At 40.3% G+C, this 144,179-nt stretch overlaps 7 protein-coding genes, 1 long non-coding RNA gene and 2 pseudogenes across 13 annotated transcripts in view; 5 read left to right on the plus strand and 5 right to left on the minus strand.

Moving 5' to 3' along the window:
- Positions 1 to 533, minus strand: part of LOC131362454 (sodium channel protein type 4 subunit alpha B-like) — a 758-nt pseudogene extending 225 nt beyond the window's left edge.
- A 2,387-nt stretch (positions 534 to 2,920) lies between these two features.
- Positions 2,921 to 4,560, plus strand: LOC131362455 (C-type lectin domain family 4 member E-like). The gene is made up of 4 exons (XM_058404460.1): positions 2,921 to 2,999; positions 3,520 to 3,641; positions 3,724 to 3,827; positions 3,912 to 4,560. Exons 1-4 carry the CDS (start codon positions 2,921 to 2,923, stop codon positions 4,063 to 4,065), a joined length of 459 nt encoding a protein of 152 aa, XP_058260443.1. The 3' UTR covers positions 4,066 to 4,560.
- Positions 4,561 to 8,202: 3,642 nt separating this feature from the next.
- On the plus strand, positions 8,203 to 14,569 carry LOC131362827 (CD209 antigen-like protein C). Its single transcript, XM_058405120.1, has 5 exons — positions 8,203 to 8,512; positions 12,248 to 12,457; positions 13,263 to 13,384; positions 13,778 to 13,881; positions 13,984 to 14,569. The coding sequence occupies exons 1-5, from the start codon at positions 8,404 to 8,406 to the stop codon at positions 14,135 to 14,137; spliced, it is 699 nt and encodes a 232-aa protein (XP_058261103.1). The 5' UTR covers positions 8,203 to 8,403; the 3' UTR covers positions 14,138 to 14,569.
- Positions 14,570 to 18,915: 4,346 nt separating this feature from the next.
- Positions 18,916 to 25,419, minus strand: LOC131362456 (sodium channel protein type 4 subunit alpha B-like; annotated as a pseudogene).
- A 7,649-nt stretch (positions 25,420 to 33,068) lies between these two features.
- On the plus strand, positions 33,069 to 34,211 carry LOC131362458 (C-type lectin domain family 4 member E-like). Its single transcript, XM_058404461.1, has 4 exons — positions 33,069 to 33,105; positions 33,649 to 33,770; positions 33,852 to 33,955; positions 34,040 to 34,211. The coding sequence occupies exons 1-4, from the start codon at positions 33,069 to 33,071 to the stop codon at positions 34,209 to 34,211; spliced, it is 435 nt and encodes a 144-aa protein (XP_058260444.1).
- Positions 34,212 to 39,473: 5,262 nt separating this feature from the next.
- scn4ab (sodium channel, voltage-gated, type IV, alpha, b) lies at positions 39,474 to 65,206 on the minus strand. 2 transcript variants are annotated; one of them, XM_058404620.1, is made up of 26 exons: positions 65,034 to 65,206; positions 63,588 to 63,912; positions 62,182 to 62,302; positions 61,910 to 61,997; positions 61,649 to 61,777; positions 60,890 to 60,981; positions 59,977 to 60,195; positions 59,725 to 59,788; positions 57,691 to 57,832; positions 56,976 to 57,173; positions 56,676 to 56,741; positions 56,207 to 56,321; positions 55,787 to 56,025; positions 55,512 to 55,685; positions 53,176 to 53,532; positions 51,746 to 52,141; positions 49,699 to 49,816; positions 48,781 to 48,935; positions 48,518 to 48,691; positions 47,425 to 47,547; positions 46,929 to 47,210; positions 46,681 to 46,734; positions 44,344 to 44,485; positions 43,785 to 43,885; positions 43,177 to 43,447; positions 39,474 to 42,893 (listed from the first exon to the last, which is right to left on the minus strand). In XM_058404620.1, the coding sequence occupies exons 1-26, from the start codon at positions 65,132 to 65,134 to the stop codon at positions 41,800 to 41,802; spliced, it is 5,340 nt and encodes a 1,779-aa protein (XP_058260603.1). In that variant the 5' UTR covers positions 65,135 to 65,206; the 3' UTR covers positions 39,474 to 41,799. The 2 variants fall into 2 exon arrangements, with proteins under 2 accessions (XP_058260603.1, XP_058260602.1); XM_058404619.1 differs by having other exon boundaries at positions 43,785 to 43,889; positions 44,348 to 44,485; positions 65,034 to 65,205.
- A 23,865-nt stretch (positions 65,207 to 89,071) lies between these two features.
- Positions 89,072 to 92,629, plus strand: myl4 (myosin, light chain 4, alkali; atrial, embryonic). The gene is made up of 7 exons (XM_058404483.1): positions 89,072 to 89,229; positions 91,011 to 91,038; positions 91,265 to 91,414; positions 91,513 to 91,686; positions 92,028 to 92,105; positions 92,330 to 92,392; positions 92,486 to 92,629. The coding sequence occupies exons 1-6, from the start codon at positions 89,128 to 89,130 to the stop codon at positions 92,356 to 92,358; spliced, it is 561 nt and encodes a 186-aa protein (XP_058260466.1). The 5' UTR covers positions 89,072 to 89,127; the 3' UTR covers positions 92,359 to 92,392; positions 92,486 to 92,629.
- Positions 92,630 to 94,513: 1,884 nt separating this feature from the next.
- On the plus strand, positions 94,514 to 124,480 carry maptb (microtubule-associated protein tau b). The gene is made up of 13 exons (XM_058404894.1): positions 94,514 to 94,675; positions 107,736 to 107,906; positions 109,512 to 109,628; positions 112,253 to 112,276; positions 113,602 to 114,903; positions 116,013 to 116,044; positions 117,662 to 117,853; positions 118,117 to 118,171; positions 118,729 to 118,982; positions 119,235 to 119,327; positions 120,449 to 120,530; positions 121,437 to 121,543; positions 124,143 to 124,480. Exons 2-13 carry the CDS (start codon positions 107,753 to 107,755, stop codon positions 124,356 to 124,358), a joined length of 2,628 nt encoding a protein of 875 aa, XP_058260877.1. The 5' UTR covers positions 94,514 to 94,675; positions 107,736 to 107,752; the 3' UTR covers positions 124,359 to 124,480.
- LOC131362697 (uncharacterized) lies at positions 122,220 to 124,228 on the minus strand. The gene is made up of 3 exons (XR_009206230.1): positions 124,099 to 124,228; positions 123,173 to 123,297; positions 122,220 to 122,692 (listed from the first exon to the last, which is right to left on the minus strand). It is a non-coding gene; the product is annotated as an uncharacterized LOC131362697 (long non-coding RNA).
- Positions 124,481 to 129,609: 5,129 nt separating the features above from the next.
- Positions 129,610 to 144,179, minus strand: part of kansl1b (KAT8 regulatory NSL complex subunit 1b) — a 66,542-nt gene continuing 51,972 nt past the window's right edge. For all 5 annotated transcript variants that reach the window (XM_058404999.1, XM_058404996.1, XM_058404997.1 and 2 more), the window contains exons 7-15: positions 141,317 to 141,476; positions 136,411 to 136,614; positions 134,823 to 134,957; positions 134,530 to 134,648; positions 133,916 to 134,040; positions 133,757 to 133,814; positions 133,487 to 133,599; positions 132,309 to 132,579; positions 129,610 to 132,209 (exon numbers count right to left, since the gene is read on the minus strand). In XM_058404999.1, the coding sequence (XP_058260982.1) occupies positions 131,985 to 132,209; positions 132,309 to 132,579; positions 133,487 to 133,599; positions 133,757 to 133,814; positions 133,916 to 134,040; positions 134,530 to 134,648; positions 134,823 to 134,957; positions 136,411 to 136,614; positions 141,317 to 141,476 (1,410 nt within the window). In that variant the 3' untranslated portion in view covers positions 129,610 to 131,984. The remainder of the gene's footprint in view (positions 132,210 to 132,308; positions 132,580 to 133,486; positions 133,600 to 133,756; positions 133,815 to 133,915; positions 134,041 to 134,529; positions 134,649 to 134,822; positions 134,958 to 136,410; positions 136,615 to 141,316; positions 141,477 to 144,179) is intronic.

The raw sequence follows: 144,179 nt of genomic DNA on the forward strand, positions 1-144,179 counted from the left end.
CCATACTCGACTTGAGCACAGACTCAACCCATCACCTCAGTCATGAGAGCCAGCAGGATGTCCAGACAGTGGATCCTTTCCCCAGGGACCATCAGCAGGTCCATGGCGATCAGCTTGACTGTGTTGGGCTTATAGGGATCTTCAGCAGATCTTTCAGTTTGTCATAGAAATTGGACAGCATGCTGTATTCGATGAATAATGAAGCGTCCGGATCGAACTTCTCCCAGGTCTTGTACAACACCTTGAACTCTTCCTTGCATGAAGACTTGCTGCTCTCCTCTGTTCCCACAGTGAAGTTCTCCAGAATGATGGTGATGTAGATGTTCACCACCACCAGGAATGACATCACAATTTAGCTGCAAAAGAAGACCATTCCCACAGTGTCCCCTCATACCCATGCTGCTATTTTTCAACATCCGGGTCACAGTCAGTTTGCTGTCGAGGTTTGGGGACAGAGGCCCATCACATCCGGCATATATCATGATCATAAACAGACATATGATACTATTCCCAAAGATCTTGAAATTAAACATGATGTCGATGCCTGCTTTTTTATTCACATAGCCAAGGTTGGACATGCCAAAGATGGAGAAGATGAACAGATTTGATTAAAACAGGAAAAGCAGGGAGTGACATTATCAGGGCAAACAGCAGCGTTCAGATGCCTTTAGCACCTCAGCTCAGACGCAGAACACAGCCAAATAGTGTTATATATTTAAATGCAAAAAATATTCATGATCCTGATTTAATGATGGCTTGAATGTGTAAACATTGGTGAGGGAAAATATGAGCACATCACACATATATCACACACATTACAAATACATCACACACATCCAACAAACGTTTGCCAAAGTTGGAAGAGATTGTGAACGGGAAATCTGTGTGCATTTACAAAGAAATGCCAATCCTCAAAAAAAAGTTTAGTAAGTAAATTTTAGGGACATCATGCAGTCTGCACATTCATAAACTCATTAATGACACTTGTGCAGCCAGCAGAGACAACACAACACACACCACAGTGTTAGACTAGTGTGATATCTATACCTAGTGTGATATCTATACCCAAGTTGCACTTCCTCCATCAGCTGTTTAAATGTCACACACACACTCATGCCATCTATAACATGACAACTGGATAATGTAGTGTAGACTTTAAGACCGCTGTAATTTCAAATTCTACCAGTTCTTTAGGAGAATACTTCACACACACTCGAGTGTAACACAGGATTACCTCCGGGATCAGAAGAGACAGGAGTTTAGATATGTGTGACAGTTCCAGAGATGATGTTTCACCGGAATGCGAATACGCAAATTGGGAGAAACCCCGAAATTCCAGGAGCATAAACAGGCAGAAACCTCAACGCTCAGGTGCAGTATACATACTTAAACACACACATACACACACATGACATGGCTGTGCTTATGAGTGCCGTGATACAAGGATAACTTTTTACATATAAGAACTTGGAAGATTCTATCACAGTGCCTTGAATTCTCTATCCTGATTGGACAGAAGGTGTGAATTTGTCCTCTATAGAACTTAATTCTTTATTCTATAAAAGTTAATTATCATTAGTACGATGAAGTTGTTTGTAAGGAGATTGTTTAACATTTATAGAAGAAGTCTCAAGTTAAAGTGCTTCGGAACAATCAAAACTTCAGATCAGTTTGTAAATTTTTTTTTTTTCTGAGAAGCCCATATGTGCAGGTGACTGTAGTACTCCTCAATGCCATTTTTCACATCTTTATGATGGAAGATGATATGAAATATAATTTGATATGAAATATCAATTGAAACCCTTTTTTGGGTTTCAAGTGAGTTTTCAAAGAGAGAGAGAGAGAGAGAGAGAGATGCAACAAACAGGAAACCAAAGTGTTATTCTTTAATTATGCTTCACCTTCACCTCCATATAAGGAAGAAACCTTGAGAAGAAACAGACTCGAAAGATCTCAGCCTATTTTTGATGACCCCAGACAGTGTGGTTCTAAACCATTTCCTTTTCTTTTCCTTTGTATCAAAAAGCCACCCTTGTGCTTTCTAGAATTTACCATAATCTTAATCTACATAATCTACAATTTACCATAATCTTCTTTAATCTCTTTACACTGTTCATGTGAGGCCATCTTTAGCAGAATAGCTGTGGAATAGGGTGATGGGGTGACAGGGCTGAGTCTGACAGAGGTTCCAGAGTGGTGAATTGTATGTACACACAGTGAATATGTAGTTTATGTGATAAAATTATATAATAATTCATTATTATATGACAAAATTCTTCACCTTAAGACTGAAAGCTAGACTTGTAGTTTTAAACATGCTTTTGTGATATGGGCAAAAAAAATTGCTCTGGTCGTCTGGGTGACCCCAAAGTCTGTCTCATCCTTCTTCTTCACATTATCATTGTATAATCACACTGTCACCCAGATGAGGTTGGGCTCCCTTTGGGGTCTGGTTCTTCTCAAGGTTCTTCCTCATATCATCACCAGTATCACTCGTAGAGATAAACTATAAAAAGAAAAATTGTAAAGGTTGTTTTATTTTTATTATGAATTTTTATCTTTCTGTAAACATGAAATGAAACTGAATTGAATTAAAATCCAGTTAAGAACTTACACTTAAAGAGAGAGGTTGAACTTGTTAGGAATTTTATTCTCATCTCACCCTGGACATATTAAATCTGCTCACGTATCTAAAAGTGTCGTGTCTGTGTCAGACCCCGCTGTAGGAGGTGATACAGCATGGAGCAGATGTTCCAGGTTGACTGCAGTGTGTGCAGCGCTGCTGTGTGTTCTCCTGCTGAGCGTCGCTATACTGCAATCAGTGAAACTCAACAATATGACCGGAGAAAGAGACCAGTTGCAGATCAGGTATGACAACATGACCGAAGAAAGAGACCGGTTACAGAGCAGATATGACGGCATGACCAAAGAAAGAGACCGGTTACAGAGCAGGTATGGCAGCTTGAGTGCTGAGAGAGATAAACTGCAGAAGATGTTGAGTAAGTAGTCACATGTCCACCCAAGTCCACACCCTGGTCATGTCTTTGGTTTGTTTTCCTGATCTGTTCCTTGTTTTCTCTTGATTACTTTGTGCTTTTGTTGCCCTTTGTGTTGTCTTTTTGTCCATGTGTTTTATCCAGTCTTTGCTATCATTTGTTTGTACATTTTTCTGGTGCATTTCCTGATTTAGATTCTTACCCAGGAAGCAAATTTGTGTTTATGTTGGAACTCTGGATACAAGGTTGATTAAATTTGTTATTGGCTCGTTAGGCTCTGCCCAGAAAACAAATTCAGTATCTATTTTGGGTGCCACTTTGAGGACATTTTGAGGTAAATGGAGTCAAATTGAGTCAGATGGAAATAGGTGGAGTCAGATGGAGTTTTCACATTCCAGTCCAGGGATTTTCCATCTTCAGACACATGTACATGTAGCGTTAATTACTTTATGTAGCATGAGAAGATCACAGATAAAAAACTGCCATGATTCTTGATGAGTTAAACAAATATTCCCCTCTGCAGATTACGGCTTCCAGCAGTGTCTGAGATATTTCGTCAGAAACAGCATGAGCTGGAATAAGGCTAGACAGGAATGCAGATCGAAAGGAGCCGACCTTGTGATCATCAACAGCCGAGAAGAACAGGTCATCATTCTCATCTCTTAGCGATATACCAACTTTTCCACAACAGTTTTATTCTTTACATATTGCACTGTTGCTGTTACAGGAGTACCTCAGTCAGATGGTTACCGGTGAGGCTTGGATTGGTCTGAGTGACAGCGCTGAAGAAGGGAAGTGGATGTGGGTGGACAATACAAACATGACCACAGGGTAAATGCTCACCATGCAGATCTTATTCTCAGCTTTACTGTACATTTGAAGTAAACATGATTTTCTGACTCTGCATGTTTCCAGGTTCTGGTGGCAAGGAGAACCTAATGACTACGAGCAAAAGGAGGACTGCGCTTTAATCGGCAGCAAATTTGCCAAAGATAAAATTACAACATGGGCCGATTATCCCTGTGAAATGGAATTGCGTGCTATTTGTGAAATGAAGGCAAATGATTAGAGCAGAAATTTCCTCTAACTCAAACAATATCTGTATTTTGTTCATCTGTTTGTTATCCAGGGTCAAAGCCATGGTTTTAAGATAAATTCAGCTAGTTTTGTAAACATGTTGCAGGGCAGTGATGATTTATTTAAAGGAAATAATCTAAAATCAATAAAATTAAATTCTGCAAACCTAATGAAAGGAAAGAAGAAGAAAAGGGGGATAATGGCCATAACATGAAATGATAAAATGGTGAACTGATAAAGCCAGTCTCCCTTTTCACATGTTAGGCTCGCTTCAGGCCTTTTTGTACAAGACCTATGTAAATATACCAGATGTAGTTGAGATGGACAATTCTCTAAGACCTGGCAACCAAGCAGAAATTTCCTTTAACACAAGAATATCTGTATTTTGTTCATCTGTTTCTTTTCCAGGGTCAAATCCATGAGTTTAAGCTAAATTCAGCTAGTGTTGTAAAAATGTTGCAGGGCAGAGATGATATAATTATATTCTGCAAACCTCATGAAAAAAAAGGAGAAGGAAAAGGGGATAATGGCTATTCTGAACAATTAGATTTCCTGTGTCATCATCATGTATTACATTTAATTTCTGTGCTTTTGTAATTTCTACTTTTGGTGGCACTTCTGGTAGATGCTAAAAGACATTTGTTGCTATACACCTGTACTTTGCAATGACAATAAAGGTGTATTTTTGCTTGGTTTTCTCACTAGATTATGAATTGACATTACTGAGTTACGACGTTGGCTCAAACTGGATCATCGGCTTTTAAACTCTTTTTCCCAGAAGCGAAAAATTGAGTTTTTGATGTGTCCATGTTCAACACTGTATGTCTTCGTCATGTCCCCCTTCACAGTGGAGGTTAATATGAAGCTCATATGAAAGTAGACAGTTCAGCACTTGAAAATTTGTAGTGTTTCATACGTATTTCTGTTTTCCATAACCTACTAGGGGCAATGCAGTATATTTATAGAAAATTAGAACAAAAACAGTTACTTGGGAAAGGGGGGTTAATTAAAATGTTGTATTGACTACAAGTTTAGTTGAATTCCCTAAAACAAGTTTTTCAGTTTAGTTTTTAGTTTTCAAAAATAAATAAATAAACAAACAAATAAATAAATGAATACATATATATATATATATATATATATATATATATATATATATATATATATATATATATATATATATATATACATATATATATATACACAAGCAATCTGTCAAGCAGTTTAGCTCAAAAGTCTTAAAGTGAGAAAACATGAAAACTCTCGTGTGTGTGTGTGTGTGTGTGTGTGAATATTTTAGTACTTTTATAGAAGTTATCAAGCTAATGTTTTGGTTAAATCTGTGCCAAATGATTTAGATCTGGAAAACAGGACGTCTTTGTTTAACTAAATACAAACTCACTCATTAACACAGATCATTGTTAGCATTGTATTTGCTGCTCAAAGTTTATATTTTCTGTCACAAAGGATAGCTGTGTTGATTGTAACTATTCCCACTAGAGGGCACTCATGTATATAAGCACTCGCTCATTTTGCTAACTTTTGCTAACTTTTGATTAGTTTAATTTGTATGATTTTATATTCTGATGATTTTTATAATGCTTATTGTGACTTCTACACTCAACTGTTGTTTATTTGAGAAGATTGATTCTTCCTAAAGAGTTTTGTTTGTTTTATTTCATTTCCTCCTTGTTATGTATGTCACTTCCTGTTTGCCATCAACATGCAAAGGATGCGATGGTGTTATCACAGGGATTAAGTTGGGTTTCTTTATGTATCTAAGCCATCCAAGAAAGGAACTTTAAGACATAAACCCCCCTCTTAGTTCACAAGCAGGCAAAAGTGGTATTTAAATGTGTTTTTGTTCATGCACGAGTTTAAGGTCGTTTTTGTGTTATATGTAACTCAGTGTATGATTCATGTTTGTTATTTGTTCTGTTTGTTTAGGGGCGGGGGGGAGGAAATGAATGGAGGGAAGGAAGGAAGGAAAGAAAAGTGACTTTAATCTACTTTTATGTTTGTATTGGTTTTAAATCTGTTTAATCCAATTTATGAATCTGTAAATATTCACACCCCAGTTCAGTAAGTCCAGCTCAGTAAAGCGTGTACACTTTTCCCTGGACATCTCCTAAAAGTGTCCTCAAATGGCCCCATTCCAAAATAACCTTACAGGAGCCAATCAAACAAGAGAAAATCTTGCAATAATATAAAGCAGCACCTTCACTTACAGAAATAAACACAAACCCCAAACCATAGCAGCACACAGCATTTAAAGAAAGATTTTCTACTTTATTTGTTTTTATTTTATCAAAAACATATTTTTTTATTATTGCCTCTATTTCTCTCACAAAGAAAGTTTTACTCCTCCACACTAAAAACATACCGAATGGTAAAATAAGAGAGGAATCAAGTCATTTGGATTATTTTCAGTCAAGTGGCTGCAACATTTCAGTAGACTGGACTTATCTGATATCAGAAGATTTGGGTTATCAGTGACAGAGAAATCAATCCAGCATGTTTTCTTTGTTTCATATCAAATTTTCACAGTCAAGAAAACCTCCATCTCCTTCTGCACCATGTTAGCTAACAATTTATTCAGTCTTGTATCAAAAGAAGCAACTGGCTTCTTCAACAATTTTAATTCTTAAATTCTTTATAGTAAGCTATGAAATGTGTCACGCTCACATGCCCTTTGTATCCGGGACATGATAACTTGGAAGAAGTGAGCAAGCAGTGGAAGTGAAAACAGTGTCACTCTGATGAACATGTAACCAGAAAAACTGGCAAGTTCTCGCTAGACAATGGACTCCTTCAAGTACCGTTGGCAGTTCCAGCTTGACCATGTTTGGCTTGGAGATCTTCAGTGGATCTTTCAGTGTGTCTGAAGAATCGGACAGCATGAACTGCAAAGCCCCTGGATCCAACTTCTCCCAGGTCTTATAGAACATCTCAAAGTCTTTCTCTCATAAAACCTCGCTGCTCTCCTCCGTTGCCACGTTCTTTTTTCACGTAGGCGAAGTCGGACATGTCGAAGATGGAGAAGAGAAACATGATTAAAAAGAGGAGGAGGCCGATGTTGAAGAGGGCAGGGAGTGACATCATCAGGGGAAACAGCAGCATTCAGATAGTTTTAGATGATATCTGCCAGGACTAAACCTGTACACAAGTTGTTAAGAACAGATCAGTGGCTGAGAAGTGATTGTGTATGTGCATTTTCTTAATAGTGTTATATATTTAAATGCAAACAATATTAATGAACCTGATTTAATGAAAGATTTAATGTGTAAAAATCGCTGGGGGAAAACATGAAACTCTCTCTTCTGTTAAAGGAAGTATGTGGGTTGGGGCGTTTCTATCTAAAAGTGCAAAATAAACGTACACAGTGACATATATGTGCAAAACCAAACAACAGAAGGGCAGGTGTTAAATTTGTGTTTGTTTGTTTTGCAATTAACAATTTCAAAAATGATGTCATTTATGTAAATAAATAATTTTTATTTGGTCAGTGATTTAGCATCTCAGCTAATCAGAACGCAAATCAGGGAAAAGTGTTCAGCATGAGAAAATGATACGATTAAGGGCTTTTCACACTAGAAATAGTTCCCATGGGTCCTAGTAAACATTGGGTAAAGGGACTCCTGGGTTGTGTAGTTTGAGGTTTCACACCACTCGTACTTTACCAGCCAATTAATTGTGGCTGGAACAGGAAGCTGGTACAAGGTAGCGATGGAACTGAACAGGAAATGTGTTGAGCACGTGACACATACATCACACACGTGACACATACATCACACACATTACAAATACATCACACACATGCAACAAAAGTTCGCCAAAGCTGGAAGAGAGCATTTACAAAGAAATGCTAATCCTCTAGAGGAAGTTTAGTAAATCAAGCTGCATTTTGCTCAAAAGAAAGTGTTAATTTCCTCTATGTCTGCAGACATCCTGCAGTCTGTACACTAATAACCTCACTGATGATACCTGTGCAGCCAGCAGAGACAACATGACACACACCACAGTGTTAGATTAGTGTGATATCTACACCCAAGTTGCACTTCCTCCATCCGCTTAAATATATCACTGACGTACACACACACACACACACACACTCACACACACACACACACACACACACGCACACACACACACACACACACACACACACACACTCATGCTATCTACATGATAGTTGTATAATGTAGTGTAGACTTCAAGACCGCTGTAATTTTAAATTCTACCAGGTCTATAGGAGAATATTTATATATAGGAGAACACACACTTGTAACCCAGGATTACCTCAGAGATCAGAACAGACAGGAGTTTAGATATGCGTAATATGCGTTCAAGAGATGATGGTTCAACAGAATGCGAATACGCAAATTGGGAGAAACCCCGGAATACCAGGAACGTAGACAAGCAGGATCCTCAATGCTCAGGTGCAGTATACACACACACACATATATGACACGGCTGTGCTTATGAATGTCATGAAATGATGATAGGTTTTATTACATATACAGCACGGCACTGTTGAATTCTCCATCCTGATTGGTCAGAAGATGTGGATTTGTATTATATAGAAAAACCTAATCATCATAATAGTTAACATTTATTGAACATTTATTGAATTCCTGTTTAAAATAAACATGAAAAAACAGACAACTTCAACACAAACAAATAGAATTGATGTCTACTTTATTTCATACAGAAAGAAAAGAAACATTTATTGAAGGAGTGTCAGGTTAAAGACCTCAACACAAAACTTCAGTTTTAGTGTTTTCCAGGTTTTGGAGTTTAGAAAAGAAATTTCATAATCATCATGTGCAGGTGACTTGATCACTCCTCAATGCCATTTTTCATAGTGTTATGATGAAAGACGATATGAAACATGATTGTTCACAGTAAAAATGCATGATTTTATTACAAAGTCTCAAAAGCTCCTTTTTTGGTTTTATTTGCTTCAATTGAGATCTTAAAGAAAAGAGAGAGAGATGCTATAACAGGAAAACAAAGTGTTTTTTTTTATTATGCTTAACCTTCACCTTCATATAAGGAAGAAAATCAGCTTCAGCCTCATCTGCATGACAGATACTGTGGTTCTAAACCATTTCCCTTCTTTGTACCATTCATGTGGTCATCTTTTTTTGGCACAGGATGGCCAACACACTGCTACCACTCTCCTCAAGTTTTTTTGCTTGTAGTTATGAAGATAGACTGAAAATAAAACAAAAAGGCAGACCAAAACCTAACACATTAATTCTGAACTCAGACACCCATAAAGGGAGAGTAGTCTTCGATTACATGGAGCATCTGCAATTCGATTATTTGGAGCATCTGCAATACAATTTGTAACGTGTTCCACATCAGTCACAACAAACCAAAAAGAGAAAGTCGTTTCTTCTGTAGTTTTAATCTGGAATTAATCGGTCAAATCCGCTGTGGTATACCACCTCAGTGTGGATCAGTTTCCTGTAACAGCATGCCCCAAAATTCACTCTCAATTCATATGAGAAGTTTGGGTCTACGTCAGGTCCAAGGGCAGTTAAAGGCTGTTTAACACTGGACAGTAAAGGCAGCATGGATTTTAACACACTGAATTAAAGTGTCAGTGTGTGCTTCCTGTTTAAAATAAACATGAAAAAACAGACAACTTCAACACAAACAAATAGAATTGATGTCTACTTTATTTCATACAGAAAGAAAAGAAACAGCCTTCAGTTGTCACATATACATTACTGCACAGTGAAATTCTTTCTTCACATATCCCATCCTTGGAGGTTGGAGTCAGAACACAGGGTTAGCCATGAAACAGCACCCCTGGAGCAGAGAGGGTTAATGGCCTTGCTCAAGGGCCCAACCATGGCAACTTGGTGATACTGGGGCTTGAACCTCCAATCCTCTGGTAAATGACCCAGAGCCTTAACCACTTGAGCCACCATAGTGGAAAATACAAAATAAATACATAAATATAATAGAATAAATAAAATGAATTAAAAAATAACATACTATTGCCAGCAGTTATTAAATGTTTAAAACTACAAGTATAGTTTAAGTTGAAGATTAATGCTGTCATATAATGTTAAATTATTATATACTTTTATCTTTAACAGAGTGCATATGTGTGGGAGGTAAAATGTGGGTGACGGTGATGGGTGACGAGGTGATGGGTGACGGGGTGATGGGTGACGGGGTGATGGGTGACGGGGTGATGGGTGACGGGGTGATGGGTGACGGGGTGATGGGTGACGAGGTGATGGGTGACGGGGTGATGGGTGACGAGGTGATGGGTGACGGGGTGATGGGTGACGAGGGGATGATGGGTGACGGGGTGATGGGTGACGGGGTGATGGGTGACGAGGTGATGGGTGACGGGGTGATGGGTGACGGGGTGATGGGTGACGAGGTGATGGGTGACGGGGTGATGGGTGACGGGGTGATGGGTGACGAGGTGATGGGTGACGGGGTGATGGGTGACGAGGTGATGGGTGACGGGGTGATGGGTGACGAGGTGATGGGTGACGAGGTGACAGGGTGACGAGGTGATGGGTGACGGGGTGATGGGTGACGAGGTGATGGGTGACGAGGTGATGGGTGACGGGGTGATGGGTGACGGGGTGATGGGTGACGGGGTGATGGGTGACGAGGTGATGGGTGACGAGGTGATGGGTGACGGGGTGATGGGTGACGGGGTGATGGGTGACGGGGTGATGGGTGACGAGGTGATGGGTGACGGGGTGATGGGTGACAAGGTGATGGGTGATGGGTGACAGGGTGATGGGTGACGAGGTGATGGGTGACGGGGTGATGGGTGACGAGGTGATGTGTGACGGGGTGATGGGTGACGAGGGGATGATTGGTGACGGGGTGATGGGTGACAGGGTGATGGGTGACAGGGTGATGGGTGACGAGGTGATGGGTGATGGGTGACCAGGTGATGGGTGATGAGGTGATGGGTGACAGGGTGATGGGTGACGGGGTGATGGGTGACGAGGTGATGTGTGACGGGGTGATGGGTGACGAGGGGATGATTGGTGACGGGGTGATGGGTGACAGGGTGACGGGGTGATGGGTGACGGGGTGATGGGTGACGGGGTGATGGGTGACGAGGTGATGGGTGACGGGGTGATGGGTGACAAGGTGATGGGTGATGGGTGACAGGGTGATGGGTGACGAGGTGATGGGTGACGGGGTGATGGGTGACGAGGTGATGGGTGACGGGGTGATGGGTGATGGGTGACGGTGTGATGGGTGACGGGGTGATGGGTGACGGGGTGATGGGTGACAGGGTGATGGGTGACGGGGTGATGGGTGATGAGGTGATGGGTGACGGGGTGATGGGTGACGGGGTGATGGGTGACGGGGTGATGGGTGACGGGGTGATGGGTGACGGGGTGATGGGTGACGAGGTGATGGGTGATGGGTGACGAGGTGATGGGTGACGGGGTGATGGGTGACGGGGTGATGGGTGACGGGGTGATGGGTGACGAGGTGATGGGTGACGGGGTGATGGGTGACGGGGTGATGGGTGACGGGGTGATGGGTGATGAGGTGCTGGGTGATGGGTGATGGGTGACGAGGTGATGGGTGACGGGGTGATGGGTGACGAGGTGATGGGTGAGGGGGTGATGGGTGACGGGGTGATGGGTGAAGGGGTGGTTGTGAGACAGGGCTGACAGAGGTGTTCGAGGGTGGTGAGCCGTCTTTTGTGGTTTGAGCACAAAAACTGCTCTGGTCATCTGAGTGACACCAAAGTCTGCGACTCGTCCTTCATCTTCTTCTTATCATTGTAGAATCAGTGTCACCCAGATGAGGTTGGGTTCCTTTTTGGGTCTGGTTCTTCTGAAGTTTTTTCCTCATATCATCTCAGGGAGTTTTTCCTTCACCACCATCATTAATTAGGGATAAATTTAAAAATAAAAATAAACTTTTAAAAAGTTTTATTCTGAATTTTAATATTTCTGTAAAGCTGCTTTGTGACATCCATTGTTAAAAGCTCTATAGAAATAAAATTGTTACACTTAAAGAGAGATGTTGAGGAAATATAAAAGCTTGTACAGGGTCTCATTAGTGATTTAATTCTCATCTCACCCGGGACCTCCTGTCTTCTCTGGGACATTTTATATGTGCTCACGTGTCTAAAAGTGCTGTTTCTGTGTCAAATCCTACTGTAGGAGGCGATACAGCATGGAGCAGATGTTCCAGGTTGATGGCAGTGTGTGCAGCGCTGCTGTGTGTTCTCCTGCTGAGCATCGCTATACTGCAATCAATAAAACTCAACAACATGACCGAGGAAAGAGACCGGTTGCAGTTCAGTTATGACAGCATGACCTCAAGGAGAGACCAGCTTCATGCTGAGAGAGATAAACTGCAGAAGATGTTGAGTAAGTAGTCACATGTTCACCCAAGTCTACACCCTGGTCATGTCTTTGGTTTGTTTTCCTGATCTGTTCCTTGTTTTCTCTTGATTACTGTGTGATTTTTACTCTTTTTGTTCAGGAGTTTTACCCAGTCTTGCCTCCCATTTGTTTGTACATTTTTTGATGCATTTCCTGATTTAGCCAGGAAGCAGATTTTTCTGTATCTGTGTTGGAACTCTGGATACAAAGTTGATCTTTTCGTCCTAACCTTGCAAATGTTGACCAAACAGCAGCCAAAGGAACATTTTTCGTAACGTTTCATAATGTTTTAAATTAGTTTATTGTTGGCTCGTTAGGCTCTGTCCAGAAAACAAATTCAGTATCTATTTTGAGTGACACATTGAGCTTTACAGAGACTGATGACAAAATGGATCACTGTGAGTGGACTTCAATCTAAACAGCATGTGAAGCACCAAAATAGACCAGGAAATCTAGCTGAATTCATTCCGTTCAGTCGATGACTGGGCTAGCATTAATCATCTATCATTGCCACGGCACACTGGCTGATGGATGATGGAGGATCACTATGAGCAGAACTCTGACCAATGAGAGGCCAGTTTACTGACCTGTGACTTGAGTGAAAATAACGCATTTAACTGCTCATTTAATGTGAACTGAGCCAAGAAAAAAATGCAATGTTGTAACAATTAAGTTCCCCTTTTTAAAACAAATGACAGATGCAAAGCTCTCTAAAAACACCCCTAGACAACAGGGAAAATGAAAAAATGAGCCTTGTTTCTGTCTATAATTGTACTATTGCCCTCTGCAGATGATATCATCCAGCAGCGTCTGAGATACTTCACCACAAAGCGCATGGGCTGGAACGAGGCAAGACGGGAATGCAGATCAAGAGGAGCCGACCTTGTGATCATCAACAACCAAAAAGAACAGGTCATTATTCTTGTCTTTTAGTGATATTCCAACTTTTTGTCATTAGTTTAATTCCTTATGTACCATCCAGTCAAAAAGCTTTTATTGTCATTTCAACCACATATATCTGACACAGTACATAGTTAAATGAAACAACATTTCTCCAGGACCCTGGTGCTACATAGACTACATGCAACATATAATTACAAAACAGAAACAACGCAGAGCTAAGGACAGAAGTTTGTCCAAGCTACATAAAGTGCAACTAAGTGCAAACAGTGCAAAGACATGACAGTGCAGAAACAGAAAGTACAAAAAACACAAGACAGGACACATAGAGCCAAAAAAACATGTGCAACCAAACAAAATGGAATGTGCAAACAAGAAAAGATTTTCGTACTGTTGCTGTTACAGGAGTACCTCAGTCAGATGTGTATTGGTGAGGCTTGGATTGGTCTCAGTGACAGTGCTGAAGAGGGGAAGTGGACGTGGGTGGATGGTACAAAAATAACCACGGGGTAAATGCTCACCATCTTATTTTATTCTTCATCAGATCTTATTTTTAGCTTTACTGTATGTTTAAAGTAAACATGATGTTCTGATGTTCTGCATGTTTCCAGGTTCTGGTGGCAAGGAGAACCTAATAACTATGATGGGATTGAGGACTGTGCTGCAACTGGCAGCAAATTTGCTAAAGCTGAAGTTATGACATGGGCTGATTATCCCTGTGAAACTGAATTAAATGCAATTTGTGAAAAGAAGGCAAATGATTAGAGCAGAAATCTCTTTTAACTAAAAAATATCATATGTATTTTGTTAATCTTATCCAGGGTCAAGGCCATGGTTTTAAACCAAAATCAGCTAGTTTTGTAAAAATGTTGCAAAGCAGTGATGTTTTTTTAAGGAAATAATCTGAAATTGAAAAAGTCAGTCTCTCTTTTTACGTATTAGGCTAGCTTCAGGCCTTTTTGTGCACAAGACCTACAGTATGTAATTGTGCCAGTTGTAGTTGCGATGGACATTTTCTGAGATCTGGCAACCATGTTCTTCAAACACACTGCAAATCCAAGTACAATTTTTAATTTTAAATTTCAGTGCTTTTTCAGTTTCAATTATTTGCACTTGTTGCTATGTATTATGCAGTGACAAGTCATATCTATCTATCTATCTATCTATCTATCTATCTATCTATCTATCTATCTATCTATCTATCTATCTAATTTTGCTTGGTTTTCTCAATAAATGATGAATTGATATTACTGAGTTACGACATTGGCTCTAACTAGATCATTTGCTTTTAAACTCTTTTTCTCGAGGCCAGAGTTATTGTTCTCAGAGTTATTGTTACGTGTTCAGCATTGTATGTCTTTGTCATGTCCCACTCCACAGTGGTAGTTAATATGAAGCTCATATGAAAGTAGACACTCAGCCAGTGGCGGACTGGGACAATAATTCAGGCCGGGAATTTGACTCCACCTTTGCTGCTGCCGTCACTGCCACCCTATTCATGTAATCCACCAGACTGCTAATCTTGTAGGCTAACCCTATTAGCTGAAACAGGTAGACTACCAGACCAATTATAAATAGGCCTAAATGAACCCTCAGAAACTCACTAGAAATACACCATCTATACTACTACACCACAGAGAAATATAAAATTGACTTATAGTTTTACACAGATACACATTCTTACACAAACTTAACAAAAGCTATGACAGTGTAAATAACGGATAACAATGTTCACTCAATGGCATATGTACAGACCAGTAAGAGTAAATAGTAAGAAAAGATGCTGTAAAATGCTCTTTTAAAACTTCCATCGTTATATATTTTTTAAAAATATATTTTGTGATCATCATTAGCTTGCAGTAGATGATCACAAATCTATGATTTCTTATTACATAAAAATCTTGATCCACTAACACTAGCACTTTCTATTCTGTCTACTTATTATTCTTTTTATTTAAAGAATAACATGCTACATGCACTGCTACAGAACTATTACCTACCTCTGGAAATAGCCAATTAGGCAGTGCGTCGCTGACGTTGGGTCATGTGGCGATGTCATTTTCACTCAGCGATTTCTTGATTTGTAGATTAAGCGGCCCATAGACTCATTCCTAGCGGCAGCAGGCCAGAACAACCATCAGGCCACCAGGAAATGTCCTGGTGCTCCCGATGCCCAGTCCACCCCTGCACTCAGCACTTTTGTAGCGTTTTATAAATATTTCTGTTTTTCCATAGCCTACTGTGGCGTTAGTCGCTTGGATTAATAACACAAATCGCTAGGCATCTCGCTAAACAATGCACAACACTTTATTAAAGAAAACGTGCAGGGCTACAAACCGGAAGAATGGTTCTGTTGTTCACATTGTACATGCGCAGTAGCCAATTAAGTTAGCTTAAACAATTCCACTACACATGACACCTACTAGGGGCAATATATTCATAGAAATATAGAACAAAAATAGTTTGTTTTTTCATGTGAATGTTTCTATTATCAAAACAGATCAAACCCATTTCTGGACACCCCAAGTGTTTGTTATTAAGCAGCTAAAATTTTAAGCCATTATCTTCAAACACTAAAATTCTGTGTAAGGTTACCCAACAGAGGGAAAAACACATGTCTCACACTGCAAGCCAACAGAGTCCTGATTCATTTTATATAAGTCCATTTTCATTCCACCGACAGACTGGGACACCAGTGTACTGGGGAACGGAGTTAATTTAGACGTTGTATTGACCTAGAATTCCCTAAAGCAAGTACTAGTTTTCTGAAATAAATGAATAAAGAAAGAAAGAAAGAAAGAAAGAAAGAAAGAAAGAAAGAAAGAAAGAAAGAAAGAAAGAAAGAAAGAAAGAAAGAAACTCAAAAGCCTGAAGGTGAGAAAACATGAAATATCTCGTGTTTAAATCTTCAGTAAAATCGTCATTGATAAAATGTAGTTAATTTACTAGAAATTTCAATCTACCAAGTAAGCCAAGTTATTCTTGAGCTTCTTTTGATTACTTTAATTAAAGTAAATTGATCCAAAGCTAGAAAACATGTGCACCTAATGTGTTTTTGAGAGTGGAAAGTTCAGGAGCAAATAATGGAAAAGGAAAAAAACCTTTACGATAAAGTATTTAAATAGATCTGCATTGATCAACTTTTAAAAATTCTTAACAATATTTCTAATAAACTTTTTAAAGTTCCTGACTCAGTCAGCTTCATGAGATGAGACACTTAACCTCCAGGAGGCTTTTTAACATTCTCAAACAAGAAACAATTAAATTAAGTTAAATTCAACTAAATGAAAGCTACATTCGTCCACATCCATGTCTGGTGTCGCAAATCCGCATGTTTGGGAAGGCAGGAGGAAACCGAAGAACCCAGAGGGATCCCACAAAGGGAGAACCTGCACAGAAACACCACACAGATTGAAGCAGGGTGTCTGAAGCTGTCAGGCAGTAATGCTACATTATAACTTTGCTATCAATTAGTCCAGGTCCAGGTTATAAAACCGGATATGGATGTGCGGAGAGAACCAACCCACTGAAGCACAAATACCCTGGAGGAGAAAAACCCCAAGCCAGAGTGCTAGGCAAGGTGATACAGTATGCTTGAGTAAGCCTTAATCCTTAGAGGCAAAGCCACACATTGTGCCTTGTAGAAGATTACCAGCACAAGGTGCTGCTTGGAGACCGGGTTGCATTTGTTGTGACTGCCAAAGCAGATGAAAAGGGAAGAGGTCTTACACCATGTGCTCTAGCAATGGGCATAAGTACACTGATGCTGAACTGGGCACAGCAGGTGCAGTCTCTCCTGCTCACTCACTTTTCTGACTCATAGGGCAAAGGGCAGAAGACCTGCAGAAAGGACGGTTTACCAGCCATAATGGGTCTTTTCAGGAACATATCCCACCCTGAGATGCAGGCCAGCCTTGACCATGCCAGAAGCAGACTCTAGGCTCACCATCTTTCCTAATCTTTTATATATATCTTGTTTTTGCCTAGTCTAGGAAGAAGGAACAAACAATCAACACAAACATAGACAGAGCACTTCTTGTAGACGCAGAAGCTGGAATGACGTATATGCCCTTTTATGGTCTTGCTGGCATGCTCCACTTCGTCACATGATGTACCAGAGCAAACAAATTGGTGTGATTTAACACAGACTTTCAGAAACAACTTCTGCAGTGAAGCCTTCCTCGAAAGGGAACTACTCTGACCATGTTTCTTCACTGATCTTAATTATAGAGGAACTTCAAACTCCTCTTTGGACCTCGACCTCAAGGGCTGCTCTACATGGCCCGTAAAGCATGGAAGGAACAGCCCTCACTATACCATTCCCTGGTGGGCTACATCCAAGAAATGCAGGAGCGGATTGACAAAGTCACCCACCTTGTTTGGGCGGACATGAAGGCAGCTCAACGGGACCAACAACAGACGTATAATCTGCCGAATTCGCAGACATCTTTTCCTCAACTCCTGGCCTTGCCCACTCCGTCCACCATGAGATCAAGCCACCTGAGGGAGGTCCTGGGAGCCTCAACTGCACCCGTGTGCTGCAGAACCCTCTCTTGGCATGGTCCTTACCCAATCCTTTGTAGGGGAGGAGTACCCAGCCCTCTACCTGAGTCAGAAGCTGAGCCCTGGCGAGAGGTACTACGCCACAGTGGGGTTCTTCCTTTCAATGGATGTCCAAAGCTAAGGATATTAATGACTCTGTGATTTTTGATGCTGCAGGATTTCTTGTTTCAGCTCCCACTGCTCTTCACTGAGCTGGGGCCCATCATGGGAAACCTGATGTAGTTTCCTGACATCACGCATTGTGGGCCCTACATCCAGCAGTAGTAGGCTTGGAGCACAGGCTCCGCACACTACTATGTTTTGGACAGCCAAGGAGCACATGTTTAAGACCAGAGTGTAAGACCACCTTGTTCTGCAGAAGTACACTTGTCGGATGTTTATCTAAAACTGTGTTGAACAGTATAGTTAAGATGTGAGCTCCAACACACACACAACGTTATGGTACCATAGACAGAAAAAATCCCGGGTATTATTGTTTTGTTTTTTTTGTGTGTGTGTGTGTGTGTGTGAATATGGTTGGCTTGTTTCAAAACCCTAAGGGAGGCTCTAAGTTCTTAGAATATTGTTTAATAATAAATGTTCTGATGTTTTACTCCATGTACAGGTTATGTCTCTGTGCAATATTATACCACGAACAACCTAGTTATTGTCATAACATAATGCTCAGTAATTTGTGTTCACATTAGCAGCCTAGCTACATCTATAACATGTGAACCAGGCCTCTCGGCTCCAAGCCATAGACAAACTAGTTAATTATAGTGTTCTTTCAAATACGTCTTTAAGTTATAGTACACAACAATTCATTTTTCATGCACTGTGTGTCTTCTAAATATTGATGATATAGAGGGTATTACACTTGAGACAAAGGTGATTGAGTGGGTGGGCTACATGAATGTCTTATTATAAATATGTGTTGTGTGGCTGCTGTATGTATGAGTACTGCTGTCTACATAAAGAATTGCCTTTAAGGTACAATAAAGTTAAGTAAGTAAGTGAGTTTGTATTTGTGGTAGGCTCTCTGTATGACCCAGCACCTCAGTCATGAGAGCCAGCAGGATGTCCAGGCAGTGGATCCTTTCCCCAGGGACCATCAGCAGGTCCATGGCGATCAGCTTGACTGTGTTGGGCTTATAGGGATCTTCAGCAGATCTTTCAGTTTGTCATAGAAATTGGACAGCATGCTGTATTCGATGAAGCGTCCGGATTGAACTTCTCCCAGGTCTTGTACAACACCTCGAACTCTCCATGCATGAAGACTTGCTGCTCTCCTCAGTGTTCCCACAGTGAAGTTCTCCAGAATGATGGTGATGTAGATGTTCACCACCACCAGGAATGACATCACAATTTAGCTGCAAAAGAAGACCATTCCCACAGTGTCCCCTCATACCCATGCTGCTATTTTTCAACATCCGGGTCACAGTCAGTTTGCTGTCGAGGTTTGGGGACAGACGCCCATCACATCCGGCATATATCATGATCATAAACAGACATATGATACTATTCCCAAAGATCTTGAAATTAAACATGATGTCGATGCCTGTTTTTTATTCACATAGCCAAGGTTGGACATGCCAAAGATGGAGAACATGATTAAAACAAAAAAGAAAAGCAGGGAGTGACATTATCAGGGCAAACAGCAGCGTTCAGATGCCTTTAGCACCTCAGCTCAGACGCAGAACACGGCCGAATAGTGTTATATATTTAAATGCAAAAAATATTCATGATCCTGATTTAATGATGGCTTGAATGTGTAAACATTGGTGAGGGAAAATATGAGCACATCACACATATATCACACACATTACAAATACATCACACACATCCAACAAACGTTTGCCAAAGTTGGAAGAGATTGTGAACGGGAAATCTGTGTGCATTTACAAAGAAATGCCAATCCTCAAAAAAAAGTTTAGTAAGTAAATTTTAGGGACATCATGCAGTCTGCACATTCATAAACTCATTAATGACACTTGTGCAGCCGGCAGAGACAACACAACACACACCACAGTGTTAGACTAGTGTGATATCTATACCTAGTGTGATATCTATACCCAAGTTGCACTTCCTCCATCAGCTGTTTAAATGTCACACACACACTCATGCCATCTATAACATGACAACTGGATAATGTAGTGTAGACTTTAAGACCGCTGTAATTTCAAATTCTACCAGTTCTTTAGGAGAATACTTCACACACACTCGAGTGTAACACAGGATTACCTCAGAGATAAGGATCAAGGATAACTTTTTACATACAAGAACTTGGAAGATTCTATCACAGTTCCTTGAATTCTCTATCCTGATTGGACAGAATGTGTGTACTGTATTTGTCCTCTATAGAACTTAATTCAATATTCTATAAAAATTACTTATCATTAGTATAATGAAGTTGTTTGTAAAGAGATGTTTGTTTAACATTTATAGAAGAAGTCTCAAATTAAAGTGCTTTGGAACAATCAAAACTTCAGATGTGTTTGGAAAAACTCCTCAATGCCATTTTCACATCTTTATGATGGAAGATGATATGAAATATGATCGTTCACATTAAAAATGTATGATTTGATTACAAAGTGTAAAAAGCTCCTATTTTTTTTTCAATTGAGATTTTAAAAGAGAGAGAGAGAGAGAGAGAGAGAGAGAGAGATGCAACAAACAGGAAACCAAAGTGTTATTCTTTAATTATGCTTCACCTTCACCTCCATATAAGGAAGAAACCTTGAGAAGACACAGACCCAAAAGATCTCAGCCTCATCTGGATGACCCCAGACAATAAATACATTGATATAATACAAAATAAATACATAAATCAATAAAAATTAAATAACAAAAACATACTACTGCCACCAGATTTTAAATGATTAAAACTACAAGTCTAGCTTAAGTTGAAGATTAATTTTGTCATATAACAATTAATTATTATATAATTTTATCATATAAGCACACAGTGTGCATATGCGTGGGAGGTGCAACACAATCAACCCTAACACACCACAAACATACAATAAAATCATGTGATAAGGTAACAAAGGGTGATGGGGGTAACAGAGATGATGGGATGACGGGGTGACGGGGGTGAGTTGTATGTACACACAGTGAATATGTAGTTTATGTGATCAAATTATATAATAATTCATTATTATATTACAAAATTAATCTTCACCTTAAGACTGAAAGCTAGACTTGTAGTTTTAAACATGCTTTTGTGATATGGGCAAAAAAAATTGCTCTGCTCGTCTGGGTGACCCCAAAGTCTGTCTCATCCTTCTTCTTCACATTATCATTGTATAATCACACTGTCACCCAGATGAGGTTGGGTTCCCGTTGGGGTCTGGTTCTTCTCAAGGTTCTACCTCATATCATCTCAGGGAGTTTTTCCTTCGTCACTATCACTCATTAGGGATAAAATGTAAAAAGAAAAAAAAATGTTTAATAAATTTTTTAAATAAAGGAAGGAAGGAAATGAAAGCAAGGAAGGAAAGAAGGAAATGAAAGGAAGAAAGGAAAGAAAAGTGATTTTTATGTTTGTATTGATTTTAAATCTGTTTAATCCAATTTATGAATCTGTAAATATTCACACCCCAGTTCAGTAAGTCCAGCTCAGTAAAGCGTGTACACTTTTCCCTGGACATCTCCTAAAAGTGTCCTCAAATGGCCCCATTCCAAAATAACCTTACAGGAGCCAATCAAACAAGAGAAAGTCTAGCAATAATATAAAGCATATTTATTTGAATAAACTTTTTTTGTTCATAATAAATAAGCTCAATTAATTAAATTTATCGAAAATTAAAGATATTACATGTTTGTTATATATTTTTAAGTATTCAATGCTTACAGTTTTTAATTCCCTAAAAATAAAATTTTCATTAATTAAAAGTAAAAAAAACTTAAGAAATATTACCTCAAAATTTACATTCAATAACAAAATCTCATTCTTAAACATTAGAAATGAAGAGACTTTTCAACTCCATATGCAGAAGCAAATGTTTTACTTTGCAATAGGAATTCAATATTTCAATCAAAAGGAGCATTCAATCTTCACATCTTGTCATTAGCTTTTGAAAAAAATAAAAAATAAATAAAGTGACACAATATGTAGAAATTCTGGAAATATACAACAGAATAGTTTTCTGCCCTTAAACAAAAATAAATACACATGAACACAAAAAAATCGGTTTTCTGAAAACTTTGAAAACCTGAGCTCAGTTACAATATACCGTGACTGTATTAGTCAAAACAAGTGAAATAATAATCGATGAGTAAAAATCTCTTACTCAGTTTTTTTTTCCTGTGTCATGGAATACTTCAAAACTTCTATATTTCAAATCTTCAAATATTTAAACAGAACATTGCCATATTAGTCACAACTGGAAAAAAGAAAAAGAAAGAAAGAAAATGAAGTGTACAGGGATCGTACATTCACATCTCTTACTCCTTTATCAGTAGATCATTTTTAAGGCTTAGCAATCGGGGTGTTAGTGGCTTTGCGTCGTCTAAGCCCAGTAACACTTTCTGAATGAAGTTGAAGGTGTGAGTCAGCTCTTTTGGATAATCCAGATGTAATGCATATAGCATACCAAATATCAAAAGAAAAGCATCAGACATCCTGGAAATGTCCCTCAGAATAATGTCACCTTCCAGCACAATAGCCATCCCAGCAGGGTCAAACTGAACAGTGGACCTTGAGTCTCCATTCACCATGCTTAGAAGAGCTACAGCTGAATCTGCAATGTCTGGCTCTTCCATCTCCTCAGTCTAAAAAAACATGAGGGAACTTCATGAACATAAGCAGATAAATAATTTTATAAGTCATATGAGATATATAAAACCTACATTCCACGTCTTGAAAAAGACAGAGTCATCTTCACGCAAGTAAACAGGGAGAGCTCGAAGTGCAGCTGTGCGTCTGTTATTGATATCAAAGTGCTCCTGTAAAATAAGTATTAGAGGTGCAAAAGAACAGAGAAAAAGTAGTGATAAAGGACAGGTGACAATGGGAAATACATTTAAAGTGACACAATTCAAAGCTTGCAGTGTTTCCTTATGAAGTGAAACTTGTGACCATTAACATACTATGATTGTAATTAACATTTAAATTTACCAGAAGATCATAGGCATTAAATATGCTTCTCAATGCTTCTGCTATCTTGCCAGTGCGGGCAGCCTTCTGCCTGTAGACGAGGAGTATGTTTGTCCAGCTCTGCATAGAACCTGTTCTTCAAGTTGATATTCGTTATTCTATGAAATTCTGCAGAAATCTGCAAGCAAGCATAGAGACAAAACAATTCTTATACGGGCATATCACCATTTCATGAGTTTTCAAATGCCCTCTTAAATGGCCGAAGAGAGTTTTCTCTGAAAAAGGTTGCTTGCACCCACATAAAGGACATTTGTACACCAGCTGGACTCCTGGACATGCATGCATCTTATCCTTCTCATTATGAAATCGTGATACATGAATTTTCAGTGCACTGAATGAAACAAATGTGCAAATGCATGAGTCACAGAGACAAGGTAAAGGGCTAAGCTTTGAAAAATGGCTGTGTTGCAAGCCACAATGCCTAAGTAACTGTGCTCGGGTAAGTGACGAGTAATCACATAACTTGCATTTCCAATCCATCATTCAAATCCAAATCATGAAAATGACCAGAGACAAGAACACAATAAGTTATGCCAACCTCAGAAATCAGCTGGAGTTTTATCATTTGCTTTTGGTCGTTAGCAATATATATTCACCGACAAATTTTAATTTTACTCAGTATGCTCTGGCCTTACAACCCGAACATAAATTAATATAATGTCAAAGATATACAAAAACGAGGTACATTTGGCATGATTACAACTAATTTAATTCCAAACATCGGTAAAAGTAGGAGTGAACAAAATCATTGACCTTTTTTTCCTGGAACTGAAAAGCTTCAAGACAAGTAACCGCGAGAACCAACAGGGCCACAGTGTCAGCAAATATAACACGTCTACCCCTAAATCATGGTTAAATTTAGTTCACCCACAATACACAGCTAACAAAAATAACATTACAACATGTAAACTGTTCCTGATAATACAAATAATCTAGGTCTATTAGTAAGAATGTTTTGTAAAGTAATTACCAGATTATAACTGCTAAACCACCCGCAGCAACCACGGAAACGATGGCCAATATTATTTCCAGAGAAACGTGTTGAGGCAATGACTCCTGCAGGACCGACCGTTAAAAAAATGGCGGGATTCCAAATTCAAATACGCGTGCGCGCGTTTTTTTGTAAATCCGCTGTTAATTATAGTACTTTATGTAAAACAATAAATAATCTGACACGGCACGATAGTCTAAATGTTTCTCTCTTTCTATAGTACTATAGAGATTTTTTACCTATATGTTTTAAAATTTAAATAAATTGCATTTGCAATTCAAGACTCTTCTTCTTCGCATTATTTTATTAAATAGAATGCCATAATGCAACCCGTGGATTAAAGACAATTATTCTCTGTTTTTAATAATAATAATAATAATAATAATAATAATAATAATAATAATAATAATAATAACAAGTCTGGTAATGAGATTACATCATTTCGAAGTTATAATTAAAATTTTTGAGTTGAATGACTTCAGCTATTTTATTTGCGTTATTGGAGGTCAAAACACTTAAAAGTTTTGAGATGAATGAACTGTTAAACAATTTTAAGTACAATTAACTTATTTTTAAAGAGTTCGTTATACTGTTAGGGAATACAGTGTAAAATAAGAGAGGAATCAAGTCATTTGGATTATTTTCAGTCAAGTGGCTGCAACATTTCAGTAGACTGGACTTATCTGATATCAGAAGATTTGGGTTATCAGTGACAGAGAAATCAATCCAGCGTGTTTTCTTTGTTTCATATCAAATTTTCACAGTCAAGGAAACCTCCATCTCCTTCTGCACCATGTTAGCTAACAATTTATTCAGTCTTGTATCAAAAGTATCGAAAAGTCCCGTGCTACTTTTTTTACGCTACATTTTTTGTTGTTAAAGAACTCATGCAACTGGCTTCTTCACCAATTTTAGTTCTTAACTTCTTTATAGTAAGCTATAAAATGTGTCACGCTCACATGCCCTTTGTATCCGGGACATGATAACTTGGAAGAAGTGAGCAAGCAGTGGAAGTGAAAACAGTGTCACTCTGATGAACATGTAACCAGAAAAACTGGCAAGTTCTCGCTAGACAAAGTACCATCGGCAGGTCCATGGCGATCAGCTTGACCATGTTGGGCTTGGAGATCTTCAGTGGATCTTTCAGTGTGTCTGAAGAATCGGACAGCATGAACTGCAAAGCCCCTGGATCCAACTTCTCCCAGGTCTTATAGAACATCTCAAAGTCTTTCTCTCATAAAAGCTCGCTGCTCTCCTCCGTTGCCATGATCTAAAGTTGGACATGCCGAAGATGGAGAAGAAAAACATGATTAAAAAGAGGAGGAGGCCGATGTTGAAGAGGGCAGGAAGCGACATCATCAAGAGAAAAAGCGTTCTGATGCCTTTAGCACCTCGGCTCAGACGCGGAACGTGAGTCAGATGACATGGAAAAGTGTAGATGACACAAAACACTTTAGATGATATCTGCCAGGACTAAGCCTGTAAACAAGTTGTTAAGAACAGATCAGTGGCTGAGAAGTGATTGTGTATGCATTATCTTAATAGTGTAACATATTTAAATGCAAACAATATTCAGGATCCATGTAAAAATAGGCTCAGGAAACATGAAACTCTCTTTTCTGTTTACGTGGATTGGGGCATTTCTACCTAAAAGTGCAAAAGACACATAAACAGAAACATAGATACACTATATTGCCAAAAGTATTCGCTGACCCATCCAAATAATCAGAATCAGGTGTTCCAATCACTTCCATGGCCACAGGTGTATAAAATCAAGCACCTAGGCATGCAGACTGTTTTTACAAACATTTGTGAAAGAATGGGTCGCTCTCAGGAGCTCAGTGAATTCCAGCGTGGAACTGTGATAGGATGCCACCTGTGCTACAAATCCAGTCGTGAAATTTCCTCGCTCCTAAATATTCCACAGTCAACTGTCAGCTGTATTATAAGAACGTGGAAGTGTTTGGGAACGACAGAAACTCAGCCACGAAGTGGTAGGCCACGTAAACTGACGGAGCGGGGTCAGCGGATGCTGAGGCGCATAGTGCGAAGAGGTCGCCAACTTTCTGCAGAGTCAATCGCTACAGACCTCCAAACTTCATGTGGCCTTCAGATTAGCTCAAGAACAGTGCGCAGAGAGCTTCATGGAATGGGTTTCCATGGCCGAGCAGCTGCATCCAAGCCATACATCACCAAGTGCAATGCAAAGCGTCGGATGCAGTGGTGTAAAGCACGCCGCCACTGGACTCTAGAGCAGTGGAGACGCGTTCTCTGGAGTGACGAATCGCGCTTCTCCATCTGGCAATCTGATGGACGAGTCTGGGTTTGGCGGTTGCCAGGAGAACGGTACTTGTCTGACTGCATTGTGCCAAGTGTAAAGTTTGGTGGAGGGGGGATTATGGTGTGGGGTTGTTTTTCAGGAGCTGGGCTCGGCCCCTTAGTTCCAGTGAAAGGAACTCTGAATGCTTCAGCATACCAAGACATTTTGGACAATTCCATGCTCCCAACTTTGTGGGAACAGTTTGGAGCTGGCCCCTTCCTCTTCCAACATGACTGTGCACCAGTGCACAAAGCAAGGTCCATAAAGACATGGATGACAGAGTCTGGTGTGGATGAACTTGACTGGCCTGCACAGAGTCCTGACTTCAACCCAATAGAAGACCTTTGGGATGAATTAGAGCGGAGACTGAGAGCCAGGCCTTCTCGTCCAACATCAGTGTGTGACCTCACAAATGCGCTTCTGGAAGAATGGTCAAAAATTCCCATGAACACACTCCTTAACCTTGTGGACAGCCTTCCCAGAAGAGTTGAAGCTGTTATAGCTGCAAAGGGTGGACCGACGTCATATTGAACCCTATGGATTAGGAATGGGATGTCACTTAAGTTCATATGCGAGTCAAGGCAGGTGAGCGAATACTTTTGGCAATATAGTGTATGTACAAATCAATACAACAGAAGGGCAGGTGTTAAATTTGTGTTGGTTTGTTTTGTAATTAAAAATAATTGTATTGCAAATTTGTAAATGTCATTTATGTAAATAATAAGGTTTTTTTTCACATTCACTGTATTTAATCTGATATAATATTTGGTCAGTGATTTGGCATCTAGGTAAATCAGAACGTATCAGTCTAGCAATGCTGAGATGTGAGGGAAAAGTGTTCAGCATGAGAAAATGATACGATTAAGGGCTTTTCACACGAGAAATAGTACCTATGGGTCCTAGTAAACATTGGGTAAAGGGACTCCTGGGTTGTGTAGTTTGAGGTTTCACACCACTCGTATTTAACAGCCAATTAATTGTGGCTGGAACAGGAAGCTGGTACAAGGTAGCGATGGAACAGGAAATGTGGCGAGCACATTACAAATACATCACACACATGCAACAAAAATTTGCAATTTGTTGGAAGAGACGACTCTGCGTTTACACAGAAATGCTAATCCTCTAGAGGAAGTTTTGTAAGTAAATCAAGCTGCATTTTGCTCAAAAGAAAGTGTTAATTTCCTCTATGTCTGCAGACATCCTGCAGTCTGCACACTAATAACCTCAATAATGACACCTGTACAGCCAGCAGAGACAACATGACACACACCACAGTGTTAGATTAGTGTGATATCTACACCCAAGTTGCACTTCCTCCATCCGCTGCTTAAATTTATCACTGACGTACACACACACACACACACACGTCATCTATAACATGACAACTGGATAATGTAGTGTAGACTTTAAGACCGCTGTAATTTTAAATTCTACCAGGTCTATAGGAGAATATTTCACACACACTCGAGTGTAACACGATTACTGCAGAGATCAGAACAGACAGGAGATTAGATATGCAGAACAGTTCCAGAGATGATGTTTCAATGGAATGTGAATACGCAAATTGGGAGAATCCCGGAATTTCTGGGAACATAAACAGGCAGAAACCTCAACGCTCAGGTGCAGTATACATACTTAAACACACACACACACACACACAACATGGCTGTGCTTATGAGTGCCGTGACACAAGGATAACTTTTTACATATAAGAACTTGGAAGATTCTATCACAGTGCCTTGAATTCTCTATCCTGATTGGACAGAATCTGTGTATTTGTCCTCTATAGAATTTAATTCTATATTCAATATATGGATATATATAGATATTTGAATATGAAATATCAATTGAAACCCTTTTTTGGGTTTCAAGTGAGTTTTCAAAGAGAGTGAGAGAGAGAGAGAGAGAGAGAGAGAGAGAGAGAGAGAGAGAGAGAGATGCTATAACAGGACACCAAACTGTTCTTAAATTATGCTTCACCTTCACCTCCATATAAGGAAGAAACCTTGAGAGGAAACAGACTCGAAAGATATCAGCCTCATCTGGATGACCCCAGACAGTTTGGTTCTAAACCATTTCCCTTTGTATCAAGATGCCACCTTTGTGGTTTCTACAATTTACCATAATCTTAATCTACATAATCTACAATTTACCATAATCTTCTTTAATCTCTTGACACTGTTCATGTGAGGCCATCTTTAGCAGAATAGCTCTGCACAAGATGGGCAACACACTGCTAACACTGTCCCCAAGTCTTCTTTGTCATTTTGAGGATAGACTGAAAGTGAAACAAAAAGGCAGACCAAAACATTACTTAAGACATTACTTCCAAACTCAGGCACCAATAAAGGTCTGTCTTTAGCTGACTTGATAGAGTAGAATTTATTGGCTGCATGCATTGTTAGTCTTCAATTATGTGGAGCATCTGCAATACACTTCCCTGCAAATGACCAATATGGGACAAAATTCTAGTGCCCATGTGTATACAGTATTTCCACTATGTCAAGTCTAAGGGCAGTTAAGGTTTTTTTTTTTTTCACACCGGACACATAGGCAGAGCAGAAGCAGCATGGACATAAACACGCTGAATTAAAGTGTCAGTGTGTCGTTCCTCTGGTCAAAATAATCATGAAAAATGAGCAATTTCAGCACAAACGAATGGAATTGACCACTGTATTTCATAAAGCAGTTAACATATGACTTTCAGCACTATGGAAAACACAAAATAAATACACTGATATAATACAAAATAAATACTTTGATATAATACAAAATAAATAGATAAATATAATAAAATTAATAAAAAATATAATTAATAAACATACTATTTGGAGCAGTTTTTGAATGATTAAAACTACAAGTCTAGCTTAAGTTGAAGATTAATTTTGTCATATAACGATCAATTATTATATAAATTTATCATATAAGCACAGTGTATGGGAGGTGAAGCACAATCAACCCTAATACACCACAAACATACAACAAAAGCATGTGATGGGGTGATGGGGTGAAGAGGTGATGGGGTGACAGGGCTGATGAAGGTTTCAGTGTGGTTAATATCATGTACACATACACTACTCACAAAAAGTTAAGGATATTTGGTTTTGGGTGAGATTTCTGGAAAATGTAAAAAGTTCACACTACAGTGATATTATATCATGAAAGTAGGGCATTTAAGTAGAAGCATACAATGGATTAATGATGTTATTCAGGTAGTATTGGCTTGTCACTGTACCATTCACAAGATGTGGGGCAGTTCTGTATTGAGTAGACACACCTGCCCAGACTGTAACCACCACAACAGTGGCTGATGCATAGCGCTCTCCTTGACGTCTCCAACATCGTCGGCGGCCATCATTTCTGCTCGACGTGAATCGACTTTCATCAGAGAACAGCACTGAGGCCCACTGGTCCCTCGTCCAGTGTAACGATGACGCCTGTGCCTGGTGGTGTGGTCAGGTACCCTTGCAGGTCATCTAGCACGCAGACCACGCTGATGTAAACGGTTTTGAATGGTCTGACGTGACACTTGGGTGCCTCTCACCTCCCTTAAATGTACCTGGAGTTGAGTGGCATTCATCATTCGGTTCCACAGGGCACTGTTCACAATGAAGCGGTCATCAACGTGGGATGTGGCCAAAGGATGTCCACTTCTATGCCTTTCTGTGACTCTTCCAGTCTCCAGTCTCCAGTAAAGGTTATAGTGCATTTTAGGTGCATCCTGAAATTTCACCCGAAAGCCAAATATCCTTAACTTTTTGTGAGTAATGTATATGCATACGCAGTGAATATGTAGTTTATGTGATAAAATTATATAATAATTATATGACAAAATTAATCTTCACCTTAAGATTGAAAGCTAGACTCTTCTTTAGTCAGTAGTTTTAAACATGCTTTTGTGGTTTGGGTCATCCAGGTGATCCCAAAGTCTCCTAGTGTCTCATCCTTCTTCTTCACATTATCATTGTATAATCACACTGTCAACCAGATGAGACTGGGTTCCCTTTGGGGTCTGGTTCTTCTCAAGGTTCTTCCTCGTATCATCTCAGGGAGTTTTTCACTATCACTCATTAGGGATAAAATATAAAAAAATTGTAAAGGTTGTTTTCTTTATTATGAATTTTTATATTTCTGTTAAGATGAAATAAAACTGAAATGAATTAAAACCCAGTTAAGAACTTACACTTAAAGAGAGAGGTTGAACTTCTTTTGAAGGTTGATTTTATTCTCATCTCACCCTGGAACTCCTGTCTTCTCCGGAATGTATTAAATGTGCTCAAGCTTCTAAAAGTGCTGTGTCTGTGTCAAATATTACTGTAGGAGGCGATACAGCATGGAGCAGATGTTCCAGGTTGATGGCAGTGTGTGCAGCGCTGCTGTGTGTTCTCCTGCTGAGCGTCGCTATACTGCAATCAATAAAACTCAACAACATGACCGAGGAAAGAGACCGGTTGCAGATCAGTTACGACAACATGACCTCAGAGAGAGACCAGCTTCATGCTGAGAGAGATAAACTGCAGAAGATGTTGAGTAAGTAGTCACATGTCCACCCAAGTCCACACCCTGCTCGTGTCTTTGGTTTGTTTTCCTGATCTGTTCCTTGTTTTCTGTTGATTACTTTGTGCTTTTCTTACCCTTTGTGTTGTCTTTTTGTCCATGTGTTTTATCCAGTCTTTGCTATCATCTGTTTGTACATTTTTTGGTGCATTTCCTGATTTAGATTCTTACCCAGGAAGCAAATATCTCTGTGTCTATGTTGGAACTCTGGATACAAGGTTGATCTTTTCTTCTTAAACTTGTAAATGTTGACCTAACAGCAGCCAAAGGAACACTTTTCATAACGTTTCATAAGGTTTTAAATTTGTTTATAATTGGCTCATTAGGCTCCGTCCAGAAAACCAATGCAGTGTCTAATTTGGGTGACACTTTGAGGTCCTTCCTTATACAACGGCACATCAACTTTTGGTGGGGGTGATTTATTTTTTTATAAAATGCTGATGCAACACCAGTCCATTTCCATTTCACCCATGATGACTTTGAACCTTCATTGTAATAGAAGAATTGGTTAGTATGATGCTGCTGAAATGAGTTTAGTTTCCTCTTTATTTGCCACTGCGACAACTTCAGCTCACCCTAGCTGAGGTTAATATTTTATTTATAACCTATCCAAGGTTGACCCTACGCTCTCCCAGTGGTGACAAAGGAGCATGTTTTATACAAACTCTCCCAATCTTGGCAAAGTTGATATCCTGTGCAATAAACATTGACCAAACTCAACAATGTCAAGTTATTAATGAAGTAAATGTTAAATTGATGAAAGTTGTTTTTGTTCTGGTGTCTACTTTGGTGCTTTTGTTGGTCCTAATAAGAAACAGGGAAATTTAAAATATTTTAAAGGATCAGTGGTATTTTTGTATTTAGTATCAGACCTTGTTGCAGTTCTTTTTGAGGAATCTTTTATTTCTTTCTTCATACATGGGCATATTCGAGTGAGGGTTTAGGAACGATGAAGAGAAATACACTGTTAAAGCAATTCAGCAGCATGACAAAGCCAACTAAAGACCAGGAAGAAGAATTTTACACAGACACTAATCATGAAGTGGAAGACAAAAAACTGAGTAACAATTCTTAGTCTGTGTGAAAGTAACATTGTGTGTCAGTCTTATACAATTAAAGGAGGAAGTATCAAGGCAATATTGTGCTCAAGTAAAAAGTAAAATCATTATGTTAATGTTAGTCATGTGTGCAAATTAGTAAAATCAGAAGTAGATGGCTTTAGCTGAGGTAGATGGAGGTAAATGGAAGTAGATGGCTTTAGCTGAGGTAGATGGAGGTAAATGGAAGTAGATGGCTTTAGCTGAGGTAGATAGAGGTAAATGGAAGTAGATGGCTTTAGCTGAGGTAGATAGAGGTAAATGGAAGTAGATGGCTTTAGCTGAGGTAGATGGAGGTAAATGGAGGTAGATGGCTTTAGCTGAGGTAGATGGAGGTAAATGGAAGTAGATGGCTTTAGCTGAGGTAGATGGAGGTAAATGGAAGTAGATGGCTTTAGCTGAGGTAGATGGAGGTAAATGGAAGTAGATGGCTTTAGCTGAGGTAGATGGAGGTAAATGGAGGTAGATGGCTTTAGCTGAGGTAGATGGAGGTAAATGGAAGTAGATGGCTTTAGCTGAGGTAGATGGAGGTAAATGGAAGTAGATGGCTTTAGCTGAGGTAGATGGAGGTAGATGGCTTTAGCTGAGGTAGATGGAGGTAAATGGAAGTAGATGGCTTTAGCTGAGGTAGATGGAGGTAAATGGAAGTAGATGGCTTTAGCTGAGGTAGATGGAGGTAAATGGAAGTAGATGGCTTTAGCTGAGGTAGATGGAGGTAAATGGAGGTAGATGGCTTTAGCTGAGGTAGATGGAGGTAAATGGAAGTAGATGGCTTTAGCTGAGGTAGATGGAGGTAAATGGAAGTAGATGGCTTTAGCTGAGGTAGATGGAGGTAAATGGAAGTAGATGGCTTTAGCTGAGGTAGATGGAGGTAAATGGAGTCAAATTGAGTCAGATGGACACTAACCTTCAATTTCCACACTCCAGTCTAGGGATTTTCCATCTTCAGACACATAGCTGTAGCGTTAATTACATTTGTAAGACCACAGATAAAAAAACTGCCATGATTCTCTGTTAAAAAAAAACCCCACATGGCTCATTTGGAGTGTTTGTTTGGTTCAGAAGCTGGTGGGTTTTCTCCATTGGTTTGGTTTGTTTAGATGTACCTGAACGCAGCAATCGTACTCAGATCTGCCCAAAATAATAGCAAACAAACTCTGGAGCGGTTTGCTTGTGCTGAGAAAATGATGTATAATGACTTGTCTATAATACAGGTCAATTTAAACAATGTTCTGATGAAACTTTGGTTCCTGCACAAGCTAATAAATTATAACGATTAAAAAGAAAGCCACCATAAGCTGGCTGATTGATGACGGACAAGCACTATGAGAGAAACTATGAAAGATGAACAGACAGTTTATTGTCCCGTGACATGCAAAAATTAACACATTTTACTGCGTGAAAACGAACTGAGCTGAGGAGAAAATGCAACATCATAACAGTGTGAGTTCCCCATTTCTTTACAAAATATAGATCTACAGGTCTGTAAAACACCCTTAGACAATAGAGAACATCAAAATATTAATTTAAAAAAAGCAGAAAAAAGCACATTTGAAAGGAATGACAAATGTGACTTGTTTCTGTCTATAATTGCACTATTCCCCTCTGCAGATTACGGCGTCCAGCAGTGTCTGAGATATTTCGTCACAATCAGCATGAGCTGGAATAAGGCTAGACAGGAATGCAGATCGAAAGGAGCCGACCTTGTGATCATCAACAGCCAAGAAGAACAGGTCATCATTCTCGTCTTTAGCGATATACTGAATTTTCCATGTCAATTTAGTTCCCTACATATTGCACTGTTGCTGTTACAGGAGTTCCTCAGTCTGACAGTTCCCGGTGAGGCTTGGATTGGTCTGAGTGACAGCGCTGAAGAGGGGAAGTGGATGTGGGTGGACAATACAAACATGACCACAGGGTAAATGCTCACCATGCAGATCTTATTCTCAGCTTTACTGTACATTTGAAGTAAACATGATTTTCTGACTCTGCATGTTACCAGGTTCTGGTGGCAAGGAGAACCTAATGACTACGAGCAAAAGGAGGACTGCGCTGCAACTGGCAGCAAATTTGCTCAAGATAAAATTACAGCATGGGCCGATTATCCCTGTGAAAAACAGTTTGTGCTTTTTCATATGCAGCTAAAATTTGAAGGCGTTATTGTGATCCACTAAAATTTTGTGTAAGGTTATCCAACAGAGGGAAAAACACATGTCTCACACTGAAAGCCAACAGAGTCCTTAGTTAATTTAGACGTTGTATTGACTTCAAGATTAGTTGAATTCTCTAAAGCAAGTACTAGTTTTCTAAAATAAATAAATAAATAAATAAATAAATCTCAATAATTAACTCAAATAAATGAACTTAAAACCCTGTAGGTGGGAAAACATGAAAAATCTCCTGTGTTTAAATCTTCAGCCAGACGATGGCACCAAGTGTCCTGTTACTGATCTGTTCATTCTGCTTCTCTAAAATGAATTCTCCAAGTTCCAGTCAAGCAGCTGCACTTATCCACTATCCCTCTCAGCACACAGATCCAGACTTCTAAATGAATTCTTTGTAAAGGTGACACTAGAATTAAGATTTTGTTTCGTATTAGATCGTGACTGAACATCCTACACTGATGGATCTGTGGAGCCGTGAAGCCCAAATCCTCCAAATCACAATCCACCAGTAAGCCAAGTTATTCTTGAGCCTCTTCTGGTCACTTGAATTGACTTAAATTCATCCAAAGCTTGAGAACTGACAACTAGAATAAATAGTAATAATGCAAAATATTATATTATATATTTTTAATATATCTGCATTGCTCATGTCTTTGTCCAAAAGTTTGTACACCCCTGCTTCTAGAAAGCCTTGATTTGTACTATTTTATTTTAGAATAAATAAATTGGCTGGAGATTAAACACACACACACACCAAAAGCATTAAACTACACTAGCCATGTTTCTTCACTGATCTTAATGATAGCATCTTTTTTAATCCCTCTGAAGGACTCATGACTCATCAGATTGACACCAACAGGCATTTCTTCTCGTTTCCTGTTGGTCTTTAGAGGGCGAGCGTGCTGGTGTTATATTACTCACTGAGCAGCTTCCTCTACTGGATATCACCCATCTTCCTCATTCACACATTTTCTCTACCTGCTATACACATGCTACCTGACTCTGCTTTTCTCCATGTCTCTTAACCATCTCTCTCTATCTTAGAGCTCACAACACACCTGTATTCACCTGTGGCTCCTGGGATCTGATTTATTCAAAGGAACACTTTAAGAACTGATAATCTCCCCAGCACTGTGTACCCTGTGTCTAAAGGGCAGCTAGAGAGAGAGAGAGAGAGAGAGAGAGAGAGAGAGAGAGTTTGTGTGTGTGTGTGTGTGTGTGAGAGAGAGAGAGAGAGAGAGAGAGAGATGGTGTTTGTGTGTGTGTGTGTGTGTGTGTGAGAGAGAGAGAGAGAGAGAGAGAGAGAGAGAGAGAGAGAGAGTGTGTGTGTGAGAGAGAGAGAGAGAGCGAGAGAGAGAGTGTGTGTGTGTGTGTGTGTGAGAGAGAGAGAGTGTGTGTGTGTGAGAGAGAGAGTGTGTGTGTGTGTGTGTGTGTGTGTAAGAGAGAGAGAGAGAGAGAGAGAGAGAGAGTGTGTGTGTGTGTGTGAGAGAGAGAGAGTGTGTGTGTGTGTGTGAGAGAGAGAGTGTGTGTGTGTGTGTGTGTGTGTGTGAGAGAGAGAGAGAGTGTGTGTGTGTGTGTGTGTGTGAGAGAGAGAGAGAGAGAGAGAGTGCGTGTGTGTGTGTGTGTGTAGTCAATATTGCGTGAATGAGAGGCATGCAGGGTGAGTCTTAGGGAGGATGGACTGACCGTGGTGTTCTCAAGGTTTCTGTCTGTTCCTTCAGAGCTTACTGAGGAAATGATAGCCTTGTTGGAAGAGAGGAGGAAGGAGGAAAACTGAGTCTGTAGCCTGGTATTATAAAAATAACAGAAAGGAAGTGAGAGATTAGAGTAGAGACTGGAAGCATTTTAAGGGAAGCAGGAGGAAAGAAACATGGAAAATATGCCCGATATCACTGAGATTTACACCCAGATCCTCACCCTTTTCTTTTTCTGTCTCTCTGTATTCAGGGTTAATGTATGGTACCTTGCTTGGATGAGACCGCCACGGCTATTTTAAAGCGCTATCATGTAACTCTGCTTTTAACAACCCCATCCGTTACTTCCGCTGCCGCTGATGCCCCCAAAAATAACTAAACCCTTTCATGATGATGCCAAGATATAGATGGAGTAGTCTCTCTAAGGGTTGGATGTATTCATTACTTAGTTTTCTCAAAGGTATCTAAGAACGCAGAACACTAAGACCACCAAATGTTTTTATCTGCACTACATTTAAGTGAACCATCCTCATATATGTACAGCATATACACCACAACGCTGTGGGTTCATTTTCTTGAACAGCAGCCCAAGCGATTCATTAATTCGATTCATTCATCAGCACTCAAGTGCTGATCGTGTACAGTGTGAAACCATTATAATAGTATGGCTGGTTGCTTAGCAACAGACACCCAATCAGAAACTAAGCTAAAAAAAAAAAAATGAAACTGATGTGAAGGCCATTATTTAAAGCATCACATGCTAGATTTATCCAATCAGGGTTGTTGAGGTATGAATTAGAAGAAGGTTGCAGCAGGGTTTAGGAACGTACAATGTGAAACGCCAGATTATGAAGAGCAAGGATTCAGTGTTAACCCCAGGTAAAGTATGAGCAGTGTGAAACCTCTAACTACAGAACCCAGGATTCCATGTAAACAGGGTGTACTAGGACCCAGGGGAACTATTTCACATGTGAAAATCCCTCATGTCTCCACTGTCATTTTGTCAGCAAGTTTTCTGACATTTCTGACAGTCGGTGTCTTATTAACCCCAGGACAGGGGGTTAATCGTCAGGTTTGTGACATTAACTCTTCATGAAATGGCTTATGTTTGGTGTCCATTTATGCTTGGTGTTTGGTGTCCATAGTATCCATTTCTGATATCCTGCTTTATAAGCTGCAGGAAGTTCAGCATCATTTCCTTTCAGCTGCGACTGGACAATCTGCATCATTGGGATGTTTAGAATCTCAGCAGTGACCTTTAACATCGAGGAACTGAAAAAAACTCAGTGGCTTGACTTGATCTGAAACTGATCTGAGATCGTTTATAGCGTGACGCCGCTAATGGTGCAGCAGGTCTCAAAGCAGGTCTCAGAGCAGATCTCAGGGGTATCTCACGATGCTCTTCTCATCTCCCTTCACTAAAATTCCTCTGTGTTGAACATGCCTTCCTCTCCACTTTCAAAGTGAGCTGTGCTGACTATCAGAGTCTGAAATGCAATGTCCTTTCACTCCGGCCGCCGTCATTTCCATCACAACACTTGTGTCCTCTCATGTTTCGTCTCAGCAACCGTGAGCTTGTTTGAAGCCTCCGATGACAGGATGAGAGTCTTTAGATCCATCTGTGTTCTCACTGTGCTCAATCCCTTCAATCTTCTTTCAAGGAATTTGGAAGTTCTCTTGAATGTTTATAGTTCCTCAACCTCAACAACACCACTCAGGTTTTTTTATCAGTCTCAACTAGATATACTGTGGAACTTTCTAGAAGGATTTCTATTGTTTCTATTGTTTCAAATGGCAATAACTTTAGAAAACGTGTCTTTACATCTGACAGATAGTTTACAACAAATACATTATGTATCATTATCTATAATTATTTACTCTTTTTTTTTTTAATTTCCCAGGTTTTTAGGAGGTTGAAATACAGTGGTGGAGCAGAGAGTGTTTAAGGGCCTTGCTCAAGGGCCCAACTCTGTCAGATTGGAGTCGAATTGTTGCTGACCTTCTGATCATTAACCTGGAGCTCTTTAACCATTGCGCCATTTAATGCTCACCTAACACTGAAAATTCGGCATGGTTCTTATTGTGAATTTCAGGGCAGTTTGTAAGTCTGGAGCTCAGTGAGGTGGCGTTTAGTTCAGGCTGCTGGAGTAAACCTCTGACAATGAAAATAAAAAAAATCATGTGCCATCTATTAAAATGAATGTTGTCTTCGTCTTGTGAGCTCCATGTTCACGCTTGTAGTATGAAAGTTTTGAAAGGATGAATAAGTAAAAACCTCCAGCTCACATGACATTTTAGTACTTTTCTAGAAATTATATACAAATTCATTCATTGACAGAGATCATTGTTAGCCTGTTAAAAGTTACATCTCCTTAGTCGTCGGATATAATTTCATATTACAGTGTAATTTATCACCTGACTGAAAGGCACTGTTGAAAGCGAAAGGGGGGAGGAGCACAGCAAGGGGTGGGGCTTATGATTGAAAAGCATGCACTGGATACTTATGCTTCAGCCGGTGTTACAATCAGCCTTCATGCTTCACATCGCTTAAATGATAAAAATGATAATGTTCAAGGAATAATGAATCAATTCTGGGTGCAGTAGGAAAGGAAAGGAAAGGAAACACTAGCAATAACCATACAGCATACAGCATTTGAAGAAAGTTTTTCTACTTTATTCATTTTTATCATCAAAAATACATTTTATACAGAAATTATACAGAATACAGTGATACAAAGACACAGGTGCAGTTTTGTCAGGTTAATGAAAGTGGCTCATAGGTGTTTGATGGTACATGAATCTTGTACAGATGGTACAGAGAATCATCACATGTGAACCAGATAGCAAATGGTTTAAATTCAGAAAATAAAAAATTTAAAAAAAAGAAAAGAAAAGAAAGAAAGAAAGAAAGAAAGAAAGAAAGAAAGAAAGAAAGAAAGAAAGAAAGAAAGAAAGAAAGAAAGAAAGAAAGAAAGAACGAAAGAAAGAAAGGTTTAAATATCTGGTGGTGAGTTTTCTCAATATTCCCAAACAGCAGTTCTAACACAAATGCAGCTAAAAAATGCAGCTAAAAAAGACGTACTGTTTCTATGGTAACAACCAGTTATAGCTGCTAAATGACAAGTAAAACGTTCCACAGATATTCCACAACATTAACTACAACTCTGGATTAAAAATTAGACAATTGTGATTGCTTAGGTTAAAATGACTGCAGGATAAGAGGAATAAGACATTTCAGGATGTTATAAAAGAACGATCACCTCCAGGCTGTTAAAAGTAAATGAATTCTATTAGATTTCATCTAAATATTTCCGTAATATGAACTTTATTTACTTTGCGTACTTTATGTAGGTTATGTTATGTGCATTATTATTAATATTGCAGCACATGCACTTATTAGCATTAATAAATCATTCTGTTGGTGTATAAAGTGATTAGAGGGATTAAGAGCTCCACACTTTCCAGCTGTACACTGGAGTCATGTGTAATATTTACCCTCATCCTACATGGGATAGTTCAGACTCCATGTACTCCACTCGCATTAGGAGGAAAAGAAACTTTAGTAATTTTTTTAAAAAAGAGAGAGAGAGAGAGAGAGAGAGAGAGAAGCTTTTAAGTGCACTCACTGTAAACACATTATTAACTTGATTGAAAAATTAAAGCCATTTAACAGTTAATCAGGACAAATTGTAAACAGGGGAATTTTGCAAGTAAATCTTTATATATACACTGCCAATCAAAATTTTTATTAATATTTTAACTTGTAGTTTTATGTTAGTATTTTTTAATACTCCAAAAATCCATTAGTTGCAGTATTAATTGAAAAACTAATAGAGTAATAAGTCTGAGTGAATAAATGTTTATTATTCCATGACCTGAGAAATGGAACACTAAACTCAATAATCTACTCTAATGTCTGATTGGATCAAATTAAATCTAATGTAATCAGAAAAGGACAAAAACTTTATCTCAGCCACTCAGGACGCCAAACATTTCTGCTTCATGTTTATAACACTGGTTTAATACCACTGCTGTTTTCGGTGAGTCTTTAATCTACAGGCCTAACACCTTTCATCACCAAGTGTTTGTACTTCCAATAATAAAACCCTAATGTGTAGAGTCACGTTAGGATCCGAGAGCGAAGTTTAACTGCTGTTCTGTATCATTTTGTTTGGTCTGTAGCAATACCAGTGATCAAACTGTAATAAAACAGTAAATCTAAGTCTAGAAAGCAAAAGTTAGAATAATACAAAATAAGATTCCATTCTGAAATGAAAAGCTAGCTTCTCAGCTTTTTTTTTTTTTCTTTTTTAGGATAAACCAACCTACGCCAAATTTATTACAGGATTTAATACGGCATTCGCTTTGTAATATCAATAACTTTTTATTCAAGCTGGCTCGTGCAAATTTTACATTTGACATTAAAAAGCATTTAAGACCTTAAGTGTATCTGTCTGGACTCATACAATTAAACTAGAATATTCATAATACGCAGCTGCATTGAATAACATTTTAAACAAAAAAAAAGAAAAAGTGGATCCATATATATATGTGCACTGCTGCTTCAGACAGAAATGAAAATATGATTCATCAAAATTTATATCCCTGAATTCTCCGGAAATCCAAACTGTTGTTAATATCTAATGTTGCAAAGGCTTTCACTCCTCCAGCCGAGAACGTAAAGTTGAAATCAACCAAACTCTAGGTTTGCTGTGTGAAACTGCTAGCATGCTAGCATGAAATCTGCATTCAAATACTGTCACCAGCGCAACTTCATCCACGTCTCATTACTTCTCCTCTGCTCAAGCAAGTAAAGAGAGATGCAAGGAATCAGATCATCATCAGGATCAGGAACAAGATTTTTTTCAAAATTTCCAAGCTCCAAGATTTTATTTATTTGCACTAAAGAATGAGGGAAAAACATGTGGATGCCTCCATGAAAGCTTGACTTGTGTTTGCTGTTTTCAAGCACCAGAAACTAACCGTAAACAAGCCATAAACTAGTCAGAGAATACGCAGAAACTAGTCTTAATCTAGCCATCTGATAGTCATGAACTAACCAGACATTAGTCATAAATTAGCCAGAAAATAGCCAGAAACTAACCAGAAACTAGTCATGAACTAGCCACAAAACATCCATGAACTATTTTTGTTTTTCACGTACAGAAATCTGAGTTAAAAAAATAAAAAAAATCAGTTGAATGCAGCATAAATCCCCCTTTTTTTTTAAATGGAAACATGAATATGTAATATTTCCCTCACAAAGAAAATTTTATGAGGCTAACAGCATGTTCCCTTTCCTGTTCCCTCATTATGCAGGTGGCCATCATGTGGTATGAGGAGTTGAGTAGATGAGGTTGATGTTACACAGTATTCGAACGCATGCCTGCTGGAAACAAACTGAATGGTAAAATAAGAGGAATCAAATCATTTGCATTATTTTCAGTCAAGTGGCTGCAACATTTGAGTAGATTGGACTTATCTGATGTAATATGTGGGTTATCGGTGATAGAGAAATGGATACAGCATGTTTTCTTTGTTTTTTATCAAATTTTCACAAGAAAGAAAACCTCTTGTATCTTGTATCATAAAAAAAAGTATCTAAAAGTCCCATGCTACATTTGTACTTTGTTTTACTTTTTTTCCAGGACTAGAAAACTGTGCTTAGAGCCTGACTAACATCTTTAATGCTACCTTTTTTCATTTTTTATTAAAGAATTCTTGCCACTGGCTTCTTCACCAATTGTAGTTCTTAACTTCTTTATAGTGAGCTATAAAAAGTGTCACGCTCACATGACCTTCGTATCTGGGACGTGATAACTTTGGAAGAAGTGACCAAGCAGTGGAAGTGAAAACAGTGTCATTCTTATGAACATGTAACCAGAAAAACCAGCAAGATCTCACTAGACAACGGACTCCTTCAAGTTGTCGACGTAGGTTGAGTCAGGGATGGTGAAAGGGGCAGAATGTAACACCACCTCGTTCTGCAGAGCTACACTCAAAGGCTTGTTGCACTTTTGCCTAAAACTGAGGGCTCCAGGTTTGCGAGGATGCCTGAGTTTGTATTTGCGGTAGGCTCTCTGGATGACCTTAGCGGCCACTTCCTCCTGTTTCCGTCGGAGAGTGCTGGTTATGGGCTCATATGACACTTTAGAAGGGTTGTTCGCCATGAATTTCTCCTCCATACTGGACTTGAGCATGTCCATTTCCCCGGACTCACCCAGCACTTCGGTCGTGAGAGCCAGCAGGATGTCCAGACAGTGAATCCTGTCCCCAGGGACCATTGGCAAGTCCATGGCAATCAGCTTGACCATGTTGGGCTTGGGGATCTTCAGTGGATCTTTCAGTGTGTCGCAGAAGTCAGACAGCTTGCTGAATTCAATGAACTGTGAAGCATCTGGATCAAATTTCTCCCAGGTCTCGTAGAACATCTCAAAGTCTTCCTCACATATAGGTTCACTGCTCTCCTCTGTCGCCACATTGAAGTTCTCTAGAATGATGGCGATGTACATGTTCACCACCACCAGGAATGACATCACGATGTAGGTGCAAAAGAAGACTATTCCCACACCAGCATTTCCACAGTTCCCCCTCACATCCGTGCCGGGATTCTCAATGTCTGGGTCACAGTCAGGAGGTCTGCTATCGAGGATTGGGGACAGAAGCCCATCCCAGCCGGCAGATGTTGTGATCATGAACAGACATATGATACTGTTCCCAAAGGTCTCGAAATTGAACATGTCGTCGATGCCGCCTTCTTTTTTCACGTAGGCAAAGTTGGACATGCCGAAGATGGAGAAGATGAACATGATTAAAAAGAGGAGGAGGCCGATGTTGAAGAGGGCAGGGAGCGACATCATCAGGGCAAACAGCAGCGTTCTGATGCCTTTAGCGCCTCGGATCAGACGCAGAACGCGGCCAATTCTGGCGAGTCGGATGACACGGAAAAGCGTAGGTGAGACAAAGTACTTCTCGATGATATCTGCCAGGACTAAGCCTGTAAACAAATTGTTATGAACAGATCAGGGGCTGAGAGGTGACTGTATATGCATTTTGTTAATGGTGTTATATATTTAAATGCAAACAATTTTCATGATCCTGATTTAATGTAGGCTTGAATGTGTAAAAATAGGCTGGAGAAAACATGAAGATTTTTTGTTTAAGGAAAATGTGGATTGGGGAGTTTCTACCTAAAAGTGCAAAATGTACACAGTGACGTGCAAATTAATATAACAGAAGGGCAGCTGTTGGTTTGTTTCCGTTATTTGGAAACTACTTACCCAAAATTGAAAGTATGACTACGATAAAATCGAAAATATTCCACCCAACGTGAAAGAAATACTGCCGCAGGGCGATGAGCTTGAGCACGCACTCTCCAGTGAAGATGACGATAAAGACGAAGTTAATCATGAACAGGATCTGTTCAACCTCGGCACTCTGGTCGTCCGTCTCCACCATCATGGTGACCATGTTCAGACAGATCAGGCCCATGATCAAGATGTCGAAGAACTGTTTAGTGACGATGTCGAATATGAAGCCTTGGAAACAGTTCTGCAGGACATCAGACATAAGATGTGAGAGAAAAGTGCTCAGCATGAGGAAAGGATACAATTAGGAGCTTTTCACACAAGAAATAGTTCTTCTGGGCCCTAATAAACCCCAGGTAAAGGGAATCCTGGGTTGTGTAGTTTGAGGTTTCACACTGCTCTTACTTTACACGGGGTTAACAATGAATCCTGGCCCTTTATAATCTGACGTTTCACACTGTACATTCCTAAACCCTGGTGCAACCTTCTTCTTATTTGCATATTTGCATATCAACAAACCTTTTTGGATAAATCCAGTAGTTCATTATTTATTTCTCCCTTACACAGAGTACTGAACCTACTTGAGGACGTGGGATGGGTTTCTGCGGTTTCTTTGAGCCGAGTTTCTTCATAGCGTTATAATATTTCTTCTGCTCTTCTGTCATGAAGAGGTCTTGTCCTCCTAAGTAAGGACACAGAGAAAATTGATTATTCTTAAACTCCCCAAAAAATTCCCACAGATCATGTCTTAGGGTTAACAATGCATAAAAGTTTCTTTTCTTCTTCTTATTATTATTATTATTAATATAGATTTTTTGCAGTTATACCACATTTGCACAACAATATTAAACTCAGAAAGTGTTAATGAATGCACTTGTTTTGAAATGTTGTTTCTGTAGCATCAACTCAATAACACCAATGAGCCAAATAATATATGAATAACTTTTAAAAAATATGTATTAAAGCTGTGCTGCTACTTAACAGTGAAAGATAGAATTGTAGATTTAGAAAAGTAGAATTGTTTGTATAGTTGTTTTCTTTAAGATGTTATATATGTTTAATAATGAATAATTTACTTCGATTCCACCTGAAAAAATGTATTTTTTCAAGCAGGCAATTTCAGATTTGTGTTAATGATACTTATCTTTGATTTCTGTTGGTTAAAGTTATCAATGATGACACCAATGAATAAATTGAGGGTGAAAAAGGAGCCAAAGATGATGAAAATCACAAAGTACAGGTACATGTAGAGGTTGGCCTCATATACTGGTTGATCCTCCACCTAGTTAAAAAGTAAAATGTAAAAAGAGCATCAGTGCTGAACATGATCCATGGTTTAATATACAACTTGTTTGATGCCTTTTATTGTGTATTTTTTAAATGCTTGCAAGCATCAGACATATGATATCAACATTAGGTTTAGAAAAACAGGTAATCTCAACTCCAAAACCTACTCAAACCAAGAAAACTACACCAGGTTACATATGTAACCCGGTTACTTGAGAAGGGAACTAGACGCAGTGTCATGGCTGTTGCTATGGGAACACTTCTTTGTATCTACAGCTCTGTGTGAAAACACGCCCATTTATAGGTCATGTGACAAAGCCGAGAGCCCCAGCAACACCATAAATAGCCCCTCCATTGAGAAGTCCCGGGAGGGGAGACACGGTCTGCAGGAAAGCCTCAGCCACTTGGCACCACACAGAAAGTGAAAGACCAGAAAGCATGCATGTGACTTGCAGCAATGGCTGCCATCTATACCTCAATGTAGAGGGTGGCAAGCCCTCAAAGAGGCATGTGTGCAGAAACTCTAGCATTGTACTAACAGGTCAGTGACCTAGGTTCTGATCACACTGGTTACCCCAGAGACGAAAGTTTAATGTATTCTTCACAACCTCGGTCTCAAGTCTTGGAGCTGGTGCCCCTCAGGGGCCAGACCAAAAGGTTCCAAATCTCAGGGTGGGGGTGGAGAATCACCCCCTGTGCCTGAGAGGGAGGTTCCTCCTGACTGAAATTTCCCAAGTCCAAATTTCCCAAAATGTCCAGAAGGGAATTTAGGTGTGCAAGCCAGACTCAGGTTGGCCAACAAGAATCAACCAGTAACACGTGGACTCCCCTGTGTGAAGAGATCTCTTCACATCTCTTCATATCTCTGTTTGCATCATGGCATTCAGCCCCCAAAGGGTCTAATGAAAAGAGAAAGCCAGAGGGAACAGTGGGTCGACTCCACAGAGGTGAACAAAGCCATTTTTGCTCAGCCAAAAATTGTTATGAATTCCACTGACCTATGAGTGGAGATGCCATTCCCCCGGCCTCAGCCCCTGCCTCAGCAGGAAGCCAGCTTCCCACTCATGCACTCTGGAGTGTAATCAATCTCAATGAGAGAAATTTGGTCTCTACCTAGGGCAAGATGTGGTGCACCAACCTGAACAAAGGGCGCAAACACAGACCCTAATTATTGATGAAGGGGACCACCAAAGGCAGCTCCTGAGTTTTGGGAGGAATGTTTCAGCTCTAGAAACACAGCCTCCATCTTCAGGCATTCTGCATGCTATGAGAGACAGGAGCCTTCTTAAATACCATGGACAGGGCAACCGTCTAGGACTACTCCCCAACTTGAGAGGGAGGCATCCATCGAAAGAGTCTTACAACAATGACACACCCTAAGAGTGGGACCCAAGGTGAGATATTGGGGTTTGTCCACATAAGAAGCTCGAAACATGTAGCCCTGACCCTGAAAGGGGTGTCTGCAGGGGTGAAAAACCCCTGTTCCGGAGCCAGAGTTGAAAAGGGCTCATGTGTAACAGATCTAAAGGAACAGTTTAGGCCGCCCAGTCATGCCCGCATCGTGGCTGGTGCACTCCACTTCATCACATGACTTACCCAAGCTGATAAATTGGCATGATTTCACAGAGAGCTTCAGACACAACTTCTGCAAAGAAGCTTTCCTACAGTGTCAGCTATGACATAGCATTGAGTTCCATCGAAAGGGAACACTTCATACACATCTCAAAATAAGCTCGTTCGACCATATGGCAAGAACACCCAGTCAGAAAGTGCATATTATCACTTGTCACACACTGACCCACAAAACACTAAAAACAAGAGTGTTACAGAAATGATGAACTTCTGAGTTCTTTGACATTTGAATTATTTTTCACCTAAATCAAGTATTTAATAATCAGAACATCTTTACATTACTGACTATATAAAGTCTATGTACTATAACAAGAACAAATCAGAAACACTACAATTTTCTTCAATATCCTTTATTTTTTCTAGATCTTTTATCTTTTTTAGAATTATATCATTCTCCATCTCTCTGCCACTCTTTCCTCATCACTGTTTCCAAAAATATCATACCAAATATATTACTAAAACAATGGCAGTGAGAATAAAAACAGGACACCTGAATAGAGATTAAGCTGAAATTGCTATGAGCATAGTTTCTTAATACCTCTGAAGAGTGAAGCTTACCTGCCGAGAATCTACTGCAGCATACATGATGTCCATCCAACCTTTAAATGTTGCCTGTGAATCAAAACAAAACAAGCAATTAGCATTTCCTACTGTTCTCTAACCTTACCCCATCCATCCACACCCACATCCATCCATCCATCCATCCATCCATCCATCCATGCATTCAACCTTCCATTAAACCATCTATCCAACCTTCAAGCCCTCTATCCATCCATCCTTCCATCCAGTTGTTTCTGAACACTAACCACTTGCAGCAGGGAGAGGTAGCCCATGCCCACATTATCGAAGTTGACCTTGGTGTTCATCCATCTCACATCTTCAGAAGTATAACTCAGCTCCAAGCAGTGGCTTTTGTTTTCCACCTCTTCAGCTGAGAAATACTCTTCAGCGGTTGTGTTAAAGCAATAGTAGAATTTTCCAGCAAACAGGTTCACGCCCATTATGCTGAAGATCAGCCAGAAGATCAGACACACCAGCATCACGTTAAATATAGAGGGAATGGCTCCAACCAGAGCGTTCACCACCACCTAAAGAATTCAAAACTTACACTCAGTCCACTCATGAATTCTTCCTCATGTCATCTCACGGAATTTATCTTCCGCCACTACTGTCTTTGTGTCAGTGTTTATTGTTAGCTACATCACTATACAATAAAAACTGTGTGTGTGTAATTGAATTTTGAACTTCAATCAGTCTGAAAATACAATCTACAACATGTCAAAGGAGAAATCATGTACTTGCCCTCATTCCCTCAAATCTGGACAAGGCGCGAAGTGGCCTCAGAGCCCTCAAGGTCCTCAGGGACTTGATGGGTCCAAGTTCAGAGTAACCCAGAATGTTAGCTGTCAAGCTGATCAGGGAGACCTGTGTGATCATTTTGCAATTTTATAAGGTGATGGAATCATTATCGTCTCTTATTGCTTTTACTGGAGTTTAAAGTTAAAGAAAGTTGATAATATATTTAAACCCAGAACACTGTAAGTGAATTTAAAAGAATTCAATTTCAAGATTCAATTAAATCAAGGCATGTTCCTACACATCAGGCACCAAAAGCTGTACATTTACATTTCTGGCATTTGGCACACAACTTTATCCAGAGCAACTTACATTTTATATTGCTTTATATAAGTGAGCTATTAAGGGTTAAGGGCCTTGCTCAGGGGCCCAGCGGTGGCAGCTTGACAGACCTGGGATTCAAACTCAGTAGTCCAACACCTTTACCACTAAGCTACCATATCCCTATGCTGAGCATGCTAAGCTTTACTCAGTAGCAACACTGTCTGAGCCAGTAAAACCAGATCAGCATCCAGATCACCAGAGCAAATTATTTTTAAATATGTTGCATTTTCTCTCACATGAATTTTACTGTCACTCAAGTGAATTATTTCTACAGTGGCAGTACTTTTGCTCAGGTTAGTGTGTTATGTGCCTCATATTCATTGACTACATTAGCAATGTTGGTTAATCTATTCATTCTAAAAATATCACCTATTGTAACTGGCTTAGTTTTGTCATCACCATAGCAACCAGAGCATCGAATTTCTTGTCTGATTATCCGTGTACATTTTCTGGCTAATCAATAGTTCAGTTGTGAGTAAGACCTCAGAACTCTGGGTACCAAACTGTCCTTGTCGTTGTTGCTGGGGTGGCACCATCAAGGGGAAGTGTTCTGTATGCGTCAATTCAAAGTCTCAATTCTAGCCAATTCCTTTCCCACCCATGTCCCATTGTTGTTGCTATCTGTGCTACTGAGCAGTCCCAAAATACTTATTTTAATAGTATGGAAACCAACTTTACTTTAGTTCACTTTGACATGATAAAAATAAAGACATACGTCAACAATGAGGAAGTCCAGCCAGCACCAAGCGTTGGTGAAATAGATCTTGAAACCGTACGCAGCCCATTTTAGAAGCATCTCGATGACAAAAATGTAGGTGAAGACCTGATCTGCGTATTCAAGAATGATTTTAATCACTCGTCGTTGCTCAATGTAAATATCCTCAAATGCCTAATCAGGGAAAAAGAAAACATGAGTTCAGTCCTCAATGGTATACCAACTGTAAAGAAAAAAGCCTTTGTCTTTTCCTTTCGGCTCACCAAGGCACCACTGCTGAGGAGGATCATGAAGATGATGAAGGTCTCAAAGTAGTTATGCTCCACAATGGCGTAGCAGGTCTTACGGATGTTCCACCATACCTTTCCTTTGCCCTTGGTGATGTCCAAATCCAGGCAAGGGCAGCGTCTAACGCATTCTTTGGTGCAGGGTGCAGAAGATATGGATACAAAATTTTAATTTTAATTTTATGAGAAAATAAAGTTCTCACTCAGATTCCATTAAACAACTACACTTTAGGAAATAGTGCTTTAGCTCTATGCTGAAAAATCAAGTTGTCCGAGCAGCTATTAGAAAGAAACCAGAATCTGAATTACAGCTACTTATTCCACTGTGTACCACTCTGCCCTCAGTCCGGGTGGAAGTGGATCCTGAAATCACTTGATGAGAATACACCCTACCCTCTATAGAATGCTACACCATCACATCTAGGGGCAAATTTGGCATTGTGTAAAGAATACCTTTGGAAGGGGATACTCAGAGAACATGTTAAACTGCACAGACCTGAGTAACCTCATGATTGATCCTGGGATCCTGGACCAGTGAGGCAGTACCACTGTGGTCAACAGGTATGCTGCGTAATTATTTACCAGTGGCCAATGATGGCCTACCAGTTTGTGCAGCCTGTGCTTGTGGAAACTGTTGGAAGCTTTAAATTTCCCTTTGGGATGAATAAAGTATCCATCTATCTATCTATCTATCTATCTATCTATCTATCTATCTATCTATCTATCTATCTATCTATCTATCTATCTATCTATCTAACTATCTATCTATGAGTTTTTTGGGTTTTTTTTTTAGCAGGACTACCTATCTATAGTGTCAGCCTATAAGTACTGCTAGGTTGGTATCTGCAGTACCCTGCTTCCCATTTGGAGAAAACAGAGCTTAGTAAGTCTCACTCTCTGTGCAACAATCCACTGGAGTGATGAGATCTGGTTCATCCTCTGAATCTGCTTCTTCCACCTCTGGAGGTTTGTCCACGGTGCTGCAGCTGGACGAATCGTCTGCATCTTTAAACTGTCCAGAAGTTGGGATAAATAAAAGATAGAACAATCAGAACTTCTTTAGAGGTGCAAAATATGAATAAGAAGAAGATTCCATTGAAAAGTGGACCTGCTCAAACACCAAACTTCCAAAGTCTTGCATTTATTTTTGTGCTGTCACTGTGTTTTCGTCTAGATTTCTTAGCCAGATCACTCAGGACATCTTGTACGAGAATATATCTGACTTTACAGGCACGGTTCAAAAGGAGTTATATTTAGCAGCATGAAGAAGACACTGTGAATGATAAGTGTGCTGCATAAATCCATCGCTCAGATTTGGATGCTATTCCTCTTTCACTGACGTAGCCACATGTAACTGAAGCTTAAGGAGTAAACAGATCTGTCTGATAAAGCACAGTACCATGCTGTTTATTCATTAGCAAATTTCCACCTGTCATTTTTTTTTCTGGAAATCTTCTGAATTAAACATTTTTAAGTTTTATTTTATTGTAGAAATTTAGCCAACATGGCATAAGGCTTGAGGATATCTGGTACTAGCTTTGGCCTCCTGGTTAAATTCTAGTGAAGTAGAGCTGATTGCTTAGCACCACTGCCTCCACTTCAGCTATGTATCAGCTTCCCTGAGGAGAAACATGGCTGCCGGTGTAATGCCAAGCATTTAAACACGCGAGGGTATGTTATGTGAGCTGTGTAATTCAACCCGGTTTGCAGACATACCAACAAACAGTTGCCTAATGAGTCAGGGCTTATGCGCCTCATTGAAACAAATGTTTAACAAAATATCTGACCTCAAGAGGTACTGCTTAGCTTCACTATTCATAAACCACTAAAATGCATGAACAGACAAGTGTTTTTTGTTTTTTTTGGATACACGGCTATGTTACCCTAAGTGAAATTCTCGGTTGGAAGAAAGAGGGAAAGAGGAACCCAAGAGGTCAGGTGGTTGTCAAACAGGTTAACTAATCATGCTGCACTGGCGCTGTTTCCCACGCTCCATCACTGTGACACCTGACCTCCGGTGCACCCATAAAACCACTCAGAGTGTCTATCTTTCCCTCTGTTCAGCCACATATTGGCCATGATATCCACAGATATCCTCTGTGACAATTTAAATGAGGTTTTCAAGTGTAAGAGTACTCATGTTTGTTTTATTATCCACCACAGAGTGAGTGGGCAGAAGGTCCAATCTTAATTTCTATATCTTGAATCTAACAAATGTATAGTATACTAATATAATAATGTATAGTAATGATTTACATGGATGTTCATGGTGGATGCTCCATCTAATCTGATAACATGGTGATAATTAACCAAAACAGTTTCCTGTAAGGTGGTTCATCCATCTATCCATCCATCCATCCATTTTCTCTAGCGCTTATTCTACACAGGAAGGGCACAGGAAGGCTAGATGCAAACCCATTGGACTCTGGCACAAAACGGGTGGGGGTCGGAGGGGAGGTAGTTGGGGCAACATTTTGGATGGGGTGCCAACCCACCTCAGGGCACAATCGTGGGAGCAAACTGGGGTACCCAGTGGAGGAACCGCCAAGGTTTGAGGCAAACATGCTAACCACTAAGCCATCACATCCCCACTGTAAGGCGATGCTTATTTAAAATTGATGGAATTGATGAAGTGTCCAGTTTCAGTGTTTCATAACAGGCTTCCACCATAAATCCTGCACACCAGCACCACTGATTGTTTGTATGAGTGGAAGTGAGTGCAATGTATTTTTGATATTCCTGCATTTTAAGGTTGCTGGGACCTAATTAAATACTATCACAGTGCAACAGCTTTCAAATAGCTCATGAAAGGATTACATTTAAATTATTTACATTTTAGTGATTGCTTTTTTCGAAGATATGGAAATATTTAACTATCAAATCAATATTTCTGATGACATAGGTCAGTTCTGGTTCTGTTGTGTTGAATGTGTGAACTTACTTTCTTTTTTTCATCAGTCTTCTCCTCATCTTCAGAAGTGCTGTCATCATCATCATAAGGGCTTTCAACATCAGACTCTCCCTTTGCAATTGGAACAACAGCCATTCTAAGAGCACCATCAAGCTCCAGTTTCAGCTCCTCCTTGGTTTCGTCCCCTGACTCGCCTGGGTCCATGTGGTTCAAGACCAAATCATTTCCTTTCTTCTCCTCTTCCTTCGGTTTCAGACGCAACAAACGCCTTACGTTTGTGATAAAGAAGGCCTTGACCCAGTCGATGCCCCTGGTGATTCTTGATATGGCAATCTGCAGGTTGTTCATTTCACCATCATCGTCTGATGATGCCAAATTGTCTCCACTGAAGGAGCTAAGCAGCAACGCCAGGAAGAGATTCAGGACCTGTAGGAGCCAAAAGCCATGTGTATCAAGTTTTTTTCAGATCTGTTCCCTAAAGCCAACAGTCTCAGGCAGTTCCCTTATTGTCTTAAGAATAAAAGTGTAATATTTCAATAAAGGAAAAATCTATATTGCAATAAGTGATCTGTTATAACTTATGTGAACTATTCTAACTATTCCAAGATGGTTCCTGGTCAAAGTAGTATCTCAAACTACAATTCCAAAAATTGGGACAATTCACGGCTTTTCGGCAGACGCCCTTATCCAGAGTGACTCTTTTTTAGTCTCATTTTATGCAACTGAGCAACTGCCTCTGAGGGATCTGAACTCTAATGCCTTATAGTCCAACACCTTAATGACTACGCTACCACATCCCCACATAAGTCATAATTAGCTAGTTTCACTAGCTCATCGGATGAGCTGTTTCCTCTTTGCTCTATGAATAGCTGAAGTGGAAATCTGCCTGGTTACATTTATAGTAAATGGCTGGTTGATACTAAAAGTAAATAAGTCCTATGTATAATTAACTTCTAGTGAGAGGATCACATGATCTACTCTACAGGATGTAAGGTCTATGACAGATCTGTCTCCTCAAGCACGTCGGGCAACATCAACTCCAGCGTGCTTAGGGATATCAGACTTGCAGGAGAGTTCCAAGCATGAGTGGCACGTCACAAGTTAATTATCTCAGAGAGACCTGTCCAGTGTTTTGGAACTCTCAAGGTAATGGATGTCATAATTAGTAAACAGGCCTCAGTTGATGCTGGATGGTGTGAGTAAAGATTTCTTTGCGATTTCACTTTGTAGGAATGCTTAAAGGAACCTAAAACCAATTCAATGTGTTTATATTAAAAGATTCCTCATGTGGTTAGTGATACTGGTGCTATTTATAAAAAAAAACAAAAAAAAACACTATCTTAAAAACGATCTGAACATATAATAACTTTGATAATGCGGGACCAATCTGAGCTTCTGGACCCCACATTGAGAACTACAGATTACAGACAACAAAACAGACTGACTGAGAGGATACTCACCACCAGGTTTCCAATCACCATGACCATCATGAAGACGATAATGCACATGCCCTGGCCTGCCACCTCCATGCAGTCCCACATGGTTTCAATCCACTCGCCACACAGGATCCGAAACACAATTAGGAACGAATGGAAGAAGTCTGTCATGTGCCAGCGTGGCAGCTCACAGCTGTCAGAGATTTTACAAACACAGTCCTTGTAACTATTCCCAAACAGCTGCATGCCCACCACAGCGAAGATGAAGACGATGATGCCCAGGACGAGGGTCAGGTTCCCCAGAGCACCCACAGAGTTACCAATGATTTTAATCAGCATGTTCAATGTGGGCCATGACTTTGCCAACTTGAAGACACGCATCTGTATCGAATATTAATCACAACATGATTATATAATATTTAGCTTTAAACGAACCAGCAAGAAATACCAGTTTGTGGTCAGATGGCAAATCATTTAATGAGCTGACAAGTAGTGCTAACAAACTTTTGGAGATGACAGAAAGACTGCAATGTTTGGATACTGAATAAAAAGTTAAGCAGTGACTAATTATAATAAATAATCCATTTATACCAAAGGTATTTATAACAGCCTACTATGGCATGTTTCTATTATCCCATTGTTAAGTTCATGTCACCCACTCAAGAATTTTCACTCGAACTATCATGCTCTATCATAACACCACTACCAATCCACCCCTCTGTTCCCCACTGCCAAAGTCTGCATCCAGACTACCAGTATTTATTGGATACAATGATAGGAAATTGGCCCAGAAATCATAGAGGTCAAGTACACCTCTTATAACGTACAACATTACTAAGCATGTGTGTACAAATACCACAGTGTATGTAACTGCATACAATACAACAAAACACAGAATGCTACAATCACACAACGGGTTAGCAACAAATGTCTGTGTGAGGGTTAATTGAAGCGATGAGTCAGCTGTAGGCAGCTATAAGCACATAGAATATTTGTGCACAAACTTTGTGGCCAAGCAACACAGGATTGTAACAGTCACAGCCTGATCCGTAGAGAACCAGCGGGCAATTCTTGTCGCTAGCTAAAAAAAACATTCTGCTCTAATATGATTAAAATTTTTTTTAAAAAAACAGCAAACGCTGTGGCTTAAATGAGGGCTTAAGCTTTACATGCTGTCTTTTCTCATACTTTTGTCTGCCAAATCATTCACCCTGTAACAGTTTGGTCTCTCTCGTAGATCCTGCCATTCACATCCTGTCCCACTGTTCATCTCTCTGATGGATGATGTCCATGGGTCATTCACCATGACTTAATGTCTCACCCAGTATGTCTCAATGTTAATCTTTCAGGTCAATTCTGCATCATTCATTCTGCCACAATACCAGTATCTCTTATAGATCCTGTCCCTGCATCACTCAGTAGGCCCGAATACCAGTCTTTCTTATAGATCCTGTCCCTGCATCACTCTAAACTACTTCAATACCAGTATCTCTTCTAGAGCATGTCCCTGCATCGCCCATCCTGCCAGAGTGCTGATCTCTCTTGTAAATCCTGTCCTTGCATCACCTGTCCTGCCTGAGTGTTGGTCTGTCTTGTAGATTGTAGGGTCCTCAAACTTAGTTTGTCTCAAGCACTGATCCAAGCTCATGATCAAAAGCACACAAGCACTAAGTGCATATTCCAGCACGCTGACAGTATGGCAGGCTTTTGTGAATTCAGCAGCTTGCCATCTACTCAAAAAGTAAAGTAGCTTGTGCCTATTGCTTCACGCATAAACATAATAAGAGCAAAGTGCAAAAAATTTTCCAATTTTTCTGCAGAAATGCCAACACCACATTATATGATTCTTCCCAGTTTCATTCTTTTTCCCACATTCTTATGTATGCTTGTTCTCTGATCAAATGAAATTGCAAATAAATATGAAATATACATATTATAAAATACTATCACCTCTTGCATCCTATGAACTCTGAGAAGAATCAGTTAGTGTGAGGTCAGCTATTTACCAAAACAAAGGTGTGAAGTCCTCCAATAGGTTTCTTGTGCTCCAATCTCTCATGTCCAACTAAAACGTCCGCCGATTGTAGGTCAAATTCTTCATTCTTGCTCCCATGCTTTTATTTTACATGAAATAGAGGGACTAGTGTAATGAGTGTGCAATCTCTGATGTTTGGATACGAGAAGCAATAAGGCTTCCATCATCTTAACTTTAATATTCAGTATGCTAGCAGAGCTGGCACACACTCAGGCAATTGCATCAAGACGATTTATAATCCACCTCATTAGCAATAATTGCTAACCTGCAATTCTCTGGATCTGGTAACATACAGTTTCTGGTAAGTGGATAAACAATTACTTACAAGTCGGAAGGACCGGAGAACAGAGAGCCCTTCTACGTCAGCCAATCCGAGTTCCACAAGACTCATGGTCACGATGATGCTGTCGAATATATTCCATCCAACCTGGAAGTAGTAGTATGGGTCCAGCGCTATTAGTTTCAAGACCATCTCTGCAGCGAAGATGCCCGTGAACACCTAGAAATAAGTGCTCATAACTTAGTGATTTTATTTGCAGGCCATTTAGCAGATGCAAGTGGACAAATAAACCAGTGTCCGGTTTGCATCTAGTGCCTTACCAAATTTCCAACAGACAAGACATATTCAAAGTCCGCAGTCATTGGATAGTGCTCCATGGCCATAAAAACGGTGTTTAGTACGATGCAGATAGTGATGCCCAAGTCCACAAAGGGATCCATCACAATAAAGTGCACCCATTTTTTTAATTTAATCCATGGTACACAGCAATTCCACTTTAGGAAAATGTCTGCAAACTTGTACCAGCAAGGTGGGCATGGCCTTTCTAACTCTTCCAATTCTGAAAAAATAACAAGAAGGTATAAAGAGGATATTATTATTATTATTATTTAATTGCAAACAATAGCACCATCCAGTGAGACCTTCTTTTACCCAACAAATGTGTAAAATGTTGTTGTTCATTATTCTGTCCAATCTGCTGAATCACTTTTAATTACTCATGAACAAACTAAAGAATTTACCATCTAGTGTGTGGCTTGCAGAGCTCACAACACTGGCTTTCCTGTTTTGCTGGCCAGGTCCTTCTATTAAGTCCATGCTTCCTTTGGATCCATTTGATTTGGACACCTCAATAGACTTTAGACACACCAGAAAAGAAAAACAATTAGAGGCTAATTGGACTGTAATACTTTGGCAAGACTTGTATAAGAATTGTATATTCATCAACTACATTTTATTTTGTTTTGTTTTGTTTTGTAGTCCTTTTATAACGCTTTTTTAATTCACCATGGATTATGTTCTTCTTTATTAAAAAAGAAAAGGACACTAGAGACTATTTCCATTACAAGCCAATTAAACATTTACTAACAGAGAACTGTTACAGGAAATTCATCAACACTTTCTGACCAGTCAGAATTCAGTACAGGTCTGAATTTTAATACAGGTCTCATGTAATAAAGTCACAGACGGAGTTGTTGGTGTTTGTGTTACCTCTCCGTGTTTATGTTCTTCATCACACTCTTCTTTCTTGTTGCTTTCTTTCATCGCTTTTCTTTGCTGGTCAGACAAATGTAACACTTAGATTGGACTGTTATTAAAAAAAATTATTTGTATAATATTAAAGTATTTCATATTTGCAAAAACTTACCGTAAGCAGCAAATACATTCAGACATGATTTAGGTTTTGATTTGATGCTAACCTTAAGCTAATTTTCATGCAAAATTGTTTTGCATTGTCATGTTCCAAATTTGCATTTATTTTCTAAAGCACCATCCAATGAAAAGGCTTGCCTCGGATTGCTTTTTGAGCTGCTCCATGATCATGGCATACTCCGCCTCTTTCTCTTTAGCTTCAGCTATAGTGGCTTCGTTCTGCTCTGCGTATGCCATTGCCACCACAGCTAAAATCAGATTGATCAGGTAAAAGGAGCCTAAGAAGATGATGACCACAAAGAAGATCATGTAGGTCTTCCCTGCTGACCGGAGAGTCTGAAACATACCAGACGGCATCAGAAAATGTTTAATACAAAATTAAATGTTCACAGGCTGTTTATTCAGCACAGTATAATAATTCTCAAATGTAGGACTTCATTTATTCAGTTCATTTCTTTTTATATGTTCATTTTTTTCACAGGTAAGATGTAGTTTTATTTGTCACATTTTTTATGCTTCATTTACTTTCACCTTTATTGATTTTTTTTAGAATGTATTTATATTCACATTATTTTTATTGCTAGGGTAGACGTGGTAGAACATCTGTTTATTTCACTTTTCTAAAGATATCACTCTGCATGATCACACGCATGAAATGTATTTATATTCATTCTTAAGTGTAACTCTCTCTGTCCATGCAGTGAGACTCATAATTGTAAAAATGTTTCAGTACTTACTTAATCACTGCACAGCTCCAACAGTGAAGCATGACAAAGCAACCATAAAGAAAGGTGAGAGGAATAACGGGTGTGTGATAGCTCGCAAAAGCCGTAAGATATGTGGATGTACGAACCAGCTGGAACAAGTTTTCCCAGAAGTCTTGTGTCATAAGGCGGAAGAGGGCGAGGAAGGCCCAGCCGAAATTGTCGTAGCTGGTGTATCCGTAATTTGGATTCCTTCCTACTTTCATACACACGTAGCCCTCAGGACAAACCCTGTCAACATTACAGGACAGCTGAGTTATACACAAAGACCACCGCATACGGAGATATAGTAAACAAGCAAATAAATAAATAAACATATGTGTAATAATCACACAAGCAAATAAACCTAAGCAAGCAAACAAATATGCAAATAAATAAATATTGAACACATTTAGGATTTTTTTTTTTTTGGTATTTTCTGCCCTCTTTTTAAGATTATATTAGTACTTTATTCAAAAAATATGCCCAAATCCCACCCTTAAACAAAAATGAAAAACAAAACACTTCAGTGACATTTTTCCCACAAAAATTATCAGGTATGTGTGGCATTGAAATTGATAGTATATGGTTAATGTGGCATTGATGGGAAAACCATCATCTGTCACTGTGGGGTTTTTTTGGCCAATAATAAACTGGAAATAAACAGAAAGGTTTAGGAGTTTTGAAAATAATAATAAAACCCTGCTAGTAGTGAAGAGTAAAATAAAGAAGAAATGTATGTAGGAATCTGAACCATTTCCAGGTAACTATTTAGATTTAAGCCAGTTTGTGTTATTGTGACAATAATTGACAAAATGCCTGATTTTCCTCCTGTATATTCCCTTCAATTGGTGTACATGTTCAAACGAAACTCGATCTGACGTCTGGGTTTACACAAACTTTCATTCCACTGTCTGTTCCTGTGTCTTTATAGCAATAAAACAAATACTTAGAAAATCTGAAATCCATGTACATATTGCACATAAGATGTACTTTCTCAGGCTGATGCTGAGGCATATTAAAATGAAATGAAACTCGAGAGAAGCTTATTTCTTCTCTTTAACTCCATTTGTCATGACGAGGCTTGGCTATTGAGCTCAAATCTATATGGTTTTAAAAACGAAACTTGTAGTAAATCCATTGTCTATATATTTTTTTAAAATCCATTGTCTATATATTTTTCCATGAATGTGCATTAAATTATTCCCAATAGTCTATTCTCTACATTTCATAGCTTTTCTCTTGGTTGCGCTGCTTCCAGTAGTGTATATTTACGATAAGAGTATTTATCCAATCATATTTCAGCCAGTGGCTGACATCATGTGTCACCAGGGTGAAAGAGATCTGCCTTCAGAATCAATAGTGCAGGCATACGATTACGTCAGCAATTTCCCGTCCTTTGATTGGATAATTGGAGTAGTCAGAGGCAGTGAACCATACATATACATTGTTTCTATATTCCCTGTCTCTCATTTCAGATGCTGCGTCCTCCGGAGATTGCAGTTTGCTGCATGCGTCATCAAGAATGTCTTTTTGGAGAAAAATAACTGTAATAAAATTGACTATTCCTTGTGAAATACTGTAGACTAATTTCTTTTTTACTTTGTTATTTAACGGTTGATTAGTATCTATTGCCGTGGTGTCCAGGGGCGATTCTAGAATTTTCATCAGGTTTGACTAACAGGGTAGGATGGTACACGTATTGCAGCATTCCACTGTATTGCATAGATGTGTATAACATTTGAGTACTGAACAAGCCAAATACGAGTCTTCCTGATCACACACACACACACACACTTGTCCTCTGATCCTCGCTCTGTGACGCCGCAGTCTGCAGATTGAAGAACGCGCTGAAAGACGGGGAAGAGCCGAAGTCTGCCGCCGTTTTCATATGAAATTTAAAGGGGACTGAGGGGATCACGAATTTTGTGTATGATTTATGGAGGATTGCAGAATTTTAGGGGGGCTGAGTAGAAAATGGCCTAGCGACGCCCATGGTGGCGTCATAATGATGGTATAGAGGTGGATTAATTCAGGAAGGACACCAGTGAAGGCCTAGGTGTGAAATGCATGGCCCGCCACTGTGTTTCCGAAATATTATTTAATAACTAGTGAAGAGGAAACTCTGTGTCTGACCAACCTACCCAGCATCTGAACTGTTTCCACAAAGAAGTGGGTCCAAGCTACCAGGCAGGAAGTAGTAATACTCTGCAAAACAAAACAAAAAAAAAAAACAGAGAAGTCCTTCTCAGCATACAGAAGAGCAGCATGACAAATTAACTCCTGCTAAACCTGCCAGATTAATATCATTTAATTCAATACTAATCTCCTTCCATCCAAAAGACCTTTTCTTCTCAATGTTAAACCTGTGAAGATAAGATTTGTGCTCCAGTTACCAGGATTGTTTCTGATTGCTTCAAAGTCGAAAGTGCTGTTAGTGTCTGTGGTGTCGTTGAAGCCCGGAGGAGGCCATAGGACACACTTGTTGCGCAGAATTCCCATGAACAGCTGCAGGCCAATGAGGGCGAAAACGCTGAGACAGAAGATGGTCAGGATCATGACGTCTCCCAGTTTCTTCACAGATTGAATCAGTGCGCCAACAATGGTTTTCAGACCTGCAGTTCACACACACACACACACACACACACACACACACACATGCACACACACAGATATACTGACCGTCATGCAGCTGCTGCTAGAGGCAAAGAGGAAGGCCAAAGAGGAGGTATATGGATGTAATAAATGAGGATATGAAGCTAGTGGGTGCAAGTGTTGAGGATGCAGAAGATAGGGATAGATGGAGAGAGATGATTCGCTGTGGACACCCCTGAAGGGAAAAGCCGAAAGAAGAAGATGCAGCTAACTTTTACATACCATTTATTTTTTATCCGAAACCAGAGGAACATGAAGGAAGTGTGCAGAAACAGCAAACGCTCATACTGTATTCCACACTTCAGCAGATAATAAACACTCATCACATCTAAATCATTAATACATTAATTTAATCACTAACCATTCATTTGTCATGGCAAAATAGTTAAAACAAACAGGACAACAGAGCACACTCTGACCTTTTTAAAATAATGTAATGTTTAATATCTTACAATACAATAAATAAGGCTTTAGTGAGGGCAATTATTTACATATATAATGTAAATTATATATGTGTGTAAATACCCATCTCTTCATAAACTCTCTCTCTCTCTTTCTCTCTCTCTCTCTCTCTCTCTCTCTCTCTTTCTCTCTTTCTGTTTCTGTCCTCATAAAGGCTTTCATATGTGATGTGATGTGGAGTCCAGGACGCACCAGGAATTACAGTGATTGTTTTCAGGGCTCGAAGCACACGGAAGGTCCTCAGAGCTGAAACGTTTCCCAAGTCCACAAACTCAGTGATGTACCTGCAGACACACAGCATCCAGAATCACTCAGGAAATACAGACTACATGAGTTAGCACGCTGCTGAGAACATCAGCCAGGGCTTCAGACTGGAGCTCAAGTCAACTCTCGGATATCTCATTACCGCTATAGAAATTAATCGAATGACCTATGATTTTGATAAGAACATAATTACCGAAACAAAAATAATGAGTAGTTATACATGCTGTCCACATTATTAAGAACACAATCGGCAGGGGTTCCTAATAACGTGGACAATGAATGGATAATTTGGCCTTATAAGATATGGACAGAGAGAGAGAGAGAGAGAGAGAGAGAGAGAGAGAAAGAGAGAGAGAGAGAGAGGTCTTAAGTAGTGAATATGGAGAAAAAAGGACAGAAACAAAGGTTGGTAAGTAAGAGAATAGTAAAGAATGTGAAGGGGGGAAAAACTAAAAAATGAAGAAGAAGAATGAAAGAAAGGATAAAAGTGAAAACTATAGGAAGAAAGAAAGAAAGAAAGAAAGAAAGAAAGAAAGAAAGAAAGAAAGAAAGAAAGAAAGAAAGAAAGAAAGAAAGAAAGAAAGAAAGAAAGAAAGAAAGAAAGAAAGAAAGAAAGTGTATCACTGGAACAGACATTTTCTCAGTTTATATATAACTATATTTCTTTTTTCCACATCTCCTACTCACGCCATGCTGATCACCATGAAATCCAGCCAGTTCCATGGATCTCGAAGGAATGTGAAGTCTCCAATACAGAACCCTCTAGATAAGACTTTAATCAGAGCCTCGAAGGTGTAGATCCCTGTAAACACGTACCTAACACACAACACACACGTGAACTGAGCAGGTGGGAAAACACGCAGGTGTGTGAGGAAAGAGATGTGGTATTTACGATGGAATTATTTTATCTATGATATGATCATGTTAATGAGGCTAGTTCAGACTCACTCCATAATTTTGCTCCATTCAGGTGGGTTGCTCATGGTCATGAAGATGCAGTTGGACAGGATGGTTACCATGATGAACAGGCTAAACAATTTATTGAACAGTCAAGGAACAGTGTGTGTGTGTGTGTGTCATAGCTAGGTCAAAAATGGTTTGAAACAACAAAGTAATGATAATATTTTTCAGCACTGACCCGTCGAGAATAGGTCTGTTAAGCGATCAAGCATTTATCAACGATCCGACCACATTCAGACGTTTGCGTACATTCAAAGGATATGAGTGGATGAGGACTCGGATGGAAAATCTGCGGATGGGGTTAAAGGGAGTGAGGAGGTAACAGGCTGGCTCCACATTGAACCTGTTGATTGTATTCCCTTTGCTGATCACGATGAAAGTCTGCAAAAACCCAAACACGCATTAATCAATCAAATAAAATGAACACAATCAGCTACAGAGCGAAGCAACAGACTTTCACCAGACCATAAGTGTCCTGAACATATTCTGTGTTTTTACGGCTATCCTGCTGTTATGGTAAAAAAAAAAAATCAACCATGAGGTGCAGGTTATTTTAAAAAACATAAAGTTGATTAGTTAAGGTAATAAGATTACCTCAATAAACATTCAGCTGTTACAGAGAAAATAGAAAGCTTCAGGTTTAGCTCTGATTGTTACAAAGCACTGACACTGAAGATTCCTTAGAGCAAACGACAGAAACGTATAGGAATAATTGTTTTATGTATAACGTCAAATGTGTACTTTTTTATTTTTCCGAGCTGATTGTTTCTCTAGAAGCTACAACGTATTAGAGCAAGAGAATTAAAATAAGCTCCTTGTTTTTTCCAGACTTCTCTCATGGTACAGTGTAAGTCATTCTATTGCGGATGCAGTGTGTGTGTTCATAATCATCACTAATTGATCTGTCTGTGTTAGACTTGGCCGTCTGCTGTCACTCCCCTGCTACAGACTTTAACCAAGGTTTCAGGAAAACTCTCAATATATATATATATATATGTTTTAGAAATGATGGTTGTCTTCTTCTGATTCACATGACACTGGGTTGTGAGGAACTGACTACACAGTAAGTAAGTAAGTAAGTAAAAAAATTGGTAATTTAGTACATAAGTTAGTATGTTAGAAAGTAAGTAGTTAGTAAATAAGTAAGCAAACATGTCTGATAGTAAGTTAGTAAGTAAACGTTAGTACATTAGTAACTAAATTTAGCAAGTAAAGTAAGTTTATAAATAAGTAAGTAAGTTGGAAAATATGTAGGTCGGTAAGTAACTAAGTAAGTTAGTAAGTAAATAAGTTGGAAGGAATTAAGTTAGTATATTAGAAAGTAAGTTATTAAATAAAGAAGCATGTATGTAATGAATGAATGAATGAATGAATGAATAAGCATGGAAACAAACAAATACATACATAGATATACAAATATTATGTGTAAAATACAATAATAATAATTACAATAATTCCACAGACCTACCTATATATATATATATATATATATATCACCATGATGTATAGCTTTAAGAAACCCTCTTAGAATTGTGTTAAAACACTACCTTTACTTTTTTTAATGGAAATAATTGTAAAAAGTAAGTATATTTTTTAACTTCCTGAAAGACATGTCAGTGCTGATGGTTTGTGAAAATATGTTGGACAGGGAGGAGTCAGGACTGACTTTCTTGGATTTGTAGTAGGGATCAAGCTCTTCCAGAGGGATGTTCAGGAGCTCAGGTGGAGGATCTCCATAGATAAATGGTAAGGATTTTCCAACTTCAAGGTCTTTGGAGGGTTTGGGCAATTCCTCCTCGGGGATCTCAATGTTCTGGGCTTTCCTGTTTGCTTCTTCAGCATCTGCCTCTGCCTTAAGTCGCTCGCACTCAGCCAGCGACTCCGGAGTAAAGCGGCGGAACACAGTAGTGCCTGCGGGGGGGAGCAAACGTGCCATCTTCACATTCTGCTGGGCGAGAGACAGAACCAGCTCGGGGCCTCTCAGCAACGCCCTGAACAGAGAGGACAAGAGAGAGAGCAGAGGTGAGCGAGTGAGGGGGTAAAGGAGAAGAGAAGAGAAGAGAAGAGAAGAGAAGAGAAGAGAAGAGAAGAGAAGAGAAGAGAAGAGAAGAGAAGAGAAGAGAAGAGAAGAGATCAACCAAGAAAATTCTCTTTCCCCATTGTTAATTTTTTCTCTATTTTGTTTTGTGGTTTTTCCATCCAAAACACAGGAATTGAACACAACAACTAAATTTTTCTCATCACAGTAAAACTCACTCTACTCCAACATTTTGCCATTTTTCACATTGTGTGTGTGTGTGTGTGTGTGTGTAATCATGGATTGAAACAGGAATTTAACTGCATTATAATCTGCATTACTGACCATGTTCAGAAGTCTTTAATCAAATCAACAGTGTGTATTATAATCTGCAATCTGAATTCTGGATCCTGATTGGTCAGAAGGTGTTGATTAGTTTTCCAGCAGCAGCTTCGGTATTAATGCATTTGCTCGAATATGTTATCATTTCTATAGTAACAATGAATTACACTAATGCCGAGTTCACGGTACTGCACGACTTTTCAGTCGCCGACTAGTTTTGCAAAGTCGCCGACTAATTTAATCAAAGGCCAAGCAGAGCACATGCACGTCAGTGTTCAATCACACAGTGTGAATGACCAAAAACTCGGTCTGACCGAGTCGCCGATGAGTCGCTGATGAGGAAATCTTGTAACACGACAAGCTGTTTTTTGTTTGTTTGTTTTTTTTAATGAACATAAATACAGAGTGAAAAAAACAGATCCTGTTGCGGGAACAACTACTTATTGATGTTAAATGATATTAAAATTAAATGAAATTAAATGATATGATGAATAAAAGATGAAATACAAATTAAAGAAAAAGACATGTCACTCGTTCATAAATAAATCAATGTAGCGGTTGACAAATTGTTATGTTAAGAGGAATTAAACACCTGAGTTGTGAACATAATCAAGCCTGAACGCAGCTGAGAAATGCTAAAAAGCTGCTGATACCCTCATCTCAACAAATCGTTAGATGAAGTCGTCGCTAAATTGTCAACAAACGTAATTCCTGACAAATTCCTGCCACATCACGCAAGTTTTTCTCACTTACAAGTGTTTCAGCCATAATTTCAGTTTTTCTGCTCTCTTCAGGTGAGCGGTGCGATTCCTGAGCCATGCCTCCAACAGTGAAATCTTTCCCTTTTTAGTCATCCTCGCTGCTCGATGCACTGAACGCTCTCCGCACTGATGAGGAACACACACTCAGATAACACTGCTGGATTGTCAGCCCCCTCACTCACAATTTCTAAAACACAGCTCAAGAACAATGACTCTATTGGTCTTTTTTTTGAGGAACAAATTCTGGGAAGTGCACTTGCCAGGAACAAAATGTTCTCTCTGATGCTCAGAAGTCTGAATCTGTAGAATGTCTGTTCCCATACCTCATGCAAAACTGTCGCCAAACCTAATGGAAATCACTTATCTAAATGATATGTTAGATCACTATGATGATATTAAACACTCATATTTTATTGGTTTGTTTTGATTTTTTTTATTGGTGTATTTGTATTTTGTTGGTTTAAAGCTAGTGTGTCCAGTTTTCTCCTGAGTGAGTTGTGTGGCTGTAGTTTCTCATTCCAACCAAACAGAAGCCACGTCTGAGTCTACTAAAAGCCAGGATCAATCAACTTATTTCCAATCAGTATTGAAATGTTCTGGCTGTGAGTCTGATGAAGTCATATAAAATGAGACAGGATTTCCAGTGTGTTTTAGACGTGTGTTTTTCCCCCTGTTGGATAACCTTACACAGAATTTTAGTCAAGCACTTGGAGCATCTCAGACAGCAGAAATTGGGTTGATGTCAACATTTACAAACATTTTTGTTTTTTCTGGAACTTCCTGTGAAGATATTACCGCTAGTAGGCTGGGGAAAAACAGAAATACTTATGAAACACTACAAATTCTTAGAGTCCACTTTCATATTTATTTATTTCTTAGTGCTTGTCCCGTACACTTGCAGGGTCTGCTGTTTGTAGGGGATCAATTGACCTGCATGATTTGACACAGGTTTTTACACCAGATGCCCTTCCTGTCACAACCCTCCCATTTTTATCCAGGCTTGGGACTGGCACTGAGAGTCAACTCATCAGGAGCTGGGATGGCGTCCTGCCCGGGAATCGAACCCAGGGCGTGGCAATGAGAGCACGGGATCCTGCCGCTGGACCACCAGGAGGCCTTAGAGTCTACTTTCATATGAGCTTCATATTAACCACGACTGTGGAGTGAGACAAGACATTCAATGCTCAACATAAGCACCAACTAAACAGGCGTAGACTGCTCTAATAGTACAATGTTAAGTCAATCTGTTGATGCAGTGTGTGTTGATGATCTGCTGTCACTCCCCTACTACAGACTTATCCAAAAAAACTCTTAATGGAATGAAAATAACTCTAAACATCTGACTGCTTCATGAGACTTTTCACGAACGATGGTTTTCTTTTTTTATTAATTCACAAGACACTGGGACATGAGGAACCGACTACACTGTGACCGCAGGGTGAGATTTCAATTTGTTTTGACCAGATTGATCCGATACTCGCATGTGCCACAGTTTCTGTCATAATCTACACAAATATACAGGAAAGACTTTACTACAGTACACACCCCTGGATCCTGCACTGCTGATCTTCTTTAATTCGTTTCACTGGGGACATAAACACATAAACCTAAAGTTTCTGTGTGGTTAACTAAACCACAGAACAGGGGACTTTTTTTCACTTCAGTATCCTTTCTTTCTTCTTTTCAGGCAAATTAACAGTACCGTATCAATGGGGGTCTTTCTTTTTTTGTCCTTGTGTCAGACTATGAAAAGGCTTTTCAGGACAATCACTGTTCAAGAAACTCTCTTTCTTTGTCACAACTCTGAATGCATGCTGGAGGAGAAGCTAATCCAAAAGGGCAAAAACTCCCAGAAGTCACTCTGAGTAACAACATGTCAGAGTTTATAGAAATTTGTGTATGCTATAAGTTACAGTGAAAACTATTGTTTTATATTCTAATGTATATATATATATATATTTTTTTTTTTTTTTTGTTTTGTTTTTTGTTTTGTATTGTAATATAGTAAATTGTTATGCATTATATAATATTATTATGGTCATAGAAATTTATTCTTAGTCATAATAAATTATAAGTTAGAGGAAATTAAGTTATAGTAAAACGATTAGAAGTTTTAGTAAATTATTAAGAGTTATAGTAAGTTATAAGTCATATTAAATGATTAAAATTCATTATGAACTATGTTATATTCATTATAAACTACATTATAAATTGTTATGTCTAAACATGGAGCTGATCTGGCGTGTGAACGGCTTTAAAAAAAACTCCACATTATGATGGAATTGCATTTTGTTGTGGTGGGGATATTTGGAAGGTAATTAATTGTTAACTCCTAAGACAAATTTTAGTTTTAGCTGATTTTACTGTCATAATATTTCTTTTGTATATAAAACTCATTATGTGTCAGTTATGATGAAACGATCCTGATCATCCTGGAGCCCCATGAACTGTTCTCCTGCTCCGACATCTTCCTGGCTGAACTGGTGAATAAAACAATTGAGGAAATGAGGAACATTTGAAAATTTTTTATCCTTATATGTGGTCATGTTTTCGGATCAAAACCTGCTAAAAACTATTTTTCTCTAATTTTTAGTAACATTCTTTTTGTAGTAAACAATTCTGACCCGAGTGAGTTTAAAAGGTTTTTATGCATGTTCATTGCTTATGAAAGCCTTTCTGTGGATTTAGGGTATTAGACTTATGTGTTGGTTGTGTGTACATAATGAACTTTATTATTAGTAGTATTATGGAGATTTAATGGTGGTGAGATGCTTCAAAAGAAATAAAATTCAAATTAAGTATAGATACTTGTGTGTGCTCTCTTTATGAGAAACGTCATATGAAGTCTAAAACCGACTTTAGATTAAGACTAAATTATCATGTAGTGGGAAAAAAAAACAACTTTTTGCTTCGATGTTTCTTTATTTTGGGTTACGCAAATTTAATACCTGCATGTCACATGTTCAGATTGCGCAAAAACTCACTTTTACCTGAAGTGACACAGGATCACTGGAGTTAAAGAAACAGAACATGGAGGTTAAAGGATTTCAAACAGCCCTCAAGGCGTTAGCCGGAGCAGGAGCAGCTGCTGCAGCCGATCACGCTCCGGCACGGTGTTCAGTTACATCTCTACAGATGACTCGACTCATTCCAGATTCATTCCAGACTCGACTCATTCCAGCTTCGCTCTCACACTCACCGGCTCCACCTACAACAGTATAACCACACCCACTTTCAGGTGCTGTGGGATGATCACCAAGGGACATCTTTCATTAAAGTTAGTGGAATTTATTTTATTTAAAAAAAAAATTAAAAAATACAATGCTTTGGACACTTTCTGGAGTTTTCTTTTACCATTTTTTCTACATAAATGAATGAATAAATAGACAGGAAGCCAATTTGTAGCATTCTATAATAATAATAATTATAATAATAATAATAATAATAATAATAATAGTCAAAAAGATACTGTTGTATTTGTCAGTAAAATGAGTTTTGACAATTTTGTTTCATGAGGATATTGTGGTCATTGAGTACACTTTGTCCATCCCTGAAGACCTAAGAACACACCTGAGCTAACTTCTGATGAAGCTCCTAACATCTCCAAGAAGGACGAAGCAGTTTCTCAAACATTAGTCTGCTCAAATTTTTGTTTTTTTAGGATTACCACAAAGCACCGTTACAGAGTGTAGATTTAGCTGCCTAATGAGCGAGCCAGAGGAGACCAGTGCCATGAGAAGAAGTGCAGAAGAACCAGACTGAACGGGAACTCAGCTCTCGGTCTCCTCTCACTTCAGCTCTGTAGTGAAGGAGCTGTCGCTTCTCTTCACTGTCACTCCATAAAAGAGTGCTGGTGTGGAATCCGTGCTCAGGCAGCAGGGTTAGGTGTGAGGTGTGTGAGCAGGGAGTGAGGCGAAGTGACATATTGAGTTCAGACCTTCCTTTAAAACACGTCAATGTTGGATCAACTTTCATCCTGTCTGCCAGAGATAGAAGACTGACCAGATTCCCACAACTATAGAGCTTCACTTACCCGTTCTATGCCACACGCTCTAATGCAATCCCACTCCATCTATCCATCCATCCATCAATCTGTCTATTTGACTGTCAGTCTGCCTATTGATCTGTCTATCTATCTATTTATCTATCTTCTGGCTAGCTATTTGCTAAATGCTAACTTTGCTAACCTCCAAGTTATTTTTGGTCTGTCTATCTGTCTGTCTGTCTGTCGGTCTGCCTATCTATCTATCTATCTATCTATCTATCTATCTATCTATCTATCTATCTATCTATCTATCTATGTATTTAGATTTCTTTCTTTCTTTATTTATTTCTTTATTTATTTATTTCTATCTTCTGGCTAGCTATTTGCTAAATGCTAACTTTGCTAATGTCCAAGTTATTTTTGGTCTGTCTCTCTCTCTCTCTCTCTCTCTCTCTCTGTCACAGTGCATCCAACTTTATACTTTACAGCTGTATATTTTGTTGTAAATATTTATGTTGATCTTGTTGATAAATGCCATCATCGTTAATCTTCATGTCAGCTTCAGGAATCTTTCTAATGGACGGATCAGACAGACAGACACACAGACAGGCTATAACACACGAGGACCAATGATGTGAAAATTTAGCTAAGCGCTAGTCACGTCACCACTCAGTTATCGCCGAAGTGATACTCATGTTTGCTAGCGCTCTGTCAGTATACAGGAGCTGCACTCTGTGTTATATACAGTAGGAGCTGGTCCCCTTGTTTAGCCTGGGCCCCAGGCGTCACCTGAGCCAAGTGAAATCTAAAGCATGCCATAAAAAACTGGAAAAATCTGATCCATCCAACCTGACAATAAACAGATGAGTGTGAGGCCAGATGGCAGCATGCTCACAGCGTGTTTTCACTCCAGTCACTTGAGAAGAGGAAATGTATCAGCGGTGACACTGAGAGAAACCCCATTGTGTTGACAATGTCACCCTCTGAAGAAGGCAACAGGTCACCAGGTCACTAACCGCCAACCAACGTGCCATTTAGCACTATCCCTTAGTTCCACACCTCCACACACATACAGAGGAAGAAAGACAACCAGAGGATCATCAAAAAAGATCACAGACCGCACAACTAGAAAAAATAGTTTCAGCCCTGATCTATAAGATCATACTGTATTTCACCAACACAGTGGGACAAACATATACACAAAGAACTGTGTGAATGACATCACCTGCCAAATGAAGCGATGAAACAATCTGTACATGAGGTTTTGGTGAGCTGTAGATAGTTGTAGATATTTATTAAATAGATCTATCTATCTGTCTATCTGTCTGTCTGCCTGCCAGTCTGTCTGCCTATATGCCTGCCTGTCTATCTATCTATCTATCTATCTATCTATCTATCTATCTATCTATCTATCTATCTATCTGTCTGTCTGACCTATCCTGACCTTAACCCAATAGAATGAATTAGAGCACAGACTGTGAGCCAGACCTTCTCGTCCAACATCACTGCCTGACCTCACAAATGCACTTCTAGTGGAATGGTCAGAAATTCCCATAAACACACTCCTAAACCTTGTGGAAAGCCTTCCCAGAAGAGTTGAAGCTGTTATAGCCGCAAAGGGCGGAGTAACTCCATATTACATTCATGTGCAGGTAAAGGCAGAAATCCCTGTTCTGGAATAGCTCAGTCTCCGCTCTAATTCATCCCAAAGGTGTCCTGAGGTCAGGACATCCTCCCCACCAAACTCCCTCATCCATGTCTATATGAACCTTGCTTTGTGCACTGGTGCACAGTCAAGTTGGAGCAGGAAGGGGTCATGAATGACCCCAAAATGACCAATGCCTGAATAATGAAATTGTCCAAAATGTCTTGGTATGAAGCTGAAGCATTAAGAATTCTTTTCACTGGAACTAAGGGGCCGAGCCCAACACCTGAAAAACTACACCTGAATTCAATGATTTGGAGGGGTGTCCCAATACTTTTTGCCAGTATTGTGTGTCTATCAATCTGTCAGTCTGTCTATATGCAGGTTATGCAGGTTTGCATTTGTTAATGTTGCTATTAATGTTTTTTATGTTGCCAAAAGCAGAAATATTTTAGAAACACTGAGAAAGCTTGCACAATTAAACCATCATTTTTAGGAATGTTGTGCTGTTTGTTGTTGAAACTCTGGTCACTACAGCAGCAGTACAGAGTGGGTTGGGTTACTGAGTGTGTTATGATTGAAATAAACTACAGTATGAGATTATCGTTTCCCCACATCATAAATCCCATCATGCAGTGCAGACGCTGTTGCTCTTATGCCAAAACTATTTTTTCTACAGCTGGAAAAATGTACTGAAATGTACTGAAGCTCGACACCACGCCAGCATCCAGACGAGCTGCACAACGTGAAATGAAAATAAAAAACAAACAATTTCCTCATTTCCTATTGCAGCAACTCTGGCTGTAGCTCCACAGCTTTTTATTAACGGAATCCATGGAAGGAGTTTCAAGTGTCAGAGCTTTGAGATTCTGTGTAACATCACAAGCTGTGTTTATTTTTTCTTTTTAAGATCGAGAGAGAGAGAGAGAGAGAGAGAGAGAGAGAGAGAGAGAGAGCGAGTATATCTAGGAGGTGTGTTACCAATTTATCAGCAAAATATGTAAATAAACATGAGTGAGTGAGATATCAGAAAGGGAAAGAGATAGAAAAAAACAGACAGATGAGAGAGACAGACAATGAGAGTTTATAGCTGCTATTGTGTAGATTATAATTATTTTTTGTTATTAGCATTATTTTAGTTACTGAATAATCTGCTTAATGAACAACTGAAATGATTTTAAGGGAAATTAAATAATTCCTACTCATCCTTCAGACCAGTAACCCATGTGCATACAAGCTGGCGATGTTTGTCCTGCTCTGAACTACTTCACACAGATACGAACCCGAGACCAGAAGCGTCCATCAGCAGACAGAGAGTCACCCGGAGCTGATAGCGTGACGCCGCATGAAGAGGCCAAGGATAGAGAGAGGACTTTATTTCTCCGCTTTTCTCTCTAGGTTTCTCTTTACTCAATCTGTCTGTCTCCTTCACGTCGCACTCACCTCTCTGACTCTCTGTCTCAAGCACCTGTCTGAATCGCTGCCATTGTTTTCCTCCCTTTTCTTTCCTTCCTTCCTTCGCTCGAGGTTTCTCTCCGTCGTTTTGTCTTCCTCACTCACATCACACTCATCTTTTTTTTCTTGACTGCAGTAATGCACTGCTCACAGGATCAGGACTTCCTACTGCTACAACAAGCACTTAACATGAATATTAACATGTACTGGAGCCCAAGATGACATTAGACCAGGTTTTAAATTTTCTGTAAAATCATTTCGTTGATAAACTACGTCCCAAATCGTGTCTTCGGAACTTTTAGCACTAGAAATGAGGAAGAAGAAATGTTTTGTTTGTATAAACCAAGATCAAGAATAGACATTACTGATTTTTAAAAATAGCGAAATACTTATATGTATATATTACATCTTTATGTAAAAAGAAAACGATTTTATTATAGTATTATGGATAATTTTCTTAAAAAATTGCTGATTTAAAATATTTGTAGTTGTGTTTTTTTAAATTGTGACATAATTGAAATGATTGTGAATTACATGACATTTTTTACAGATATTGTTTTTGTACTATTTTTCTATACCTAGATTTAACAGGCATTAAATATGGCCCGTTTCTAACAGATGTGTCGTTTTTTGTTTTTTTACTATTTCTTTATTTTTTCAGCACAGGTTGATGGAAGTATTTTCCACATCCATTTTCAAAATGAATTACAGATTTTATTTTTCTGATTTCCTATTTGTGGACACTTAAACTGTGACAGAATTGAAATGAAAATACAAATGGCATTTTTCTGTTTGCATTTTTGTGTACATGAAGGTACAATATCTGCCAAATTATGAATGGAAAAGCAAAGTCTGTTGGCAGTTGCATTACCCCTCTCTAGCGAGTTATGTCTCTGACACAAAATCCCTTTGTATTTGCATTTCAATGCTTCGTACAGAAACATGACGATCTGTGTTGCGGGAGGGATAATACTACAGGGCGTGTTTATATTTCGATAAAACAGGGTCATAACTCGTAAGGAAGGGGAATTAAAATTAAAAATAAACTTGCTTTTTAAAGCAGATATTGTATTTTCATTTAAACTAAAAGTCACAATTTATGCATCTATAAATAAAACATTTTAAAAATAAAATAATTCCTTTTTGAAAATACCTTCCGGAAAAAACCTTCTTCAACCTGTACTAAAAAACAATTGAAAATTTGAAAAAATAAATTAATTAATTAATTAATAAATTAATTAATTAATTAATAACAGATTGTTTGAAACCATGTATTTTTACTGCCTGTTAAACCAATATATAAAATTTTTAAAGATTACAGATTTTTCAAAAATTATGTAAAAAGTTTTTTTTAAAGATTAAAAATAATTCAGTCAAAATTATTCCAAATAAAAAAAGACACAAATTACACATTTACACCACTCTAATACGACTTGACCTTTACTTTACTCTCTCTTTCTTTCTCTCTCTCTCTCTCTCTCTCTCTCACACACACACACACACACACGCACGCACTACATTCCCTGCAAAGTTTCATGTGTTTCCAAGTGTAGTCTGTGAACAAGGTGAAATGTGTAACATCATTCTGTTTTTATTTTATTTATTTATTTATTTAATTATTTTTTTTCTTTTAAATCTGACGTTCTCAGCTCTGTCTATCTGAAGGACACTATCAGATGTGTCTCCTGCTCGCTGTGGCACTAAGACCTAACGGTGAGCAAAATAATTCCCATGGTGACAAATTTCAGCCCCACATGCGCAGCAGCGTCCGACGTCTATCAGAGACACCCGAGTGTCCTTCCAAGAAGCTGCAACTTCATCCAGCTAATCACTCACTCACACACACACACACACGCACACACATGCACACACACACACACACACGAGCGCAACATGTTTTTCAATATGAACAGTTTAAGTATTGACTTTAATCTTAGTAATAAAGCTGGAGAATATGGAGATATGACCCTGATATTGTGGTGGAGTAGCGTCACTAGCACTGAACGTGCCTTTAATTTAATGTGTGCTTTTGTTTTTATCACCTTTTAAAGCTTTTATACTATTTTTTCCCTTTATATATCTGCAAAGTCTCGTTCTTTGCTTATTACCCATTTCCTTTTCTCTAAAGCTTATATTATATATTATTTGACTTTATTTATATCGTTTTTTGTTGCCTAATGATTTATAACGATTTATCGTTTTTAATACGGCACCACCACTATTTTCTGAGAAATACTGTGATATGAAGGTTTCTTCACCTATCACCATATGATAGTTATAATAGCCATTTCGCACAATTTACTTTACTTACAATTAGGTTTTAAATTCAGGAAATATTTTTTATTTCATCCCACGAATACAGTAAATATATGAATGATTGGTATGTATGATATACACTATCAGAGCTTGAAACAAAATAAAAAATAAAAATAAAAAAGTCACTGCTTGACCCTTCATCTTTCCATAAAAATCTCCAGACCCCCGACTCACACACACAGATCAAGCTCTGTTCAGCTCCTAAATGTCACAGTCTGGAAGACGAGAAGAACACAGACCAACACAGGCATCATTGTGAACGCCGTCCATCTGACTAGTGAGCTCACTGAGACAAACCCCAGTAATAAATATCTCTCAATCACACAGCGGTCATTTTGTTTTCTCAACACTGTGAGAACGATTATGACACTCACATCACACTAGTCCTTTACTGATGTTTTGTTCACCCTGTTCTCAGAGAAGAGTCATGCCGAGGGCAGTGAAGGAGGTCGAACTGATGACAGACGCTAATATAAGTAAGAAGCTCCAACCTGAGCTCTCAGTCTAATGAGGACTCCAGGGGGTTGGTGAACACACCCTTCACACACCTCACGCACTCGCTCACGCTGCTGCACTCTGACCATTCCGGCTGTCCAAGAGTACAAAAAAATAATTCTGGCAAAAAAAATCAGAAGTAAATGAAATGGCAAAATTGTCGTTTTTATAAACAGCTTTCACAATAGAAAGGTTATGACTACAAGAAGTCATTCATTTTAAGAGCCAGGTTGAAGGATACAGTGTTAAAAGAGGGTGTGGGCTTAAGGGGCGGCGCCAGGTAGAAGGACGCAGTGTTAAGAGGGAGCGAAGCCAGTAAACACCTGCAGGGCCAGGTAAACAGTTGAAGTAATCTGAGGGGGTAGGACTAGGTGGACAGCTGAAGTGATATGAAGAGGCAGAGCCAGTTAGACAGCTGCAGTGATATGAGGAGGTGGGGCCAGATGGACAGCTGAACTGATATGAAGAGGCGGGGCCAGGTGGACAGCTGCAGTGATCTAAGGAGGCGGGGCCAGGTGGACAGCAGCAGTGAAATGATGAGGTGGAGCTAGGTAAACAGCGGCAGTGATCTGAGAGGGCTGTGCCAAGTGAACAGCTGCAGTGATCTGAGGAGGCGTGGCCTGGCAGACAGCCCCAGTGATTTGAGAAGGCGTGGCCAGGTGGACAGCTGAAGTGATCTAATGGGATGGGGCCAGGACAGCTGCAGTGATCTGAGGGGGCAGGGCCAGGTGGAGGGCTGCAGTGACTGGAGGGGGCGGGGCCAGATGGATACTCTGATGTCACTGATAATTAATATATTTAGAAAGATATTTACTCAAATACATTTTATACACTGAATTTTAAGCCCAATGGTCTAAGGTGTGTGTGTGTGTGTGTGTGTGTGTGCAGTTCTGCTTACCCGGGGCCATGGAAACAGTATTCTTCACCTAATTTTTGCCCTAATTACAACAGCAAAAAGAATTCCCCTGACTCTCACTGAGTCTCTCTCTCTCTCTCTCTCTCTCTCTCTCTCCAATCTAAGTATGATGTCTTCACAGATCATCAGACTCAACCTTTCAGCTCATGTTGCGTGTATCTGGCTCTCCTTCACTCGAGTGTGAGGTCAGTGTTTGGAGCAGTGCAGTGGGGCTTTACTCACATTCTGTAACGGTGTCCATGAAAGTAGTGTTGTCATTTTTTACTTTCACACTTTATCTGAAGTTTGCATTGCAATGCTATTTTAATTCCCCTCAAGTACGCTGGCTGTTTATATTCACAACCTTTACACCATGCTGCATCACACTCTCACTCTCTCTCTCTCTTCTATTCATTCTATGTGTTTATACTTTCCATACTCCTCTAAGTCTTTGTGCTGGTGTAACAGGTGAATGTCCCACTGGGATGAATAAAGTGATCCATTTTCTTTTATTCTTTTCTTGTTTCTTTTCATTTGTTTATCATCTTAAAGTCAGTGTTTTATGGTTTGTTTTTAAGAAGAATACAGAAGGAAACTTGAAGGAAATGAGGAGAAAAACTCCCCCAGTAAAAAACTGCACCACCATTCTGCACCACCATTCTACCCAAATCCTAATCTAATTTAATATAATCTAAACTAATCTAATCTTACTGTAAAATAAGATCCACTGAATAGCAAATTCTATTAAATTTTATTTGTACACCGGAAAGTGTGATCATTTCTAAATCATTTCCCGTCTGTATCTGTGTACTATATGGACTGCAGATTATATTTTCACCTTCTCCTTGCTATTTGTTTCATTACATGCTAAATATATCGCATCTGTGCTTAGTTCTCATGGTGGTAGTTTGTGAATAAAGTATGCTGTGTCTCAAATCACACACTATAAAGAAGTGTCCAGTTCACTACACTTCATGTGGATGTAAAAGGAAAAGGCCACTTCACTTCACACCTTAATAAAGTTTATCATCAAGCAAGTTTTCTTGCCATTTTTGCACAAGGATATCAAAATCCTCCGTCATACGGAATCACAAGCAATATTTTTAAAATAGCATGTCGGAACATCTTAAGGGCAACGTGATTAAAAATAATTCGGACCGAGATCCAAGTGAAAGATAATTCTACAAGTCTCTCTGTTGAGACCTAAATTTAAACGGTCAGTTTTTCCAGTCCTGTCAGTGATGTCACTTTTTTTGGCTTGTGCATCAAATACAATCCGGAGTTAGCGAGTCGAAGGAGCAGGATCGACTTTTATGCATTTACGAAGGCTAATGCAGAAAAAAACAGGAAGTAGTCATATTTCTCAGTTTCTGTGCACCTTTAAAACAGCTAGCAGGAGGTGTTGTGTTGTACATCACTTCACTGCAAAGTGTAATAATAGATGTTTAAGCTCTTTGGCAAAAATCATGGAAAACAACATGATCATTTTTGTCTTGCAGAATATAATTATAATATATTAGGAACACCATGGAGCTCAGGGCGTTTAAAACTAGCATTAATGAAGGAGAAAATGTAAAATGTTATAATATAAATAATGAAATGTTGTATTAAGTATCTTTTAGCCATTTCTTTAAAAGCATTTAGAAATGAGGCATTTTTAGAATTTTAAATAATGTCTATACGAATACTTAAATACAAATACTTAATAATTTAATTACTGATTTAAACTAGTCACACATTTTGCACTCTGATATGCTTTTTATCTTAGGATAACATCAGATAAGTGAATGAAACATTAACTTTATCGATCCTGAAGGAAATTGGAATTAGTCTTTATTAGAGTATGTCATTTGTTATTCTAATTAAGCCCATTACAACGCTTAAAAACGTTCACTTTGAATTTAGAAATTGACCATTTTTAAGAATTTTGTCGAAGTCCTTAAATACAAACAGTTAAAGATACAAGATTGATTGATGGTGGATGGATGGATGGATGGATCACTTGTACAAATAACCTAGAAAATATGAACAATACACTGGTGTTCCAGTCTGCAGAATGGAAATGGACTTATGAGACATTTTCAATTAGCTGAATGAATGATTGAAAGGGTGAATGATTTTCTGGCTGTGAGTCTGATCTAAAACGAGTCTTTCAGGCTTTCAGTGTGTTTTAGACGTGTGTTTTTCCATCTGTTGGAGAACCTTACACAGAATTTTACTGGTTAAAGATCAGATCGGAGCTGATTTTTAGATGAACAAGCACTTCAAGCATCTCAGAGAGCAGAAATGGGATTGATATCAACATTTAGTTTGAAGGTACACATATTTCTATGAATATATCGCCCCTAGTAAGAAGAGAAAACAGAAATACTTATGAAATACTACAAAGTCCTGAGTGTCTACATTCATATGAGCTTCATATTAAACACCACTGTGGAGTGAGACATGACAAAGATGCTCAATCATCAACATAGACACAACAAAAACATTAATAAACAAAAATTACATTTTTCGGCCTCTGGGAAAATAAGGCATGGCTTAAGTAAAAGTGCATTAGACTCCTGTCAATCATTTTACAGACACTGTACTCAACAGGAAACCATGGATACTGGGGGCAGCGCTTCGTAAACCTGGGTGGGAATGGTTAATGAACAATCTAACCCACTTCATTAACCATTAGAGATATAATAGATATTATATAGATTGATATTATGGATATTATATGCAGACAAACGTCCATGGCTCTCAATATGGGGTCATTAAGTGGACCAGGTGGTGGTGGAAATTATGACCTGAAAGTTTTATTTGTTGATTTTTTATAGTTATTACACTGTTTGACTGCTCATGTGAAAGGAGTGTGTTTAATCCGAACCCCGATAATTAAGAAACCAAAAATATACCTAATGCGCCTTGATGTTAACTAGTCACATGTTCTGCTCTGTGAAATTAGTGCCTATGAAATGCATCTTATGATACAAAATAAAGATTAACATTTTTATTGATCTTCAGTCATTAACTTCAAATTAAGATTAGAAATGTAACCTTTTTGTATGGAAACTTTTACAGAAGTAATAGATACATCATCATAGATCATACGTGATTACTGTAGAAATAATATGACAATGTTTTTTTAATCGGACCACAGGGTGTGTGCAGTGTGAGAGAGACCTCTAAGGGCTAAGAGTAAAAACTGTCGTAAACCTGCTCTTAAACGAAATCACATCTCATGTTTCCTTGCATCAGCACTCCATCCTAGACAATCTGCATTTCCCAAGTAAGAGCCACCGCGCCTAAATAGCAGCGTCTTTCTCAGCAGGGCTCGATTTTGCAACAGGTGAATGCCTTTTCCATGTGCGAGTGCCTCTGTGCTCTGTCTTATGTTACTGTAGATCTCCGGCTCTAACGATGCCAAGCTCCATTGCATGCCAGGCTACCAGATCACATATTGGTATCTCACAGGGGGTAAAAACAAGAGCCCGACATGGCAAAAACCACATGCAGTCGCTGTTTAACGTCACCTGCCCACGAATCTACAGCGAACGCTAGCGTGAAACACCTCAAAGTTACAGAAAAAAGGTCGAAACCGACCGTGGGAAAATGTGAGACATCTTATGCATGTGAGACCTTTTAAAAGGAGGTCAGGCACCAATGCGAACTTTATGACTCCTTTTCAGATGTCTTTCACTGGGGTTTGGACAAGAGCGTAATGTTTACTGCAAATCTGGTCTGTGAAACATGATAACCGCTAAAATATAGCAAAGAACACAGCAACAAGGAAGTGACATCATGTCTTAAAGATACGATTAAGCCCCGAGGAAAAGATACAGATTTAACCTCCGTCTGCAAATAAACACGTCCATAGCAGCACAGCTTCATTTATCCTTTCAATTAAATAGAACATTATTCGCAAACGGCGGTGGAAACGCAAGCAGCAAAAAAAAAAAAAAAAACCAATGCAACATCTCCGGTTGCATAATTCTAATAAACAGTATAAACACTAAAAAACAGTCCATTTAATATTATGGCTGCTTGTTTAACACAACTGTTTTCTAAACACCAAATACTGCAACTGTTGGTTTAATATTTCAAGTGTTCATTCAACGCATTACCTAAACACTTCATTTAATACTGCGGGTGTTCATACAACACAGCAGTTACCAAAATAATAAACACTATAATGGTTTGTTGAACACTGCAGGTGTTAATTCAGCAAAACACTTATCTAAACACTGCAACAGTTTGTTTAATACTGAAGGATTTACTACAACATTACAGTTATCTAAACACTTCAAACTGTAATATTTCAAGTGTTTCATTCAACGCATACACTTCATTTAATACTGCGGGTGTTAATACAACACAACGTATAATGGTTTGTTGACTCCGGCAGGTGTTAAGTCAACACAATACTTATTTAAAGACTAAACCCTGCACCGGTTCATTTAATACTGCAGGTGTTAATACAACAACGCTATAATGGTTTGCTTAATAATTCAAACACTTCTTTCAATATTGCAGGTGTTAAAAATAAACACTGGTTTGTTGAACACTGTAGGTGTTAATTACACAAAGCTGTTACCTAAACACTAAACACTGTAATGGTGCATTTAATACTGCAAGTGTTAACGGTAATATTTATATCAGTCCGAATATAAACACCTGCGCTGTAAACACTGAGATTTGCAGGTGCAACGAGTGAAAGCGGCAATGTCAGCATCAATTAGTTTAACTACAACACTTAAATACAGCTGTTCAACACTGCAGTCGATCATCTGGTAGTATTTAAAAACTGTGTTAGTTAACTGATCTGAACTTAAATAATCAAGTTAGGCTGATCGTAATGGCTCAGGTGTTCATTTTTTATTTGCTTTATTCTTTTGTGTAGTGAAGATCCCTGTGTGCTTCTTGCTCCGCAGCTCTTTAAGGGTGTGATGCTAAACAGTTAGTTTTATTACAGACTATTTTATTACATACAAGAAAAAGCAACTAAACTAACCTGCAATGTCCATCAAGGGTACAACTTTTATACATTTAGCATGCATCTTTCATGTAAAATGTGTAAATGCCTTCACATCTACAGCGCTGGAGCTTAGAAAGCACTGCTATAGCTTTAATTATTTGTTATAGTTTCACAGTGTTCTAGTACTGATTTTACTAAGGGTGTATTTTTCCTTGAGTGTATTAATAAAGCTGTAGGCTATTAATCCCTGAATCATGCCACTTCTAATATTTCTCCAGAGCACAATTAATCATTAGGGAGCTCAGGGGGTGCCAATACATTCAGATGCCTCTGCTCTAAAGGGTGTAATGTGTAATTTGGGGCTAAAGGGGGCTATAGGGGTTATTCTAGTGTCCTCCACACACAGAAACACACACACACACACACAGCTCCATGCTGAACCTTAGCGCGCTCTTTAGAGAAATGAAACTTCGCTCACTCTTTACCTTGTCTGTTAAACCCGTAGTGTCCGTTAAACAGCGGTGTTTAAGGCCCAAGCTTCTTCACTGTCCGCGACTACACGATCGAGCTGAGCTGAGCTACACCGAGTGCGCTCGCGGCTCCTCTACACACACACACACACACACACACACAAGAAACCTGAGAGTTCACTTCAGGTACCATCACCAACCATCTTACATGCACACGCGCGCGCGCGCGCACACACACACACACACAGATGCGCGCGCGCACCGTTACTAACACTCTCCGGAAAACGGGAAGGTTAGAGTGCTGTTAGGAAAACTTTTATCTAGGAGCGGGTTCATTCGGGATAACCTTCAGGGATAACACACACGCGCGCGCACACACACACACACACGTGTTCCACCATGCTTTCAGCAAGCGTCAGCAAACACGCACGCACACACAAACACACACACGTGTTTCACCATGCTTTCAGCAAGTGTCAGCAAACACACACACACACACACACACACACACAGCCATACTTAATGGATGTCAACATTGAGGCACGCGCTTTTAAAGCGGCTGTGAGAGAGCGTATGCTTTCCTCTTCAAAGATCTGGGGCTCTGTAGCTTTTGCAGTTCAGTTCTGGATTCTGATTGGTCAGATGTTGTTGATGAATTTTCTATAACAGCGGCCCTGAAAGTAGTTCCGGCTGCACGAAGAAATCAAAGCTTCGTATCAGTGCACTTGCTGTAATAGGTTATGGTTTCTATAGTTTACTTACGTTTAACAAAAAAAAAATCGAGATGTACGGAGACATGATTTTCACATTAATGGAAGGAATAGTCTTCCTGACAGTGTTCGGGGCTCAGACACAGTCTCCCAGTTTAAACGTAGACTAAAGACTTATCTCTTTACCCTGGCATTCATTTAACACATCCCATAACCTTGTACTCCAGTACATCTGATTAAATGCACATTATCATCTAGTGCTAATATTATGAACAGCAGCTACGCTAATGCTGTTCCATTGTTTCCCTTCTTCTACCCGTCCCGAGGCATACAGAGACTGTACCGGCTCCAGTGGCATCCGGAGATGGACCAGCTCCAGCCGGGTTCTGCTTTGTGAGGATTGGGATATTCTAAGCAGTGCTGTGGACGACAACCTCCTTATTGATTTACATAACATTCTACACATGCTGTATCTGCATCACACAACTGACTACACATAAATGCACAATATAATCATCTTGTCCGCTGTCACCCAAATGAGGATGGGTTCCCTTTTGAGTCTGGTTCCTCTCAAGGTTTCTTCCTCATACCATCTAAGGGAGTTTTTCCTTGCCACAGTCGCCTCAGTCACCTCAGGCTTGCTCACTTGGGATAACATCTAGGACTGTCTGTTGGTTTATATGTTTGTTGTTTTCTTATGTTGTTTCTCATGTAAAGCTGCTTTGAGACAATGCTCTTTGTTAAAAGCGCTATACAAATAAATTTGAATTGAATTGAATTGAATTGAACTGAAAGAAGTCTCCAGTGTCAGCGCTTTTCCAAACACAGTTCCTTATTAACATGACCAGCTGAGGTTTTTACAACTGTTTATAACTGCTCTTATGTAAATGAGACACCAACTAAACATTTGCAAAGCTTAAAATTAAACAAAAATGTTATTTGACAACAATTTAAAAAGTTAATGGACATGCTTTGGTTTAAGAGAAATTAAAAACACAAGTTCACTTCATCACACCACTCCAGTCGTTGATTATTTTCCCCTAATGGCATGATTCTGTGTGTTTTATTCCTGACATATGGTTTATCAGCGTGTCATCAGACCTAAGTGTGCAGTATCATATCTTCTCACGATGTAAGATATGTGCTGTGTATTTACAAGGTATATTATACACCTCCCAAACAGGAAAGTGTGTGTGTGTGTGTGTGTGTGTGTGTTGTCACATGTCAGGCACTGTATGATGATTCTGCACACACTCGCACAGACATGGCGCCTGGTTACGACTTCTGTTGCAGGATCCCTGCGTGTTAATGCAGCATGTGTGTTAATTTATGTCCGTGACACGGCAGCTTACAGCAGATCCGACACACAGTGAGAACGCGGACAGGGCGGAGCCGACGTGTGGAACCTGAGCAAACGCAGCGTGTGTTCAGACTTGCTGTGAAGGTTTTGGATTAGAACATATAACAACACACTGAAAAAGGTTAATGTTCTCATCGAAACGGGGGAAAACAATTCAGGAAATGATTTCTCTAATTTTTTAGATGATAACTCATCTATCTATGGATTGGATGGTGTGATGTCCATCAATATTAATCTAAGTTAAATTGTCATTATTTGTCACATACACATTACTGCACAGTGAAATTCTTTCTTCACATATCCCATCCTTGGGGGTTGGGGTCAAAGCGCAGGGTCAGCCATGATGCAGTGCCCCTGGAACAGGGTGGGTTGGGGGCCAACAGTGGCAGCTTGACGGTGCTGGGACTTGAACCCCGATCTTCCAGTCAACAACCCAGAGCCTTAACCACTTGAGCTACCACCACCCCAATAAATAAAATCTATATATAGAAAAATATATTTCCATATACAAATAATTAACGAACAACTAAAAAAATGTTTTATTACTCTTACAGCAATTTCACACTTTTTTTAAATTCATTACAGAATGACATATCATACCGTTATTAACCATTTACAGTTACATTTCCTTTCGTTAAACATTAGTTACTTTACCGCTGAATGTTACAAAGCACTGACACTGGAGACTCCTTTCATCCTTTCACCAATCTTACATAAACATCTTCTTACAGAAAACTTCACCATGTCATCGATTACACACGTAAAAAATTGTTCATCGTGAGCATAATGCATAAATCTATAAACCTGAGGCAAGATTTTCCATGTACACTGATCTGAGGTCAGTCTGTTCCCTAAATATAAGTCAGTCTGCTTTCTTACACTGCCACAGGGACCACCCATCAGCCTCAGCGTCGTTCAATCAAATTATAAAACGATATTTTCAGTGAATATGATGTAATGTTGAATGCACATACAAGACTAGATTTAGTTGTTCTGTTTTTGACCATCTGCGGAGAAAAACAGGATGTGTAATGAATGGAGCGCTTTAGTCTACAGTTGGACATGTTCCAAGCAGCCTGTTCACGGGGTGAAAGCGTTCTCTCAGACTTTTCGTAGAAAAGAAGAAAAAAAAATCAGATTCAGATTCTTACAATCTTTGTAATCTGATCAATGTCACTCTTGAAACAAAGTTTTATCCTGTAATCATTTGACCTAGTGCCTTATTTTCTTCTAACACCACAGTGGTGTTGAATTCTGGATTCTGATTGGTCAGATGATGTTGATTCTTTATCTCGTACAGCAGTGTTCCAGCAGAGCACAAGTTTAGGGTATTTAAGAGTTCATAACACGCAAATGTGTTATTATTATAGTAATAACTTATTCCCACCGGCCTGTATGAGTGTGGCTGACACGCCATATAACCTAAGCCTAATAATAAACAGGTTTTTCTTTTGTTTTTTTTTTTAAAGAATTTATTATTAAATAAAACATTCACAGAGCACAGTCACAGATGTGGTTTTTGCCAAAGATATTTGTAAAGGAGTCTACAGTACCAGCTTTTTGTAACTGTAAGATAACTTTTCGTCCTGTTTTCTGGGCATCATGTTTTTTGGAGTAAGATTTTTTATTTATTTTTTGAAGAGAGAGAGGTGCAGGGACTAGTTAGAGAATGTTTATAGCTTATACAACTTAAGTGTTAATAGAAAATAATGTGAAACATAATCCACAATATTTAATATAACTGTAAATGGATAAGTATAAAAATTCTTATTTTAGAAATCATACTGATCTTTGAGCTCACTCTTTTAGTGCTCAAATATAAAATAAATAAATAAATAAATAAATAAAATTCTCTTGACCCTAAATGTCATGGATCAGCAACATGTTTGGTGTCTTAACTTGTATTTAATTTTTTTTTAAAAATTAAAAAATAATCATTCATTAATTCATTAATAAATTATTATTATTATTATTATTATTATTATTATTATTATTATTATTATAAATAATAATATTTTTAAATGCCTCCACTTTAGCGTGTGTGCATGTCTGCATGTCTAAATCATCGCACACTTGTTTCAGACTCATGGAGACTAATACTGGTCCGCGGTATTTGTGGTATTCCAAGTGTGAGATGTTACTCTAGTTCAACAAATATGCTGTGAATTCCACCTGCTCCGAACACACCTGTTACCGCAACGTTCATTCCCGCAGTCCTTCAAATTCACGTCGATGTTTCACCTTCTGTGTGTGAACTGAGAGCTCCACCTGCTGGTCACTGAGTGTAGTGCAGCACATCGGAAACACTGCTGACGATATTAGTAACAGTTTATTACAATACTTTAGGGAAGGGGAGGTTAAGCAGGTTTACAGCATTCAGTTCAATTCAATTTTATTTGTATAGCGCTTTTAACAATGGACACTGTCTCAAAGCAGCTTTACAGAACAATAAGAAACATAGTACAAAAGTCCTAGATGTTAGACAAAAATCATCCCTAGTGAGCAAGCCTGTGGCAAGGAAAAACTCCCTTAAATCGTATGAGGAAGAAACCTTGAGAGGAACCAGACTCAAAAAGGGAACATCATCCTCATTTGGGTGTACTTGTGTTTTGTGTGATATTTAAAAAAATTTCACTGAAATGAGGGGTTTAGTATGATCTAACAATGGGAAAATAACCTGGAAAAGAAAATCAAAATGGCTATTATTGTCTGATTCTGAAAACAAAAAAATGATTCCTCTTATTCCACATTGAACCCTGGACTCCACAAGACCTCAGAAGGTGTGCTGTGGTATCTCTACTTGAGATGTTAGCAGCAAATACTTTAAATCCTAAGCCTTCAAGGATTGGATTTGTTTGTCCAGCACATCCCACAGAAACTCGATTGAGATCTAAGGAATTTGAGGGCTAAGTCAACACCTTGAAGTTCCTCAAACCATTCCTGAAGAGTGTGGCAGAGAGCATTATCCTGCTGCCATTAGGGAACTTCGTTCCCATGAAGGAGTGAATTTGGTCAGCAGGTGGTTTGTGGTAAAGTAACATGAATGCAGAACCCAAGATTTCTCACACTGCCTCCACCATCTTGCCATCTTCCCATAGTTCAATTCAGTTCAAATAAATTTTATTTGTATAGCACTTTTAACAATGGACATGGTCTCAAAGCAGCTTTATAGAACATATAGTAAATCCTGGTCCGTCTGTTCCCCAGGTAAGTGACATACACACACCTGGCCATAATTCATCAGACCAGGACACCTTCTTCCATTGCTCACATGTCCATTGTAAAAGCTTTTGATGGTGTACAGGAGTCAGCATGGTCACTTTGACGCCCCATACGCAGCAGGCTGTGATGCTCTGTGTGTTCTGTCTCCTTTCATTCAAAGGCAGACTTCACTTCTCCAGCAGTTTGTGTTACTGTAGCTCTTCTGTGGGATCGGACCAGCCTTCACTTCTAACACGCATCAAAGAGCCTTCAGAGTCCATGACCCCGTTATCAGGTCACTGGCTGTCCTTCCTGGAGTATTTTATGTAAGTACTAAACACTACACCACACAAGATCTGCTGTTTTGGAGATGCTCTCACTCTGAGTCATCTAGAAATTAAATTTGGCTTTTGTCAGAGTCACTGTTGTTTGTTTTAATCTTATAGCTGATACGTGTGTGTGTATCAGTGTTTATAGGTGACCACAGTTTCCAGAGGGTTAAATAAGCAAGAGCTTTTAGCAGCTGTGTCGACTAATAAAACTAAGACTGAGATATGTTTATCCCACATCATCTGTATCTGTCACCATCTTACAGTGTGGCATCTCTCACTGACCACAATGAGACATGTGAGACATTTCTATTTTTTGTTGGGGTTTATTTGTTTTCCTTGACACATTATATACATGGCTCGAATGTAAGAATGTACTAATTTCTGTCTAATTATTTTTAGAAATCATTCTAATACATGTAGATGTCGTGTCATATAAAGATACATGTTTTTTTAGAGAGGATTTTAAGTTTTAAAACTAAAAATAATTGAAATACATATAAACATTGAATAGAAATCTAAATGTTAAATATTAATATTAAATATAAATGTTAAAGGCAAGTCAAAATGCTGAATGTAAATATTACATTTATTATGTATATAAAATATTGACATTGTAAATATGCATTATATTATATAATGTAATATATATATATTTGCTAATATTATTTGAGGCCATTCTGAAGCATGTCTCTAACTGCATTGGTCTACACCATATTTTTTGAAAAATGAAAATAAAAATATGAAGAATGTTTAAAGATCCGGTGTACTGAATCACATACAGTCATCAGGTCAGTTGTGTATCTCTCGTGTTCACTAAAAAGCTTAAAGCAGCTCTATGCAATGTCTATAAATGCCATTCCTTTCTTTTTAGCATCTTACTATCCTGAGAAAAATCCACTCAGATCCTGCATAATTCCTCAGTGGTCCATCCGTCCACTTCTCCTCCCTGAGAGCAGATCCCAGAGCACATTCCTTCCTCAAGCCTGTTAGAGAGATCAGCGGTCGAAACGCGCTACACTGTGGTCTTAAAAAAGCACGCTGACGTGAATGGACGCGTCAGCTACAGTAGTGTTTGACAAACAGACACCCAGATTTTAAATATGGAACAGTAAAGTCTTCTGAAGCTTTATATTCTTCAAATAAGTTTGGGTTCATATTAAATGAGAACAACGGGGAAAGCAGCATAAACAAATTTGAGTAGATTGTCATTATCATTAAAAGATAACCAAAGTTACTGTTTAAATAATAAGTGATGTAGTGACATGAATAACGATAATCAAATAATTGATTACAACAAAAACATAATGTGCATTCATACATAGGAATATAACATGTGATGTTACAGTAAAATAACCAAAGGCAGCATGGTGTGAAGTGCCTGTGGAGATACCACCCTAAGTGTTTCAGTACCAGCACTTCCTGAAGTGATTTATTCCTCTCACACCACAGCATCTTGCTAACACTAACAAAAGTTTATTAATTAAAGTACGTATGTTTTACTTTTATAGTTAAATATATATAAATACAATTTGCAGTAAAATGTAATGTTGTTAAACATCCACAAGACAAGTTAGTTCTTGTGATCGAACATGTTATAACAGCTTTAATTTAAAGTCGCTTGAAGTTAATAAGACAGACACAGCTTGTCACGTTACTGAGAAAAGGCACATCGTTACCCGTTACACTGAAGATTGCTTTTGTAAAGGTTAAATAAAATGTCTTCTTCAAGTCCCAAGTCCATGGGTTAGCTGTTGGGATTTGCTTTTCAGTGGACCTACAGTCAGAGCTGCTGTTAGTAAAAATCGATCAGTTCCGACCAATCAGAATCCAGAATTTAATAGCACTGTGGTATAAAATGTAACTTTATTCAAACCAGTTCATGGTATTGGATACAGATTTCTTTACTATATTTTTACTTTATCATCCAACACATCTGCTATCTTCCTATTCCAACTCACCATCTCACCATCCCACAAAATAACTCTAATACCCCTGCCATTAACCCATGCTCCTCATAGTGAGAACAGCGTTTGGACATGCTGATACTCCCCTCTGAGAGAGATTAAAGTGGAGCCTCTTCACTCTGTCAGTGCTCCAGCCTCCAGACCTTGTATGGTTCATGATGGTGTCTCGGATGGTTCGGTCTGTCTCTCTGTTTTAGCCTGAGGGACCTGTACGGGGATATAAAACCCACTGGAGCGCATTTCTCTCCGCCTCATTTCACAGCTTCCTCCTAATTCTCCCTCTTCTATTGCCTTTAACATGGCACCAAAGAAAGTAGAGCCCAAGAAAGAGGCAAATAAAGCAGGTACATCTGAACCGGAGAAGCCCAAGGAACCTGACTTTGACCCAAAGAGCATTGCAGTGAGTAATACAGGTCTGGTGTATGGATAACATTGTCGCATCCATAGTTTGTTTTTTGTTGATTGTATTTTAATCATGGTCATCAGTGTATGTTGGATTTTATACCACAGCTGTTAAATTCTCAAATCTAATTGGTTGATTCATTTTCTGACTAGCAGCTCTGACTGTTTTGCTATACTGACATCATTTCTATATTAACAGCTAATTCAGAAGGATGAGCAGATGCCCCACATAGTATAAAATTAATATCATGTCATGTCATTATTAAACAAATAAAATGTATATATGCTGATATGGTGAAGTTTCCAGAGATTCCATTCTCTTTTTTCGGAGACTCTTTCGGTGCTTTTTGTATCTCAGAAACAAACTTTTTGCATTGGTTCCACAACATTACATGTAACTATAAATGGATAAAAAGTACACCGTATCATTCTTTAAATAATGGTTGGTCCGTTGCTGTGGTATGAGAGGAAAACAGCTTAACGGTGTTAACAGTTGCCTTGGGTTGCTTCACACCACACCTTCTTTGATTAGTCTTCCCTATAACAGTTAGAGATGTGGAAATGAATATTCATTCTTTCCAACATATTTACCAAAGTTGAGTGGAATTCAGTGGAATCTCCTGAGGTGGTGTTGGCCAGAAGCTTTGTTTTTAAACAGCTAAAACATTCCCTTCATCAGCAATACAGCGAAAATGTTTTATCTCTTGAGATCTACATTCCCAGAGAGTTAAACATATCAACCAGGTCCAAATAACTCCATGAGCATTTGTTTCGGTATGCCGACTGCAGTCCACATGACACTCCATTCCATATCCACATCCTTCTAAACAATTGGTGTTGTCTACATTAGAGCTTGTTGGTACCTAATGTGCCTCTGATCCAGGATTAACCCAGCCTTTACCTCAGGGACAGCGCAGAAGGATAGAGTTTCACTCACATTCCCCTGGTTCTGATACAGCTGTCTGTTATTCTTAGAGCTCATAATTGGTGATAGAAATACGGGAATGACCTCGAACAGGCTGCTTCCTCTTGAGGGTATGGTGAGCATCTGCAGCACTGCTGAGTGGAGTGCAGACAGTCGAGTAACATTTGGTTTAAACTTAGTGTGAGTGATCCTTACTTTGCTGCTCCTATGGAAACTCAGGGGATGCTTAGAGTTCTGTTCTAGTGACCAGATGATGCAACTTCAAATCCCAAAGCTGTTAGAAACCCACTTTTGGTCTGATCTTTATAGTCTACATTGTAATCTGCGTCTCTTGCCTCTAGAAACTGCGGCTTTCTCAACATTTCTTTGGATAGTTATTCTTTCTTGGCTTCTTCTAAAGTCATCTATGTTAGCAAAACACTCTGGTGTGGTGACCTTCAGTGGATAAGCTGAAGAAACTTTAGTAACTTTGATAAATGTGTCTGGGAAAATTTAATGATATAATGTGGTGTGGTGTGGTGTGTTGGGGTGTGTTGAGATATGGAGTGCTGGGGTGCGGTGTGGTGTAGTGTGGTGTAGGGTGTTGGGGTATGTTGGGATGCGGTGTGGTGTGGCATGGTACAATGGGTTGTAGTGTGGTGGGGTGTGTTGAGGTGCTCTAAGGTGGGATGCAATGTGGTGTGGTACGATGTGGTGTGGTGGGGTAAGGTATGGCATGGTGTGGTGTGTTGAGGTGCAGTGTGGTGTGATACAATGGGGTGTGGTGTGGTGGGTTGGAATGCGGTGTCTTGGGGTGTGTTGGGGTGTGGTGCCATTTGTAAAGACGTGTCAATATCTGTTGCCTCTCTTCTTAGATTGAGTTCACTGCAGAACAGATTGAAGGTAAGAATTTAATTCATTGCAGTTCATCTCACCAAACCCATATATACATTATTCTGTATTATTAAATGCATTAATATTAACAGCCAAAATGTGGACCTGTTTCTGCCATTTAGAACCAGGGCTTTCTGATAGGAAAAACGTATCATGAGGTTAATATATTGCAATATTGCTATCATATCATCATATCACTCAGTCCTACTTCATATGCTCCAATCTGTCCTAACAGAGTTTAAAGAGGCCTTCATGCTGTTTGATAGAACACCTAAAGGAGAAATGAAGATCTCTTACGCTCAGTGTGGAGACGTGATGAGAGCTTTGGGTCAAAACCCTACCAATGCTGAGGTCATGAGGGTGCTGGGTAAACCCAAACCTGAAGGTCAGAGGTTCAAACTTTGTTATTCTTTTATATAGACAACCCATAACACATTAAAGCTCTTGTGTTTCAAGAGCTCATTATCTCCGGATCTTCTTCAGAATTGAACACCAAGCTCATGGATTTTGAGACCTTCCTGCCCATGTTTCAGCACGTATCCAAGTCAAAGGACCGCGGCACGTTCGAGGACTTTGTGGAAGGGTTGCGTGTCTTTGACAAAGAAGGAAATGGCACTATAATGGGAGCAGAGCTTCGCCATGTTTTACAGACATTAGGTAAATAAAATGCATTTACAATTACAGCATCTTTTGGTAGATGATATTACCCAGAGAGATATCTACATTGCCCCAAATGTTAATGATTATCAGGACCATGAACTCCTCTTCCCAGAACATCACAGCCTACAAACATTAAGATTAGTTAAGATGGAGGTTTATCAAAAATCTGAAATTTATGCAGATGTTAACATCCGCATTAATCCGAGCCAAAATGTCTTTATTCTTGAACTTTTTTTAGTGACAGACTTCCTTTAACTGCAGCAACAGTAGTAGTTGTGGTTGGTGTGAATTTTGCAATTTAGTGAATCAAGTGACCGAGTCCTGAATAAATCCTGCAGGGGAGAAAATGACAGAAAATGAGGTCGAACAAGTCTTAGCAGGACAAGAAGACGCTAACGGCTGCATCAACTATGAAGGTAACATCTGTGTTTTAACTTTCGTATACTTTCGAATGTTACAAACACTGAATCCTCTTTCCATAAGCAATAAATAAATCACTAAATCCTGTCAAATAAATAAAAGGCTTTTAATGAGTATATTATTAGTCTTGGATGATGTGGAGGATACATCTGTATAATAAATCCCAAGCATCTTACTGTAGGATATCAATTAAAATTACTGCCTGTTTATTTTCTTTCAGCTTTTGTTAAATACATCATGTCTGGATAAATTTTAATATCACAGACAAAGCATTGGAGTTACGGTATGTTTGTATTGATTGTCTATAAAGCAGTGGTGTAAATATCTGATATGAATAAAGAATCCATACACATTTCTGCATTTGTCTCTCTCTCAGGATTTGTCAGTCCTGAGGTGTCTGGAACCCAGAAGAAATTGGAGAACAAATCTATTCATACAATTTTTGTTACCCCCAATATCTTTTTTTTTTAAAACTATTTATGTAATGTTCTTGGTGTCTTGAATAAATCGTTCAAATAAACTGTGTTTGTGTAGGTTTACTCCAGGTTTTCTGATTTCCTAAAAATGTCTAATATTTTCTGAATATTTTCAGTCATATGGAGCAAGAACTACAGCATAGTTCGAGTTGGGTTTTTATTGGACAAAATAAAGAAAAACTCCAGATTTCTGCCAACTAATATAAGATGAGGAACTAGGGTGCTGGAGGCTCTATGGTAGGTTTCTCACCTACCATGTAGAAGGACCAGGTTTGATTCCCAGCCACTGGATGCAGTGCTGGTCCCAAGCCCGGGTAAAATGGGAGGGTTGTGTTAGGAAGGGCATCAGGCATAAAAACTGTGCCAAGTTGTTGTGCAGACCGGTTGGCGACCCCTCACACACATAGGGAGCAGCTGAAAGATCAACAACATAAGATGAGGAACTGGAAATCAACACAGGAAAGAGACACAAATAAGAAAGAAGTTTAGTTAGCTCTTTGCTAATGTAGCGCTTTCTCTCTACTTATTTTTTTGTTTGTTTGTTTATTGTCAATAATGCTAAGTAACCTTCATGCTAGTAGAGGACTGTTGAATAGTACTGCAGGAATATATATTCTGTCTCTTTAGCGCCCCCCTCGATTGTCAGGCCAGAGAAGGAACTTCAACTCTGCTTAAACTTTATCTCTTTAGCGCCCCCTCTGTTTCAAGGCCAAAAGATAAAACTGCTTTCTATTGAAAATTAAATTTCTTTAGTGCCCCCTTTTGTCTCAGACCGGACCAGGACTCTACTTTAATTTAGTCTTTTTTGGACTCCACCTTTTCCTCAGGCCGAAATAGGAACTGCACTCATCTTTAATTAGTTTAGTTGTGTTTAGCGCCCCCTTTTTCTCAGGCCGGAGCAGGAACTGCACTCGGCTGTAAATTCTGAATCTTTAGCGCCCCCTTTACTTCAGGCCAGATCAGGAACTGCACTCGGCTGTAATTTCAGACTCTTTAGCGCCCCCTTTTTCTCAGGCCGGAGCAGGAACTGCACTCGGCTGTAAATTCAGACTCTTTAGCGCCCCCTTTTTTCTCAGGCCGGAGCAGGAACTGCACTCGACTGTAAATTCAGTCTCTTTAGCGCCCCCATCTTCCTCGGGTTAGAAAAGGAAGTGAATCTTAGTTGATGACCGTTGATCAGTGCACACTGCTGCAGTTGGACAGACAATAACTGTGTGTCGCGCAGGTGAGTTACATATCTTGTAAATCATGCAGCACTGCCCATGCAGTATTTACATCTACAGGTAGTTTATCTGACTAAGAAACTGTCTCAGATGATCAGCTGCTCGTTGTCTCTGCGGCTGGATTCGCCGTTGCTGGGTGTGTGTGTGTGTGTGTGTGTGTGTGTGTGTGAATGAGAGAGGATGGGCTGCTTCTAGTTACTTCTCTAAATGTTGAGCCATCAGCTAAGCTCGCAGGCTGAGCAGTTTTTTAAGAGGTATGGTGTAGATTCATAATATCTCAGTTTTCGTAGCTCTTTTCCTAGTTTTTATTCAAAACATATCATTTTTACAGAAACACCGGCAGCTGCAAGATGACATTTAGCAAGCAGCCTGCCAAACCCTTGTCAAATGCTGTCAAACCCACGCCAAAGATTTATTTTATTTCATTTTATTTATTTATTTTTAATTTACACATCATACATAGTCAGATGTAGTCTTCTACCATATGTCATGTATTTTTATTTCATTTTATTTCATTTTATTTCATTTTATTTCATTTTATTTCTGGCTTTTGTTTCACACCAAGTCAGTCCTGGTTCACGGGGGGAAAAAATGGGGAGGCTGCTCGTATCTCAAACGCCATCTTTCTCAGACGTAGTGCGCACTACACCGCGTCTACAAGCCGTTACGTCACACCCTATGCAGTGACCCTAAGCACTACACTTGGAGTGGTTTGGACTCGAGCCGCTGCCTCGGTCGGTGTAACGGGGTTTTTTTGGTGGTGCTGATGCTGCGGTTGCCGGTTGTAATGCTGAGACATTAACGCTGTAAGTTTGCCGACATCCAGGAGTTTGTGAACAATCGCTTTCCTTTCATTCTTCTTAACAGGTTAGTGTCAATATTTCTTCATTGATATTATTTTATAATGCAGGAAATGCGATTAGATAACCGGAGCAGGTGTACTTTCATCCTTTTCACTCCTCACAGGCGGTAAAATGTCATTTATGACATTTATATTTGTTTTTATAAAGGTTTAACATAAGATTTTGTCCAAAAAAAAGCAGAATAATAATTGAGATTTATTTTAAACGTTAACGGATATTTCACGCGCTGTGCTTTGTACGTGTGGGTTAGCTTTAAGCTAAACATTTTTTTTCTGATTTTAAGCTTCTTTGTGTGTTGTAAAAAACGAAATACTCTGGTAATTATTCGTGTTTCTTTGCCTTTTAAATGATTTTTAGCAGATTTGCCTAGATATATAGGGGGTAACAGTAGTTTTTTTTTCTCTCTCTCTCTCTCTTCCATCGGACACACCCTCTCGTGCCGCGCGCGCGCGCTCTCCACGAGGCGGCTCGGCGGTGGCGCGCGCGCGCGCTCCCTGTTCCTGCATCTGCCTCAACTTTACGCCCTAAAAATGCGCCATTTTGTCAATAATTAAATGATTCGTTTTATTCAGTCTTACAATTTCCGTCGTTGTTAGTTAGTATATCGAAGAGAAGTGTAGGTATGGAGGATTGATAAGGCTTAGGGAGATAAAAGCATGTCGGCATCTTTGTCACTTCCTCCACCTCCACGCCCATCCTTTCGGCTGAATCCTAAACGCTTCATTCTCCCTAGATAGGCACACTACAAGGGTGGGTCTCAAATAATCGCTGTATTTCTGCAGGTAAAGATCAGGGCTGCCACATGGGCATGATAAATCCATCCCTAAAATGAGATTTCAGTCATAAAAATCTGCATTTTGGTGATGAAAATGATGGTAATTTTAGCATACATCATTTTTATCTTCAGTTTTCTCCACCCATTTGCTTACTCTGCGTATCACACAGCTAACACATGCCTTCCCTGAGACACCTGAAGCCACTGCATCTTTTCCAGCAGCTTCACTGGGCGGTGTTGCATGCTCAGAGGAAATGGCTATCCGCCCTCTTCCTCATACACAAGCTCACAGACGCCCATGATTGCCTAGCGTCTCTGTGATTGTCCCTCCCACCATGAAAGCGCAGCCAATTACAATCCTCCTGGGTTTCATAATCATGACGTCTTGATGATCGGACACTGGGTGATGTGACGATATGATATCGATATCATGATACATTATGTCACAGTAGGCTTTTATCAGATGATATGGATTATAAGTGTTGTCATATGATATTTCTGTCATGTTGCTCAGCCCTACTGGTACACTGTATTGCCAAAAGTTTTGGGACACCCCTCCAAATCATTGAATTCAGGTGTTGCTTTTCAGGGGTTGGACTCGGCCCCTTAGTTCCAGTGAAAGGAACTCTTAATGCTTCAGCTTCATACCAAGACATTTTGGATAATTTCCTGCTTTGTGGGAACAGTTTGGGGATGACCCCTTCCTGTTCCAACATGACCGCACACCCGTGACCAAAGCAAGGTCCATAAAGACATGGATGAGTGAGTTTGGTGTGGAGGAACTTGACTGGACTGCACAGAGTCCTGACCTCAACCCCATAGAACACCTTTGAGATGAATTAGAGCGGAGACTGTGAGCCAGACCTTCTCGTCCAACATCAGTGCCTGACCTGAACACACTCCTAAACCTTGTGAAAAGCCTTCCCAGAAGAGCTGAAGCTGTTATAGCTGTAAAGGAGGGCTAACTCCATAATAAACCCTACAGATACACAATATCATGTTCATGTTCATGTACACAAGTTCATGTGCATGTAAAGGCAGACATCCCAAAACTTTTGGAAACATAGTGTATGTCTTTGACCTGAGAGACTTCAAAAATGAATCAAAGATACAGCAATGGTGCTCATGGTCCAATTATGTCGGTTAAACCATTATTAAAGGTTAACTCTGTTCACGTTTCCTGGTGAAAGATACGAACTAAATTATTAAAAAGATCGTGATCCACACACACACACACACACACATATTCACACCTAGTGGAAACTTCAAGTTGCTAGTTAACCTCACATAAAACAGCAAAAATTGAATATTTACATTAGCTACAGACATCTTTGCAGGGATAGTGTCACAATGGCATCATTGTTAGTACTGTGTGTGGACTGGGATGTAACCATGGTAACTGTTTCTGCCATGAAGTCATTGTCCATGTCCATTTTAGATGTGAGGTCATGTTCCTGTTCTCACAGATGTGTTCCTTTAACGACGTAGACGTTTGGTGCGTGTGGAATTGCCCATCTGCTGATGATCATCGTCTAAAACAACACATTTTAGCCTTGAACATGAAGGATTTACTGCATAAACGATGACCTGCTGATATAATGTTTAGCTTGGAGTTATGAGGACTGTAATGTGGCCAGTCGCTTCATGGAAGTGCAGATTGAGGGATTACCATCATGTATACAACTTCTGGAGTAAAGTACACTATATTGCCAAAAGTTTTGGGACGCCTGCCATTACCTGCACATGAATGTAATATGGAGTTGTCTCGCCTTTTACAGCTATAACAGCTTCAACTCTTCTGGGAAGGCTTTCCACAAGGTTTTGTAGTGTGTTTATGGGAATTTTTGACCATTCTTCTAGAAGTGCATTTGTGAGGTCAGACACTGATGTTGGATGAGAAGGTTTGGCTCACAGTCTCCACTCTAATTCATCCTAAAGGTGTTCTATGGGGTTGAGGTCAGGACTCTGTGCAGGCCAGTCAAGTTCCTCCACACCAAACTCACTCATCCATGTCTTTATGGACCTTGTTTTGGTCACTGGTGTGCAGTCATGTTGGAACAGGAAGGGGTCATCCCCAAAACGTTCCCACAAAGTTGGGAGCATGAAATTGTCCAAAATGTCTTGGTATGAAGCTGAAGCATTAAGAGTTCCTTTCACTGGGGCCCAACACCTGAATTCAATGATTTGGAGGTATGTCCCCAAACCTTTGGCAATATAGTGTATGTCCTCAGTTCTAGATATTAACACTATTTCTATAAATTCTGATGATGTATTATTTCCACATATATTTCAGGATAATGCTACTGCTATGTGGTTAATGATGTGCAGTATTATGTTTGAGAACAGTTAGCTGTTTCAGCATTATTTAATGAGATGCAGCCGGATTTAACTTTAGCCATGCACGCAGTTTTTTCCTAAAATCGTGTTCCAGCTCCGTTTCATTTTCCCCTGTAAATAATTCAGTTATCCACGGTAATTAAACAGCACAGGTTCGAGGAGCAGAATTCAGTTTACTGACCACGCTGCTTATTAAAATGCTTCAGGACAAAACACATTCGCTGGGTCATTATTTATTTCTTCATGTTTATTGGCGTGTCTGTAAATGAGACTCTGAGTCTTTCCTGTGCTTCCGCCTGAGGTAGAAAGGTAAAGGTACGAATACTGAGTGTTATAATCAGTGCTGCCGGCACATTTCAGAGGGAAAAATGTCTCCACAAATCACTAGATAACTTCATAAACTAATTTGCATATTAATCTTTGTGATGAAAGAACAATATGTAAATAAGTTAGCTGGCATATCCAGTTATAAATTAAGATATATAGAGAAGGGACATTTTTTTATTAGCATAGAAAATAATACAAGGTACTAAATGTTTTCTAAAACACAGGTACTAAATATTTTTAAGAGCAATTAAGACAAAGAATGAAGAAGTGTGAAGGTGGGTGGTGATCAGTGATTGGTTATTAAGCAACAGTAGGGATCAGTGATTGGTTATTAAGACACAGTGGTGATCAGTGATTGGTTGTTAAGCAACAGTGGTGATCAGTGATTGGTTTATTAAGAAACAGTAGTGATCAGTGATTGGTTGCTAAGAAACAGTGATTGGATGTTAAGATACAGTGGTGATCAGTGATTGGTTGCAAAGGAACAGTGGTGATCAGTTAAGAAACAGTGGTGATCAGTGATTGGTTGTTAAGAAACAGTGGTGATCAGTGATTGGTTGTTAAGAAACAGTGGTGATCAGTGATTGGTTATTAAGAAACAGTGGTGATCAGTGATTGGTTGTTAAGAAACAGTGGTGATCAGTGATTGGTTGCTAAGAAACAGTGGTGATCAGTGATTGGTTGTTAAGAAACAGTGGTGATCAGTGATTGGTTGCTAAGAAACAGTGGTGATCAGTGATTGGTTGCTAAGAAACAGTGGTGATCAGTGATTGGTTGCTAAGAAACAGTGGTGATCAGAGATTGGTTGCTAAGAAACAGTGGTGATCAGTGATTGGTTGCAAAGGAACAGTGGTGATCAGTTAAGAAACAGTGCTGATCAGTGATTGGTTGCTAAGAAACAGTGGTGATCAGTGATTGGTTGCAAAGGAACAGTGGTGATCAGTTAAGAAACAGTGGTGATCAGTGATTGGTTGTTAAGAAACAGTGGTGATCAGTGATTGGTTGTTAAGAAACAGTGGTGATCAGTGATTGGTTGCTAAGAAACAGTGGTGATCAGTGATTGGTTGTTAAGAAACAGTGGTGATCAGTGATTGGTTGTTAAGAAACAGTGCTGATCAGTGATTGGTTGCTAAGAAACAGTGCTGATCAGTGATTGGTTGCTAAGAAACAGTGGTGATCAGTGATGAGTTTATTAAGAAACAGTGGTGATCAGAGATTGGTTGCTAAGAAGCAGTGGTGATTAGTGATTGGTCGTTTGGAACAGTGGAGATCAGTGATTAGTCATAAGCCCAGACATTACACACTGGTGGTGTGTTGAGTGAACCTGCTCTGAACCTGCAGCTGTGATGTGAGACTGAGATCTGTAATTAGTGCAGGAACATCTCTAACATCTACTCAGAAAACCACTAGATTTGTCACTTTATTTATTTATTTATTTATTTACTATATTTTAAAATCAAAGTTGCTAAAAAAAAATTTTAAACTACTGACAAACATAGATGCAGTTTGTGTACAAATGAGAAATAAAGTAGTATCAAAGCCCTTTGTTTGTCTGCCAGTGATCTGATTTGATCTCATTTTTAGTGAATTATTCCCAGGTTAAAACTTTTTGCAATCTCAGTCCCAAAGCTGCAGTGTGCAGACATTAAATGACCTTTTAATATCACATTTTAATGTCAGTCACAATCTCAAGGCTATTAGTTTCCAGGCTGAAGGGTTAAGAAGGTCACACTCTGGCAACCCTGCCATGCATATACATTTGAATGGTTTAAATAATAATAAAAGTATGTGTAAGGGAGGTTTTTTTCTTAGGTTCATTGCTACCATAGCAACAACTAGCGATGCTAACAGAGCATGAGAGGAGCTGGAGAGACGATGTAGGAGGTGTGACGAGGGATAAATATCGATCGTGTGATTTTAGTGGCTGAGTTAATAAATCCTCACAGACCGCATGTTGAACAGTCCTGTAGTTATTCTCTGACAGCTTTATTGATGTTTTTACTTGTGGAGACGTCCTTAAAAAGGCAAAGGAGAATCCAGAGATTAATGCATCTGAATGCCCTGGAAACACACACCTGAGACAAGACGCTGTTGTGGGCACGGAGGTAATCCTTCAAGAAAACTGCTCTAATAATATCCTGAGTCAGAGACATTGTCTGTATTCTTAACTCCAAGCAGGGGATGCCTGATAGGAAGAAATATATAATGCACTGGGTGCACCTGGAAGGCATTAACTCAGATTTCTCCTATTTTATACGCACCCTAGAGTGCACATTTTCCTTCACTGGGACCTAGAAGGCACTTTCATATTCTTGCCTATAGGGGAGCCTGTAGGGCACTGCGCCTAGTTGTTCTCCATGGAGCAGCACCTTAGATGACGTTTGCTATTTGTATTCTTCATCACGTTTCCTCACACATCCAGGAAACCTAGAGGGCACTGCTTCTCATTTTCTCATATATAGAAGCATCTAGAGGGCATGTCGGAAGCCTATAAGGCACTGCAATCCATTTTCTCTCACATAAAGGAGCCGATAAGGCAGAGCATCTCATCCAAAGGGTACTTTCACATTTCCTATTATGGGCCAACAACCTAGAGGGCATTTAATCATATTTTTCCATTTGAAGGGCGGTCATTAGGGCACTTCATTGTGATTTCTCCACTGTAACAACACTTAGAGAGCATTATATGATGTTTTTTATTGCACAGGATCAGCCTAGAGGGCTATGTTTTTTTTATTTATTTTTGCTCGACTTAGTACCACAGAGTGACATAACAAATGTAGGTATCTTAATAACTAATGCTAGATAGTTAGATACATAGGTTGCAGGTGATTTTCTTATATCGGAAAGCTGCTAATGTAGAAAAATATAATCTTAATCCTAAATCAGTGTACCAAAAAATCTATGTGTAACCATGACAACAGGAATACGTTCTTCATAGGTTAGTGTGCAAAGGTTCGTTTTAATTCAATGTGCCACCGACACATAGGAGGTAACCATAACACCAGTCGTGTATTAGAAACTTTAGCTTTAAAAAGCAACTAGTTTATTTCATTTCTTTATTATTTAGTTTTAGTCGTAACTGATGATCGTCACACTTTAGTTTAGCTTTTATGTTTAAAAATGCTCAGTGCATCATCTGTATCAAGGTGTGAGGTTTTTGCATGCTGAGAATTTGGACTCATTACAGCAGGACACACAGATGGAGGAGACACCACACACACACACACACACACACACATGTCCTTATGTGATACTGCAAGGTCAAACACAAGTCTCATACCTGCACTGTAAATGAAGCAAGTTAATCTCAAATCTTAAAGCAAAACCCGAATTATAAGAACACATGGCATCAGAGACGACAGACGGCAGCCTTTTACTGAGCATACACAGAAATACTGAGAGAGAGAGAGAGAGAGAGAGAGAGAGAGAGCAAGGCATAAGAGAAAACAACAAAGAGAAAAGGCTGCATACAGAGAGACAGATAAGAGAGACAGAGGCATACAAAGGGAAAGAGAAATGGAGAGAAAGAGAGACATACAAAATGGAGAAGAGACACAGAAGAAAAAGGAAAGAGATACATAGAGAAAAGTGAGAGAAAAAACAGATAAGAGAGGAGAGATAGGAGAGAAACACAAAGAGAAAGAAAGACAGAGATAGGCATAGAGATAGAGAGAGCAAGACATAAGAGAAAAGAACACAGAGAAAAGGCTGCATACAGAGAGACAGATAAGAGAGATAGATTAATAGAGGCATACAAGAGGAAGAGAAATAGAAATGGAGAGAAAGAGACATACAAAATGGAGAAGAGATACAGAGAAAAAGGAGAGAGATACATAGAGAAAAGGGAGAGGAAAAACAGATAGAGAGAGAGAATGTGAGAAACATGAGAGGCATCCCGAGAGAAAAAAGCGAGAAATGGGGGCACAGAGAACAAAAGATACGGAGTGAGAGATGAAGAGATAAAAGGTGAAAGACAGCTGAGAAAGAGGGAGACATGCAGAAGAGGGAGGCTTAAAGAAGGGAAAAGGAAAAAGCCAAAAAAAGAGAATTGTGTGTCTGTTATAGTAAGTGGGACAGTTCACATTTTCTGAAGCTCAGTTTTTAGGTGGTCTCGTGCTCGGGTGGTGCATTGCATTATGGGAAATTGGGAATGGATGTAGGAGACAGCTCCATTTGAGAGAGAGAGAGAGAGAGAGAGAGAGAGAGAAGCGGTGTTGTAGTTGATGCTGTCTGATAGGTGTGACACTGTAAACTAGGTCAGAACCAGTGAGTTGTGTATTGACAGGGAGGCTTTCTTGCGCACACACACACACACACACACACACACACACACACACACACACAGTAGATGATAAATTCTGATCAGTTAAACAGTAGTCATGTGACTGTTATGATGTTGTTATTGTGTTACAGTATTTATAGCGGACCTGTAGCAGGTCGCAGGGTTTTAGCGATTGTGTTGTGGTTAATCCAGCGTTGTGAAGCTGGACTTGTTTGTGTTGATTATGTTTGAGCTCCACAAATGCCTCCATGACATTTCAGCCCCATCACACAGAGACTTGATTATGTAAGCAGTCTGTCAGGTGGACTGTGAGGGAGTCTGGCCTGGAATACTCACTCAGTCGTGAACACTCAGCAATCCGGATCATACACACTGATTTTACACACTCACCCTCAAGTCAGAGCTCAGCTACGTACTCGCATTGTTTAGATGCCTTATGCTGTGATGTACCTTTTTATATCAGCCCTAAGCGATGTACAGGCTGTCCCTGACACTGTTACTCACTGTGTTAGCGCCAGTCCTGAAAACCGATTTATCCGGCTAAACAAATTACATCGTCATGACCCAGCCACAATGTGTTCGGATTACCTAAATGTTCTTGTAACAAGATAAGTAAAACATGGAAAACATGTTTAAAAATCATAAAATATCATAAAAATAGTGCAAAACAGGTAAAGCTGTGATTTGGTACTAGTTACCTTGTTTCAGTGTAGCTGTTTGGTCTGTTGGTAAGTGTTAGGGAACCTCAGTGAAATATCTTTTCATCTCATTATAGTTGTATATATAAATATGTAATGTTCATATAAATGCATATATATAGACTTTCTAAAAAAAGAAAAAATACCCCTGAGCATAACCTGTTAGACTCCCTCAGGCACACACACACACACACACACACAGCCCCAGGGCAGGGCAGGACAGATGGTCATTTTTCTGATTGAACAGGCACAGAGAGAGCAGTCACTGGTGGAGTGAGAGCTATAAGAGTGCACACACACACACACACACACACATACACATACACAGACTCATTTACCACTTTAAATAACATCAGGATAGATGATCAATTTTCTGGTCCACATGAGTAGTAACAGATCATAACACACAGCATATAACAGAACTATGGCTCTCTATGATAGAAGCTAACTTACGCCGCCTCATACTACACACCATACACATGCTTGTGCTATTACCACGGCAACCAGTACTGATAACTCAGCGATCCTTTATCTATAATGGCGTTTTTTAAACTTGCACGAAAGATTGAAGAAAATGAGGCACTGGGGTTCAGTGTAATCTGTGTAATCTGTACACTCCCAAGGCTGTGTTAGGTAATATGATTGAGGACAGGACCGCAGTGGGAATTTGCTGCATCATCTCATCGTGGTCTGTGTGACATCCTGTATCTGTCTCGCCACCTTCCCGACTTAAGCAGGCTTTACTCCATTTACCAAGTTTGTCTAAAAGCCGCCAATAGGAAGACAGCATAGCATGACGAAAAATGTGAAACGAAATACAGAACAAACATGCTAACGGGCAGACTGAACATCTTTATTTCATTTCAAGCTAATGATTTTGCATGCTCATGCTAACGAGAAATCTTTTTAAATGAGAGCTGAGTCTTCGTCTTTCCTGGTGTTGCGTCCTCTCTGCCCCTTCCTCCTGAAATTTGCTCTGTCATTCTGCTCTCTCTCTCTCTCTCTCTCTCTCTCTCTCTCTCTCTTTCTCTCTCTCAGCATCTGAATTCTTTTACCTCAGTGTTTTCTTTGTCTCTATTGATTACTCGCTTCCCTCCTCCCACCACATGCCTCCTTTCACACATTCCTTCCATCCTCTCTCGCCTTTTCTCCCTTTCCCTTTTTCCTCTCACCACTTCCTTCTCAGCTGAAATTGACTGGATACAGGGTCAAGCTGTTCCTGTATTACCGGTGTAACACCTCCACCCTCTTTTTCCAGCTCTCTCTCTCTCTCTCTCTCTCTCTCTCTCTCTCCCTATTGCTGCAGTGATGTCTGTTCGAAATATTGATGAATCAGGGAGGAGGCTGTTACAGTCACTGGCTTCCAGCCATGTAGATCCTTCCCACCTCTCCTCCTGTGTCTCACTCCAAACCTTGGTCCACACCCCTCCCTGCATAACGGAAACCGAATCTCTTTCGTTCATTAAATATAAACGTTCACGAGGATTTGACTTGCAAAATCAGTGCAGGAATATTCAACATATGTCAGCGTTCTTTCTCTTTTATTTCCCCCCTCCCTTTTCATCAGCCATTTCTGTTCAGCTCTCCACACAAAGAGAAGAGGCTCTCAGCCACCCCGCAGACAGACAGACGGAGGCTCTTAAAGGGCCAGCGTTGCTTTCATTTTGCTAGAAAGCTCCAGTTCACAGAAGGCAAAGCTGTTTAGTTGGGTTTTTTTTCACTAGTTTGTTGATTCATACATTGTTAGCAAATGATACTAAACAGCAGTTTTATTCCTAGTCATGTATGTCCAGGTAACTGTCATTTATTCATTCATTCTTCAGAAAAGGCTTAATCCTGGTTACAGTAGATCCTGAGCCTATTCCAGGAACACTGGGTGTGAAATAGGAATATCCCCTAGATTGCACATCTGTATATTAAAGGGCTTCACACACACAATCACGCCTTGGGACGTCTTACCGTAGCCAGTCCACCTACTGTCATGTTTTTGGGAGGTGGGACGGATCCAGAGACCCAAGAGAAACCCACACAGAAAAGGGGAGAAGATGTCTGATAAGGTGGATCTTCAGTATTCCATTCTTTATCTGTTAGCAATTCTTGCAGAGATGTATGGGATATTTGATCATATATTCTCATCATTTTGACAGTAATGATTTCTGGTAACTGGCTGGTAGTGGTGAGGAGAAGTTTGGACCATCTCCGCTCTGTGTCACATGCAGCCTGGTCTATCAGTGGAATATTCAGTAAATAAGTGTGTGTGCTGGGGGTTTTGTAGGGGCTGTGGCTGATCTAACACAGAGCCTTGTGTACAGATGGCCGACTGAATCTGGTCATCTTGGCGCTGTGTGAATAATAGATGCAATAGAGGGACTGGATTGGCTTTATACCACCCCAATCTGGCTGATTTCCAAACACTAGTGTTTGAAATAACAGTTTAGAGATATATATACAGATATATATTGTCAAATGTTTTGGGACATCTGCCTTTACAACAGCTTCAACTCTTCTGGGAAGGCTTTCCACAAGGTTTAGGAGTGTGTTTATGGGAATTTTTGACCATTCCTCTAGAAGTGCATTTGTGAGGTCAGGCAGTGATGAAGGACGAGAAGGTCTGGCTTGTCCCAAAGGTGTTCTTTCGGGTTGAGGCCAGTCAAGTTCCTTCACACCAAACTCACTCATCCATGTCTTTATGGACCTTGCCTTGTGCACTGGTGTGCAGTCATGTTGGAACAGGAAGGGGTCACCCACAAAGTTGTGAGCATGAAATTGTCCAAAATGTTTTGGTGTGCTGAAGCATTAAGAGTTCCTTTCACTGGAACTAAGGGGCCGACTTCTGTACAGTATATATGCCATAATCAGTGACCTGTGATTAGCTAGATGTGCAATGGTGAACATGGAGAGGAAAATAGACACAGACAAGTATAGACACATAGACTTCATCAAGTATACATACTAGCTAGAGAGATTACATTTTGGCCATTAAGCACAGAGTCTGGTCTTTGACAATACATTTTGGCCATTAAGCACAGAGTCTGGTCTTTGACAATACATTTTGACCATTAAGGATACAGATTGGATATAGAAAACTACATTCTGGCCATCAAGGATACAGTTTGACTATTGAGAAATACATTCAGCCCTTCAAAGATATATTCTGGCTATCAAGTCTGGTCATGAAGCGTACATTCCTGTAAGTGAGTATACATTCAGAGCATCAAGAATACAATTTGCCTGTCATGGATATAATCTGACCACCAAGGGTACAGTCTGTTACTGAGGGGACACTCATTTATTCTGCAGTATGTTTGCAGTGAAAATTGCACTTTAAAGCAGGACATGGAGGGGACAAACAGATTTTACTCCCTCGTGTACAATGACTGAGGGCAGGCAGAAAAATGGCCAGACGTTATACACATGGACATTCAGACACAACAACAACACATACACAGAGTGAGAGACAAACAAAAAAACTGACATATCAGGGTCACATACTTCCAGAGGCCACATTTCGCGTAGCAGCAACAAAATCAGCCAGTGGCATGAGACTTCCTAAATTCAGGAAGTAATCAACTGTGCAACTAGTGAACACGATTAGTGGCTGATGAGCAGCAGATGGTCGGTTAGTGTCCTATACATCATACATGACGACATACATCACCATTCAGTAGTAGTCTCTGGGAACTGAGATGAATGGATCTTGTATTGATTTTTTGTTTGTGTTTAATGTGTTTCAGCTTCTGAATGTACCACAATTCATCTGTGTATCTATCTATCTCTTCATTGAGATAGCTATTTGATATACTGTGTTTATTATACCTATGTAAAAATATTAGATATTATATATTTACTGATTTACATACGTGTGTAAGTGAGTGTGTCCGTCTATCTGTAGGCAACTGCTACTACTAGTGTATAGAAAAGAGGAAGTTCCTTATGTAGTGCAGTACACACACACACACACACATATGCACAAGCAGAATATGTTCATGCTTAATGTTCTTTTTTTTTTTTTTTGAGTAGCTTCCTTTAAGGAAGTCACTGGAGTAAATCTCCATGCATTACATTCAGCTCCAGTTAATAAGCAGAAGTGCTGGTTGCTTAAAACAGAGTAAAAACGTGCTTGTTATGTCAATACATCCGTTACCAATTGACTGGAGCAAAAAAAAACTAAACCCTTGCATGCAGGTTTCAAACAGGAAGCTCTCCGGAAACTCACTTCTTCCCCTTTTTTCAGTCTGCTCTGTTTCTTAATTATGGCTGGTGATCATTAGAAAATATTCGAACACTTTGGTAGAAGGCGTGACTTTCACATTTCTACAGATTGAAGGTGCAGTGGTGAGTTTCAGGTGAAGGAGCTGTTGGGAACAATAAGATGTTTTTGTACGAATAGTGTTACTGAGCTCAGCGACGTCTTTTGAGGTGAGCTTCTGATGCTGAACTGGTGGCTACAGCTTTATTGGTTAGCTACATTAGCCTCATAGCTTCAGTGCAAAACCAAAGAAGCAAACTTTAGCGTACGTCTGTGGTATAAAAGGATGAAACTTAATGATGGGACATGCTGAATCAATAATTAAGACACTGAAGGTGAAGATGTTTGGTTAACAGAATCATCACTGTTTTTCTCCTCCTGTATCCTTCACAGGCTGATTCCACCTCAAAATGGAGCACCAGGACATGATGAATTCTGGAGAATACGGCTCTGGGGAGGGCGTAGTGTCCGCCATGGCTGACGTGACCCTCGACGACGGCCCTCAGGAGGACATGAAGAACGGGACGGCGGCACACATGAGGCCTGGGGACGGCCCAGGAAAAGGTCAGTACGAGGACACAGCTTTCCCGTCTAGTGCTAACACACACCACTTTTATTCATGTCACTTTAGCCTTGCGAATTCTATTCCCATGATTCCTTTAAAAAGTGTTTCATCTTTTTTCAATCTTAGAAATAATTCCTAATATTTCATAGTTTAGTGGAAAAGTGAATGTAATGGACATTTATATATATATATATATATATATATATATATATATATATATATATATATATATATATATATATATATAAAAGTTTGCTACGTCTCATACACAGATAATTCACCTTTTTATAGATAATACTCAGGAAACATGGAGACAGCAGGACAGGTCGTGTGAAATTACTGTCATAAATCAGGAGACCAAGCTCCCCCTTGTACATCCCATAAAAGTGTTCAGCTCAGTCATCTAATTTTTTTTTGTGTAACTTTGCTGAATCTAAAATAAAGAAGCTTCAGACAGCAGAAATGTCTGGTCGAAAAGAAGGAATTTAAATCCATCATGCACATTTTGGAATTGTTTTAAAATGAAATATGCCAAACTGTTCTGGGAAAAATTCCCAAGATTTATGAATATATTTCATCTGCCATGCGTTTGGTTTTTTTGTGTTGATAACCCAGGCAGCATGTAAGGCGAGAGAAACCTGTTCTCCACTAAAACCTGCTCTCCAAGAGGTCAACAACACCATCAGCTCATCAAGCCGTTTTGTTGATGCCATGATGTCAGTTGTGTTTACTGTAATCCCAGCAATACATCTGGGTTCCTGTGATGCTCAAACTGTAGATTCATTTATTTCCTGCCGATAAAGATGGTGAATGTGAGAAACAAGCTATGAGAGAAATACAGGGAAAAATGAGGAAAGAAAAAAGAGAAGAGACACTTGAATGATGTAACAAGTCAAAAGAAAGTGAAAACAAACAAAAAAAAATGGTAGTACAGTGTGCTCCTGTACCACTTCTCAAGTTTTAAACTGAAATATTTGATAAGAAAAGTGTTAAGCCTGAAATATCAGGCTTTCTTTAAAATTTTCCATAGGATGATGTGCGAGTGACTGTAAAGTGCCTCGACTGCTCAGTTCTGCGGTCGGCTCGAATTCAGAGTGCAGAGTGAAAGCCATCACATGTTCAAGGTTTCCCTGTCCTGACCAATCGGCTCACAAGCTGGGGAACAAGAGAGTAAAAACAAACAGAAAGAGACTGTGAAAAATGAATCTTACTATTCAGTGAATATAAATTATCATTATTATTATTATTATTATTATTTTACAATTTTTCACTGCAATGTAGCTAAACTTTACAGCTCTCACTTTAACTGTGCCATCCAGTCGAGTGGTCACACTAAATTTGCTTATTTCAAAGCTACAACCAAGACAAATCTTTATTTCACCTGCATCACTAATGATGATAAATCTAAGCTAAAGAGCAAGCTAGGGTAGTTAGCTAACTGATTCTAACTAGAACTGTTTCTTTTTTTTAATCTGTGCAGAAAGTGCTGCAACAAGCATTATTGTCTTAAATACAAAGTGTAAGCAGCCATTTTGGGAAAAAAAAAATTAGTTTCCAAATGAGTAAATGTAACTGGAGCTTCCTTTCATTTGCAACTTTCCAAGACGAGCATCCTCTCACAGAGGAGACAGAGGAGTCAAAGCCTGAATCGACCTCTCGAGACGATGTGACCGAGGGTACAGAGCCTAAAGCTGCCTCCACTCATGAGGATGTGGTGTCTGGTATGCCGTTGTGAATTACATCACCGCTTTATCCAGCTGCCTCCCTCCTTTCCCGAGCTCTTCTCTTTTCTTGGCTTCATCACAGCACACATCTTTAACCCCGCTGCTTCAGCTTTCAGTTTGGCTTCACGTTCATGTTAACCCAGCTTTTCCCTTTCCGGAGGGTGGACAAATGAATTAAATATAGGTCAGCTATTGTTTCTATTGGGTATAGAGCACTGATGGTGGTGTAAAGATGCAAAAGGTAATGTGAAATGAAAGAGATGGTATTCCTAGTTGGTCTCCTTTGTCCATCCAGGCTTTCTGATCAGCGATGGGATGCAGATAAACAGTACTCAGGACATTTCCCTCAACTTTGTGTCGCAGTATTATATGTGAACCAGTTTTCTCGTGTTTAATGGGATGATCACGCTGCTGCTCGCAGTGATTACAGAGGTTATCCCTCTGGGCCTGCTCACCGCCCTTTCTAGCAAGCTCTTGTTGCATTCATTTCAGTTGCGTTTTCTGTAAAGCTTTTTTATTTAAATTTGCTCAATGCAAAGAATTATATCTCAAGTGTAAATTGCGTGTTTTATTTAATCTTAGTCATTATGAGATTAATCTCTTTTTTTTTTCCAAGCTTTGTATTTAATCTAATTTTGCTTCTATTACAGTTCTGCTGAATTCTTGATTCTGGTCATTAGATGTATTTTCATACAACAGCTGCTCAGACAGTAGTTGGAGAGTAGTTCAGGCTGCAAGGCAAATGATGGGTTTATGTAAATGTGCTCATTATTTAACATTTTCCAGTGTCAGCACTAGGCAGTGGTAAAGCTGTAAATATATTTTCTAACACTTAAATGAGAAAAAGAAGTAGGGAGGAGAGAGAGAGGAGGAGGGAGAGGGAGGAAAGGAAGAAGAGAATGAAGAGGGAGAAGAGAAAGGAGAGGGAAAAGAGGGAGAAAAGAGGAGGTGGAGGGAAAGAGAGGGAGGAGAGAAAGAAGAGAGAGAGAGAATAGGATGGAGAGGGAGGAGAGAGAGAGAGAAGATAATGGAGAGGGATAGAGAGGAGAGGGAGAAAAGAGAAAAGAGGAGGTGGAGGGAAAGAGAGGAAGAAGATGATGGAGAGGAAAAGAGAATAGTATGGAGAGGGCGGGGAGAGAGAGAAGATAATGGAGAGGGATAGAGAGGAGAGGGAGAAAAGAGGAAGTGGAGGGAAAGAGAGGGATGAGAGGAAGGAGATGATGGAGAGGAAGAGAGAATAGGATGGAGAGGGAGAAGATGATGGAGAGGGATAGAGAGGAGAGGGAGGAAAGAGAAAAGAGGAGGTGGAGGGAAAGAGAGGGAAGAGAGGAAGAAGATGATGGAGAGGAAGAGAGAATAGGATGGAGAGGGAGGAGAGAGAGAAGAGGATGGAGAGGGAAAGAGAGGGAGAAAAGAGAAAAGATGAGGTGGAGGGAAGGAGAGGGAGAAGAGGATGGAGAGGAAGATAGTATAGGATGTAGAGGGAGGAGAGGGGGAAAGAGAGGGAGAAAAGAGAAAAGATGAGGTGGAGGGAAAGAGACGTAGGAGAGGAAGAAGCGGATGGAGAGGGAGAGATTATAGGATTATAATTTGGATGCAGATTTATTCCATCATTCTGAAGTTACAGTTGAAAGGTGTGAACGTTCTGTATGTCTTCTGATCTACCTCATGTGTTAGCAGCAAAAAAAAATATAACTACATCTAGTGTATTAACTCATTGTGTACCTCGAGGTAAGAAAATGATTCTTGGTTAAATGAGCAGATTGTACAGGTTAACCATACTGTTACTGTCTAGTGGTTTCCTGGTCAGTTCCCAGAAGTGAATTTAATGGCTTTAATGGCTAATGGGTCAGAGTAATGACTCTCTGGAGCACATGAGCTACTGGTTAGTGATACATGTTGAGTGACCATCTGACACTTTGATCAATGACAGTTAAATCTTGCTGTCATGATACAAAGGGAAAAAGCCCTGCTGTGGTAGAAAACTCAGTGTGTCTTCTGCTACAGCAATATCATCAATCTTGGTAAGGCTAGTAATCAAGTCTGTTAAAGATAATGGACTCCAGACCATTAGACCTCTCACGTCCTATGGCTGGAGCTTTGTTGGAAGCTAATTAGAGTGCCATTAGGCAAGATTTAAATATTTAATGCTACAGAGCTTGTTGCTGATGCTAGCAGGTCTGTGACCTTAATAGCACTTAGCACTCAGAGTATACATCTGAGTGGAATGGAAATTATTTTAAAATGAAATGAAACGATCCTGTGCTGTAAAACTTAAAACTCCTGCTGTACCTGTGAGTGCTACAAAACACCGGCACTGGAGACTCCTCTCATAAATGTTAAACAAACATCTCCTGACATGATTTTTTATCTGTTTGCAGTATCGACATACCAGTGCCTGTATAAGCTGTTACTATAGAAAAGGATTAGATAAAAAGGATGTAGATTTACCTGTGTTACCTGAAACTGCTGTCCAATCAGAAGCAAGAATTCTGCAGCACTGTAACTATTGTAACTAATCAACCTGTAAATCTGAACTCAGTTTCACTTCTGGATTGTTTTACTCTTTCTTTCCTGTCTCTCTTTTTCCCCATGTGTCATTTCCATGACCTGACGGATAGCTGCACCAAGGACAGCAGGTGAAGGTATGCTGGGCTTACAGCCTCATTTTCCATCTTCAGTAGTTAGCTTTGAAGGAAACAGATGTCTATATGACACATACTTCAGTCTCTCACTAGCATTCATTCTCAGCTACTCCATCACAACTGCTACCACATACACTCTGCAATTCAGTATTAGCTCTCTGTTAGATCTCTATTCACTGGGCTACGATTGGCAGGCCTTAAAAGGTACAGATGTTGATTCTAAGAAAATCAATTTCATTGGCGTGTTTAGTTACGTACTTAAAGATTCTTCCTGTAAATATGGACTGTAAAAATGCAGCATAACGTCAGACTTTGAACAGGATGAAAACCCATCCGTTCTGCACCAAGCTGTCTGACAATAAAAACACAACGTTTCTCCTGCACCAAAGCCTATTTGCAAACGGACAATTCATCACCATCTCAAGTCATGTTCCCACAAAGCTGTTCACATGGTGCAAGTGACAGAGATGCTGCTGGGTCTCTGTGGGTGTATCGTTCATGTTGGCTTTGCTTTTGTTTTCTCTGTTGTGTTTTTGACTTATTGTTTTGGTTTGGAAGTTATTCTGTGTTTAACGAGTTGTGAGGTACTTTTATAAGCCATTAAACCACATTTCCGCCACTTTAGTGTTTCCTTTGTTCTCTTGCTGTCCATGCTGCAGTCTTGCATTTGCTATTTGCACTTAAAGTCCCAATCAGGAATAGGACGGATTCCATCACCACTAGATTCATTAGAAATTTCAGAATATTTTTGGTAAGATGTGGTTAGTTTTTGTTATTTTTAGGATAATTCCGTGTAAATATTTATATAATATCGTTTAATATTGGCCTGTGTTTCACAAGCTATTTAAAAATTTGCCTTCTACAGCTCTTTATCCATTTCCAAAATGAGTGATATCATTATTTGTCATGGATTAGCTCTGATAATATGTTAGACATTGCATATATCTAATGACATCGTACTTTTGCCCAGCGTAACCTAGTATTTTAAACTGCAGTATTTCTTTAACGTTGAAGCCTTGAAGCTGTTACAGCTATTCCCTACTGGTGCTTTAAGTCATGCCAAAAATTAGCAAACATTGCTTATTATAAAAGTGCCCACAGCTCAAAAATGTTTTAAGTTCCTAAGAAATGAATGTTGAATTGTGTCCTTACTGTTTTATTGGCAAGAATATTTTTCTTTTTTGTTTTATATTTGAGTCGTTTTATCTGGTTGGTATGACTTCGAATCCTTGGTTTCTTGGTACCTTTGTTTTCCGTCTTGGTGTGTTGCTAATCCCGCAGTGTTGTCTGTGGCTGTTCCTATCGCTCTACCTCCTGCTCATTAGATGCTTTAACACCGGAGGGGCTCTCTCCACCACACAGTGGTAGAAGCAGCGCGGCGTCTATGGACAGGGAAGAGGAGCGTTTGAATGGGGACATGGCTCGGTCTGTTAGCCCACAGCAGTCACCCATGTCCCCACAAGCACCACAAGCTGCTCCGGCTGATGGTTTAGGGTCTGCGGTGCTGAGCTTTGACAGCCAGGTGAAGACGAGTCCTTCGGAGGAGATGGTTGGAAAACACAGTCCCAGTGGTTTACAAGATGAGAAAGAGGAAGAGAAGCAAGGTAAAGAGGACGAGAGTAAAGTTTTAAGATCTGATTATGAGGAAGAGTTAGTTGAGAGTCCTGCCACACCTGAAATTCAGATGGAGCAAGAAAGAGATGTAGAGGAAGAAGAAGAAAAAGATGAACCAGACGTAGTTCCTCCAGTCCACAGCACTGTTGTCTCAGATGTGTCACCACAGAAAGATGAAAGCTATGTCATTAAGCCCTGTGAAACGATATGCCAGCCCCAGATGACTCCAGATGAAGCAAAGAAACGAGGCCTGTCATTTGACTATACAGAGTCCGAGCTTGTTCAGCAGGGAACCCCTGACCGCTGGGAAAATGGCTCTGACAAAACTCCTCCAGAGAGCAAAAGTCCTGACTCCTGCAGGGCTGACCCTGGTTCCCCTTTCTCTCCCAGTACTGCTCCTGATCAAACCCAGGAGTCACCGCTCACTGACCACCAGAACGAAGCCCAAGAGTATGAACCAGTGGAAGAACAGGACCTAGAAGTGATCAGTATTCCTACAGCTCAGCAGGAGGTGATAGTACCCAAGATGGAGTCAGCAGTAGACACCAAACCTGAGGTTTCTGAAGAGAACAAACCAGAGAAGTACCTGGAGACAAGTGACGAAGATCTCATTGCTACTGTTGAAGCCGCACAAAGCGCTGAGCCTGTTGCCCAACCAGAAGAAACAGCAGCAGCTGTTGCTGAAGTTGAAGTGGATGAAGAAACAGCAGCAGCTGTTGCTGAAGTTGAAGTGGATGAAGAAACAGCAGCAGCTGTTGCTGAAGTTGAAGTGGATGAAGAAACAGCAGCAGCTGTTGCTGAAGTTGAAGTCGATGCTGTTGAACCAAGTCCACCAGAACCAATTAAAGCAGCACCAAGGAAAACAGTACCTGTTAAAGATGCTGCCATTAAAAAAGCAAAGAAGCCCATTACTGCGGCCACTGCAACCCCTGCCCCCAAATCCACCCCAAAACTCGAGAAAGTCCCCTCAAAAGACGCCGCGCCGGTGCGAAAAACAAGCGCCCCATCCAAAGGTCTGTTTTTCCTTCCTTTCCTCAACCCCCCTATAAACCTTCTTTCTTTCTTCCACAGATCTTCCTTTTTATTGTCAAGTAGCTAAGCTAAGCTATGCTAAGCAGCGCCCTTTCTGATAAACGTACACCACCAGTCAAAACGAGTGTTCGGTTGAAGAAACGGACTGCTTGTAGCCACTAAATATCTCTCTCTCTCTCTCTCTCTTTGTGAATCTTTGTGATCTGTCTTTCCTTCCCTTCCGTGACTGTAGTTGGTGTCTGTGACTAACTCTGAGCCTTATTTGTGTTGCTGGCACTGTTTTCACCGTACCCTCCTGTTTGCACGTCACCTGTGCATGATTGTTGACTGTGGTACATCACTGACAAATCTTTCATGTATTATGGCGGTCACATCCTTCCCTCAACACACATAAAGACACATTATCTTGTCTAAGTTGAGTTTTATTCCCAAATAATTGTTCACAATTTCACAGATGCCAGTTATTTATCGACTTATCTGAACTGTATGAATTTGGGATCGTTCGGATTTACATTACTGCTAAATAAGCGCAGCTATGACAGGCTAGGTTCAAAATATAGACTAGCAAGCGGTTTTTCTGAACCTTGAACCCTGAGGATGTTTTTACATAACATTTGTAAATATTTCTACAACCTCTATTAAGATGAAACTACATATATTTTATAAGTTACCTTATGGAACTCATTTCTGGTCCTGAAAGTCTGAAAAGAAGAAAGTAGGCAGATCCATTGCATAAATATATTGTGAATCTCAATTTTTCTGTGGATTCTATGAAATTATGTAATTGTAATTGGTCTGGAAATAACAGACAGCACCTTTAAGAACGAGAGAGAAGTTTTTATTGTAACTTTCCCAAAGTAAATTTTCATTTAAGTTTCATTGCAGTTAATTTTCATTTCCAGCTCATCAGCCAGGGTTTAAAGAATATCAATAAATACATTTCTTAACCTAAACGCACTTTGTAATTAGTTTGGCCGTGCAGAGTTCAGGTCATTCTTCATCCTTTTTCTAAAACATGAGCTTTAATTTAAACACGGTGTTGATAACATGAACTTGGACTTATTAATCTGCACATTCTCTCTATAAACAGCCAAGTCCGGAGCAGCAGCTGCTGATAAAAAGGTACAGTGCAGGTGGTTTGTGTATGTTGTGTTTAAATGCATTAATTGATCTAGGTTTCACATTAACAGGTACTGTTTAGAGTACTGTATTATATTACAATTTCACATTTAAAAAAATCATTAGCCCATTAAATATTTAATTTTGAGGTTGGCATCAAAATTCAAATGACATCACATCCTGGAGGAAATCCACAGAACAGGAACTTCTCAGAATCACAGCTCAAGTTGTAGTGCAGTCCTTTCATCTATTTCGACTTCCTACTAAAACCCGTAGCTTATAATTTCCGACAGATTTCACACCTCTTATTGATCGGCTTGTAACTCAAGTAATCCAGATTGCCTGTAGAAAAGTATCAGTTTTCCACTACAGCTGTAATATCTAGCTCTATTCTGGTTTACTCAAAACATTCTTTGGGGCTCAAACCTGTACTTGGAACATTGACCTCAACCCAGACTCATAATGTAACATGCTGGTGAATGAGTTTAGGCGCAGTGGGTGAAATGGGATTTATTCAGGCAAATCCAAGAATCATAGTCAGCATCTCTAGCAGTCCTAGTGTCAAATAAGGACAATCCATAATCAACAGCGATGGCACAACTACAGAATAGATATGGAACAAGAAATAAGACACACAATGCATTCAATATACTTTCACAAAGATACTAAAACACAACAGGGTATACACCGATCAGGTATAACATTGTGAGCAGTGAGAGGTGAAGTGAATAAGACTGATGATCTCCTCATCATGGCACCTGTTAGTGGGTGGGATATATTAGGCAGCAAGTGAACATTTTGTCCTCAAAGTTGATGTGTTAGAAGCAGGAAAAATGGACAAGTGTAAGGATTCGAGCGAGTTTGACAAAGGCCCAAATTGTGATGGCGGATAGACGACTGGATCAGAGCATCTCCAAAACTGCAGCTCTTGTGGAGAGTTTCCGGTCTGCAGTGGTCAGTATCTATCAAAAGTATCCTTTAAGTCCTGTAAGTATCCAATAAGTCCCGTAACTTACGGGATTTAAAGGATCTGCTGCTAACATCTTGGTGCCAGATACCACAGCACACCTTCTAATGGAGTCCATGCCTCAACGGGTCAAGGCTGTTTTGGAAGCAAAAGGGGGACCAACGCAATATTAGGAAGGTGGTCATAAGGTTATGCCTGATTGCTGTAAATAGATTAATTGAGCAAGGATGTGACACTGAACAGCTGAACAAAGCAGGACTGGAACAAGGACTAGAACTAAAACAAGGGTGCATGGCAAAGCTTAAATAAAAGCACAAAAAGAGCATTAAACAAGTGTCAGCAGCTCACCGTGCTGAGGGAGGGATGATGGTCATGTGTTAGCCCATGAGACCCTAAAACATGTGAGGTAAAAGGTGAAATGTTAAGCTTTGAGAATGAGAGATATTTATTTCTTTATAACCATTTATTCTTTGCACATTAACCATTTGTAACTTCTGTTGTCCCTTGTTTTTGGTTTTAGTCTTAATTTTACTTTATATAATTTTCTCATTGTCTAATTTATAACTTTATGTTCTCTCATTATGTTATGTTCTACTCACATTATTTTAACACTTTCTTTTGTGTTCCCTCTCATTCTCAATGACACAAAAAAGAGCCCTTCCACATCCAAACCAGGCAAAACTAGACTCACCTCCACCAGTAAACGAGCTTCATCAATCCCAGTGCCCCCAACCAAACATACCTCCACCTCTGCTTCTCAATCTGTCCCAGTCTGTGCCTCAGCCAGAGCTGCTTCTCTAAACTCTAAAGTACACACTGTAGGAGCCAAGGAGCCCAACGCCACAGTGAGTAATCACAACCCTGTGACCTTCCACTGCCCTGTCCACCTCTCTGCTCTGTATGGAGATTTAATTGGCACATTGACGCTGTTCATGATTTCCCAAGAGCTTATTTAAAGAATGTTATATCAAGTAAGCTGGAAACCTCAGATGGGCTGGTGTGGAAATTTATCAATATTGTTTGTAATAATTTCCAAAAATACTAAACAAATTCTAGCCATTACTCATACCACATGCTAATTCTACTATTATTTTTATTTTATATATAGCCCGGTGATGCTAGGACGAAGACTAAACCTCAGGGTATCGGCACCAAAATCCCTGGTGAGTTGCATTTTTTTTACCCTAGGTCCTCTTGAAAGTTTCAGTTTTCACTTGATTTCCTCTAGCGAAGAATAAATATAGACCCCACCCAGTTTCTGTTATATTGCTACTGTGCTGCACAGAGAAAAAAAAGAAAATCCCCAATAAAATGGTAAGAAATTGTGCAAGTGTGGAGGTCTGTTAGATTTGTAGTGTGTGTATCTAGCTATAACGTAATCAGGTGAGTTTATGGACAAATTGCTGTTCATTGTGATTACATATTTTCGCCCTATATGTTTTGTTTGAGACCAGGCCTAAACGACAATAAAGTGAAAGGAACTCCAAACAGGGGATAAGCAATCTAGTAAACATAAACCCAATCTCAAAAGTCAAAGTCAAAGAAGCTTTATTGTCACTTCAACCATATAAAGCTTCTTTGACTTTGACTTTGACTTTTGAGATTGGGTTTATGTTTCATAATAAGTTTCAAAATAATCATAATTGCATTATCCATTATATATTAAGGCATATGACATACTTTTTTTTGCATAATTACTTGCATTTTCATGGCTCTCCAGCAGCCGAACCCCCTAAGACTCCTGATCGCAGCGGCTGCAGCAGCCCTGCCACCCCGAAATCTCCGGCCAGTCGCTGCAGCACACCTGGGCAGCAGGTGAAGAAGATAGCCGTGGTGCGCACTCCACCCAAATCACCTGGATCTCTCAGATCTCGTGCCCCCATTGCTCCTGTCGCACCAATGCCTGACCTGAAGAGCGTCAAATCCAAGATCGGTTCCACTGAGAACATCAAACACCAGCCTGGAGGTGGAAAGGTAAGTTCAACGAGAGCAGATGTTTAACTCGAGGTCTGAATAAAAAACGCTGTTCTGTGCACCTGGAAAAGAGTGGCAGAGGAAATGTCTGAATGCGCCCTGTAGTTATGAAATGGTAGTGAATTCTACCATTTACATCCCTGAATGCAGCCCCGTTCCACACCTATGTGTCTGGGAACCAGCCACATGCTCATCCCAGGCCAGGAAATCCCTCAGCTAGGCCTTTGTCAATCTTCTCACTTTACTTCTTAGGTGCAAATCCTCGACAAGAAGATGGATCTGACCAACGTGCAGGCAAAGTGTGGCTCCAAAGCCAACATCAAGTACACTCCAGGAGGTGGCAATGTGAGTAACCAAGCTCCCTCCTTTGTAATGTGTTTACACAGCAGGCCAAGGTGCCTCGGATGTGTGCTTCAGACTCCATCCTTAGAGCAGCAGCTCCACAAACAGTCCTCTGGCTGTAGGCTTAATGCTGTCTTGCATTTCCTCTGCCTCTCTGGGTGACTGTTCTTAATAAGAAGCTGGACTTTTTCCTGTTCTGAAGTCTAGGTGCAGCTCCAGAGACAATATCAAGCACATTCCTGACCAGAGCTTTGGGTATTTATTTTTAAGTAGCAAACTTTAGGTTCAACTAATAGATGTATAGAGGTGGGTGATATCAAATTGAATTTCTTTTTTCAAACAGCAGCATGGAGGAGTTGGTGCCCTTTAACAGTTACTGTGTAAGAAACTGCTGGATTTTACAGAATGGACACAGTTAAACCTAGCACAATTAACAAGTGATCACAAAATGTGGTAAAAAGGCAAGAATGGCACATGATGAATTTGTTTAATCTGCTTTAAAAAAAATCCAGATAACACTGGCAAGTTTACAAAAAGTCTTAAAATCCAGCAGGAAATGAAGTGTGGTGATTATATCATGGATCCTGATCCAGCCTGGAAATAAACCTGTGACGTGATATTTTTGCCAGATCACGCACCCCTACAGGAAACTGTTATTAATTAATACAGACAAAGATTAATGATCATGTTTATTCATTCCTGAAGTTATTATGGTTGGTGTTGGTGTTTAACATGATTAGATGACTGTATGCACTATATATTTGTTCCACTGCTGATCTGAATGTGAGAAGAAAAAAGGTGAAAGTGGTTTGAAATTGCTTTAACTTAAACTACATATTCATGTTTTTTCCCCTTAGCCGTCAATATGATGATGAAGGACATTTTTAGAAAATTGTCTTTGCAGCTTTAGGGGTGATGATGAGCAGCATAATATACTTCTCTCTCTCTCTCTCTCTCTCTCTCACTCTCTCTCTAAAGCATGATTGCAGGGTGTAAAATGAACCAAATTTTCCTCGAATTATTTTTGCAGTTCTGATATTTTCCCTCGTGTCCCAGCAGCATCAGTGTTTGACCGTGTCTGTCTCTCTGCCTCCTGCTCTGTCTGTCTCTCATTGTGTGTCCAGGTTCAAATTGTGAACAAAAAGATGGATCTGAGCAACGTGCAGTCAAAGTGCGGCTCCAAGGCCAACATCCACCATAAACCAGGTAAAAGACTGAAGAGCCTGACGCTGGCAGCCATTAAAGTTTTGAAATGAACCCAGCACTTTTAATTATTCCAATTATTATATTAATAAATTAATTATTAATAAATTTACCCCAATATAAAAGCCAACCAGGACTGTGTTTGTCGCAAATTGCCAGAGAAACACATTATGTGTGTGCTTTCAAACTAATTTCTCATTTACTATCATTACACTGGGATAGATAATTATAGCAGACTCTGTATTTAACCCGAGCACTTTCTCACAGCTCTTTCACACACACATTCTGTGGGACATGGCTGTAAGGAGGACGAAAAGTGATCGCTCCTTAAAACGTCTGCTGTTTATTAAAGCCATATCAGAGCATATTGGAAAATGTTTTCAGAAATGTTCTCAATAACATCAAATGAACTCTTAAACTCTTGTCTGTATGACGCTGTTGCAATAATAAAACAAATCTGGAGAGCAAGCTAGGCTAGTTAGTTAGCTGATACTAGCGAGGACTGCTAAGAGTGTTGTTATGGTTACAGTGTGGACACATCATGTCACATCTATGTATGTTTTTAAAAAAGTGTGAAAGCATCCTTTACCGCTCATCCTGTTGTTGTTCAAATTCCACCTTTAATCAGTGGTGACAGAAATGTTTATGTTCAGTATGTAATCTGTGGTTAGTCCACACGTGCACTAGCATGAACGCTTTCCTTATCAGTCCACATGTTTGTTGTTGTTGCAGTTGACGTGTAACAGCTGCAGAAAATATCAGCCTGCATTTGCATGATATGTTCTGGCTGTTTACTTCATACACACACAGTGTACAAGTTCTAACAGATATTTGCATGATCAGATTCATGTGATGTGTTTGTTTTTGTTTGTTTGTTTACTAAAGTGCTGTACACTTTTTTTCCTGCAGGTGGTGGAAACGTTGAGATTAAATCAGAGAAGCTGGAGTTTAAAGCTCAGTCCAAAGTGGGATCTCTGGAGAACATCGGCCACGTGGCCGGAGGTGGGAGCAAGAAGGTGAGCCCCTGTTTACACGCTACGTGCTTAACTAATAAAGAAAATAAACAAGACTCACACTCAGATTAATGACATGGAAATAATACTTGGTGTTTTTTGAGTTCCTGATGTTATATAAGTGTAAATCCACATTAACCGTAATAACTACAGCTGTAACTAACAAAGCCAATGCGCTAAACATGTGTCAGCGCTAACACTTCACATCATGTCTCCACCTACTTACAGATGTCTCTATCTGTCCTCCTCTAGCATAGGGATTTTCTATACATCTCCCTTACTCGTCTCTAACGTCTTGGGCTGCGGTCCAGATTGTTCTAACATCGACTTTCCGTCTCTCCACTTCCCCTGGCTTTAAATCCCTGCAGTGGTCTTAAGGGTCGTCCCAGCAGTTTATTACCTCCAGTGAAGTTCAGAGGAGGCCTGAGGGATCACTGCACGGATCAATGTGTAGACCACAGGATCAGATGATACCCAGAATGCACCGGGAGCTTTCTTTGAAACTCAGGAAATGCGGTGTTACGTAGTGTTTGTGTGAAGCCACATTTGGTGATAGAAAGGTGCAACAATAAAAACGGAAGACAGTTAATTAATAAATAAACAGAAGTGGAAATCACACACACACACACACACACACACACACTTACAGTTGTGTTTATTGGAGCAATGAGCTGTGTGGAGTCTTGCTTTCCTTCCTCTTCTCTCTATCTAACGCACACACACACACACACACACACTTTCTCAGCTGTATCCATCCGTAGCTTCCTTCCTTTCTGTTCTCCTTCGGGTTCTTGGTTATTCTTTTTTGTTACCTGCTTTTTTTTCATTAATTTCCTGCTTCGTTACGTCAACGTTTTAAATTCCTCCGGTTTTCATTTGCTCATGTGTTTCTGTTGGTTCTCATTTTATTGACATCATGTTTAACTTTGATTGTAACCCCGTCCCCTGTGGTGAATGTCTCATGGCCCTAGAGAGAGAAGGGGATGGAAGCAGAGTCGGGGCCTTCGTGTGCCTCCGTCCACTCAAATGGGGACACACCCATTGACCCCCTCCATGGGGAAGTCGGTGCCCTAAAGCCGAACCACTCCAGTAAGTGGCATTTCTCCTCATTAAACTCCATCAGCAGCCAAACCTCGTGCTGCAGGACAGCCGCTACAACCAGAATCACAATTATTTTCCCTAAATATCAAAATACATTTCAGGGGTTTATACAAACAGAAAACAGATGATTCTTTCAGCATGTGAGCCTGCGCTCCTAATAATCCCGTGTTAAATATTAGCACAGTTCGAGTGCGAATGAACGGTGACCTTTAATGCTGCCTCTATTCAGGAGCTAACACACAACACACACACTCACTGACATTTATAACAGAAGAATGAATAGGAGCAGTGTTGGGTTCCGGATGCTGATTGATAAATTGATAAATGCCAATTAATTGTGTGTAACTCGCTCCTTCTAGCACAGGGAGTTCAAGGAATAAAAAGAAAAACACTGATTGATATAGGGAAGTTTCTTTAAGCATAGTGTACATTTATGTAACATTTATGGAAGCCAGAGCTACAGCTGCTACACGGGAAAGTCTCAACAAAATGACGAACTTCAATAGAAGAGAGAGAAAAAGAGACACTTACATCAGTGATTTTTCACCTCATGTCACTCAGATCTCTTTTTGCTGGTTGTTAGTAGGCGGTCCCACCTTTCATTTAATGTCTGTTGTCATGGTTACACTGGTAGCACCAGGCTAATATGATATCCACTGCAATACAGAACATAAGAAATATTCACTCATTGAACCACAAATCAATAGTTATCCAATTTCCTGGAGGGAATTCGTTTTTTTAAACAAATACGATGAGATTAAATAGAGTCAGTGCAGCAGCAGGGGTGCGAGAGTTTAATTACAGGGTTATGGAATGTGCCAGAATAGCCTTGAGTAGTTTAGTCATTAGAGAAAAACATAAGTAGAAGTTTTTAGTTATTTTCTGATTTTTAATGTACACTACCGCTCAAAAGTTTGGGATCACTTGCATATTTCAGCTTGATTTCAGCTACGGAGGAAGACTCCATCAGCCAAGCCATCTTGTGGGAGATGCTCCAGGACGCATGGGGTGAAATCTCATCAGATTATCTTGAAACATTGACCGCTAGCATGTCCAGGCTGTTTTTTTTTGTTTGTTTTTTTTATGAAGGCATGAAGAAAACATTCCCATCATTTCCATCAAAATCATTATTTCTAACTCTGACATGTCAGCAAGTCCTGTTCTTTTGCTATATTTTCTATTCAGACTAATTTCATGTGTTTCCTTGGAAAACAATACAATTTTTGAGTGATCCCAGACTTTTGAGCGGTAATGTAATTAAAGAGCAGGTTTCACTGTAGTACCTAAGAAGACTAATGATGTTTTTCTTGCAGAAAAAGTAGAATGTTATTGGTGCAGATATATAGACTTATATCTTGTCATAGTGATATACCACCACTGCTGGAGTATGTATAAACAGTACATACATTAATAAACATAGCTACAGATTTATAGGTTCTGGACTTCATATTTCTGACCTCTTTTTTCTCCTGTAATTCTGTTTTATCCTCTTCTCCACCAGATTGAGTCCCACAAGCTGATGTTCCGTGAGCAGGCGAAGGCTCGCACTGACCACGGCGCCGACATCGTGGTCAAATCCCCTTGCATGTCAGCGGAGGGTTCACCCCGCCCTCTCAGCAAAGTCTCCTCCTCCGGCAGCATCAACATGAGCGAATCGCCGCAGCTCTCCACGCTCGCAGACCAGGTGACCGCCTCACTCGCTAAACAGGGCCTGTGAGTCCACTTCCTGCTGCGACTCGCTCGACCACCTCCACACCGAGACAAACGCAAGGCTGTAACACGGCAATTAAAAAAGAAAAAGGTTGAAAAATATCATTAAAAAAAACAAAACAAAAACAAGCATTTCACCTCAGTCTGTTTAAAAAAAAAAAAAACGAAAAAAAGGTGCTTGCTGGATTTCTTCATGAATTTTGGTTCTTGACTGCAAGGGACTGATCATTGATAACGTTATTGTCCTGTTCTGTCTGATTAATCGAACTCGTTACGCTGCTGTATTGATCTGTCCAATCAGTAACAGCACATAGAAGCCCATCTACAATGCTAGAACGTCCACTTTATACCATACACCGACTTTTCCATCTCTCTCTCTCTCTCTCTCTCTCTCTCTGCTTAGTTGCCTTATTGTGAAAGCTTCCCTCTCATCTCCCTTTATTAATTCATTTCACCTAGACTAGTAGGGATTTGTAATTGCATTTTTTTTTAAATATATTAATAGATACTACCTGAAATTGGACTTTGAGGGAGAAAACAAGCCGAAACGAGTTAGCAGGAATCATCGAGACTGTATTTAACGCCGACTTTGAGAATGACTTAGCAACTTCTTGGCACCCTGACAATTATCCACGTTTGCTGCAGAAATCATGCATTATCATGCTGTCAAACGGTACAATATACACACCAGGCTACACACACACACACTCAGCAATTAAACAGGAACTTAAAATAATATGCCAATTTCCCAGTGGATCAACTAGTGTAAATGTCTAAGCTAACAAAAAAAAGTAACAAGGTGTGAAATGCTCACGGATCGTAAATAAATAAATAAATAAATAAATACTTGTGGATCTTTTCCATACTTCAGGCTGACTATCAGTATCACAAAAGCCAATATCATGACAGCAGACCTGCTGACCTTTACACATTGCGATTAGCTCCGTATTTACAACCCGAGGACGCTGCTACGCGCTATCACTACAATAAAATACGTCTTATTTCTGTTCTCTGCATGGCAGAGCATGTGAATCTGGAATGATTGACAAAGTGTAAAAGTGTTGAAGTGGCTGATAGCCCCGCCTCCTTCCTCCGTGTCACATTAGTAACGATTGGATTAGACTCAGTTCACTTGTTCCACCTGAAAGACCTTCTCTCTCTATCAGTCAGGATAAAGAGAGAGAGAGCTTGTAGTTCATTAAGTGTCAGTTTGCTACATTTATTACGCTGCAAAAAACTCTCAGCAAGTGCAGATATCTCAAATATAGAAGAGTGTGTGCAATATATATATCGTATTATGAGATTATTCTAAATCAAATATAAAAACTTGATGCGTTTCTAAATAAAATAATGTACAATTTATATGAACGAAATTAGAACATTATAATATAAAAATATTGAAAGTAGCTCTAATCATCATATATTTGATTTATTTATTATGATCTTGTAAAAGGAAAGAAGAGTTCAGCTATATTCAAGATATTTTCACTTGCTGACTCGACACTTCTGCGGTGTATAAAAGCAACGAACAGTTTCCATAAAAAACACTAACACGAAGAGGAAGAGTTTCATCAGTTCCTATGTAAAAAAAAATACCTCCGTTTTGTTGAAGGAAGTGATGAGTAAAACAGAGGACTAGACATTTCTTCTTTGGGGTTGGCAGGTCTGTGATGAAGGAGGAATTAAAGAGTATATATAGCAGCCCTGCTTCCTAGTTTACACGATATCTCTTGTGCTTTCTGTATAGTCAGAGTGTCTGAAAAGTTTCCTGTGAAATTTGCCTGTCTTCAGCCTCAAATGAGCGTTCCTGCATTCTGCTGTACTGTAATGTAAAAACCTATTACACACACACACTCACACACACACACACACACTCGATCATAATCCATTACAATTAATTACAAACAAATAACTGTACTGTATTGCATAACTCCACTTCCTGAACATTAGTGATCGGCCGTGTGCTGCTGGAGATCTGCTCTAATAAACAACTCCAATAATTGGTGTGATTAATAATGCACATCCTTAATCCTCTCTGAAGTGGAAGATCGAGCCTCAGAGAAAACGGTTTCCTCTTTCATGCTGGTTTTGGTGTCTGAAGTTTGCTAATGTAGCTACCAAGTAATGGAAGCTTGTAGCCACCATCTAAATCTAAATCTAAATCATCTTTGTGGACTTGTTAAGACTTGTGGACTCATATATGTGGGTCCAGATGTCCAGACGTCTGATTGGTGTCAGTTCCACAGACAGGAAGAGGTAATGCTCCTTTGTTTCCGACACCAAGTCACATTATTATTATTATTATTATTAGACAAAAAAAAAATGAAAACCAATGTTACACCAGAGTTAAATCAGTCGTAGCTCCAATTATTTCTTCCTCGGCACAGATTTGGCAGGACCTCCATGTAGGTGGTGTGGCTTTGTGATTAGGATGATGATAATAATGTAGCTCCTGTGTGATGTTCAGGGACACATTCTCAGTTATTATAATCTGTACAAAGATAAACCGGTGGCTGGAAGATTCCCTTCGTAGCTCCAGCGGTTATCTTCCAACGCCAAAACTGACCGACTACATTCTTACAAGAGGAAAGCATGTGGTGAACTCTTATTTCATTTGTCACGAAGCAGAAATCCAGAGGTGACATTGGAGAGGAGAAGCACACTGAGACAACATGAGAATAGAGACTAAACAGCACTGAGAGGGTTTACAGGATGTTCATTACGAGCAGATTGTCAAGAAGAGCTTCAGGACAGCAGGTTAGCAAGAAATACTCATTTAATATATAAAAAACAACCCTAAAAATATTGGTAGTCGATGTTATGCTGTTTATCTCCTTTCCTCTTAACACTTCATACAAACACATGCCTGGTTAACCCAACAAACCAGTCCAGTTTCACCGGATCCCAGAACACACCAGAGTAGCATTATAATTCTTAACAAATAATCCGTAGTGATAAAGATGATGATGACGTGTGACATTTAAATAAAAAAAAAAAAAAAAAAAAAAAAAGTGCCTCCCTTTTCCTCGCTCACTAAAACTCTGATCAGTGTAAATAGTGATAGCTTGAGGATTTGATTTGGGGAAAACATGCGGAGCTGCTATAAAGTCCTTTTAAATGATGCCTTGATTAAAGACAAGAACTCATCACCTGCAGTCTAACTCAACTCAACAACAAATGAATAAAAAATAAAAAATCATGCAAAAATCCAAAACTAAGCATTTACTAGTGTTCCTGTAGACGTGAGACGTGTTAGAAATTGAACGCATCCTTCCTGGTTTCATTTCCTGATATTTATTACCTCTCTCTTTTTTTTTTATATCTTCATTGCACCTCAGCTTTTATTCTGTTTTGATATTTGGAAAAAAAAAAAAAAAAAAAAATCATTCAACGTTACCGCAAGTCGCTTCTTTTCCTTCTTGACGATTCACACGGTTAAATTGACCAGACAGGCAAAAAATAATGCAGGTGGACCAGTGTGGTGTGATAAGTTCTGAGATTAAAGGTGACTTCTAGCTGTGTTAGCGCTAGGTTAAAAAATAAGAAGAAGCAAAGCTGAGATGTCTTAAAGAGCTCAGTATACTTCCTCTGCAGTGTCACGTGACAGTCCTCTAGGTGGCGCTGTTGAAATATTCTGACAGTTTCCACAAATACAGGAGGAAACCTGTAAGCCACATGGTGTGAGCTGAGACATTAATGTATTAAAATTAGAGGGGGGGGAAAAAAGGATATTATGGAGGGAAAATAATTATAACTGAAGCGAGACTGATCATGCCAATGATCCCTGGAGGAAACACAGTGATAAAAAACCAAAAATGCTTCATTCTTTAGGCTTTAAATAATTTAATGATCATGTTTTGTGGAAAGAATCATTAAAGCCTTGAATCTCACAAGCAGAGGTAATTCTGTATACCATCTTAATCACCTTCTGATTATAATAATATTATTATTATTATTATTATTATTGAAAGGATTGGGTGCTGGATTTGATTGTGTGAACTCGACAAGAAGTCGTCTCTCTCTATCTCTCCATCTCTATCTCTCTCTCTCACCCTGAATCTGCGCTGCGGTTTTTCCAGTCCCCTCTGAGCTTAACGGTTGTGATTGTCCTCACTGTACTTGTGCGTTTTATCAGTTACTTTACACTCACTCTCGCTGCTGTGAAACTGGATTTGGAAATAAAGTCGGTATTAAACCCCTCTCTCTCTCTCCTTTTCTCTCTCGTGTCCTCAGCTGTGTGTGTGATTCAGCTTCAGACTCAGAATGATCAGAGTTATCTCATTGTGAGGATGTTACAGATAATTCTATAACCTATAATATCATATAGGAGCACATTAGAACTTCCCTCTTTAAACACTGTGTATAGCACTGCATTTACACACTCTTACCTCAGAGATCCTCCTGGTAGGTGTATTGTCCTGAGAATAAATTGTCTTCTGGTCTTCATCTGGCCACACTAGAGGCTGCATTTATATACATTTATAATATATTATAATAATGTTTGGCAGCCTCTGTACAGCACACATTCTAAAAACTATGAAATCTAGAAATACCTAGATAGATTGATGTATTAATAATTTGTCACTATTTAGTTTGTTGAGTCTATATTTTCTGCTAACAGTCAGGCAATTAAATAATTGAAAATTAAATAGAAGGCACCCTCTAATGTTTAGATGTAGAACATGTTCCACAAACAAACGAAAAACAAAAGTGTGGTGATCGCGCACACACACTCCAAACCAACAATACTAGGAACATATTCCGCATCTAGCCACTAGAGGGCGCCAGACATTTGGCGGTATTCAGCACCTAGAAAGCGTGAAACAAAATGTCTGGCGCCCTCTAGTGGTTAAATGTAGCACGCATTCTCCACACTAATAAATAAATAAATGAATGAATGAATGAATAAATAAATACGTAGATATCTAGTGGCTTCTAGTGTTTAAATCTTTTTATATATACATAAATAAACAAACCGTGTTCCCTCTGGCTAACTCTGATTTATTAAATGTTATGAACTAAAAGATAATATTTATCAGATTTATTAGGATGAAGAGGTGCCTGAAGTGATGGTCTGGGATAGTAAACATGTGGACACTTCCTGTTTCATCACAGCAGGAGCTGGACACGGTGGTCAGTTTCACGTCATGATCTCAGCAGCTTGATGACGTCACACAGGTCTGCAACCTTTCCCGGGTTTAGTTTTCACTATCCCACCGTAATAATCACGAAATGAAAGGCATCACACACGAGAATGATACAATATAATTCACTTTTAATTTGGAGAAGCACAAACGCTGTCGTCAGATTGGCCAATGATCCATACACCTTTATTTCCGTAAAGAAAGTTGTTAAATATTTTTTTTATTTTTTTTTTGTATGCGTCTTCTCGCTATACAATCAGGACAGCTACAGACAGCCTCAAAAAAAAAAAATCAAAACACGGTAAAGAATCAAATAATGTATTTACAAAATATACTCTTATTTATAATACAAACTATTACATGCTAAATGATACACCAGACTCCTCCTACCCAACCCCCCCACCCCCCAGTCAAATTCACCATGGTGGAAACTGAAGTGTAGGAAAATATCTCGCACATCACGACACCGGCTCCTGAATGCTAATCAGACGGTACGAACGAACACGCCGAGCAGACCATCACCTTCCGGGGGGTGTGTTTATTAATCAGGGGGAAGAGAACGCAGAAAATGGGCCAGTAGCTGATATTCTTTCTTCATGGCGATTTATTATAGCATACATATCTCTCTCTCTCACACACACACACACACACAACCTGCTAAACCTGCTGGTTAATGAGTGTATAATAACGTGAAGACAGATCCGAGTGTAGAATACTCACATGGCGAAACAAATGGAATTACACACAGTCCAGTTGATGGAAAAGCAGAAACGTGAGGCGAGAAAGGCGAAGCAAAAAAAAAGGGGGAAAAAAAGAGAGAAAATATCTGCATAAAACCACAAGCTTGAACTTGAGAGTGAAATGAGACACAGTGCAGCTTCACGACCAGGAAAATAAACAACGATGTGGCTCTGTGCTAAAATATGAAAGAGCTGAAATCCTAACAGCGCTACAGAGCTGGAGCAGAGCTCATAACCCTCCACTCATCGGAACTAATTACCAATGATGTCATTTCCTGTCTGAGTACACGAATACTTAAAACTTAAAAAAAATTGCACATTTTCCCCCTTCAAAGTCCAAACAAACTGTAAATCTGTACCTCAACCACACCTGTAGCTTTATACAGATAAAACATTTTGTGCGCTTTTAGAGTGCTAGCCCCGCCCCTTAGCCTCTCTGGCTAAGTGTCTCTCGCTTGGCCACGCCCCTTACACGTGAGACATTTTACGTGGATGGTAAGGCAAATAGATTCATAATTGCAACAAAAACATCGTGATGATGAATTCTAAAGGAGTCATGATGAAGAGCCACAACATCGGTCAGTCTGATGGTGATTAAAGGGGGGGGGTGCTGTTTTTTGTAGCATGATCATTTATGAACTCTGTTGGGAAAACATCGTAAATCTTGCCTCGCTGTTGGAAACGGAAAACAGAACGGAAATTCAGCGAAACTTAAGTGCCACACGAGCGCGTTTCAGCCGGACACACCGCTGCGATGGAATGATGGACAGAGCAGAAAGAAGAGTGCTGAGCATCAGAGTGCAAATACGGAGGAGAAGAACGCTCCTCCTGCGCTACTTACTTCAAGCATTCAGGCAGCAGAGTTAAAGCAAAGCGCCTGGGATTATAAGTGCTGCGATCGATCGGTTCTCAGGTGAGGAAACTGCAGGTACGGCTGAAGGATCAGGGAAACACCTCGGAGCGCTGATACAGGATCATGGGATTTTTGTTCTCCCCTTTTCGTTTTCTTTTTCTTACAAAAAAACAAAACAAAACAAAACAAAACTTCCCACGAAACTCATCCTACATGTATATGAACTTATAGTAAATGCTCGACCTGCTGCTTTATGCTAATCCTCACAGAAACGGGGCTCCTTCACTCAAAGGCGAATTAAAATACACACGAGCATCAACCAAACAGGAAGCTGATTAATCCTACAGGTCAGTTAAAGCTGGCCCCGAATATTAAAGACACTGAGAATGAACATAGAGAAGTGCTGAAAGAAATAATAAATGAATAATAATAATAATAATAATAATAATAATAATAATAATAATAATAATAATAAGGACATGCCTGATGGTCAGGCGTTTTTATGTGCGTTTTTGGGGTTGTACCTAAATCAGTATAATAGAGAGCTTGAGGTCAACCCGCTAAGTTTACGATCTCTTCGGTCCGTTCCGATGCAAAGCAAGTGCACATGAGCGATTTAGGACGTCACCGAGTCTCGGTTTCCTGCTTTCCGCCACCACCACCACCGTTTGATTTCCAGTGACCCAAAAACAACAGAACAAATGAATGAACAAAGAAAGAAAGAAAGAAAAAGGAAGTTGTCTCTACTGGGTTTCAATCTTCAACTCACCAAATTCACTGAAAACTGTGAAAGAATTAAGTGATGTTTGAATATCAAACAGCGGGAGGTTCTGCTCTGGAGCTGGAGAGGGGTGGGTGTGTGTGTGAGAGAGAGAGACAAGTCTGTACAGAACGTTTCAGCAGTGTGTGTGTCTGAGGGAGTTGCTCCTGTGCCGGCTCGTGTCCTCAGGCAGCGGTGATGGAGGCTCGCCCTCGCACTCGGACCTGGAGCCGCTCCTGCAGCCGGAGATTCGTCTGGCGGTTCGACACGTGCGCTCGATGCCCGGACTCGCGGGATGCTCGTGATCCTGCGCCGGATCCGTGTCCAGGGGGAACGTTCTGTGCTCCCAAGGCTGCACAGGCTGAGGAAGAGAGAATGAGATTACACAACAGTATAAAACCCACACACACACAGTAGAAGTTGTGATGCTGTGTAGACTCAGTGTAGCAGTGTGTCACACCGTCTCGTCGTAGCTGGTGTCGGGCGTGGAGCAGCGCGTGTCTTCGTTGGACAGGAGCCGGTGGGAGTCTCTGGAGGCAGGTGTGTGAGTGTGTGTGTGAGAGAGTGTGAGGAGCTCAGGGCTGGCAGGGCTGGAGGGGGAGGGTGAAAGGGCCGAGCTGTAGTCCTGCAGCAAAGGGAAGTGAGATGGGTCCGGAGACGAAGGCTGAGGAGTGGAGGGGGTCGTTCCTCCCAGGAGGGGAGTGCTGCGGCCGTCAACTGACTTGTACGAGCTGAGAGAGAGAGAGAGAGAGAGAGAGAGAATGTTTAGAAGGGTTCACCAATTTATCAGCAAAATATGTAATTAATCTAATTAATCATCATTGAGAGACAAAGAGGGCGAGAGAGAGAGAATGGGGAAGAGAGGGGGAGAGAGATACAGAAAGGCTGATAGAAAGATAGAGAGAGAGATTGATAGAGATAGAAAGAGAGTTTAATAGAGATAGATAATGAAAGAGATAGAGAGAGAGAGAGAGAGAGAGAGACAGAGAGGTAGGGAGGTGGATTGTTGAATTTAATTTAGCCTGGAACAATATAAAATTTCTGGGAAAACATTGCCTGTACGGTTCATGTTGTAACCATGGTAACAGCGACACTAAAAACAGCAGAGTGAAGATATTTTTAAATCCGACCGCCTCAATCAAACATCCTGGGTCAAATTATTTTCATAATTATGATGTTTTTCCTTTTGCTGAATTCACCACCAACCACAACAGAAAGAACACTGCTGCTTTTTCCAGTTCAGAGACTTTCTGAGGTTTTCTTCTGAATGATCTGAAGTGGGCGGGGCTAGAGAACAAGATCTGCTGGAAGGAACCGCAGTGCTGCAAAAGCACCAATCAGAATCAGGGGCTGCTGCACGAGACGCTCCTCCATGTCCGCTCAGCAACGAACAACGGACTCCGGCCTTCATCGTCTCTTTTACAAAGTTAGAATTATAAATTAAAATTCAGACAGCGCTGAAAAAGACTCTTTATGACGCAAGACATGTTATAAACACTGGGCGCAGAGCCTGTCTCTCTTTAGTCAGGATGTATAGGACTTATTCCTAACACACACACACAAGTTCTTACATACAGTGGGGTGTGTGTGTGTGTATGTGAAAGAGAGAGAGAGACTGGGACAGAGAGAGAGACTGACCGGCTGCCTCTTCTTTTGGCAACAGAACTGGACGTCCAACTCCAGCGAGAACGTTCCTGATCTTCATACGGGAGATGAAGCTGAGAGAACGCTGCATCTGATAAATCCTCAATCTGATAGAGAGAGAGAGAGAGAGATGTTACACAGGTGTAAATGTACCATATGGGCCATAGACTGGGGTGGGTAAGAGTGTGTGTGCGTGTATGTGTGTGTGTGTGTGTGTGTAAAAGAGACAGAGAGAGAGAGAGAGAGAGAGAGAACACTGCTCACCTCTTCTGCATCATCCTCCTCCGAAATGTGACTGGTCATGATGTTCACCACCCTCCAACTGAACACACACACACAGAGAGAGAGAGATTAAACACACTGGTCCATCTTCAGCACAACATCCACCTGTAACAAAAGTGTGTGTGTGTGTGTGTGTGTAACCTGGGTGTGAGGATCTCTTTGTACTGCAGTTTCTCCACTCGGGTGGTCGCTGCCACAGACATGGGGATGACGATGTTGTTGATGTCAAATGAGCTCTCCACTCTCCTCTTACGCTGTGCTTGGTGCTGTGATACACACACACACACACACTCTTGTTACAAAGATTCCAGCTTTACTGTCTCTCTGTTTTGACTTATGAGTTTCTGTTATCTACAGTAAACTGAGTATAATGAACACTTTCAGCATGGTTCCACTGTATACCACAAGATTCAAGAGGCTTTATTGTCATTTCCACCACATATATCTGACTCAGTACACAGTGAAATGAAACAACGTTTCTCCAGGACCTGGTGCTACATAAACATACAACAAAGATCAAATACGAAAAAACACAGGACCAAAGTTTTTGTCCTAGCCACATAAAGTGCAAAGTCTGCAGCTAGGTGCAAACAGAGCAAAGACAGGACAGTGCAAAACCAGTAGGTACAAAAAGACAACACAAAAACAGGACACTAGGTGGTGCTGGTGTATCAGTATGAGGTGCACACTGTACATCTGATCTATAACATCAGGAACATCCATATCTGTGTGTGTGTGTGGGGGGGTGTTATTACCGGTGTGGTGTTGAGACTGCAGGGTGTTGGGCTCTCAGAGGTTGAGAGCTGTCTCACTACAGGACTGAGAGTGGGCGTGGTCAGAGAGGAACTCGGGCTCGCCACCTCCATACTGACATCTATACAGAGAGAGAGAGGGAGAGAGAGAACAGGGGAGTGAAAAAGAGAATACACTGTGTGTGTGTGTGTGTAGCTATATGTGTAACTGTAAATGTGTGTAAATGTACAAATCTAACTGTGTATGTATGTGTGCGCAAATGTGTGTGTGTGTGTGTGTGTGTGTGTTTGCGTACTGTCACGCTCCACTGAGTGTTCTCTGACTCTCTTGCGTGTGTGACTGCGCTCTGCTCTGTACAGCTGACGGGACTCAGTGTCACTCTGCTGGTGTCGAAACAGCTTCTCTGGTCGCATTCTGTGATGGGACAAACCTGAGAGACACACACACACACACACAACGATGTTGAATTCTGGAATGTGATCAGAAGGTTTTGATTAGTTTCCTGTATCAGTGGTGACAGTAGAGCAGCTGAGCATCCCAAGTTGATATGAATGGGTTTGTTCGAACACGCAAGTGTTTCTATAGTAACAGCTTGTTTACATGGTGGACACTCGACATTAAACATGTCAACAAATACCTTGATTGCAACGCGATGTTTGTCCGAAAATAGCTGGAGAGAGAGACAGACAGACAGACAGAAAGAGAGACAGACAGAAAGAGAAACAGAGAGAGAGAGATAGAGAACAAGACAGACAGAAAGAGAGAGACAGACAGACAGAAAGAGAGAGACAGACAGAAAGAGAGACAGACAGAAAGAGAAACAGAGAGAGAGAGATAGAGAACAAGACAGACAGAAAGAGAGAGACAGACAGAAAGAGAGACAGACAGAAAGAGAAACAGAGAGAGAGAGATAGAGAACAAGACAGACAGAAAGAGAGAGACAGACAGACAGAAAGAGAGAGACAGACAGACAGAAAGAGAGACAGAGAGAGAGAGAAAGACAGACAGAGAGAGAGAGAGAGAGCAAGCGAGAGAGACAGACAGACAGAGAGAGAGCGAGAGAGAGCGTTTTCACACTAGCACTGGGTGATATTGTGGTAAAATAATCCTGATCCTTCAAGATATTTTCAGATGAGAAGAGTGAGCCTGGTGTAATGACGTTTCTGAATAAAATGCACGTATTTGATTGATTTGTTTATGGTAGAAAAGTCTCCTGATTCAGCAGAAGTCACGCAGTGATGTCACACAGTGATGTCACACAGTGATGTCACACAGTGATGCTCCATGTCTGCGTCACTGGAGCTCTTCTCGTTGCATCATAAACAGATAGAGTATAAAGACAATAATAATCTGACTGAAATGCCACAAACACAGCGGTCTGATTGTTTTCTCACAACGACACGTCCTAAATTCAGTTAAATACGTTTACTTTTAAACTCGAATCACACCAGCGTCCACTCCGGTCAGCGTTACTATGGCAACATGACAACATAACGCTGTCGTCTGTCCTGCAGTTGGCGCTGCTGTCAAAAGGGCTTCATATGCTTTTATTTTGGAACAAAAAAATAAATTTCCATCTCCTGCTCTGTATTCAGAATACACTGGGGGATAGGGGTGGAAATGTTCGGGTGCAAAGATCCGGAGCAAACCATTAAAAGTTTGTCAGGTTAAAGGAACATTTTTTGGGGGGATTTTTATAAATTATTTTTTACATTTTAATTATTTTTTTTTTAATTATTCTTTTATTTTCACACAAACATCAGCAGCTTAATAAAGCAACAAAATAACGTAAAAACAGCAGATTATTTATTCTCTGATCACAGAGGTGTGTGTGTGTGTGAGAGAGTGAGAGAGAGATACTATCTGCACACTGTGTGACTTACGGTCTGTGGAGAGGAGCGGGCTGGTCAGCTTGAGCTTGTCTTTGGAGCAGGAAGAGGCTGACGATGATGGATCGATGAGACGGCCGCTCGGAGAGAACTTCGAGTGTTTGAGGGAGAGCTTCTTGATGGGTTTGATCTTGTCCAGCGGCCGGCCCTGCCAGTGACACTTCATCACACGCTGTAAGTGCAGACCCATTCCGACATCTGGGACACACAGAGAACACGTCAACTATACAATCATCGACACACACCTTCTACAACCCACAAACACACACACACACACAGCTACAGCCTGAGGAGTGGATTCCCAACATGGTTGAGGATGCAGTAAAAGTGCTATCTGGACTTGTGTGTGGAGTTTAAACTGAGCGGCTGCAGTTTTCACACATGACCAGCAGATGGCGCCTGATCACTTTAATGGTTCTACAGGACTGGTGGAATTCCCCTCGCTCTCACCAGCCTGCTACTCTCACTCATCATTTTAGTCAGCTGCTCCTCCAGAACCCTCTACACACACACCCACACCGCCCCCCAACACACACCCCCCCACTCTGCCACCCAACACACACACACTGTCCCCCCAACACATACACACACCCACTCTGCTCCCCCAACACATACACACACCCACTCTGCCCCCCCAACACATACACACACCCACTCTGCCCCCCCCACACATACACACACCCACTCTGCCCCCCCAACACACGCGCACACACACTCTGTCCCCCAACACACACACTCTGTCCCCCAACACACACACACCCCCCACTCTGCCACCCAACACACACACTCTGTCCCCCCAACACATACACACACCCACTCTGCCCCCCCAACACATACACACACCCACTCTGCCCCCCCAACACACGCGCACACACACTCTGTCCCCCAACACACACACCCCCACTCTGCCACCCAACACACACACTCTGTCCCCCAACACACCCCCCCCCACTCTGCCACCCAACACCCACTCTGCCCCCCCAACACATACACACACCCACTCTGCCCCCCCCAACACATACACACACCCACTCTGCCCCCCCAACACATACACACACCCACTCTGCCCCCCCAACACATACACACACCCACTCTGCCCCCTCAACACATACACACACCCACTCTGCCCCCCCAACACATCCACACACCCACTCTGCCCCCCCAACACACGCGCACACACACTCTGCCCCCCAACACACGCGCACACACACTCTGCCCCCCAACACACACACCCCCCCACTCTGCCACCCAACACACACACTCTGTCCCCCCAACACATACACACACCCACTCTGTCCCCCCAACACATACACACACCCACTCTGCCCCAACACACACAGACACACTCTGTCCCCCCAACACGCGCACTCTGTCCCCCCAACACATACACACACCCACTCTGCCCCCCCCACACATACACACACCCACTCTGCCCCCCCAACACATACACACACCCACTCTGCCCCCCAACACGCGCACACCCACTCTGTCCCCCCAACACATACACACACCCACTCTGCCCCCCAACACACGGACACACCCACTCTGCCCCCCAACACGCGCACACACCCACTCTGCCCCCCAACACATACACACACCCACTCTGCCCCCCCAACACATGCACGCACCCACTCTGCCCCCCCAACACGCGCACACACCCAGTCTGCCCCCAACACGCGTGCGCACACACACACTGTCCCCCAACACACACACGCACTCACTCTGCCCCCAACACACACACTCAGACACACACACACTCTGCCCCCCAACACCCCCCCCCACTCTGCCACCCAACACACACACACTGTCCCCCCAACACATACACACACCCACTCTGCCCCCCCAACACACGCACGCACCCACTCTGCCCCAACACACACACAGACACACTCTGTCCCCCCAACACGCGCACACACCCAGTCTGCCCCCAACACGCATGCACACACCCACTCTGCCCCCCAACACACACACTCAGACACACACACACTCTGCCCCCCAACACACCCCCCCCACTCTGCCACCCAACACACACACTCTGCCCCCCAACACACACCCCCCACTCTGCCACCCAACACACACACTCTGGCCCCCCAACACACGCTCGCACCCACCCTGCCCCAACCCACACAGACACACTCTGTCCCCCCAACACGCGCACACACCCAGTCTGCCCCCAACATGCGTGCACACACCCACTCTGCCCCCCAACACACACACTCACTCTGCCTCCCCAACACACACACTCACTCTGCCACCCCAACACATGCACGCACCCACTCTGCCCCCAACACACGCACGCACTCACTCTGCCCCCAACACACACACGCACCCACTCTGCCCCCAACAGACGCACGCACCCACTCTGCCCCCAACACACACACACGCACCCACTCTGCCCCCAACACACACACACGCACCCACTCTGCCCCCAACACACACACACGCACCCACTCTGCCCCCAACACACACGCACCCACTCTGCCCCCACCACAGACGCACGCCCTCACACTGCCCCCAACACACACACCCGCACTCACTCTGCCCCCAACACACACACGCACCCACTCTGCCCCCAACAGACACACACGCTCCCACTCTGGCCCCAACACACACACACGCACCCACTCTGCCCCCAACACACACACGCACCCACTCTGCCCCCAACACACACACACGCACCCACTCTGCCCCCAACACACACACACGCACCCACTCTGCCCCCAACACACACACACGCACCCACTCTGCCCCCAACACACACACACGCACCCACTCTGCCCCCAACACACACACACGCACCCACTCTGCCCCCAACACACACACCCACCCACTCTGCCCCCAACACACACACACGCACCCACTCTGCCCCCAACACACACACACGCACCCACTCTGCCCCCAACACACACACACGCACCCACTCTGCCCCCAACACACACACACGCACCCACTCTGCCCCCAACACACACACGCACCCACTCTGCCCCCAACACACACACGCACCCACTCTGCCTCCCCAACACACGCACGCACTCTGCCTCCCCAACACACGCACGCACTCTGCCTCCCCAACACGCACACACACATACTGCCCCCCCAACACACGCACACACACTCACTCTGCCTCCCCAACACACACACACCCACTCTGCCACCCCCCAACGCACAGACACACTCACTCTGCCACCCCTCCAACACACACACTCACTCTGCCCCCCAACACACACACACGCACACACTCTGAGATCCAACACACATACTCAGACATACACAAACTCAATCCAACACCCCCCTTTTAGTCAGGAGGGTTGAGTTTACAGTCTCACACTGCTGCAGTAAACTCCCTCACACAGTTTTACATAACGTGACAGGTTTACAGTGGTCTTTAAAAATAGTTTAGAGGGACACCAGGGATACCAGACTAATACTTCAACAACAATTACAATAAAAACAAGTTCAAAACTAAGACAGAGGAAACTAAGGAAAAGGAGGAGGAGGAGGAGGAGGAGCAGGAGAAGAAGAAAGAGGTGGAAGGAGAGGAGAAGGAGAATAAAGAGGAAGAGGAGGAGAATAAGAAGGAGGAAGAGGAGGAAGTGGGTGGAGGAGAAGAAAGAGGGGAACAAGTAGGAGAAGGAAGAAGAAAGAAAATAAAAGAATGAGAGAATGAAGAGTATGCACTACTAGCAGTGTAATGGATGTGATGCACGTGTGTGTGTGTGTGTGTATATATAAAAGAGATGAGTTCAAAGAATTTAAAAAATAATTGGCTTTTATGATATTTGGCAGCCTGAATGCAGTACAGTAAAGTGTGTGTGTGTGTGTGTTGACTACATGCCTCACTCTGAACACGCTGCAGATTACAGGCTATTTTAAGGCGTGACACAGCAGAGCAGGAATAATTAACACAAGCCAGGAAACACATGAATGCCTGAGACTGCTGAGCCACACACACACACACACACACACACACACACACAGAGAGAGAGCGAGCTGAACTCTAAGTAATCTACATACTGATCTGATCTGCTGGTTATCACGTGTCTCTCTGTAGAGATGAAGGTGAATGTAAGAGAGACAGAAAGAAAGAAAGAAAAGCCTCAGTCTCTCTCTCTAATCCTCATCCTGTTACTGACAGAACCCCAGTGTTACCCACAACACACAGCTAGCATACAGATAACAGCGCTAGTCAGATGATGCAGGGAAGAAGAACGAGCACATGAGACAGAGAGAGAGAGAGAGAGAGAGAGAGAGAGAGAGAGACAGAGACGAACAGATCACACACCTCCCTGCACTGATTATTTTCCTACATCAGCACACTCGCATGTTTCTAATAATAATTTAGAATATTTAATATTAATAATAATTTAAACGGGTAAATAAACAGGGATGTCAAAAAAATGGAGGTAACAACAAGCTAAATATAAAAAAGATAAATATAGAAGAAAATCAATAGGTAAAGAGATGAATAGAGGTAAAGGGGTGAATAAAGAGGTGCATAAAGAGGTAAAGGGGTGAATAAAGAGGTGCATAAAGAGGTAAAGGGTTGGATAAAGAGGTAAAGGGGTGAATAAAGAGGTGCATAAAGAGGTAAAGGGTTGGATAAAGAGGTAAAGGGTTGAATAAAGAGGTAATGGGGTGAGAAAAGAGGGTAAATAATGGGATGAAGATGTGAATAAAGAGGTAAAGACTGAAACTAAAGATGTGAATAAAGAGGTAAAGACTGAAACTAAAGATGTGAATAAAGAGGTAAAGACTGAAACTAAAGATGTGAATAAAGAGGTAAAGACTGAAACTAAAGATGTGAATAAAGAGGTAAAGACTGAAACTAAAGATGTGAATAAAGAGGTAAAGACTGAAACTAAAGAGGTGGATAAAGAGGTAAATAGTGAGCGGCGCTGACCGTCGTTGAAGGAGAGGACGGGGTGGACGCAGGGGTCGAGCTGAGCCAGTCTGTCCAGCAGGGGCCGCTGAAACAGAGTCTGTGACGAAGTGGCAGGACGACTACAGCACATCACACACTGACCACTGACATCACAGCCACACCATTGGCCTGTCTGCACCTAGAGACACACACACACACACACACACACACACACAGTGACACAAGTGATTAGAACAGTCATCATTTGAATATTTTTCCCACATGTTTGTTTTGTCTTTGGATTACATCTTGCACACTCGGCACATTCCACAGAACCACGTCATATCTATCTCTCTCTCACACACACACACACACACACACACACACACACACACACACGCTCTCTCCCAACAACTTAACTACGCACTCATTAATGTCAGTGCTCTGTGTGTGTTTCTCAGACATCTTTCTCCAGTGACATTTAAAAACACAACAATCATTCTAAATATAAAAATAAGGCGAGTGTTGGGAATGAAGCCACTCTCCTGAGCAGCCAGTGACTGGGAGAGGATTTAATCAGGTTACACTTCCTCTACACGCCGTTTCAGCTCCCTCTCACAGACTCTCTCATTTCCTGAGTGATGACGTTCTCACCTGCACATTCCAGAGTATGTGGAACAATCAGAGAGAGAGAGAGAGAGGGAGAGAGGGAGAGAGACAGAGAGAGGGAGGGAGAGAGAGAGAGAGAGAGAGAGAGAGAGAGAGGGAGGGAGAGAGAGAGAGACAGAGAGAGGGAGGGAGAGAGAGAGACAGAGAGAGGGAGGGAGAGAGAGATAGAAGGGCAGAGAGGGAGAGAGAGAGAAAGAGAGAGCAAGACAGAGAGAGAGCAAGAGAGAGTAAAAGAGAGAGAAAGACAATGAGAAAGTTTGTGTGTGTGTGTGTGTGTGAGAGAGAGAGAGAGAGACATGGAGGGAGATAGAGCTCTAACAGGTTGCTAGGGGCAACCACAATTCATCTACTCAAGCCTATTCAAACTGGGTTATTCAGTAATCCCTCCACACACACACACACACACACACACACACACACACACTCTCTTCCCGGATATGACTGTGTGAGCTCTGATTGGCTGAACCTGTGCCACATACACACTGTGCTACTGCAGAGGATATTACACTGTTACTATTTGACATGGATCAAAACAAAACACACCCTGATAATCAACTCTCATTCTCTCACTCTCTCACACACACACACACACTCTCTCTCTCTCTCTCTCTCTGACACACACGCACAGTTTTATAACTAAAGGCGAGATTTGAGCTGTTTGAGCTTTGTACCCCAAAAGATGCTGGGTCGTAAGAGGCATGTGGGCGGAGCTAGGAACAGCGCAGACCAGTGACTGGTCAAACACAAACGCCTGAGAAACTTCATCACACATCTTGGGGCTGATTTGTACTACATAATAAAATATAATCACATATTTACAAACTGAAATAAATCAAATCTTTAACTTCACACAGTGGTAAATACTGCTTTCTCTCTTATTATAAACCTTAAAGCTCTCCCACTGCTGCTGTGCTGTTAACACTGTGTAGCACTTTACAGGAAGTGATGTCACTACTTCATACTGTGTGGCACTCTGCAGGAAGTGACATCACGTCACACCACCAGAGAACCCCGCCCCCAGTAGAGAGTAACGTGAGGAAAGACAATGCATGGATCAGGGTGTGGAGAGCGGTGTGTTGGGATTAGTAATCACACCACACTGTGAGCTCAACACACAAGTACACAAACGTGTGTGAACAACACTGCAGCATGAGCAGCACTGTGTACACACACACATGTACACACACTTCACACACACAACACACACACTTCACACACTTTTTATTTTCTGGCACTTGATAGCACCATACACACATGTACAAAGCAGGTCTGAATAGGATCTCTCTCACTCACTCACACACACACACACACCTTCACACATTCATCAACACAGGTTTGGATCTCACACACTCATTTCTCTCTCTCTCTCTCTCTCACACACACACACACACACACACGTACCTCTCTTTCTCTCTCACACACACACTTACCCCTCTCTCTCTCACACACACACACTTACCCCTCTCTCTCTCACACACACACACTTACCCCTCTCTCTCTCAGACACACACACTCACCCCTCTCTCTCTGACACACACTCGCCCCTCTCTCTCTCACACACACACACAAACTCATCCCTCTCTCTCTCACACACACTCACCCCTCTCTCTCACACACACACCCCTTCACACATTCATCAACACAGGTTTGGATCTCACACACTCATTTCTCTATCTCTCTCTCTCTCTCTCTCACACACACACACACACGTACCTCTCTTTCTCTCACACACACACTCACCCCTCTCTCTCTCAGACACACACACTCACCCCTCTCTCTCAGACACACACACTCACCCCTCTCTCTCACACACACACACCTTCACACATTCATCAACACAGGTTTGGATCTCACACACTCATTTCTCTATCTCTCTCTCTCTCTCACACACACACACACACACGTACCTCTCTTTCTCTCACACACACACACTCACCCCTCTCTCTCTCTCACACACACACACACGTACCTCTCTTTCTCTCACACACACACTCACCCCTCTCTCTCTCAGACACACACACTCACCCCTCTCTCTCACACACACACACACTCACCCCTCTCTCTCACACACACACACCTTCACACATTCATCAACACAGGTTTGTATCTCACACACTCATTTCTCTCTCTCTCACACACAAACACGTACCTCTCTTTCTCTCACACACACACACTCACCCCTCTCTCACACACACACTTACCCCTATCTCTCAGACACACACACTCACCCCTC

The sequence above is a fragment of the Hemibagrus wyckioides genome, linkage group LG12, assembly GCF_019097595.1.
Source record: "Hemibagrus wyckioides isolate EC202008001 linkage group LG12, SWU_Hwy_1.0, whole genome shotgun sequence".
Classification (NCBI taxonomy): Eukaryota; Metazoa; Chordata; class Actinopteri; order Siluriformes; family Bagridae; genus Hemibagrus; species Hemibagrus wyckioides.

Coding starts and splice junctions, on each gene's coding strand:
- LOC131362455 (XM_058404460.1), top strand. CDS start 2,921: ATGACCAAAGAAAGAGACCGGTTACAGAGCAGGTATGGCAGCTTGAGT. Junction 3,642..3,723: donor TCAACAGCCGAGAAGAACAG/GTCATCATTCTC, acceptor TTGCTGTTACAG/GAGTACCTCAGTCAGATGGT. Junction 3,828..3,911: donor AATACAAACATGACCACAGG/GTAAATGCTCAC, acceptor GCATGTTTCCAG/GTTCTGGTGGCAAGGAGAAC.
- LOC131362827 (XM_058405120.1), top strand. CDS start 8,404: ATGCGTAATATGCGTTCAAGAGATGATGGTTCAACAGAATGCGAATAC. Junction 8,513..12,247: donor GCAGGATCCTCAATGCTCAG/GTGCAGTATACA, acceptor ATCCTACTGTAG/GAGGCGATACAGCATGGAGC. Junction 12,458..13,262: donor TAAACTGCAGAAGATGTTGA/GTAAGTAGTCAC, acceptor TGCCCTCTGCAG/ATGATATCATCCAGCAGCGT.
- LOC131362458 (XM_058404461.1), top strand. CDS start 33,069: ATGGCTCATTTGGAGTGTTTGTTTGGTTCAGAAGCTG. Junction 33,771..33,851: donor TCAACAGCCAAGAAGAACAG/GTCATCATTCTC, acceptor TTGCTGTTACAG/GAGTTCCTCAGTCTGACAGT. Junction 33,956..34,039: donor AATACAAACATGACCACAGG/GTAAATGCTCAC, acceptor GCATGTTACCAG/GTTCTGGTGGCAAGGAGAAC.
- scn4ab (XM_058404620.1), bottom strand. CDS start 65,134: ATGACTAAAAAGGGAAAGATTTCACTGTTGGAGGCATGGCTCAGGAAT. Junction 52,142..53,175: donor TGGTGATTGGAAACCTGGTG/GTGAGTATCCTC, acceptor TGGCTCCTACAG/GTCCTGAATCTCTTCCTGGC. Junction 48,936..49,698: donor AGTGGATTGTTGCACAGAGA/GTGAGACTTACT, acceptor CCTGCACCAAAG/AATGCGTTAGACGCTGCCCT.
- myl4 (XM_058404483.1), top strand. CDS start 89,128: ATGGCACCAAAGAAAGTAGAGCCCAAGAAAGAGGCAAATAAAGCAGGT. Junction 91,039..91,264: donor CACTGCAGAACAGATTGAAG/GTAAGAATTTAA, acceptor CTGTCCTAACAG/AGTTTAAAGAGGCCTTCATG. Junction 92,106..92,329: donor CGGCTGCATCAACTATGAAG/GTAACATCTGTG, acceptor ATTTTCTTTCAG/CTTTTGTTAAATACATCATG.
- maptb (XM_058404894.1), top strand. CDS start 107,753: ATGGAGCACCAGGACATGATGAATTCTGGAGAATACGGCTCTGGGGAG. Junction 118,172..118,728: donor TATCGGCACCAAAATCCCTG/GTGAGTTGCATT, acceptor ATGGCTCTCCAG/CAGCCGAACCCCCTAAGACT. Junction 118,983..119,234: donor ACCAGCCTGGAGGTGGAAAG/GTAAGTTCAACG, acceptor TTTACTTCTTAG/GTGCAAATCCTCGACAAGAA.